This window comes from Musa acuminata, chromosome BXJ3-8 (assembly GCF_036884655.1).
Source record: "Musa acuminata AAA Group cultivar baxijiao chromosome BXJ3-8, Cavendish_Baxijiao_AAA, whole genome shotgun sequence".
Lineage (NCBI taxonomy): Eukaryota > Viridiplantae > Streptophyta > Magnoliopsida > Zingiberales > Musaceae > Musa > Musa acuminata.
This window is the reverse complement of record NC_088356.1, coordinates 49,295,462-49,439,640: the sequence shown is the minus strand read 5'-3', so window position 1 is coordinate 49,439,640 and position 144,179 is coordinate 49,295,462. Positions and strand designations below refer to the sequence as shown.

General features: G+C 40.7%; 7 protein-coding genes, 1 long non-coding RNA gene and 4 pseudogenes across 8 annotated transcripts in view; 2 read left to right on the top strand and 10 right to left on the bottom strand.

The window, feature by feature from the left end:
- LOC135644289 (uncharacterized) overlaps positions 1-2,705 on the bottom strand; it is a 14,645-nt gene extending 11,940 nt beyond the window's left edge. Inside the window, exons 1-2 of the mRNA XM_065161754.1 lie at positions 2,693-2,705; positions 2,357-2,635 (exon numbers count right to left, since the gene is read on the bottom strand). Of these exons, the coding sequence (XP_065017826.1) occupies positions 2,357-2,635; positions 2,693-2,705 (292 nt within the window). The remainder of the gene's footprint in view (positions 1-2,356; positions 2,636-2,692) is intronic.
- A 21,188-nt stretch (positions 2,706-23,893) lies between these two features.
- LOC135644967 (uncharacterized protein At4g26450-like) lies at positions 23,894-33,773 on the bottom strand (annotated as a pseudogene).
- LOC135644288 (uncharacterized) lies at positions 27,432-33,442 on the bottom strand. The gene is made up of 5 exons (XM_065161753.1): positions 33,275-33,442; positions 33,074-33,187; positions 30,304-30,426; positions 29,377-29,595; positions 27,432-27,857 (listed from the first exon to the last, which is right to left on the bottom strand). The coding sequence occupies exons 1-5, from the start codon at positions 33,440-33,442 to the stop codon at positions 27,432-27,434; spliced, it is 1,050 nt and encodes a 349-aa protein (XP_065017825.1).
- A 5,587-nt stretch (positions 33,774-39,360) lies between the features above and the next one.
- Positions 39,361-41,800, top strand: LOC135644286 (uncharacterized). The gene is made up of 5 exons (XM_065161752.1): positions 39,361-39,528; positions 39,612-39,734; positions 40,789-40,911; positions 40,995-41,117; positions 41,690-41,800. The coding sequence occupies exons 1-5, from the start codon at positions 39,361-39,363 to the stop codon at positions 41,798-41,800; spliced, it is 648 nt and encodes a 215-aa protein (XP_065017824.1).
- A 4,438-nt stretch (positions 41,801-46,238) lies between these two features.
- On the bottom strand, positions 46,239-49,786 carry LOC135644285 (uncharacterized; annotated as a pseudogene).
- Positions 49,787-54,662: 4,876 nt separating this feature from the next.
- Positions 54,663-57,521, top strand: LOC135644284 (uncharacterized). Its single transcript, XM_065161751.1, has 5 exons — positions 54,663-54,761; positions 55,333-55,431; positions 56,716-56,838; positions 57,202-57,327; positions 57,411-57,521. Exons 1-5 carry the CDS (start codon positions 54,663-54,665, stop codon positions 57,519-57,521), a joined length of 558 nt encoding a protein of 185 aa, XP_065017823.1.
- Positions 57,522-61,683: 4,162 nt separating this feature from the next.
- LOC135644609 (uncharacterized) lies at positions 61,684-68,534 on the bottom strand (annotated as a pseudogene).
- A 9,144-nt stretch (positions 68,535-77,678) lies between these two features.
- On the bottom strand, positions 77,679-84,024 carry LOC135644283 (uncharacterized). The gene is made up of 5 exons (XM_065161750.1): positions 83,652-84,024; positions 80,793-83,472; positions 80,587-80,709; positions 79,661-79,873; positions 77,679-78,140 (listed from the first exon to the last, which is right to left on the bottom strand). Exons 2-5 carry the CDS (start codon positions 80,958-80,960, stop codon positions 77,679-77,681), a joined length of 966 nt encoding a protein of 321 aa, XP_065017822.1. The 5' UTR covers positions 80,961-83,472; positions 83,652-84,024.
- Positions 84,025-96,424: 12,400 nt separating this feature from the next.
- On the bottom strand, positions 96,425-97,528 carry LOC135644426 (uncharacterized). The gene is made up of 2 exons (XR_010498475.1): positions 96,785-97,528; positions 96,425-96,697 (listed from the first exon to the last, which is right to left on the bottom strand). It is a non-coding gene; the product is annotated as an uncharacterized LOC135644426 (long non-coding RNA).
- Positions 97,529-108,978: 11,450 nt separating this feature from the next.
- On the bottom strand, positions 108,979-119,622 carry LOC135644282 (uncharacterized). The gene is made up of 8 exons (XM_065161749.1): positions 119,410-119,622; positions 118,788-119,047; positions 118,582-118,704; positions 117,674-117,892; positions 115,761-116,155; positions 115,632-115,682; positions 115,394-115,502; positions 108,979-109,083 (listed from the first exon to the last, which is right to left on the bottom strand). The coding sequence occupies exons 2-8, from the start codon at positions 118,953-118,955 to the stop codon at positions 108,979-108,981; spliced, it is 1,170 nt and encodes a 389-aa protein (XP_065017821.1). The 5' UTR covers positions 118,956-119,047; positions 119,410-119,622.
- LOC135644281 (uncharacterized) lies at positions 118,965-135,330 on the bottom strand (the record flags this gene model as incomplete). The annotated part of the gene is made up of 5 exons (XM_065161748.1): positions 118,965-119,047; positions 132,112-132,445; positions 133,964-134,182; positions 134,891-135,013; positions 135,097-135,330. Coding segments are annotated over 5 exons (993 nt in total), but the record flags the coding sequence as incomplete, so codon positions are not given.
- A 5,133-nt stretch (positions 135,331-140,463) lies between these two features.
- Positions 140,464-144,179, bottom strand: part of LOC135644280 (uncharacterized protein At4g26450-like) — a 3,873-nt pseudogene continuing 157 nt past the window's right edge.

Below are 144,179 nucleotides of genomic sequence, written 5' to 3'. Positions count from 1 at the left end.
GACATCGAGAGGGAAATCTCACGGCAGGCATCCAATAACAAGTCTCTCCAGAAGGTTTCTTGAAATGGTTTCCTTATTCCTGGTATTGATGAGTAAATGAACTTGCGGATTGGTTGATTGATGGTGGAATTTGGTAGATCGAGGAGCAGCACAAAAAGGCAATGGAAGAGGATCCCTCGGTCTTCGACTACGACGAGGTTTACGACGAGATGAAGGTGAAGAATGCGTGCCCCAAGGTTCAGGATCGAACGGAGAGAAAGGTACTTCACTTTTGCCTATGTTTGGATGAAAACATTAACCTTTTGATTAAGCTGATGATCGCATGGAATTACATTTCGATAATATGGGAGACCCCTTTATGTCATTCTTTCATGGTTATTTAGAATGATCAAAAGAAATACACCCGTTATTGTTAAAACCTCTGTCACGCGGATCGGATTCGATCTTAAACTCGAAAAGAGTTGTTAATAGATCTAGATGGACCAATATCCTAATCGGACCTAATCCGCTAAATAGACCATCTAAAACGATGCCAAATGGATCTTTGTATAGTATCAGACGTATCATTCATTAGGTGGCAATCGGATCTGACATATTGGTATTTGGTTATTTTAATAGAAGGGAAGGGAAGATTAACGAGACAAAAAGAATATTACACAAGTGGCTCTTTTTAGAATTTTGATAGCATACAATGTTTAAAAGGATGAAGCATCCCACACACGAATCATAAAGAAATACACCCGTTATTGTTAAAGCCTCTGTCACGCGGATCGAATTCGATCTGAAACCCGATAAGAGTTGTTAATGGATCCAGATGGACCAATATCCTAATCGGATCTAAACCGGTAAATAGACCATTTAAAACGATGTCAAATGGATCCTTGAATCGTATCGGACATATCATTCATTAGGTGGCAATCGGATCTGACATATTGGTATTTGATTATTTTAATAGAAGAGCAGGGAAGATTGACGAGACAAAAAGAAAATTACATAAACAGCTCCTTTTAGAATTTTAATAGCATACAACGATTAAAAGGACGAAGCATCCCACACTGACACGAATCTAAAAGAAATACACCCATTATTGTTAAAGCCTCTGTCACACGGATCAAATTCGGTCTTAAACCCGATAAGAGTTGTTAATGGATCCAGATGGACCAATATCCTAATCGGATCTGTTTGGTAAATAGACCATTTAAAACGATGCCAAATGGATCCTTGCATCGTATCGGACGTATCATTCGTAGAAGTCCTAATCTAGAATATTGACCGTCTTTTTTCCTCTCCGGTCTATAGTCTTTTTGAGATTTGTTTGGAACCAAGATTTTTTCGGTGGTGAATGATGAGTGGGGGGAGACCAACGGTGGTTGGAAGATTAGATTTTGGAGGAATCTTAATGACATTTTCGCTATAGGATTATGACAACCTTCCTGTAGTCTGACTATATATTATTGCACGCTCTATCTGGTTCTAATGATACCCCCAAGGATGAAGCTGGAATGTGAACGAGATATCTTTCCCGTTGCTTCTCCCCACAACATCTGAAATCATGTTGAGGTGACATTATAATTTCTTCCCCTCCATCTTTAGCTTTTGTTTTTGGCTCCAACTAAAGTTAAAGCTTTTGTTTGTTTATTCCCTAATAATAGAATCCTCTCTCTTTTTTATTTCTCCAATTGTTGAAGCGATGGCTCATCATTTCCCTGCAAAATTTGGTGTCTGTTTAGAAGTGGTTTTGTTCTCTGTTTGCCATTAGAGAAGGCCTAAATTCTATTATTTATTATTGGACAACAATCTGCAGTGACAAAAAAAAAATTCTGCCACTTCCCCAGACAAGCAATACTTCTCCTGATAGAATTCTTCTCAGAATTGAACTTCTATGTTCATCTTACTGCTGCTCAGACTGATACAAATAACTGAAGAAGCTACAAATGAGGTCTATGTTATTGCAACTTTTGCGTTTACATCACTTTTATCTTGGTGCAATTTTGATAATAACAACTTCGACTTCACTTGCCTCGGGTGCATCCTCCTTTGTTCATAATCATATATAGACTGACCACTGTCACTTCAAACAACTTTTATGTGTATAAATAAGCGTCTAACATGAAACGTTTGATGCTTCTTTTGCTTATTTTGGAGAAATGCTTACAGCAAACTTACCAAGAGGTGCACTTCTTGAGTTCCTCAAAAACTAAATAACCGATGAGGTTACTATAAATGGCATTAGAGAATACCAATTTTAACTCCAGATATAAGTGCTAAATAGAGACGAAACAACTGCTTTCCAACTATTGTCTTGCTCTCTTTCGAGTTAGAAAACGCTCTCTTGCTGAAGCCAATGCGTCATCACCTCTCGTGTAACGTTCAGTTGATTGATCCACAGCTGCCAATTTATCACCATCATCGTAATCTTTTATAGTAACATCTGATGTTGTTAACTCTGCAGCTTGCTCAGAGTTATTCTGTGTATGACTAGAAGTCTTGGCTTGAGTATCATCTTTCTCTGTATCGCGAGTATAATCTGTCTGTGCATTATTCTCAGTAGGGCCATGTTCAGGTGCCGCTGAAATGCCTCCGGGTGGCTTTTGTTCCTTTCGTTTTGTGGCATCTTCTGACTGAGCACCAAAAGCTACATTCTCACCGAGCCCAAAGTAAAAATCGCAAGTCACTCTTCTTGGTTACCTACATGAAGCAGTCATGTCGGTTACATTAACTGATTAAAGAAAAGAAATGGCCGCTGCATAATGAAATTTAATGACCATGATAACCAACTAAAAACGTAAAAGCATCGAAGAGAAGTGTGATCACTCCTGAGAAATAATGAAATTGCTAGTCCCACTTAATTGCATCATAAAACAACATATCACTTAAATACTAGTCAAATTTGAATTGCATCATTGCTGAAAGCAACCATTTGAATTCGATTCGACATACAATAACTAGAAGCCTTCACTCGTAATGGATCTTCTTGCACTATGGTTGATAACATTAAAGAAAATTCACATTGCACGCGTCCAAGAACAAGTCTCTCTAGAAGGTTTCTTTAAATGGTTTCCATATTCCTGGTATTGATGAGTAAATGAACTTCCGGGTTGGTTGATTGATGGTGGAATTTGATAGATCGAGGAGTAGCACAAAAAGGCAATGGAAGAGGATCCCTCGGTCTTTGACTACGACGGGGTTTACGACAAGATGAAGGGGAAGATTGCGCACCCCAAGGTTCAGGATCGAACGGAGAGAAATGTACTTCACTTTTGCCTACGTTTGGATGAAAACATGATCCTTCTGATTATGCTGATGATCGTACGAAATTACGTTTCGGTCTTATGTGAGACCCTTTTATGCCCTTCTTTCATGGTCATTTCGAATGAACAAATTGAAAGAAGTGATCTTTTAGATCAGAGTATGGCCGTGATAATTAGGCTCTAAGAAGATTTCTAAGAGGAAGAAAACCAGTAGATATGTACCCAAAGTCGGATTCGATTGCCTCTTATTCGAGGCAAAAATTAGGGTACCTTCTTTTTGTCCGAGAAGGGGAGGAAGAAGAGTCGGTGAGCGCGAGGGATGAAGAAGTATGGACTTCAGCTTCGATTTCCGCCGACGCAGAAGACCTCGAAGCCAGCTCCTCCTCGCCCTCCCCCTCCGACCTTCGCTTTCGGCGGCGGCGACGACGAGGATGACATCGAGAGGGAAATCTCACGGCAGGCATCCAATAACAAGTCTCTCCAGAAGGTTTCTTGAAATGGTTTCCTTATTCCTGGTATTGATGAGTAAATGAACTTGCGGATTGGTTGATTGATGGTGGAATTTGGTAGATCGAGGAGCAGCACAAAAAGGCAATGGAAGAGGATCCCTCGGTCTTCGACTACGACGAGGTTTACGACGAGATGAAGGTGAAGAATGCGTGCCCCAAGGTTCAGGATCGAACGGAGAGAAAGGTACTTCACTTTTGCCTATGTTTGGATGAAAACATTAACCTTTTGATTAAGCTGATGATCGCATGGAATTACATTTCGATAATATGGGAGACCCCTTTATGCCATTCTTTCATGGTTATTTAGAATGATCAAAAGAAATACACCCGTTATTGTTAAAACCTCTGTCACGCGGATCGGATTCGATCTTAAACTCGAAAAGAGTTGTTAATAGATCTAGATGGACCAATATCCTAATCGGACCTAATCCGCTAAATAGACCATCTAAAACGATGCCAAATGGATCTTTGTATAGTATCAGACGTATCATTCATTAGGTGGCAATCGGATCTGACATATTGGTATTTGGTTATTTTAATAGAAGGGAAGGGAAGATTAACGAGACAAAAAGAATATTACACAAGTGGCTCTTTTTAGAATTTTGATAGCATACAATGTTTAAAAGGATGAAGCATCCCACACACGAATCATAAAGAAATACACCCGTTATTGTTAAAGCCTCTGTCACGCGGATCGAATTCGATCTGAAACCCGATAAGAGTTGTTAATGGATCCAGATGGACCAATATCCTAATCGGATCTAAACCGGTAAATAGACCATTTAAAACGATGTCAAATGGATCCTTGAATCGTATCGGACATATCATTCATTAGGTGGCAATCGGATCTGACATATTGGTATTTGATTATTTTAATAGAAGAGCAGGGAAGATTGACGAGACAAAAAGAAAATTACATAAACAGCTCCTTTTAGAATTTTAATAGCATACAACGATTAAAAGGACGAAGCATCCCACACTGACACGAATCTAAAAGAAATACACCCATTATTGTTAAAGCCTCTGTCACACGGATCAAATTCGGTCTTAAACCCGATAAGAGTTGTTAATGGATCCAGATGGACCAATATCCTAATCGGATCTGTTAGGTAAATAGACCATTTAAAACGATGCCAAATGGATCCTTGCATCGTATCGGACGTATCATTCGTAGAAGTCCTAATCTAGAATATTGACCGTCTTTTTTCCTCTCCGGTCTATAGTCTTTTTGAGATTTGTTTGGAACCAAGATTTTTTCGGTGGTGAATGATGAGTGGGGGGAGACCAACGGTGGTTGGAAGATTAGATTTTGGAGGAATCTTAATGACATTTTCGCTATAGGATTATGACAACCTTCCTGTAGTCTGACTATATATTATTGCACGCTCTATCTGGTTCTAATGATACCCCCAAGGATGAAGCTGGAATGTGAACGAGATATCTTTCCCGTTGCTTCTCCCCACAACATCTGAAATCATGTTGAGGTGACATTATAATTTCTTCCCCTCCATCTTTAGCTTTGGTTTTTGGCTCCAACTAAAGTTAAAGCTTTTGTTTGTTTATTCCCTAATAATAGAATCCTCTCTCTTTTTTATTTCTCCAATTGTTGAAGCGATGGCTCATCATTTCCCTGCAAAATTTGGTGTCTGTTTAGAAGTGGTTTTGTTCTCTGTTTGCCATTAGAGAAGGCCTAAATTCTATTATTTATTATTGGACAACAATCTGCAGTGACAAAAAAAAAATTCTGCCACTTCCCCAGACAAGCAATACTTCTCCTGATAGAATTCTTCTCAGAATTGAACTTCTATGTTCATCTTACTGCTGCTTAGACTGATACAAATAACTGAAGAAGCTACAAATGAGGTCTATGTTATTGCAACTTTTGCGTTTACATCACTTTTATCTTGGTGCAATTTTGATAATAGCAACTTCGACTTCACTTGCCTCGGGTGCATCCTCCTTTGTTCATAATCATATATAGACTGACCACTGTCACTTCAAACAACTTTTATGTGTATAAATAAGCGTCTAACATGAAACGTTTGATGCTTCTTTTGCTTATTTTGGAGAAATGCTTACAACAAACTTACCAAGAGGTGCACTTCTTGAGTTCCTCAAAAACTAAATAACCGATGAGGTTACTATAAATGGCATCAGAGAATACCAATTTTAACTCCAGATATAAGTGCTAAATAGAGACGAAACAACTGCTTTCCAACTGTTGTCTTGCTCTCTTTCGAGTTAGAAAACGCTCTCTTGCTGAAGCCAATGCGTCATCACCTCTCGTGTAACGTTCAGTTGATTGATCCACAGCTGCCAATTTATCACCATCATCGTAATCTTTTATAGTAACATCTAATGTTGTTAACTCTGCAGCTTGCTCAGAGTTATTCTGTGTATGACTAGAAGTCTTGGCTTGAGTATCATCTTTCTCTGTATCGCGAGTATAATCTGTCTGTGCATTATTCTCAGTAGGGCCATGTTCAGGTGCCGCTGAAGTGCCTCCGGGTGGCTTTTGTTCCTTTCGTTTTGTGGCATCTTCTGACTGAGCACCAAAAGCTACATTCTCACCGAGCCCAAAGTAAAAATCGCAAGTCACTCTTCTTGGTTACCTACATGAAGCAGTCATGTCGGTTACATTAACTGATTAAAGAAAAGAAATGGCCGCTGCATAATGAAATTTAATGACCATGATAACCAACTAAAAACGTAAAAGCATCGAAGAGAAGTGTGATCACTCCTGAGAAATAATGAAATTGCTAGTCCCACTTAATTGCATCATAAAACAACATATCACTTAAATACTAGTCAAATTTGAATTGCATCATTGCTGAAAGCAACCATTTGAATTCGATTCGACATACAATAACTAGAAGCCTTCACTCGTAATGGATCTTCTTGCACTATGGTTGATAACATTAAAGAAAATTCACATTGCACGCGTCCAAGAACAAGTCTCTCTAGAAGGTTTCTTTAAATGGTTTCCATATTCCTGGTATTGATGAGTAAATGAACTTCCGGGTTGGTTGATTGATGGTGGAATTTGATAGATCGAGGAGCAGCACAAAAAGGCAATGGAAGAGGATCCCTCGGTCTTTGACTACGACGGGGTTTACGACAAGATGAAGGGGAAGATTGCGCACCCCAAGGTTCAGGATCGAACGGAGAGAAATGTACTTCACTTTTGCCTACGTTTGGATGAAAACATGATCCTTCTGATTATGCTGATGATCGTACGAAATTACGTTTCGGTCTTATGTGAGACCCTTTTATGCCCTTCTTTCATGGTCATTTCGAATGAACAAATTGAAAGAAGTGATCTTTTAGATGAGAGTATGGCCGTGATAATTAGGCTCCAAGAAGATTTCTAAGAGGAAGAAAACCAGTAGATATGTACCCAAAGTCGGATTCGATTGCCTCTTATTCGAGGCAAAAATTAGGGTACCTTCTTTTTGTCCGAGAAGGGGAGGAAGAAGAGTCGGTGAGCGCGAGGGATGAAGAAGTATGGACTTCAGCTTCGATTTCCGCCGACGCAGAAGACCTCGAAGCCAGCTCCTCCTCGCCCTCCCCCTCCGACCTTCGCTTTCGGCGGCGGCGACGACGAGGATGACATCGAGAGGGAAATCTCACGGTAGGCATCCAATAACAAGTCTCTCCAGAAGGTTTCTTGAAATGGTTTCCTTATTCCTGGTATTGATGAGTAAATGAACTTGCGGATTGGTTGATTGATGGTGGAATTTGGTAGATCGAGGAGCAGCACAAAAAGGCAATGGAAGAGGATCCCTCGGTCTTCGACTACGACGAGGTTTACGACGAGATGAAGGTGAAGAATGCGTGCCCCAAGGTTCAGGATCGAACGGAGAGAAAGGTACTTCACTTTTGCCTATGTTTGGATGAAAACATTAACCTTTTGATTAAGCTGATGATCGCATGGAATTACATTTCGATAATATGGGAGACCCCTTTATGTCATTCTTTCATGGTTATTTAGAATGATCAAAAGAAATACACCCGTTATTGTTAAAACCTCTGTCACGCGGATCGGATTCGATCTTAAACTCGAAAAGAGTTGTTAATAGATCTAGATGGACCAATATCCTAATCGGACCTAATCCGCTAAATAGACCATCTAAAATGATGCCAAATGGATCTTTGTATAGTATCAGACGTATCATTCATTAGGTGGCAATCGGATCTGACATATTGGTATTTGGTTATTTTAATAGAAGGGAAGGGAAGATTAACGAGACAAAAAGAATATTACACAAGTGGCTCTTTTTAGAATTTTGATAGCATACAATGTTTAAAAGGATGAAGCATCCCACACACGAATCATAAAGAAATACACCCGTTATTGTTAAAGCCTCTGTCACGCGGATCGAATTCGATCTGAAACCCGATAAGAGTTGTTAATGGATCCAGATGGACCAATATCCTAATCGGATCTAAACCGGTAAATAGACCATTTAAAACGATGTCAAATGGATCCTTGAATCGTATCGGACATATCATTCATTAGGTGGCAATCGGATCTGACATATTGGTATTTGATTATTTTAATAGAAGAGCAGGGAAGATTGACGAGACAAAAAGAAAATTACATAAACAGCTCCTTTTAGAATTTTAATAGCATACAACGATTAAAAGGACGAAGCATCCCACACTGACACGAATCTAAAAGAAATACACCCATTATTGTTAAAGCCTCTGTCACACGGATCAAATTCGGTCTTAAACCCGATAAGAGTTGTTAATGGATCCAGATGGACCAATATCCTAATCGGATCTGTTAGGTAAATAGACCATTTAAAACGATGCCAAATGGATCCTTGCATCGTATCGGACGTATCATTCGTAGAAGTCCTAATCTAGAATATTGACCGTCTTTTTTCCTCTCCGGTCTATAGTCTTTTTGAGATTTGTTTGGAACCAAGATTTTTTCGGTGGTGAATGATGAGTGGGGGGAGACCAACGGTGGTTGGAAGATTAGATTTTGGAGGAATCTTAATGACATTTTCGCTATAGGATTATGACAACCTTCCTGTAGTCTGACTATATATTATTGCACGCTCTATCTGGTTCTAATGATACCCCCAAGGATGAAGCTGGAATGTGAACGAGATATCTTTCCCGTTGCTTCTCCCCACAACATCTGAAATCATGTTGAGGTGACATTATAATTTCTTCCCCTCCATCTTTAGCTTTTGTTTTTGGCTCCAACTAAAGTTAAAGCTTTTGTTTGTTTATTCCCTAATAATAGAATCCTCTCTCTTTTTTATTTCTCCAATTGTTGAAGCGGTGGCTCATCATTTCACTACAAAATTTGTTGTCTGTTTAGAAGTGATTTTGTTCTCTGTTTGCCATTAGAGAAAGCCTAAATTCTATTATTTATTATTGGACAACAATCTGCAGTGATAAAAAAAAAATTCTGCCACTTCCCCAGACAAGCAATACTTCTCCTGATAGAATTCTTCTCAGAATTGAACTTCTATGTTCATCTTACTGCTGCTCAGACTGATACAAATAACTGAAGAAGTTACAAATAAGGTCTATGTTATTTCAACTTTTGCGTTTACATCACTTTTATCTTGGTGCAATTTTGATAATAGCAACTTCAACTTCACCAGCCTCGGTTGCATCGTCCTTTGTTCATAATCATATATAGACTGACCATTGTCACTTCAAACAACTTTTATGTGTATAAATAAGCGTCTAACATAAAACGTTTGATGCTTCTTTTGCTTATTTTGGAGAAATGCTTACAGCAAACTTACCAAGAGGTGCACTTCTTGAGTTCCTCAAAAACTAAATAACCGATGAGGTTACTATAAATGGCATCAAAGAATACCAATTTTCACTCCAGATATAAGTGCTAAATAGAGACGAAACAACTGCTTTCCAACTGTTGTCTTGCTCTCTTTCGAGTTAGAAAACGCTCTCTTGCTGAAGCCAATGCGTCATCACCTCTCGTGTAATGTTCAGTTGATTGATCCACAGCTGCCAATTTATCACCATCATCGTAATCTTTTACAGTAACATCTGATGTTGTTAACTCTGCAGCTTGCTCAGAGTTGTTCTGTGTATGACTAGAAGTCTTGGCTTGAGTATCATCTTTCTCTGTATCGCGAGTATAATCTGTCTGTGCATTATTCTCAGTAGGGCCATGTTCAGGTGCCGCTGAAGTGCCTCCGGGTGGCTTTTGTTCCTTCCATTTTGTGGCATCTTCTGACTGAGCACCAAAAGCTACATTCTCACCGAGCCCAAAGTAAAAATCGCAAGTCACTCTTCTTGGTTACCTACATGAAGCAGTCATGTCGGTTACATTAACTGATTAAAGAAAAGAAATGGCCGCTGCATAATGAAATTTAATGACCATGATAACCAACTAAAAAAGTAAAAGCTTCGAAGAGAAGTGTGATCATACCTGAGAAATAATGAAATTGCTAGTCCCACTTAATTGCATCATAAAACAACTTATCACTCAAATACTAGTCAAATTTGAATTGCATCTTTGCTGAAAGCAGCCATTTGAATTGGATTCGACATACAATAACTAGAAGCCTTCACTCATAATGGATCTTCTTGCACTATGGTGGATAACATAAAAGAAAATTCATATTGCACGCATCCAAGAACAAGTCTCTCTAGAAGGTTTCTTTAAATGGTTTCCATATTCCTGTTATTGATGAGTAAATGAACTTCCGGGTTGGTTGATTGATGGTGGAATTTGATAGATCGAGGAGCAGCACAAAAAGGCAATGGAAGAGGATCCATCGGTCTTTGACTACGACGGGGTTTACGACAAGATGAAGGGGAAGATTGCGCGCCCCAAGGTTCAGGATCGAACGGAGAGAAATGTACTTCACTTTTGCCTACGTTTGGATGAAAACATGATCCTTCTGATTACGCTGATGATCGCGTAAAATTACTTTTCGATTATATGTGAGACCCCTTTATGCCCTTCTTTCATGGTCATTTCGAATGATCAAATTGAAAGAAGTGATGTTTTAGATGAGAAGTGGGGGAAGAAGAGTCGGTGAGCGCGAGGGATGAAGAAGTACGGACTCCAGCTTCGATTTCCGCCTACGCAAAAGACCTCGAAACCAGCTCCTCCTCGCCCTCCCCCTCCTCCCTTCGCTTTCGGCGGCGGCGACGATGAGGATGACATCGAGAGGGAAATCTCACGGCAGACATCCAATAACAAGTCTCTCCAGAAGGTTTCTTGAAATGGTTTCCTTTTTCCTGGTATTGCTGAGTAAATGAACTTGCGGATTGGTTGATTGATGGTGGAATTTGATAGATCGAGGAGCAGCACAAAAAGGAAATAGAAGAGGATCCCTTGGTTTTCGACTACGACAGGGTTTACGACGAGATGAATGAGAAAATTGCACGCCCCAAGGTTCAGGATCGAACGGAGAGAAAGGTACTTCACTTTTGCTCTCGTTTGGATGAACATGATCCTTTTGATTAAGCTGATGATCGCATAAAATTACATTTCGATTATATGTGAGACCCCTTTATGCCCTTCTTTCATAGTCATTTCGAATGATCAATTTGAAAGAAGTGATGTTTTAGATGAGACTTTAGCGGGGATAATTGGGCTCCAAAATGATTTCTTAGAGGAAGAAAACCAGTAGATATGTACCCAAAGTCGGATTCGATTGCCACCTATTCGAGGCAGAAATTAGGGTACCTTCTTGTTGTCCGAGAAAGGGAGGAAGAAGAGCCGGTGAGCGCGAGGGATGAAGAAGTACGGACTCCAGCTTCGATTTCCGTCGGCACAGAAGACCTCGAAGCCAACTCCTCCTCGCCCTCCCCCTCATGCCTTCGCTTTCGGCGGCGGCGACGACGAGGATGACATCGAGAATGAAATCTCACGGCACGCGTCCAAGAACAAGTCTATCCAGAAGGTTTCTTAAAATGATTTCCTTATTCCTGGTATTGATGAGTAAATGAACTTGCGGGTTGGTTGATTGATGGTGGAATTTGGTAGATCGAGGAGCAGCACAAAAAGGCAATGGCGAGGATCCCTCGTTCTTTGACTATGACGGGGTTTACGACGAGATGAAGGGGAAGATTGCGCACCCCAAGGTTCAGGATCGAATGGAGAGAACGGTACTTCACTTTTGCCTTCGTTTGGATGAAAACATGATCCTTTTGATTACGCTGATGATCGCATGGAATTACGTTTCGGTCTTATGTGAGACCCCTTTATGCCCTTCTTTCATGGTTATTTCGAATAATCAAATTGAAAGAAGTGATCTTTTAGATGAGACTATGGCGGTGATATTTGGGCTCTAAGAAGTTTTCTCATAGGAAGAAAACCAGTAGATATGTACCCAAAGTCGGATTCGATTGCCACCTATTCGAGACAGAAATTAGGGTAGCTTCTTTTTGTCCGAGAAGGAGAGGAAGAAGAGTGGGTGAGCAAGAGGGAGGAAGAAGTACGCACTCCAGCTTACATTTCCGCCGACACAAAAGACCTCGAAGCCAACTTCTCCTCGCCCTCCCCCTCATGCCTTCGCTTTCGGCGACGGCGACGAAGAGGATGACATCGTGAGGGAAATCTCAAGGCACGCGTTCAAGAACAAGTCTCTCCAGAAGGTTTCTTGAAATGGTTTCCTTATTCCTGGTATTGATGAGTAAATGAACTTGCGGATTGGTTGATTGATGGTGGAATTTGGTAGATCGAGGAGCAGCACAAAAAGGCAATGGAAGAGGATCCCTCGGTCTTCGACTATGATGGGGTTTACGACGAGATGAAGGGGAAGATTACGCGCCCCAAGGTTCAGGATCGAACGGAGAGAAAGGTATGTCACTTTTGATCCTTTTGATTACGTTGATGATCGTTCAGAATTACGTTTCGGTCTTATATGAGACCCCTTTATGCCCTTCTTTCATGGTCATTTCGAATGATCAAAAGAAATACATCCGTTATTGTTAAAGCCTCTGTCACGTGGATCGGATTCGGTCTTAAACCGGATAAGAGTTGTTAATGGATCTAGATTGACCAATATCCTAATCGGACCAGGAATAAAGAAACAATTTCAAGAAACCTTCTAGAGAGACTTGTTCTTGGATGCCTGCCGTGAGATTTCCCTCTCGATGTCATCGTCGTCGTCGCCGCCACCGCCGAAAACGAAGGCAGGAGGGGGAGGGCGAGTAGGAGCTGGCTTCGAGGTCTTCTGCGTCGACAGAAATCAAAGCTGGAGTCCGTACTTCTTCTTCCCTCGCGCTCACCGACTCTTCTTCCTCCCCTTCTCGGACAAAAAGAGGTACCCTAATTTTTGCCTCGAATAGGTGGTACATATCTACTGGTTTTCTTCCTCTGAGAAATCTTCTTTGAGTCGAATTATCACCGCCATAGTCTCATCTAAAAAATCACTTTCTTTCAAATTGTTCATTCGAAATGACCATGAAAGAAGGGCATAAAGGGTTCTCATATAAGATCGAAACGTAATTCCGTGCGATCATCAGCATAATCAAAAACCCGATAAGAATTGTTAATAGATCCAGATGGATCAATATCCTAATCGGACCTAATCCGGTAAATAGACCATCTAAAACGATGCTAAATATATCCTTGTATCGTATCGGACGTATCATTTATTAGGTGGCAATCGGATCTGACATATTGGTATTTGGATATTTTAATAAAAGAGAAGGGAAGATTAACGAGACAAAAAGAAAATTACACAAGCGGCTCTTTTTAGGATTTTGATAGCATACAACGATTAAAACGACGAAGCATCCCACACTGACAAGAATCTTAAACAAAAATACACTCGTTATTGTTAAAGCCTCAGTCACGCGGATCGGATTCGGTCTTAAACACGATAAGAGTTGTTAATGGATCTAGATGGCCCAATATCATAATCGGACCTGATCCGGTAAATAGACCATCTAAAACGATGCCAAATGGATCATTGTATCTTTTTGAACGTATCATTCATTAGGTGATAATCGGATCTGACATAATGGTATTTGGTTATTTTAATAAAAGAGAAGGGAAGATTGACGAGACAAAAAGAAAATTACACAAGCGGCTCTCTTTAGGATTTTGATAGCATACAACGATTAAAAGGACGAAACATCAAACACTGACATGAATCTTAAATAAATACATCCGTTATTGTTAAAGCCTCTGTCACGCGGATCAAATTCGGTCTTAAACCCGATAAGAGTTGTTAATGGATCCAGATGGACCAATATCCTAAGCGGACCTAATCCGATAAATAGACCATCTAAAACGATGTCAAATGGATCCTTGTATCGTATCGGACGTATCATTCATTAGGTGGCAATCAGATCTGACATATTGGTATTTGGTTATTTTAAAAGAAGAGAAGGGAAGATTGACGAGACAAAAAGAAAATTACATAAGCGGCTCTCTTTAGGATTTTGATAGCATACAACGATTAAAAGAACGAAACATCAAACACTGACACGAATCTTAAAGAAATACACCCGTTATTGTTAAAGCCTTTGTCACGCGGATAAAATTCGGTCTTAAACCTGATAAGAGTTGTTAATGGATCCAGATGGACGAATATCCTAATCGGATCTGATTCGGTAAATAGACCATTTAAAATGATGCCAAATGGATTATTGTATCGTATCGAACGTATCATTAATTAGGTGGCAATCGGATCTGACATATTGGTATTTGGTTATTTTAATAGACGTGAAGGGAAGATTGACGAGACAAAAAGAAAATTACCCAAGCGACTTTTTATAGAATTTTGATAGCATACAACGTTTAAAAAGACGAAGCATCCCACACTGACACGAATTTTTAAGAAATACACCCGTTATTGTTAAAGTCTCTGTCACGCGGATCGGATTCGATCTTAAACCGGATAAGAGTTGTTAATGGATCCAATTGGACCAATATCGTAATCGGACCTGATCCGGTAAACAGACCAATCGGAGGTTCTGCGGGAACAAATCCGAGAAGTCTAGGAGCTTACCAAAAGAATCTCGTCGGAACTCGCCAAGTGGATCGTCGCAAGTCCAAAAGTTTGCCGGAAGTCCGCAGGGCGGAATTTGGTAGATCGAGGAGCAACACAAAAAGGCAATTAAAGAGGATCCCTCGGTCATCGACTGCGACGGGGTTTACGACGAGATAAAGGGGAAGATTGCGTGCCCCAAGGTTCAGGATCGAACGGAGATAAAGGTACTTCACTTTTGCCTACGTTTGGATGAACACATGATCCATTTGATTAAGCTGATGATCGCATGAAATTACGTTTCGGTCTTATGTGAGACCCCTTTATGCCCTTCTTTCATGGTCATTTCGAATGATCAAATTTAAAGAAGTGATCTTTTAGATGAACCATTTGCGATGATAATTGGGATCTAAGAAGATTTCTCAGAGGAAGAAAACCAGTAAATATGCACCCAAAGTCGGATTCGATTACCACCTATTAGATGCAGAAATTAGGGTACCATTTTTTTGTCCGAGAAGGGGAGGAAGAAGAGTCGGTGAGCGCGAGGGAAGAAGAAGTACAAACTCTAGCTTCGATTTTCGCCGGCGCATAAGACCTCGAAGCCAGCTCCTCCTCGCCCTCCCCCTCCTGCCTTCGCTTTCGGCGGCGATGATGGCGACGATGACATCGAGAGGGAAATCTCACGGCAGGCGTCCAAGAACAAGTCTCTCTAGAAGGTTTCTTGAAATGGTTTCCCTATTCCTGGTATTGATGAGTAAATAAACTTGCGGGTTGGTTGATTGATGGTGGAATTTGGTAGATCGAGGAGCAGCACAAAAAGGCAATGGAAGAGGATCCCTCTGTCTTTGACTACGACGGGGTTTACGACGAGATGAAGGGGAAGATTGCGCACCCCAAGGTTCAGGATCGAATGGAGAAAACGGTACTTCACTTTTGCCAACGTTTGGATGAAAAATGATCCTTTTGATTACGCTGATGATCGCACGGAATTACGTTTCGGTCTTATGTGAGACCCCTTTATGCCCTTCTTTCATGGTTATTTCGAATAATCAAATTGAAAGAAGTGATCCTTTAGATGAGACTATGGCGGTGATATTTGGGCTCTAAGAAGTTTTCTCATAGGAAGAAAACTAGTAGATATGTACCCAAAGTCGGATTCGATTGCCACCTATTCGAGACAGAAATTAAGGTACCTTCTTTTTGTCCGAGAAGGAGAGGAAGAAGAGTCGGTGAGCAAGAGGGATGAAGAAGTACGGACTCCAGCTTCGATTTCCGTCGACCCTAAAGACCTCGAAGCCAACTCCTCCTCGCCCTCCCCCTCATGCCTTCGCTTTCGGCGGCGGCGACGACGTGGATGATATCGAGAAGGAAATCTCATGGCACGCGTCCAAGAACAAGTCTATCCAGAAGGTTTCTTAAAATGATTTCCTTATTCCTGGTATTGATAAGTAAATGAACTTGCGGGTTGTTTGATTGATGGTGGAACCAATCGAGGAGCAGCACAAAAAGGCAATGGAAGAGGATCCCTCGGTCTTCGACTACGACGGGGTTTACGACGAGATGAAGGGGAAGATTACGCGCCCCAAGGTTCAGGATCGAACGAAGAGAAAGGTACTTCAATTTTGATCAGTTTGATTACGCTGATGATCGCACGGAATTACGTTTCGGTATTATATGAGACCCCTTTATGCCCTTCTTTCATGGTCATTTCGAATGATCAAAAGAAATACACCCGTTATTGTTAGAGCCTCTGTCACGCGGATCGGATTTGGTCTTAAACCGGATAAGAGTTGTTAATGGATCTAGATTAACCAATATCCTAATCGGACCAGGAATAAAGAAACCATTTCAAGAAACCTTCTAGAGAGACTTGTTCTTGGACGCCTGTCGTGAGATTTCCCTCTCGATGTCATCGTCGTCGTCGCCGCCACCGAAAGCGAAGGCAGGAGGGGGAGGGCGAGGAGGAGCTGGCTTCGAGGTCTTCTGCGTCGACAAAAATCGAAGCTGGAGTCCGTACTTCTTCATCCCTCGCGCTCACTGACTCTTCTTCCTCTCCTTCTCGGACAAAAAGAAGGTACCCTAATTTTTGCCTCGAATAGATGGCAATCGAATCCGACTTTGGGTACATATCTATTGGTTTTCTTCCTTTGAGAAATCTTCTTTGAGCCTAATTATCACCGCCATAGTCTCATCTAAAAGATCACTTCTTTCAAATTGTTCATTCGAAATGACCATGAAAGAAGGGCATAAAGGGGTCTCACATAAGACCGAAACGTAATTCCGTGCGATCCCTAGCGTAATCAAAAACCCGATAAGAGTTGTTAATGGATCCAGATGGACCAATATCCTAATCGGACCTGATCCGGTAAATAGACCATCTAAAACGATGCCAAATGGATCCTTGTATCGTATCGGACGTATCATTCATTAGGTGGCAATCGGATCTAACATATTGGTATTTGGTTATTTTAATAGAAGAGAAGGGAAGATTGACGAGACAAAAAGAAAATTACACACGTGGCTATTTTTAGGATTTTGATAGCATACAATTATTAAAAGGACGAAGCATCCCACACTGACACGAATCTTAAAGAAATACACTCGATATTGTTAAAGCCTCAGTCAAAAGGATCGGATTCGATCTTAAACGCGATAAAAGTTGTTAATGTATCCAAACGGACCAATATCCTAATCGGACCTGATCCGGTAAATAGACCAGTCGGAGGTTCTGCGGGAACAAATCCGAGAAGTCTAGGAGCTTACCAAAAGAATCTCGTCGGAACTCGCCAAGTGGATCGTCGCAAGTCCAGAAGTTTGCCGGAAGTCCGCAGGGGGAATTTGGTAGATTGAGGAGCAACACAAAAAGGCAATTAAAGAGGATCCCTCAGTCATCGACTGCGACGGGGTTTACGACGAGATGAAGGGGAAGATTGCGTGCCCCAAGCTTCAGGATCGATCGGAGAGAAAGGTACTTCACTTTTACCTATGTTTGGATGAAAACATGATCCATTTGATTAAACTGATGATCGCATGGAATTACGTTTCGGTCTTATGTGAGACCCCTTTATGCCCTCTTTCATGGTCATTTCGAATGATCAAATTTAGGTTTTTGGAGTTGGAAGTTAAGTCTGGCGTTAGCGATGAGTTGGCCGAATCAAGCTAGATTAGTGGAGGGTAGTTGGTCTGCACAATACCGCAGGTGAGAGCCAAGTGATAGAGCAAATCCTTCCATATAGAATTAGAAATCGGGTGAAGTGTGGATCTTAGTATAAATCGATTGAAGTTAGGTTTAATTAGGATTGATTGATTGATTGTGTCGCGATGATTTTTCCTTGGATTAAATCTTGGTCCTGGATAAATAATCTAATCCGTTTCTTTGCACCGGTTCCCCAATCATAAACGTACCGGAGTTAGAAAAACAAATACAATTTGGTCTGACAATTGGCCACCCCATCTCAACAAATGCGTCAAAATAATTTATCAGATTAATATAACATTCAGACGTTTCGAACGATCGATCTTATGAATCAAAGATTAACTTAATTGTTTCGATAAATCATTATATGATGCATCATCTAATCTCTCGCAACCTATACCTAATAGTTGAATATTCTGAATCTTCAGAATCCCCTGAGAATTGGGGAGACACGCTCAATACAATTATAGAAAATCCAATCCGATTGAACTCAAGACTCCCTACTGAGGCTTACGACCTAATTGAAAGTTGGACACACGTCCTCCCCTACTACACATTACACACCAAAATTTGTTTTAACAGACAAAAAAACACTTATAGATGGCCCGACCCAAGTGATGCATTAACAATAGGCTATAATTGGTCAAATTACGTCCAAGAACAGATGATGAGGAAACACAATCAAGATTAAACAAGACCTATGCATGTTTCCGGTGGCCAAGTTGAGCAAGAATTGGTCCACAATGTGAAACATAAGCTGTAGTGGCTTCCTATAAGGTAAAATGGGGATGAGTCAAAGCATCAGGATACCTAAATGGACAAATACCAACCATATCCGAAAGAAGATGATCGGGCACTCAACCATCAACACCAATCCAAAAGAAATTTTCTTCACCAGTATTAGACCAACCATGAAATCCCAAAAGAAACCCAACAAACTGGCACCAAAGGATAGCTGCAAAAGCATAAAAGAGGAGTGATAGCAAAGAGTTACAAACCAAGCTAAGCTGCACCTTTGCTCAAAAATAAAATCCCAAGATCATCAAACTTAAATTATAAGCTGAATTGCTATTTCCCGGTTCATGCTTCACTTTCATAAGAAAGATATTGTGGATCTTGGATGTATTTTCCATGTAAAATGACATCTCCGAGGAAATGTTTACCCAACATCATTGTGATGCTTTTTTAAACAGCAAGTAGCACTGGCAGAAAATGAAGCACATTATGTTATACTATGACACATCCACACCAAGCCAAACTCCAATGTCAAACCCATCAAGAAGTGAAACATTAAAATCTTTCCAGAAGCAAAGTCCAAGAATAAGAATTGATTTTTTACTTATCAACCAACAGGCCATTACTGTCCTAAATTTAACTAATGCCAGTTGTTCAATCCCCTCCTTTCACCCATCCCCTCTCCCTATCCACATTACCAACATAAGAAGCTTTTGGATTCTTAATTGAAAATTTGCTTCTGATGTTTTTGCCATTAAGAATGCTGCTGTTTAATGATATATTTGGTAAATGTATAAGAGTAAAGGCAAGTCTTATCAAACAAGACAAGCATGACAGAAATGAAATAAATCAATGAAAGTGTAATGGTTAATAGAAACTAAAGTGGAATAAAGGAAATACACTTACGAGTTGCAGGGGTTACGTTAGGTCAATGACAAAGCAATAGAACCAGTTGAGATGGTAAGTATTGTACAAGAAAAAATTGAAGCATTTAAATTTATCAAGATCGATGTTTTAGTTCACAATGTATCATCCGGAGGTGCTCAAGTTTGTTCTGAGGTATCCCGAGAAACAGTACCATGGTTTAAGTGCATGAAATATTACTTAGAGGAGTGCAATAATATCACATAACTCCTACAAGAAACAATTAGCATCTGAAATTCCAAAAGCCAAAACTTTAGTAGACCTCAATAACTTGGAAGCAGTTTCACTTTATTATATCAAACTCTTTTACTGCAAACGGTCCTGATAAAAAAATTTTAAAATGTCAAGAACTAACTACCAATAGCTCACAATATCTCTAATGGAAGATTCCTTCAAGAATTGACCAACAAAACCTATGAATATGCAAAAGATGACAATTATATTCTTGACACGGAACCTTTATTTTGCTCAAAATGAGAATAAACAAGTCATATTTTAACCATTCTAGCAAGCAAGAAAGTCTACGGTTATTATGAATTCAGATGCTCCCGTTTACAGCAAAACATAGATTACACCTATATTCTCGCTAATGTACATGACATACTTGCAGTGAAGATGATCCTCTAGATTATTTTGCAACTAAAGACCAAATATAATACAGAGATGACACTAAGAACAATATTGTAAAGAAACAAGTCCACTTTTTCTTCAATTTCCAAAAATTACAAAACAAGATAGCTTATTCTATGTTCACAGATCGCTTGCCACTATTGGCAGCATCGCAAGTTATTTTATGATATGAAGTTTGTTAATGGGGGGAAGCAGTTTCATGATTAACCTCCACTAATTTCAGGTGAAAATTCCAACCAAAGCAACAACAATTAAAGCATAACAATCATGTTTATACATAAGCTTTAAAGACAACTATTATCAAAAATCAAGTTTCAAGTCCTGATTCATCTAATCTCACCTTTTCTCATGTCATACCTGCTATACAATGTAATTGTCTTTTGATGGCTTTGAAGAAGAATGCTTGATGGCACAATGACCATCATGACAAGAAGTCTGACAACAGCAGGCTTTCAGATGAGTACTTCGTTTTCCTTACTCTTGACTTTCACAAAGGTCAATCAAGCCAACAAGCAACTGGGCAACAAGAACAGGAATTGTGGATTCTTTGGTCGACTTAACAAGCACCGCTAACGCTTCCAGATCAGTACTGGATTCTTCCCAACACCCATACGCCATTATTCTTCCCTTAACACCTATACGCCCCTTCGTGTCAAGATCAGAAAGAGCTTGCCGAGCGTCCCAAAAGAAGAGAAAAGTAGAAGCTAATGCGGAAAACGGGACTTGTTGTGAGCAGCTCATCTCTGAAATAGGAATTGATTTGTCTCGCTGCTGTGATGAAATACAACAGATCCAACTGCTGAATTGCTCACCAGCAGATAAAAGTAGGGGCAGGGAGGAGAGAAAGATGGGTTGAGTAATTTTGTTGTATTAAGTCACATTAAAATTATAAAAAGAAAACAAATGCAGGGTCTTGTGACAAATAAGAAGGAAAAATAGAAAAATTAGGAAATAGATGAACATAAAGAACATGCTAAGAAAACCCAACATTATTTTTTTGCATTTTAAATTTATATTTTATCTAAGGAACGGATACTCCTTAAAACAAAATTACATGCAATTCAGACACTTTTGTTAATTAGAATTCTGAAAAGAAAGGGAGAAAAATCACTAATCAGCCTATAGTAGGCACCCAAAAAAGCCTGCAGGTTGCATTTTGTAAGAGTTTGGTTCCAAATGAAAAACTATCAATAGGTCTCTTGAACCAAGCTCAAATCAAAATAAAGCTGGTCAAGAAGGGTGATAAAGTATCTTCTTCCTCCTCATAACTGGTATGTGTTAGAATTTACATTACTTGTTCTTTTATTGTTTCGACTGAAATTTTTGTGAATTAAGTATGTTAAATTGAATCCTCCCCCTTTTTTTACCTTCCATCAACTCTCTTCTCAAATTCTTAAGCCTACCACCCTGTAGGTTGTTCTAAATCACTACCCTTGAATTGATTAAATCAACCACTACCATTGAGTTCATAAAAACTATGAACCCACATCCAATCCAAGTCTATTTCCCAAAGAAAACTATTTCACCTTTGGCTATTGAGTAATGCTAAGAGCAAACAGGTAAGCCAAGCTTCTCTATCTTTGCCTTCAAATACTATCAATCCTTTTTAAGTAGATTGCCTAGGCAACATCCACGCTCAATAGATGTAGGAATGTCCTCTGCAAGAACTATTTGCTTTTCAGGTTAATTATGCACCATGTCTGATTTTCCATTGTAGAAACATACAACAGTTGGTCTTGTGAAACATCCAAGTTCTGCTTCAATTTCTAAAGCAACGTGGTACGCAACTAAGAACAATGGTCAAATGTGTGATCCTAGATCTCTTCCTTCAGCCGAACCATGTGTTTAGCAACCGACAGCTCTTCATGGAATATAAATGTTCTTGTTGCCAGCTCATGAATCTTATCGGTGTCGGCTTCAATTAATCAATCCTCTTCGACAATTTACCAAACCTTAGCCATAATTATCCATCATACCAAAAAAGAAATGTCTACCACATCAAATTCTTCTACTCTATCCGAATAACGTTCTCTTACCCTTTCTTCTGCTATCATCCTATTGCTTTGTTACCATGTATGTGTCCTTAAGTTGGTCCCAATCCTTTATGGATCTGGGCAATTTAGTTGGCACAAAATAAAACCTCTGGTGAACCCTTACACTAGTTCAGAAAATTGATTCCAGGATCATTGGTTTTATCCTGAATTGGTCCAATCAGCTCGAGAAGTTTAGCACAATATGGGAACAACTCATTGACACTTCAGATGTTAATTGTTAGATGGCTTCTTCAATGAACGTGGACGGTGACATTATTTATAAGAGATTCACCTCTCCATATGGTTGCCAAAAATGGAGGAGGAACTCAGTTATTCTTTTTTTAAAGAGAAAAAAGCAAATAAAACTGGATTAAGAACACAATAAAAAAGCATGCATGTACTACCGATCACCATGTCAACATCAAGGATTTTTGTATATGTCATGGTACACAATGAAAGCAGATTTAGAAAAATATAATCATCTTCAGAAGGCTAGATTTCAGTAATGTCATAAAAAAACTACATTTTAGTAATCTTTAGGCATAAATTTTATATATGACAATAAGTAGCTCCTGATGATCTTTGTCTGATGTTTTCATATATGATACATGATTAGCCAGAGCTAGACTATTAGAGTTTCTTTTCACAAGTAATCAAAGATGAAAATAGAAAGTTAGAAATTTTGGTGAAATTCAAAATTCATAAATTGAACATTTAGGGGATTTTATCTAGAAAATTGAGTAGTTTTTCTTTAACTTTCTGTTGTAGTTTCAAAAGTTGAGGAAAATAACAAGCTTTAAGTATTTTTTTTATTTTTAATTTTAATTTTTCCCCAAATTTAGGTTCCTTTAATATTTTAATTATTTTTATCTCAAATCTGATGTTTTTATTACACATTGTCCAATTTGACCAACCTAATGCAACACAAATTTTTATATCCTTGAGCATTCAATCCAGTAAAAGACTTGGTTCAAATTTCATGGACCTTTCTAACAGCAATAAAAAGTTTCATTCACTCTTCATTATATGGTTTCACATGCCAATTCTTTGAACACTAGTAGTCCACTTCTTTACAAAATTTTCATACTTATGTGTTCTCATTCTCACTTCCTTTCCCTGGAAAGCCAAGAGGCAACCTCTAGAATTTCTAATTTATCTTGATAAAATATACTAGAAATCGAACTTAGATGTGTTACAAGGATCTACCAACTGCAAGCCAATCTAGCACTAAACATAAGATTAGTGGGAAAAAGAACATCTGGAAATATAATGAGATAAAACATTAACTGATAATGATACTTCAGCAATATTAGCTACATAGAGCACAATTAAGTTAATCAATGTTAACCTTCATCATCAAACAATAGACTATTGAATTAGATGAAAGCCTCTCCTCAAACAGGCAAACAGAAGTTACTGAACAAGGTACAAAACAACCATTCTCACAAGGTAAGGACAAAGTTAATGGCAGGAATTTAAAGCAGCAGACAACAAAAGCAGAACACAACTTTGTGACATGTGGTTTAGATACTGGACACAGCAACTGATAGTTGATATATCAATGTGCTATTTATTGTCTAAAATCCTAGATGTTTGAAATCCAGATACTGGCTGGAGGATAAGTAATAAGCAGCCTTACTTAAATTGCCACAACACAGTTAAAGGTTCAAAAGAACTTCTCATAATCTTGTGTTGGATGGTCCCAGACCTCCATGAATCCTACAAGTGAAAAATATTGTTAAAATTATAAAACAAAATGTTGTGTAGCAAACATTTAAAACAAACTTGGAAAACTATCTAATATGCTTCAATATCCAAACTTAATCATTCATGTAAAGCAATTTACAATGAATACAACCACACATCAGATGAATCCTCAAGCAAAAAGAGAGAATAAAAAATTAAGTACAACAGTAAATACACTCCATTTTCACCAGCTTATTACCGTAACAAGTATTTCGAAACCATTATGAATTGAGCTTGGAAATGTTTGTGCCAATATGCAAATTCAGCCTAACCCAATTCAGATGATCTGGCATAGCTAGTGTTATGAGGTGAACATACTTGGACATGTTTTTGGCATGGCTTATCTTTTCAAAATTTGACATAGGTTTTCAAATGACAAGAATTTTGAAAAATGCCTAGTATACGAGACTCTATACTGAGGTTGGGTCTAGGGACCCCTCAAGCTGCTATGTTCATGAAACTTGGTCACCTGGTTGTGAAAAGAGCAACCTCACTGTAATGCCATGACCCAACCTCACAATTGATTCCTACTAATACACACTGTACACAGATAGTGAACCAGAATTTGACAGCACTTTGTTGCACTCGTGTTAGTCTTCCATGTATTTAGTTAACATATAGGTTGTTTATGTACATGTACTAAAAGACTATTGCGAAGGAAACTGAACTTGAACTCAACCTTAGCAAGACTCTCCAGTTGAACTGCCCGCATCCACTATGTAACTGGCTAAGCCAAGGTGGGTTTCAGCTCCAATCATGAATATCCTACATGATTGGCCATTTGGACAGCTTCGTGCTGCTGTGTCACTACAAGATGCATGTGACAAGGATTACTTTCACTCGGATGGTGGGAAGATTAATATGCATGGCAGGCATTTGAGGTGTTCCAAGGTCAACCAGGATTGCTAGATGGATTAGGCAAGGCTCAAGATACAATTTCACCACCTGGCACTTTCATATTTGGATTTGAAAGTGGAATCTAGCCCCAAGTCCCACTTAGCACTGGAACTGAGATGAAGGAAGACAGAGTAGGGGACTACTACTCATTCCAAGTTTTTTCCCTATCTTTTGTGTTGTACCAAAATTTTAGCTCTAATCTTATCTACTAAATTTAAATGGCTTTGCCTTCTATTTCATGAAAAGAAAAATCTCATGAACATCCAACAGTAGTAATAACTTGAATTTTAATATGTTAAAGAACTTTCAAAATTCAAATGATTGCAAAAATAAAAAGCTAACTGCTAAGAAAAGACTAATTTTGTGGGGGGAAAACAAAAATAGAAGTGAATTACTAGCACTAATCAAAGTTAACTTCTGAAAAATGATAATTTGTATAGAAAACAACAAAAACTGCAGCAAATAATACAAACCTATATCTCCAAGAGATCCATATATTGAATCATCAACACCAGGAAACCCCTAAAAACAGACAAAAAAGAAAAAAATAGCAGATTTATATTTGTAACAGGATTATATGAAAGAACAGAAAGATTATCTTCAAGAGATTAACTAGCAGAAAAAGAATTTAATCTGAAGAACAGGATTTCTGTTAACAAGCCATGCATATACCTCAGCACCATGAAGATCAATTCCAACTTGAAGGTTATTAAGGTCTGCTTGTACTGATGGGCTGCATGACATATCAGCTCCCAGGTAGTCAGAAATGGCTAGACTGTAGCTGTCCTGAATGACAGGAAGGTCATCTGAATGTGCTGTGTGGTTCATAACATTCTCTACAGGATATATCAATTCGTTCCTGCTTTATTACCACATCAGGAATAACTCATCTAGTGAGGGAGGAGTACAAATATTAAGGTCTAATAAATTCAAGAAAAAATGGCATAGAAATATCAAACATTCCACAAATTGACCAGCTATATGAAAAAAACTTACTTGGCCTTCGAAGGATTACAGGGATTCACTTCAATTGGAGAATCGTCTTCCAAATCAATTACTGGAATCACTTTGTCATCACCTGAAAGACGGTTGAAGTCATAAGTAACTTTGGCCTTGCTATTTATCGACAGGCCAAAATCAACCGAAAGTTGTTTCTCAGTTTCCAGAGGAGGAGCTGAAATATTACAATCATTCAAAAGAGGATCACTGGGAATCTCAGTTATCTCAGGAGCTTCCATTAGGTTCAGATCACAGATTTTAAATTAAGTTGGTTGGTTTTGCTTTACATCTTCCATCTCCATGAATGATTGAGCTTCAACTTTTGGAGGTAAATTGGCAGTGACTTGTTTCAATTGATCGATTGCCTCCATTTCTTCACTCTGAGGTGGCATCTCCATGAACAGGCTAGCCTGAGTTTGTCTAGAACCATCAAGCTGAGAGAATTGATTTTGCTGAGATGCAGTAGGCGAAGATGAGTTAATTTGTTTCTCGTGTTCCTCCTCTTGACTCACATGGTTAGCAAACTTATCCTCCTTCCCTACATCTACCATCATAGCAGATGATGTTGAATGCAGGAGGTTCATCTGTGGCTCACAGGGAGACTCTATTGTTTCTTTAGAGGATTTGATATCAACATCACCAGAATTAGCTTGTTCTTCATATTTCAAATGGTCAGAGTGATCCACATGCGATTCTTTTAAGAAGCCATCAGTTGGAACATCATCTATAACCATCTCAAAATCTCCTTTAGGAACAACTTCAATCTTGTTTCCACCATCAGTACTGAGGCAATGGTCATCTGTAGGACCTTTATGTGACAGTGATGACCGCGGTCGCGTTGGCACTTTTGGAAAACCACTGAGCTTCAATAGATCACTACCATCATTGCTGACAGAGTAGACACCTTCCTCGACTCCATCAGGCTTCACGGTTGAGTACTCTTCCGTGGAAATCTTTTTCTCTAACGCATCATACTTACCACTCTTAACTCCTCCAGCTTCTGAATTCGAAGCCAACACTTCTTCTGCCCCTTTGTTCTCATCGGCATCCACTTCCGTGGGAACATCCTTCCTGGTACTGTTTGAGCTCGCCTTCGATCCAGCATCATCAAGCTCTGAACCAGATTCACCCACCACTTCTCCCTTCGAGTGCTGTTCATTTTCAGCGATACTACTTCCCACTTCCTCGTACCCTCTTAGCCGATCTCTACGGTACCCCGGGGCAAAGTCATTGTTGTCCTCTTCCATACTATCATAATAGTCTCTACTTCGTTCATTCCACGGCCCATTTCTATTCCTCTCTCTACCCCGAGTGCTGTTCATTTCTTTTCCTCCTCTATTCATAATCATATATAGACTGACCACTGTCACTTCAAACAACTTTTATGTGTATAAATAAGCGTCTAACATGAAAAGTTTGATGCTTCTTTTGCTTATTTTGGAGAAATGCTTACAGCAAACTTACCAAGAGGTGCACTTCTTCAGTTCCTCAAAAACTAAATAACCGATGAGGTTACTATAAATGGCATTAGAGAATACCAATTTTAACTCCAGATATAAGTGCTAAATAGAAACGAAACAACTGCTTTCCAACTGCTGTCTTGCTCTCTTTCGAGTTAAAAAACGCTCTCTTGCTGAAGCCAATGCGTCATCACCTTTCGTGAAACGTTCAGTTGATTGATCCACAGCTGCCAATTTATCACCATCATCGTAATCTTTTACAGTAACATCTGATGTTGTTAACTTTGCAGCTTGCTCAGAGTTGTTCTGTGTATGACTAGAAGTCTTGGCTTGAGTATCATCTTTCTCTGTATCTCGAGTATAATCTGTCTGTGCATTCTTCTCAGTAGGGCCATGTTCAGGTACCACTGAAGTGCCTCCGGGTGGCTTTTGTTCCTTCCGTTTTGTGGCATCTTCTGACTGAGCACCAAAAGCTACATTCTCACCGAGCCCAAAGTAAAAATCGCGTAAGTCACTCTTCTTGGTTACCTACATGAAGCAGTCATGTCGGTTACATTAACTGATTAAAGAAAAGAAATAACTGCTTCATAATGAAATTTAATGACCATGATAACCAACTAAAAAAGTAAAAGCATCGAAGAGAAGTGTGATCACTCCTGAGAAATAATGAAATTGCTACTCCCACTTAATTGCATCATAAAACAACTTATCACTCAAATACTAGTCAAATTTGAATTGCATCATTGCTGAAAGCAGCCATTTGAATTGGATTCAACATACAATAACTAGAAGCCTTCACTCATAATGGATCTTCTTGCACTATGGTTGATAACATAAAAGAAAATTCACATTAAGTTTCGGAACATTAAACATGCGTATTGTCACCAGAAGGACCAATCTTACGGGCTAAGCGTAAAAAAATTATGGTGCTCCATGTTTCACAATAACATGAGAACCATCATAAGTCTTGTCCTCTCCTAAGTCTTGCCCTAACTGATGTTAAAGACATGAACCATGCTGATCATAAGTTAGCCAGGTTGTCAAATCCACTCAAACCCTCAAGACACCTCACTGTGCTTCATAATTGGAAGATTATAGTTTATAAGACTACAAGTGTCACATATATTAACACGATGTGATCTGATAGCCTATCTGACTAAACTGGGTATAAATCGAACCCCTAACCAAAACTGTCCAAATTCTGATCTGATCAAGGTTTTAAAAATCGAGATGAAGGTCAAGACTGGTAAACAAGAAGGGGATAATAATGCAACAATTGGTTGGGACAATATGGTTGGAGTATTGGACAAAGATGATGATAGGATAAGATCACAGAAAAATTAAAATCAATACAAAAAATCAAAATCAGATAAATTCAATTTTTATGGAAAAAATAAAAATTACCACCAAGCTTATATTAATAGATGACTAAGATGTGAACCTTGGATGCAATACTTTTACCAAGGTCTCATTCCATGTGGCCAACACCAAATAGCATCTAATACTTGATAGCTAATATTACAATTCATCAATTAGCTAATAGATAAATTCAATAATTATGCTCACAAATGCAATACTCCCGAAGGCGAAATATACACTTAATAACTTTCATCACTATAAATCTACAAAAGTTATCGAAAGTATTTCTATCTGATGTTAATACCAAAAGGATTTAAATTTAACAAAAGAAGATGACACAAGTATGTACAACAGAACTCCAAATTGGAAGCACATTCAAACAATAAATTGATAAGTTCTAATAAAAGTATTACCATGTTTCATGACCCCGACAAACTCATGGTTTTGGCTTCTCAAAAAAGTCCAGATAAATATACAAAAGGCAATTGCTGATGAGCTGATTCTACAACATTGAAGTGATTTTAAGCTTTTATTCTTCCACCAGAGAAAAACAAAATCAATTGTCGAATACACCACATTTTGTTGAACAGTGGATGTTTTTTATGCACAAAAGGTTGCATAAATCACATTACATCTGCAACAAGAAAAATAAAGCAAAGCAGCAAAAAGAAAGATATGAGCCACTTACATCATCTCTTTCTTCACGAATTTGGCGCAGCCTCTCTTCGTCCAACCATTTTTCTTGTTCTGCAAGCTTTTTCTTGTAGGCACTGGTTACAAACTTTTCCTTATCTGCAAAAAGGTGATCATCCTTGCTCCTCTCTTTCAGCAGCTTCCTCTCATATACAATTTCATGTTCCCGCTCACGTTGTTTTGCTTTCTCCATAAGTGTTTCTATATACTTTGACTGCAACCAAGATCAAACACAGACATAAAATTTTTAACTTGCATTCTTAATCGTTAAGCACTCAAAAAATAAGGTCGATCCTCTCCCACAATTTAGGTTTAATACAAAAAGGATGCCGCCGAAAAAGAACTGCCGAATTAGGATTTTTGAATTCACATCATACTTGAACAAAGCACAATTGAAAATTAAAATGTTAATTATTGTGCCAAAGCAAACATACAAAGTCCACAAAGCTTTACTTTGTATCCTATTATTGATATGAATTTCAACCAAAATATAATTCAATACTCTTTGGATGAGAGATCGACTAACTTGAAAAAGAAAAAAAAACTGGAAAAGGTATCCCATGTTTATTTCAAGAAAGGAACGGAGAAGATACAATAAATAATCACCGTCACACCTACCCCACCCTGAACACAAGAGGGAAAACCAATTTCAAAAAGAGTAATAAGGTGAGTTCATTTTGTAGAGTATCCAACTTTGGGTACATATCTACTGGTTTTCTTCCTTTGAGAAATATTCTTGAAGCCCAATTATCACCCCCGCTGTCTCATCTAAAAGATTACTTCTTTTAATTTGATCATTCGAAATGACCATAAAAGAAGAGCATAAAGGGGTCTCACATCAGATCGAAACGTAATTCCATGCGATCATCAGCGTAATCAAAAGGATCATGTTTTCATCCAAACGTCGGCAAAAGTGAAGTACCTTTCTCTCCGTTCGATCCTGAACCTTGGGGCGCGAAATCTTAACCTTCATCTCGTCGGAAACCTCGTCGTAGTCGAAGACTGAGGGATCCTCTTCCATTGCCTTTTTGTGCTGCTCCTTGATCTACCAAATTCCACCATCAATCAACCAACCCGCAAGTTCATTTACTCATCAATACCAGGAATAAAGAAACCATTTCAAGAAACCTTCTGGAGAGACTTGTTCTTGGACGCCTGCCGTGAGATTTCCCTCTCGATGTCATCCTCGTCGTCGTCGCCGTCGAAAGCGAAGGCAAGAGGGGGAGGGCGAGGAGGAGCTGGCTTCGAGGTCTTCTGCGCCAGCGAAAATCAAAGCTGGAGTCCATACTTCTTCATCCCTCTTGCAGATCTAATAAGAAAGTGATGGATCGATCTCCCAATGACGAGCTCTGAGCTCTTAAATAATTAGGGCTCAAGAAAAGCCCTAGTTCGCAGAACGAATCAATTGTCGCTGGGCTCCAATCCGAAGGACTCACCGATTTGGTTGGATCAAAAACCCAAATAGATGCCGAAAACCCATGAATCCCACGTAGAACCACTCAAGATTCAGTTGGATGGTCCGGGGAAAAGGTCAAAAAGCCCTAAAATTCGACCTCCGATCGTTCCGAGTCCGGTATCCGATCGAAGCCCCACCAATATCGAATGAACCGAGGAAGGGAGTTAGCATACGCCTCGAGAGAGGATAAGTAATCCTAGGCCGACGAGGTGTCATGACAAAACTCTCTTACTCTTTCCGGCCAACGCGTTCAATTACCTGCCTTATAATTGGACAAGTAAAAGTGAGCATCGTGAGAGAGCGAGAACAACTCAACGACCTACCGGTTTTCCTGGCACAGATATGTATCAAAGAAGGGTGGAAAGCATACGCAAAGACTGTTTCATACAACACGTCATGTCAACAACAACAACAAAAGAAAAATCACCTTATTTGGATTTTTTTATAGTCGTTTTTGTGTTTCCATGTCATAAAAATCAATTTCTAAATAAAGATAAACTCTATTTAATCTCGGTTGAGTTGATTGGATCGTCAATTTTGTTAAGTTGAAATCACTGTTTAAAAATTTAAATTAAAATTAATAAATAAAAAATTTAATTTTTATAAATTATATTAATTTTATATCTAAGATGAGTCGAGATATTACAAATTCTACATAATCTAATTATGACCTGATGTATGTGAGGTATAATATTATGTCGTGACGAGTCATCTGACTTCGATATAATTAATTATATAATTATTAAAATATTTTAATAAAAAAATATATTATATCATTTAAAATTTTCTAATATGGTAAGTAAAAGCCTTGTAGAAGAGCATATCTCGGTGATTCACATACATTTGCTTAGGCAGAAATGGATCATTAACACCATATATAATAACATAACATAATTCTTCCACTTTAATCTCACTGACGAAACCATCATGATTTAGTTTATTTTATAAGTCCTCTCATCCAACCAACTCCCAGTTTATATCCAGCAAGCTATAGTAAAATTCAAGATAACCCTTTGTGGATATTATAAAAACAAAATCAAAAGAAAAAGAAAACAAATTGGAATAAGAAATTGATTCGATGAGAAATATTTCCACCTTGTGATACAAGAAGCTGCAATGACCATATAGGATTACAGTTCGGATGATGCTAAGGCCATTGACTAATCATGGACTCTCCTGCAAATGCAGGATTAGAATGTTGACTTTTTATGAGTAAAACCTACTTCTGTCTCCTTTCTCATTATGCAGCATTCAAGCCATGTCTTTGATTTCAGAAGCTGCGTTTATTGTGAACATGTTCATTCTCCGGTTATATTATTCTAGATCCGATAACGTGATGATATTGCCAAAAAATAAAATCCCTGAATACCTTTTAATTATATATATATTTATGAGAAATATTCATTCTAAATGTTGGTGAAGACCATGGCCTCTGTAGCACCAGCAAATTTGGGTCCAACAAAACCAAAGCTTGCACACATTGCGCTGTCCCATACACGGAGCTCTCAGACCATGCATGTCTTTTAACCATGTCACAGCTCCTTTTACCCAGCCAGATTGGCAGCGCACAGTATGCAGCCTGTTCTTTGACTTCTTTATCAGATGATTCCCCACTTTGTTTCACTTTCTCTGAAACAAGCTGCAGCAATGGAGTCACTGCTTGTACCATAAATTAGATGAGCACAGTTGTTCGGTCGAACAGAGGGGCAGAGACAAGACAAACGAGTTGGATGTCTGTCTGATACTTTTTTGTTGGCCTCTGCTTTATCTCCACCAACACACAAGTAGAACTACTGTTCAGATGAACACCTGGAAAGACACATCCGTCTAATGCTTCTCCGACCAATCTCTCTCTATATTTGAGGTTCTTTTAATGCTACACAACACCAACAAAATTAGATTTCTGTTCCTATTTCACGATTATTTGGTCAGTTGTGTCACCAGAGTCATCTCCATATATAATTACTGACGAAGAAAGCTGCCTATCGAGATAGGTAGCAGCTGAACAATGAATCCACATAAAGAAGCAGAACTTGCAATGACGATGACACCAGAAACCTCTAGACATTACAACACAAAATGCACAAGACAATGAATCCAAGCAAAGAACCATGACATACAGTGATGACACTAAAAACCTGTATATATCACCACGAAACATGGCAATATGGCAATTCCATGCGATCATCAGCGTAATCAAAAGGATCTTTTCATTCAAACGTAGGCAAAAGTGTACCTTTCTCTCCGTTCGATCATGAACCTTGGGGCGCGCAATCTTCCCCTTCATCTCGTCGTAAATCCCGTCATAGTCGAATCTTCTTCCATTGCCTTTTTTGTACTGCTCCACAATCTATCAAATTCCACCATCAATCAATCAAACAACCCGTAAATTCATTTACTCATCAATACCAAGAATAAGAAAACAATTTCAAAAAACCTTATGAAGAGATTTGTTCTTGGACGCCTGTCGTGAGATTTTCGTCTCGATGTCATAGTCGTCGTCGCCGCCGCTGAAACCATAGGCAGGAGGGGGAGGGCGAGGAGGAGCTGACTTCGAGATCTTCTGCGCCGGCGGAAATCGAAGCTGGAGTCCGCACTTCTTCATCCGTCGCGCTCACAGGCTCTTCTTCCTCCCCTTCCTCAAGCCTCTCACGCGGAGGGGGAGTGAGCCGGGCTGAGGACGGGGCTGGAGTGGAACGACGTCGCCGTCTTTTCGCCGTCATGGGAGTCACGCGACGGGCTCTGCACGTAGTACACCGGCCGGGCGGGCAACGAAGGCGCGATGCTCGTGACCTCGGAGTCGGTCTTGGCGTGCATTTTGGATCTCAGCAACCCACAATTGGCTCCTCCTCCTCCTCCTCCTCCTTTCTCCCTTTATTTCTACCCTCCTCTTCGTTGGCCGGAGAAGTTTCCGCGTGCCAACGCTGGACTTTGTCGCTTTTTGTGCCTTACTGTGGGTTTCAGCATTAGTTTACAGAGGCAATGGTGTATGGGTAATTTAGTCTGTGTTCTTAGCTTCCGTCACCGCGGCGTGACACCCCACGTGCAGTTATTCGGTGACAGGTCACAGGTTAGCTGTATTCCTCATTCCCCCCCATCCGCCCCACGAAACATTTTTCTTGTGACAGACAGCACATTACTTATTTCTACGAGGAGATGATGTTTTGTTTTCCTTGCAATGCGACGGTGATCGAAGCATGTGAGCACTGTCGTAGATTGTGGAACTGATAGCCAGTGAATCGACGAACGCGATTGGAGTTGATTCTGCATACTATATGCGATGAAGTCAATGCTGCACATGAGAGCAGACTCGACCTTGTAGAGCGCCACTAACAGTGTCCATTGACTTCTTTCCTTGCATGCATACACACTGTGTCAATTGTCAATGCATGGGAAATTGATTTCCCTCGTCTTAGAATTGTTGATCCTCGATCGAACAGTAGCCCATTACACGACGTGACAACTTGCAGGCATCAGCCACAGGCTGTAGGCTGCTGCAGGCTGCAGGCCGCAGGCCTTCCTACAGCCGCCGTGGACTTGTAACAGTCCACGAAGCTGTGTCTTCACAGTGCGAGCACATGGCGAACCGCTAGCAGGCTTTACAGCTGCACCAATAAAAAGGCCGGCGAACGAGTCGGAAGGTTCTCCTCCTCTTCGTATTCACCGGTGTCAATCTCGCATGGTTCGATCAACTCATTGTTCAACCAATGCAATGGAAATCTTTGTCCTCAATATATATATATTTATGACCTTTAATGTCACGCATCAGAGTACACTCACGTGTAGTATCTACGCGACTTAACCGTGTGTTTCTTTCCTTAAACGGGATTCCGAACCGTCCACCAACCGTGGTGTGTTGTGCTTGTACACTACCGGTTGGATACAATCGTATGGATCAACGTGTCATCGATTCGACTTCGACCTATTCTGCTACATTTGGGACCAAACTCTTGCCCGTGAGTTCAAATTTTGTAGATCTCGGCAATGTGGTTGGCCACCCTCGTACGACATACATTATCTCATAACATGTTCTCTCCTCTGACATCTCTGTGACTCGGAAGACAAAAGCTGCAGTAGGCCATCATCCTCCCAAAAACACCATTCCTTGGCTCTCCATTTCCATCTTGCTCTGAAGGGCAGAGAGAAGACTATAATCCAGTAATCATATTAGTGATCACAGTGATGCAGGTATGTTGTTATATCTCTATTGTCGCTCAAATCTATCTTGGTTCAAAGCTTCAGCCCTCTACTACAGCTACTGTCACTGCTTTTGCTGCTACTGCTCCATTCACGCCTTCTTCCTTCGTCTTCTGCTGCTCAGGTTCTTTGCCACCCTCTTCTATTCCATCACCTTTCTCCATCTCTCCTCTTCACCTTTGGGTTTTCTTCTTCATTACATGGCATCATATCGGATTTTGATAGCATTGTATCGTATTGGATCATTCATTAGGTGGCAATCGGATCTGACATATTGGTATTTGATTATTTTAATAGAAGAGAAGGGAAGATTGACGAGACAAAAAGAAAATTACACAAGCGGCTCTTTTTAAATTTTTAATAGCATACAACGATTAAAAGGACGAAGCATCCCACACTAACACGAATCTTAAAGAAATACACCCGTTATTGTTAAATCCTCTGTGACGCGTATCAAATTCGGTCTTAAACCCGATAAGAGTTGTTAATGGATCCAGATGGACCAATATCCTAATCGGATATGATTCGGTAAATAGACCATTTAAAACGAAGCCAAATGGATCCTTGTATCGTATCGGATGTATCCTTGTATCGTATCGGACGTATCATTCGTAGAAGTCCTAATCTAGAATATTGACCGTCTTTTCTCCTCTTCGGTCTATAGTCTTTTTGAGATTTGTCTGGAACCAAGATTTTATCGGTGGTGAATGATGAGTGGGGGGAGACCAAAGGTGGTTGGAAGATTAGATTTTGGAGGAATCTTAATGGCATTTTCGCTATAGGATTATGACAACCTTCCTGTAGTCTGACTATATATTATTGCACGCTCTCTCTGGTTCTAATGATACCCCCAAGGTTGAAGCTGGAATGTGAACGAGATATCTTTCCCGTTGCTTCTCCCCACAACATCTGAAATCATTTTGAGGTGACATTATAATTTCTTCCCCTCCATCTTTAGCTTTTGTTTTTGGCTCCAACTAAAGTTAAAGGTTAAAGCTTTTGTTTGTTTATTCCCTAATAATAGAATCCTCTCTCTTTTTTATTTCTCCAATTGTTGAAGCGGTGGCTCATCATTTCCCTGCAAAATTTGTTGTTTGTTTAGAAGTGGTTTTGTTCTCTGTTTGCCATTAGAGAAGGCCAAAATTCTATTATTTATTATTGGACAACAATCTGCAGTGACATAAAAAAAATTCTGCCACTTCCCCAGACACGCAATACTTCTCCTGATAGAATTCTTCTCAGAATTGAACTTCTATGTTCATCTTACTTCTGCTTAGACGGACACAAATAACTGAAGAAGCTACAAATGAGGTCTATGTTATTGTAACTTTTGCGTTTACATCACTTTTATCTTGGTGCAATTTTGATAATAGCAACTTCGACTTCACCAGCCTCGGCTGCATCCTCCTCTGTTCATAATCATATATAGACTGACCACTATCACTTCAAACAACTTTTATGTGTATAAATAAGCGTCTAACATGAAATGTTTGATGCTTCTTTTGCTTATTTTGGAGAAATGCTTACAGCAAACTTACCAAGAGGTGCACTTCTTGAGTTCCTCAAAAACTAAATAACCGATGAGGTTACTATAAATGGCATCAAAGAATACCAATTTTAACTCCAGATATAAGTGCTAAATAGAGACGAAACAACTGCTTTCCAACTGCTGTCTTACTCTCTTTCGAGTTAGAAAACGCTCGCTTGCTGAAGCCAATGCGTCATCACCTCTCGTGTAACGTTCAGTTGATTGATCCACAGCTGCCAATTTATCACCATCATCGTAATCTTTTACAGTATGGTTCTCCTCCCAAAAATTTATCACCATCATCATAATCTTTTACAGGCTTTACAGCTGCACCAATAAAAAGGTCGGCGAACGAGTCGGAAGGTTCTCCTCCTCTTCGTATTCATCGCGTTGTTCACCGGTGTCGATCTTGCATGGTTCGATCAACTCATTGTTCAACCAATGCAATGGAAATCTTTGTCCTCAATATATATATATATATTTATGACCTTTAACGTCACGCATCAGAGTACACTCACGTGTAGTATCTACGCGACTTAACCGTGTGTTTCTTTCCTTAAACGGGATTCCGAACCGTCCATCAACCGTGGTGTATTGTGCTTGTACACTACCGGTTGGATACAATCGTATGGATCAACGTGTCATCAATTCGACTTCGACCTATTCTGCTACATTTGGGACCAAACTCCTGCCCGTGAGTTCAAATTTTGTAGATCTCGGCAATGTGGTTGGCCACCCTCGTACGACATACATTATCTCGTAACATGTTCTCTCCTCTGACATCTCTGTGACTCGGAAGACAAAAGCTGCAGTAGGCCATCATCCTCCCAAAAACTCCATTCCTTGGCTCTCCATCATCTCCATTTCCATCTTGCTCTGAAGGGCAGAGAGAAGACTGTAATTCGGTAATCATATTAGTGATCACAGTGATGCAGGTATGTTGTTATATCTCTGTTGTTGCTCAAATCTATCTTGGTTCAGAGCTTCAGCCTTCTATTGCAGCTGCTGCCACTGCTTTTGCTGCTACTGCTCCATTCTCGCCTTCTTCCTTCGTCTTCTTCTACTCAGGTTCTTTGCTACCCTCTTCTCTTCCGTCACCTTTCTCCATCTCTCCTCTTCACCTTTGGGTTTTCTTCTTCTCCGTAAAACACAGCTCGGTTCGATCTGCATGTCCAACGGGAATTGCGACGCCGGGTTGCATTGCGAGACATGTCTAGCCAACGGCAACCTCCGACCCAGGTGTATTTCTTTAAGACCGAATCCGATCCGCATGACAGAGGCTTTAACAATAACGGGTGTATTTTTTTAAGATTCGTGTCAGTGTGGGATGCTTCATCCTTTTAAACATTGTATGCCATCAAAATCCTAAAAAGAGCCGCTTGTGTAATTTTCTTTTTGTCTCGTCAATCTTCCCTTCTCTTATATTAAAATAACCAAATACCAATATGTCAGATCCGATTGCCACCTAATGAATGATACATCCGATACGATACAAGGATTCATTTGGCATCATATCGGACGTATCATTCATTAGGTGGCAATTGGATCTGACATATTGGTGACGTATCGGACGATACAAGGATTCTTTAAATGTTTTCCTTATTCCTGGTATTAATGAGTAAATGAACTTCCGGGTTGGTTGATTGATGGTGGAATTTGATAGATCGAGGAGCAGCACAAAAAGGCAATGGAAGAGGATCCCTCGGTCTTTGACTACGACGGAGTTTATGACAAGATGAAGGGGAAGATTGCGCGCCCCAAGGTTCAGGATCGAACGGAGCAAAATGTACTTCACTTTTGCCTACGTTTGGATGAAAACATGATCCTTTTGATTACGCTGATGATCGTACGGAATTACGTTTCGATCTTATGTGATACCCCTTTATGCCCTTCTTTCATGGTCATTTTGGATGATCAAATTGAAAGAAGTGATCTTTTAGATGAGACTTTGGCGGTGATAATTGGGCTCCAAGAAGATTTCTCAAAAGAAGAAAACCAGTAGATATGTACCCAAAGTCGGATTCGATTGCCACCTATTCGAGACAGAAATTAGGGTACCTTCTTTTTGTTCGAGAAGGGGAGGAAGAAGAGCCGGTGAGCGCGAGGGATGAAGAAGTACAGACTCCAGCTTCGATTTTCGCCAGCGCAGAAGACCTCGAAGCCAGCTCCTCCTCGCTCTCCTCCTGCCTTCGCTTTCGGCGACGGCGACGACAAGGATGACATCAAGAGGGAAATCTAATGGCAGGCGTCCAAGAACAAGTCTCTCCAGAAGGTTTCTTGAAATGGTTTCCTTATTCCTGGTATTGATGAGTAAATGAACTTGCGGATTGGTTGATTGATGGTGGAATTTGGTAGATCGAGGAGCAGCATAAAAAGGCAATGGAAGAGGATCCCTCGGTCTTCGACTACGACGGGGTTTACGATGAGATGAAGGGGAAGATTACGCGCCCAAAGGTTCAGGATCGAACGGAGAGAAAGGTACTTCACTTTTGCCTACGTTTGGATGAAAACATTAACCTTTTGATTACGTTGATGATCGAATAGATTTACATTTCGGTCAAATGTGAGACCCCTTTATGCCTTTCTTTCATGGTCTTTTCGAATAATCAAATTGAAAGAAGTGTCTTTTAGATGAGACTATGGCGGTGATAATTGGGCTTTAAGAAGATTTCTCAAGGGAAGAAAACTAGTAGATATGTTCCCAAAGTTGGATTCGATTTGCACCTATTCAAGGCAGAAATTAGGGCACCTTCTTGTTGTCCGAGAAGGGGAGGAAGAAGAATCGGTGAGCGCGAGGGATGAAGAAGTACGGACTCCAGCTTCGATTTCCGCCGGCACAGAAGACCTCGAAGCCAACTCCTCCTCGCCCTCACCCACATGCCTTCGCTTTCGACGGCGGGGACAACGAGGATGACATCGAGAGGGAAATCTCACGGCACGCGTCCAAGAACAAGTCTCTCCGGAAGGTTTCTTGAAATGGTTTCCTTATTACTCGTATTGATGAGTAAATAAAGTTGCGGGTTGGTTGATTGATGGCGGAATCTGGTAGATCGAAGAGCAGCACAAACAGGCAATGGAAGAGGATCCCTCGGTGTTCGACTACGACAGGGTTTACAACGAGATGAAGGGGAAGATTGCGCGCCCCAAGGTTCAGGATCGAACGGAGAGAAAGGTACTTCACTTTTGCCTATGTTTGGATGAAAACATGATCCTTTTGATTAAGCTGATGATCGCATGGAATTACGTTTCGGTAATATGTGAGATCCCTTTATGCCCTTCTTTCATGGTCATTTCGAATGATCAAATTGAAAGAAGTAGTCTTTTAGATGAGACTTTGGCGATGATAATTGGGCTCCAAAAAGATTTCTCAGAGGAAGAAAACCAGTAGATATGTACCCAAAGTCAGATTCGATTGCCACCTTTTCGAGGCAGAAATTAGGGTACCTTCTTTTTGTCCGAGAAGGGGAGGAAGAAGTGCCGATGAGCGCGAGGGATGAAGAAGTACGGACTCTAGCTTCGATTTTCATCGGCGCAGAAGACCTTGAAGCCAGCTCCTCCTCGCCCTCCTCCTGCCTTCGCTTTCGGCGATGGCGACGGCGAGGATGACATCGAGAGGGAAATCTCATGGCAGGCATCCAAGAACAAGTCTCTCTAGAAGGTTTCTTGAAATTGTTTCCTTATTCCTGGTATTGATGAGTAAATGAACTTGCGGATTGGTTGATTGATAGTGGAATTTGGTAGATCGAGGAGCAGCACAAAAAGGCAATGGAAGAGGATCCCTCGGTCTCGACTACGACGGGGTTTACGACGACATGAAGGGGAAGATTAAGCGCCCCAAGGTTCCGGATCGAACGGAGAGAAAGGTACTTCACTTTTGCCTACGTTTGGATGAAAACATTAACCTTTTGATTTCGTTGATGATCGAATAGAATTACGTTTCGGTCATATGTGAGACCGCTTTATGCTCTTCTTTCATGGTCATTTCGAATAATCAAATTGAAAGACGTGATCTTTTAGATGAGACTATGGCGGTGATAATTGGGCTCTAAGAAGATTTCTCAGAGGAATAAAACCAGTAGATATGTACCCAAAGTCGAATTCGATTGCCACCTATTCGAGGCAGAAATTAGGGTACCTTCTTTTTGTCCGAGAAGGGGAGGAAGAAGATCCGGTGAGCACGAGGGATGAAGAAGTACGGATTCTAGCTTCGATTTTTGTCGGCGCAGAAGACCTCGAAGCTAGCTCCTCCTCGCCCTCATCCTGCCTTCGCTTTCGGCGACGGCGACGATGAGGATGACATCGAGAGGGAAATCTCACGGCAGGCGTCCAAGAACAAGTCTCCCCATAAGGTTTCTTGAAATGGTTTCCTTATTCTTGATATTGATGAGTAAATAAACTTGCGGATTGGTTGATTGATGGTGGCATTTGGTAGATAGAGGAGCAGCACAAAAAGGCAATGCAAGAGGATCCCTCGGTCTTCGAATACGACTGGGTTTATGATGAGATGAAGGGGAAGATTACGTGCCCCATGGTTCAGGATCGAACGGAGAGAATGGTACTTCACTTTTGCCTACGTTTGGATGAAAACATTAACCTTTTGATTACGTTGATGATCACATAAAATTACGTTTCGGCCATATGTGAGACCCCTCTATGCCCTTCTTTCATGGTCATTTCGAATAATTAAATTAAAAGAAGTGATCTTTTAGATGAGACTATGGCGGTGATAATTGGGTTCTAAGAAGATTTCTCAGAGGAAGAAAACCAGTAAATATGTAACCAAAGTCGGATTCGATTGCCACCTATTCGAGGCAAAAATTAGTGTACCTTCTTTTTGTCCGAGAAGGGGAGGAAGAAGAGTCAGTGAGCCCGAGGGATGAAGAAGTACGAACTCCAGCTTCGATTTCGGCCGGCACAGAAGACCTCGAAGCCAACTCCTCCTCGCCCTCCCCCTCATGCCTTCGCTTTTGGCGGCGGCGACGACGAGGATGACATCGAGAGGGAAATCTCACGGCAGGCGTCCAAGAACAAGTCTCTCCAGAAGGTTTCTTGAAATGATTTACTTATTCCTGGTATTGATGAGTAAATGAACTTGTGGGTTGGTTGATTGATGGTGGAATTTGGTAGTTCGAGGAGCAGCACAAAAAGGCAATGGAAGATGATCCCTCGGTCTTTGACTACGACGGGGTTTACGACGAGATGAAGGGGAAGATTGTGCGACCCAAGGTTCAGGATTGAACGGAGAGAAAGGTACTTCACTTTTGCCTACGTTTGGATGAAAACATGATCCTTTTGATTATGCTGATCATCGCACTAAATTACGTTTCGGTCTTATGTGAGACCTGTTAGGATCAAGAGCACTAAGAGGTAGGGGGGGGGGGGGGGTGTGAATTTGTGCACCGGAAATCTTTCAACTATTAAAACTTGGTTCGGTGATAAAAGTGATTTCGGTGTAAAATCCGATTATAAGATTACTTTAACTTAAGATTAAGCGAGATGAAGTTAAAGTAAATCTATGAAGGCGGTTTGTAGTTTATGATGGAAATCAGAATGCAAGCGCTAACTGAAATACGACGTTCGTACGATAAAACTGGTTTACGTCTAAATGCCGATTCTGAAAATACTGAATTTTGAGATACGTTTTGTAAATGCGCAGAACGCAGTTTGCAGTTATAATTGAAATCAAAACGTAAACGTAAACTGAAATATGATGATCGTACGAAAAAGCTGATTTACGTCTAAACACAGATTCGGAAAGCTCTAAACTTAGAAACTCGTTCGTAAAAGCGTAGAAGGCAGTAAGCTATTGAGGAGGTTTGCAGTAAATATAAAATGCTCAAAGTAAATAATGCAAACCGAGATTTAGAGTGGTTCGGTCAATCTTGACCTACTCCACTTTTGGCTTCCTCCACCGACGAGGTCATCGATGTCAACTAGAGGCCTTCCTTCAATAGGTGAAGGCCAACCACCCTTTTACAGTTTCACTCCTTTTGACGGGCTTAGGAGACAACCCTTACAGAAATTTTCTCTCCTCTCTTTACAACTCAGAACATGGAAGAACAGAGGAAGGAGAACTTTTGGCCTTTATAACAATTTTGAGCTCTAAGAATCACAGAGAAAGATCAAGATTTCGTGTGTAAGTTCTTGCTCTTTCAGTGCTGAATGGGTGGGGTATTTATAGGCCCCAACCCAGTTCAAATTTGGAGCTCAAAACTGTCAATTCCCAGAATTCCGGGATCAGGCGGTTGCACCTCCTGACTGGGGCGGTTGCATCGCCTGGCAGAGCTCAAAGACTGAGCCTCTGGGCGGTGCCACCTCTGTCAGGGGCGATTGAACCTCTCTGCCAGAGCTTGAAGACCGAGCTCAGGCGGTTGCACCGCCTAGCAGAGCTCGAAGACTGAGCTCAGGCGATGCCACCTCCTGTCAGGAGAGGTTGCACCGCCCAGTCTCGCTTGGAGACTGAGCCCAGGCGGTGCCAGCTCCTGGCTGAAGCTATTGCACCGCCCAGTCTCGCTGGGATACTTAGCCCAGGCGGTGCCACCTCTTGGCTTTGGCGGTTGCACCTCCCACAGCAATCAAGGTCCGAATGGGTTGATCCATTCGGCCCAATTTGGGTTTTTTAGGGGCCCAATTGCCCCAAGATTAAGTTAATGGGATCACCTCCCATTTCCAACTTAATCATTGTGCTAACTACGATAATTCCTAAGACAATTTCTGCAGCTTGCTCCGGTGCGTCAATCGCTTCTTCCGGCGAGCTTCCGGCGAACTTCCGTCGATCATCCGATGAACCCTCGGTGATGCTCCTGCGGACTTCCAGCAAACTCCTGGACTTGCGACGATCCACTTGGCGAGTTCCGACGAGCTTCTTTGGCAAGCTTATGGACTTCTCGGATTTGTTCCCACAGAACCTCCGACGACTGTCCGAACTTCCGTCGAACTCTCGAACTCCCAACGTGATCATTGTCTTGACTCCAGCGCAACTCTTGCTGCATGTCTTACTTTCATCGTAGTTAATCCTACACATATAAACAAAAGCTTCGATCGAGACAATTAATCCTAAGCAATTAACCAAGTTGTCCGGCATGTCATTGGTCCCTCGACGCTTCGTCCGATTCTTCGGCGCATCGTCCTTTCCTGCGGCCTATTGCCCAATCGGCCAGTTGACTCCGCAACTCCGATATCCTTGGCACAATACCCGCTCTTCTTGGTCCGATGCCCGAGTCCACGGCCCGAAGCCTTCTGTCGATACGTCGACCGATCTACCGGCCCGACGTCCAATCTTCTGACATGTTCCTCCGGCACAACATGATTTTCCTACTTTAATTGTCTCATCCTGATCGAGGCATCCTGCGTCACTCAAAACGCAGATTAAATCATAAACATATATCAAATAGTTTCATCATCAAAATACGAGATTCAACAAGACCCCTTTATGCCCTTCTTTCATTGTCATTTCGAATGATCGAAAGAAATACACTTATTATTGTTAAAGCCTCTGTCACGCGGATCGGATTCAGTCTTAAACCCGATAAGAGTTGTTAGTAGATCCAAATGGACCAATATCCTAATCAGACCTAAGCCGGTAAATAGACCAACTAAAACGATGCCAAATGGATCCTTATATCGTATCGGACGTATCATTAATTAGGTGGCAATCAGATCTAGCATATTGGTATTTGGTTACTTTAATAGAAGAGAAGGAAAGATTGACGAGTCAAAAAGAAAATTACACAAGCGGCTCTCTTTAGAATTTTGATAGCATACAACGATTAAAAGGACGAAGCATCCCACACTGACACGAATCTTAAAAAAATACACCCGTTATTGTTAAAGCCTTTGTCAAGAGGATCGGATTCGGTCTAAAACCCAATAAGAGTTGTTAATGGATCCAGATGGACTAATATCCTAATCGGACCTAATCCGGTAAATAGACAATATAAAATGATGCCAAATGGATCCTTGTATCGTATCGGACGTATCATTCATTAGGTGGCAATCGGATCTAACATATTGGTATTTGATTATTTTAATAGAAGAGAAGGGAAGATTGACGAGACAAAAAAAAATTACACAAGCGGCTCTTTTTAGGATTTTGATAGCATACAACATTTAAAAGGATGAATCATCCCACACTGACATGAATCTTAAAAAAATACACCCGTTATTGTTAAAGCCTCTGTCACGCGGATCGGATTCGGTCTTAAACCCGATAAGAGTTGTTAATGGATCCATATGGACCAATATCCTAATCGGACCTGATCCGGTAAATAGACCATCTAAAACGATGCCAAATGAATCCTTGTATCATATCGGACGTATCATTCATTAGGTGGCAATCGAATCTGACATATTGGTATTTGATTATTTTAATAGAAGAGAAGGGAAGATTGACGAGACAAAAAGAAAATTACATAAGCGACTCTTTTTACGATTTTAATAACATACAACGATTAAAATGACGAAGCATCTCACACTAACACGAATCTTAAAAAATACACCCGTTATTGTTAAAGCCTCTGTGACGCGGATCAAATTCGGTCTTAAACCCGATAAGAGTTGTTAATGGATCCAGATGGACCAATATCCTAATCGGGTCTGATTCGATAAATAGACCATTTAAAAACGATGCCAAATGGATCCTTGTATCGTATCGGACGTATCCTTGTATCTTATCGGACGTATCATTCGTAGAAGTCCTAATCTAGAATATTGACCATCTTTTCTCCTCTCCGGCCTATAGTCTTTTTGAGATTTGTCTGGAATCAAGATTTTATCGGTGGTGAATGATGAGTGGGGGGAGACCAAAGGTGGTTGGAAGATTAGATTTTGGAGGAATCTTAATGGCATTTTCGCTATAGGATTATGACAACCTTCCGGTAGTCTGACTATATATTATTGCACGCTCTCTCTGGTTCTAATGATACCCCCAAGGATGAAGCTGGAATGTGAACAAGATATCTTTCCCGTTGCTTCTCCCCACAACATCTGAAATCATTTTGAGGTGACATTATAATTTCTTCCCCTCCATCTTTAGCTTTTGTTTTTGGCTCCAACTAAAGTTAAAGGTTAAAGCTTTTGTTTGTTTATTCCCTAATAATAGAATCCTCTCTCTTTTTTATTTCTCTAATTGTTGAAGCGGTGGCTCATCATTTCCCTGCAAAATTTGTTGTTTGTTTAGAAGTGATTTTGTTCTCTGTTTGCCATTAAAGAAGGCCTAAATTCTATTATTTATTGTTGGACAACAATCTGCAGTGACAAAAAAAAATTCTGCCACTTCCCCAAACAAGCAGTACTTCTCCTGATAGAATTCTTCTCAGAATTGAACTTCTATGTTCATCTTACTGCTACTCAGACTGATACAAACAACTGAAGAATCTACAAATGAGGTCTATTTTATTGCAACTTTTGCGTTTACATCACTTTTATCTTGGTGCAATTTTGATAATAGCAACTTCGACTTCACCAGCCTCGGCTGCATCCTCATCTGTTCATAATCATATATAGATTGACCACTGTCACTTCAAACAACTTTTATGTGTATAAATAAGCGTCTAACATGAAACGTTTGATGCTTCTTTTGCTTATTTTGGAGAAATGCTTACAGCAAACTTACAAAGAGGTGCACTTCTTGAGTTCCTCAAAAACTAAATAACCGATGAGGTTACTATAAATGACATCAGAGAATACCAATTTTAACTCCAGATAAAAGTGCTAAATAGAGACGAAACAATTGCTTTCCAACTGCTGTCTTGCTCTCTTTCGAGTTAGAAAAACGCTCTCTTGCTGAAGCCAATGCGTCATCACCTCTCGTGTAACGTTCAGTTGATTGATCCACAACTGCCAATTTATCACCATCATCGTAATCTTTTACAGTAACATCTGATGTTGTTAACTCTATAGCTTGCTCAGAGTTGTTCTGAGTATGACTAGAAGTCTTGGCTTGGGTATCATCTTTCTCTGTATCCCGAGTATAATCTGTCTGTGCATTCTTCTTAGTAGGGCCATGTTCAGGTACCACTGAAGTGCCTCCGGGTGGCTTTCGTTCTGTTCGTTTTGTGGCATTTTCTGACTGAGCACCAAAAGCTACATTCTCACCGAGCCCAAAGTAAAAATCGCTGAAGTCACTCTTCTTGGTTACCTACATGAAGCAGTTATGTCGATTACATTAACTGTTTAAAGAAAAGAAATGGCAGCTTCATAATGAAATTTAATGACTATGATAACCAACTAAAAAAGTAAAAGCATCGAAGAGAAGTGTGATCACTCTTGAGAAATAATGAAATTGCTAGTCCCAATTAATTGCATCGTAAAACAACTTATCACTCAAATACTAGTCAAATTTGAATTGCATCATTGCTGAAAGCAGCCATTTGAATTGGATTCGACATACAATAACTAGAAGCCTTCACTCATAATGAATCTTCTTGCACTATGGTTGATAACATAAAAGAAAATTCACATTAAGTTTCGGAACATTAAACATTCGTATTGTCACCAGAAGGACCAATCTTACTGGCTAAGCGTAAAAAAATTATGGTGCTCCATGTTTCACAATAACATGAGAACCATCATAAGTCTTGTCCTCTCCTAAGCCTTGCCCTAACTGATGTTAAAGACATGAACCATGCTAATCATAAGTTAGCCAGGTTGTCAAATCCACTCAAACCCTCAAGACACCTCACTGTGCTTCATAATTGGAAGATTATAGTTTATAAGACTACAAGTGTCACATATCTTAACACGATGTGATCTGATAGCCTATCTGACTAAACTGGGTATGAATCAAACCCCTAACCAAAATTGTCCAAATTTTGATCTGATCAAGGTTTTAAAAATCGAGATGAAGGTCAAGACTGGGAAACAAGAAGGGGATAATAATGCAACAATTGGTTGGGACAATATGGTTGGAGTATTGGACAAAGATGATGATAAGATAAGGTCACAGAAAAATTAAAATCAATACAAAAAACCAAAATCAGATAAATTCAATTATTATGGAAAAATCAAAATTACCACCAAGCTTATATTAATAGATGACTAAGATGTGAACCTTGGATGCAATACTTTTACCAAGGTCTCATTCCATGTGGCCAACACCAAATAGCATCTAATACTTGATAGCTAATATTACAATTCATCAATTAGATAATAGATAAATTCAATAATTATGCTCACAAATGCAATACTCCCGAAGGCGAAATATACACTTAATAACTTTCATCACTATAAACCTACAAAAGTTATCGAAAGTATTTCTATCTGATGTTAATACCAAAAGGATTTAAATTTAACAAAAGAAGATGACACAAGTATGTACAACAGGACTCCAAATTGGAAGCACATTCAAACAATAAATTAATAAGTTCTAATAAAAGTATTACCATGTTTCATGACCCCGACAAACTCATAGTTTTGGCTTCTCAAAAAAGTCCAGATAAACATACAAAAGGCAATTGCTGATGAGCTGATTCTACAACAATGAAGTGATTTTAAGCTTTTATTCTTCCTCCAGAGAAAAACAAAATCAATTGTCGAATACACCACATTTTGTTGAACAGTGGATGTTTTTTATGCACAAAAGTTTGCATAAATCACATTACATATGCAACAAGAAAAATAAAGGAAAGCAGCAAAAAGAAAGATATGAGCCACTTACATCATCTCTTTCTTCACGAATTTGGCGCAGCCTCTCTTCGTCCAACCATTTTTCTTGTTCTGCTATCTTTTTCTTGTAGGCACCGGTTACAAACTTTTCCTTATCTGCAAAAAGGTGATCATCCTTGCTCCTCTCTTTCAGTAGCTTCCTCTCATATACAATTTCATGTTCCCCCTCACGTTGTTTTGCTTTCTCCATAAGTGTTTCTATATACTTTGACTGCAACCAAGATCAAACACAGACATAAAATTTTTAACTTGCATTCTTAATCGTTAAGCACTCAAAAAATAAGGTCGATCCTCTCCCACAATTTAGGTTTAATACAAAAAGGATGCCGCCGAAAAAGAACTGCCGAATTAGGATTTTTGAATTCACATCATACTTGAACAAAGCACAATTGAAAATTAAAATGTTAATTATTGTGCCAAAGCAAACATACAAAGTCCACAAAGCTTTACTTTGTATCCTATTATTGATATGAATTTCAACCAAAATATAATTCAATACTCTTTGGATGAGAGATCGACTAACTTGAAAAAGAAAAAAAAACTGGAAAAGGTATCCCATGTTTATTTCAAGAAAGGAACGGAGAAGATACAATAAATAATCACCGTCACACCTACCCCACCCTGAACACAAGAGGGAAAACCAATTTCAAAAAGAGTAATAAGGTGAGTTCATTTTGTAGAGTATCCAACTTTGGGTACATATCTACTGGTTTTCTTCCTTTGAGAAATATTCTTGAAGCCCAATTATCACCCCCGCTGTCTCATCTAAAAGATTACTTCTTTTAATTTGATCATTCGAAATGACCATAAAAGAAGAGCATAAAGGGGTCTCACATCAGATCGAAACGTAATTCCATGCGATCATCAGCGTAATCAAAAGGATCATGTTTTCATCCAAACGTCGGCAAAAGTGAAGTACCTTTCTCTCCGTTCGATCCTGAACCTTGGGGCGCGAAATCTTAACCTTCATCTCGTCGGAAACCTCGTCATAGTCGAAGACTGAGGGATCCTCTTCCATTGCCTTTTTGTGCTGCTCCTTGATCTACCAAATTCCACCATCAATCAACCAACCCGCAAGTTCATTTACTCATCAATACCAGGAATAAAGAAACCATTTCAAGAAACCTTCTGGAGAGACTTGTTCTTGGACGCCTGCCGTGAGATTTCCCTCTCGATGTCATCCTCGTCGTCGTCGCCGTCGAAAGCGAAGGCAAGAGGGGGAGGGCGAGGAGGAGCTGGCTTCGAGGTCTTCTGCGCCAGCGAAAATCAAAGCTGGAGTCCATACTTCTTCATCCCTCTTGCAGATCTAATAAGAAAGTGATGGATCGATCTCCCAATGACGAGCTCTGAGCTCTTAAATAATTAGGGCTCAAGAAAAGCCCTAGTTCGCAGAACGAATCAATCGTCGCTGGGCTCCAATCCGAAGGACTCACCGATTTGGTTGGATCAAAAACCCAAATAGATGCCGAAAACCCATGAATCCCACGTAGAACCACTCAAGATTCAGTTGGATGGTCCGGGGAAAAGGTCAAAAAGCCCTAAAATTCGACCTCCGATCGTTCCGAGTCCGGTATCCGATCAAAGCCCCACCAATATCGAATGAACCGAGGAAGGGAGTTAGCATACGCCTCGAGAGAGGATAAGTAATCCTAGGCCGACGAGGTGTCATGACAAAACTCTCTTACTCTTTCCGGCCAACGCGTTCAATTACCTGCCTTATAATTGGACAAGTAAAAGTGAGCATCGTGAGAGAGCGAGAACAACTCAACGACCTACCGATTTTCCTGGCACAGATACGTATCAAAGAAGGGTGGAAAGCATACACAAAGACTGTTTCATACAACACATCATGTCAACAACAACAACAAAAGAAAAATCACCTTATTTGGAGTTTTTTATAGTCGTTTTTGTGTTTCCATGTCATAAAAATCAATTTCTAAATAAAGATAAACTCTATTTAATCTCGGTTGAGTTGATTGGATCATCAATTTTGTTAAGTTGAAATCACGGTTTAAAATTTTAAATTAAAATTAATAAATAATTAAATTTAATTTTTATAAATTATATTAATTTTATATCTAAGATGAGTCGAGATATTACAAATTCTACATAATCTAATTATGACCTGATGTATGTGAGTTATAATATTATGTCGTGACGAGTCATCTGATTTCGATATAATTAATTATATAATTATTAAAATATTTTAATAAAAAATATATTATATCATTTAAAATTTTCTAATATGGTAAGAAAAAGCCTTGTAGAAAAGCATATCTCGGTGATTCACATACATTTGCTTAGGCAGAAATGGATCATTAACACCATATATAATAACATAACATAATTCTTCCTCTTTAATCTCACTGACGAAACCATCATGATTTAGTTTATATTATAAGTCCTCTCATCCAACCAACTCCCAGTTTATATCCAGCAAGCTATAGTAAAATTTAAGATAACCCTTTGTGGATATTATAAAAATAAAATCAAAAGAAAAAGAAAACAAATTAGAATAAGAAATTGATTCGATGAGAAATATTTCCACCTTGTGATACAAGAAGCTGCAATGACCATATAGGATTACAGTTCGGATGATGCTAAGGCCATTGACTAATCATGGACTCTCCTGCAAATGCAGGATTAGAATGTTGACTTTTGATGAGTAAAACCTACTTCTGTGTCTCCTTTCTCATTATGCAGCATTCAAGCCATGTCTTTGATTTCAGAAGCTGCGTTTATTGTGAACATGTTCATTCTCCGGTTATATTATTCTAGATCCGATAATGTGATGATATTGCCAAAATATAAAATCCCTGAATACCTTTTAATTATATATATATTTATGAGAAATATTCATTCTAAATGTTGGTGAAGACCATGGCCTCTGTAGCACCAGCAAATTTGGGTCCAACAAAACCAAAGCTTGCACACATTGCGCTGTCCCATACACGGAGCTCTAAGACCATGCATGTCTTTTAACCATGTCACAGCTCCTTTTACCCAGCCAGATTGGCAGCGCACAGTATGCAGCCTGTTCTTTGACTTCTTTATCAGATGATTCCCCACTTTGTTTCACTTTCTCTGAAACAAGCTGCAGCAATGGAGTCACTGCTTGTACCATAAATTAGATGAGCACAGTTGTTCGGTCGAACAGAGGGGCAGAGACAAGACAAACGAGTTGGATGTCTGTCTGATACTTTTTTGTTGGCCTCTGCTTTATCTCCACCAACACACAAGTAGAACTACTGTTCAGATGAACACCTGGAAAGCCACATCCGTCTAATGCTTCTCCGACCAATCTCTCTCTATATTTGAGGTTCTTTTAATGCTACACAACACCAACAAAATTAGATTTCTGTTCCTATTTCACGATTATTTGGTCAGTTGTGTCACCAGAGTCATCTCCATATATAATTACTGACGAAGAAAGCTGCCTATCGAGATAGGTAGCAGCTGAACAATGAATCCTCATAAAGAAGCAGAACTTGCAATGATGATGACACCAGAAACCTCTAGACATTACAACACAAAATGCACGAGACAATGAATCCAAGCAAAGAACCATGACATACAGTGATGACACTAAAAACTTGTATATATCACCACGAAACATGACAATATGGCAATTCCATGCGATCATCAGCGTAATCAAAAGGATCTTTTCGTTCAAACATAGGCAAAAGTGTACCTTTCTCTTCGTTCGATCCTGAACCTTGGGGCGTGCAATCTTCCCCTTCATCTCGTCGTAAATCCCGTCGTAGTCGAATCCTCTTCCATTGCTTTTTTGTGCTGCTCCTCAATCTACCAAATTCCACCATCAATCAATCAACCAACTCGCAAATTCATTTACTCATCAATACCAAGAATATGGAAACAATTTCAAGAAACCTTCTGGAGAGACTTTTTCTTGGACGCCTGCCGTGAGATTTCCCTCTCGATGTCATAATCGTCGTCGCCGCCGCTGAAACCGAAGGCAGGAGGGGGAGGGCGAGGAGGAGCAGACTTCGAGGTCTTCTACGTCGGCGGAAATCGAAGCTGGAGTCCGCACTTCTTCATCCGTCGGGCTCACATGCTCTTCTTCTTCCCCTTCTCGGACTAACTACTCGGACAAAAAAGTACCCTAATTTCAGGCATTTGGTTTTTAAAGCATCTCACGCGGAGGGGGAGTGGGCCGGGCTGAGGACGGGGCTGGAGTGGAACGATGTCGCCGTCTTTTCGCCGTCATGGGAGTCACGCGACGGGCTCTGCACGTAGTACACCGGCCGGGCGGGCGACGAGAGCGCGATGCTCGTGACCTCGGAGTCGGTCTTGGCGTGCATCTTTGGATCTCAGCAACCCACAATTGGCTCCTCCTCCTCCTCCTCCTTTCTCCCTTAATTTCTACCCTCCTCTTCGTTGGCCGGAGAAGTTTCCGCGTGCCAACGCTGGACTTTGTCGCTTTTTGTGCCTTACCGTGGGTTTCAGCATTAGTTTACAGAGGCAATGGTGTACGGGTAATTTAGTCTGTGTTCTTCGCTTGCGTCACCGCGGCGTGACACCCCACGTGCAGTTATTCGGTGACAGGTCACAGGTTAGCTGTATTCCTCTTTCCCCCCCCCCCCCCCCCCATCCGCCCCACGAAACATTTTTCTTGTGACAGGCAGCACATTACTTATTTCTACGAGGAGATGATGTTTTGTTTTCCTTGCAATGCGACGGTGATCGAAGCATGTGAGCACTGTCGTAGATTGTGGATCTGATAGCCAGTGAATCGACGAACGCGATTGGAGTTGATTCTGCATACTATATGCGATGAAGTCAATGCTGCACATGAGAGCAGACTCGACCTTGTAGAGCGCCACTAACAGTGTCCATTGACTTCTTTCCTTGCATGCATACACACTGTGTCAATTGTCAATGCATGGGAAATTGATTTCCCTCGTCTTAGAATTGTCGATCCTCGATCGAACAGTAGCCCTTTACACGACGTGACAACTTGCAGGCATCAGCCACAGGCTGTAGGCTGCTGCAGGCTGCAGGCCGCAGGCCTTCCTACAGCCGCCGTGGACTTGTAACAGTCCACGAAGCTGTGTCTTCACAGTGCGAGCACATGGCGAACCGCTCGCAGGCTTTACAGCTGCACCAATAAAAAGGCCGGCGAACGAGTCGGAAGGTTCTCCTCCTCTTCGTATTCATCGCGTTGTTCACCGGTGTCGGTCTCGCATGGTTCGATCAACTCATTGTTCAACCAATGCAATGGAAATCTTTGTCCTCAATATATATATATATATTTATGACCTTTAACGTCACGCATCAGAGTACACTCACGTGTAGTATCTATGCGACTTAACCGTGTGTTTCTTTCCTTAAACGGGATTCCGAACCGTCCACCAACCGTGGTGTGTTGTGCTTGTACACTACCGGTTGGATACAATCGTATGGATCAACGTGTCATCGATTCGACTTCGACCTATTCTGCTACATTTGGGACCAAACTCCTGCCCGTGAGTTCAAATTTTGTAGATCTCGGCAATGTGGTTGGCCACCCTCGTACGAAATACATTATCTCATAACATGTTCTCTCCTCTGACATCTCTGTGACTCGGAAGACAAAAGCTGCAGTAGGCCATCATCCTCCCAAAAACTCCATTCCTTGGCTCTCCATCATCTCCATTTCCATCTTGCTCTGAAGGGCAGAGAGAAGACTGTAATCCAATAATCATATTAGTGATCACAGTGATGCAGGTATGTTGTTATATCTCTGTTGTCGCTCAAATCTATCTTGGTTCAGAGCTTCAGCCCTCTATTGCAGCTGCTACCATTGTTTTTGCTGCTACTGCTCCATTCTCGCCTTCTTCCTTCGTCTTCTGCTGCTCAGGTTCTTTGCTACCCTCTTCTCTTCCGTCACCTTTCTCCATCTTTCCTCTTCACCTTTGGGTTTTCTTCTTCTCCGTAAAACACAGCTCGGTTCGATCTGCATGTCCAACGGGAACTGCGACGCCGGGTTGCATTGCGAGACATGTCTAACCAACGGCAACCTCCGGCCCAGGTGTATTTCTTTAAGACCGAATCCGATCCGCATGACTGAGGCTTTAACAATAACGGGTGTATTTCTTTAAGATTCGTGTTAGTGTGGGATGCTTTATCCTTTTAAACGTTGTATGCTATCAAAATCCTAAAAAGATCCGCTTGTGTAATTTTCTTTTTGTCTCGTCAATCTTCCCTTCTCTTCTATTAAAATAACCAAATACCAATATGTTAGATCCGATTGCCACCTAATGAATGATACGTCCGATGCGATACAAGGATTCATTTGGCAGGCATCCAAGAACAAGTCTCTCCAGAAGGTTTCTTGAAATGGTTTCCTTATTCCTGGTATTGATGAGTAAATGAACTTGCGGATTGGTTGATTGATGGTGGAATTTGGTAGATCGAGGAGCAGCATAAAAAGGCAATGGAAGAGGATCCCTCGGTCTTCGACTACGACGGGGTTTACGACGAGATGAAGGGGAAGATTACGCGCCCAAAGGTTCAGGATCGAACGGAGAGAAAGGTACTTTACTTTTGCCTACGTTTGGAAGAAAACTTTAATCTTTTGATTACGTTGATGATCGAATAGAATTACATTTCGATCATATGTGAGACCCCTTTATGCCTTTCTTTCATGGTCATTTCGAATAATTAAATTGAAAGAAGTGTCTTTTAGATGAGACTATGGCGGTGATAATTGGGCTTTAAGAAGATTTCTCCGGGGAAGAAAACTAGTAGATATGTACCCAAAGTCGGATTCGATTTGCACCTATTCGAGGCAAAAATTAGGGCACCTTCTTTTTGTCCGAGAAGGGGAGGAAGAAGAATCGGTGAGCGCGAGGGATGAAGAAGTACGGACTCCAGCTTCGATTTCCGCCGGCACAGAAGACCTCGAAGCCAGCTCCTCCTCGCCCTCCCCCTCATGCCTTCGCTTTCGACGGCGGCAACGACGAGGATGACATCGAGAGGGAAATCTCACGGCACGCGTCCAAGAACAAGTCTCTCCAGAAGGTTTCTTGAAATGGTTTCCTTATTACTGGTATTGATGAGTAAATAAAGTTGCGGGTTGGTTGATTGATGGTGGAATATGGTAGATCGAAGAGCAGCACAAAAAGGCAATGGAAGAGGATCCCTCGGTGTTCGACTACGACGGGGTTTACAACGAGATGAAGGGGAAGATTGCGCGCCCCAAGGTTTAGGATCGAATGGAGAGAAAGGTACTTTACTTTTGCCTATGTTTGGATGAAAACATGATCCTTTTGATTAAGCTGATGATCGCATGGAATTACGTTTCGGTAATATGTGAGATCCCTTTATGCCCTTCTTTCATGGTCATTTCGAATGATCAAATTGAAAGAAGTTGTCTTTTAGATGAGACTTTGGCGATGATAATTGGGCTCCAAAAAGATTTCTCAAAGGAAGAAAACCAGTAGATATGTACCCAAAGTCAGATTCGATTGCCACCTTTTCGAGGCAGAAATTTGGGTACCTTCTTTTTGTCCGAGAAGGGGAGGAAGAAGAGCCGATGAGCGCGAGGGATGAAGAAGTACGAACTCTAGCTTCGATTTTTGTCGGCGCAGAAGACCTCGAAGCCAGCTCCTCCTCGCCCTCCTCCTGCCTTCGCTTTCGGCGACGGCGACGGCGAGGATGACATCGAGAGGGAAATCTCACGGCAGGCATCCAAGAACAAGTCTCTCTAGAAGGTTTCTTGAAATGGTTTCCTTATTCCTGGTATTGATGAGTAAATGAACTTGCGGATTGGTTGATTGATAATGGAATTTGGTAGATCGAGGAGCAGCACAAAAAGGCAATGGAAGAGGATCCCTCGGTTTCGACTACGACGGGGTTTACGACGACATGAAGGGGAAGATTAAGCGCCCCAAGGTTCCAGATCGAACGGAGAGAAAGGTACTTCACTTTTGCCTACGTTTGGATGAAAACATTAACCTTTTGATTTCGTTGATGATCGAATAGAATTACGTTTCGGTCATATGTGAGACCGCTTTATGCTCTTCTTTCATGGTCATTTCGAATAATCAAATTGAAAGAAGTGATCTTTTAGATGAGACTATGGCGATGATAATTGGGCTCTAAGAAGATTTCTCAGAGGAAGAAAACCAGTAGATATGTACCCAAAGTCGGATTCGATTGCCACCTATTTGAGGCAGAAATTAGGGTACCTTCTTTTTGTCCGAGAAGGGGAGGAAGAAGATCCGGTGAGCGCGAGGGATAAAGAAGTACGGACTCTAGCTTCGATTTTCATCGGCGCAGAAGACCTCGAAGCCAGCTCCTCCTCGCCCTCCTCCTGCCTTCGCTTTCGGCAATGGCGACGACGAGGATGACATCGAGAGGAAAATCTCACGGCAGGCATCCAAAAACAAGTCTCCCTAGAAGGTTTCTTGAAATGGTTTCCTTATTCCTGATATTGATGAGTAAATGAACTTGCGGATTGGTTGATTGATGGTGGAATTTGGTAGATCGAGGAGCAGCACAAAAAGGCAATGGAAGAGGATCCCTCGGTCTTTGAATACAACGGGGTTTACGACGAGATGAAGGGGAAGATTACGCGCCCCAAGGTTCAGGATCGAACGGTGAGAATGGTACTTCACTTTTGCCTACGTTTGGATGAAAACATTAACCTTTTGATTACGTTGATGATCGCATAGAATTACGTTTCGGTCATATGTGAGACCCCTCTATGCCCTTCTTTCATGGTCATTTAGAATAATTAAATTAAAAGAAGTGATCTTTTAGATGAGACTATGGCGGTGATAATTGGGCTCTAAGAAGATTTCTCAGAGGAAGAAAACCAGTAAATATGTACCCAAAGTCGGATTCGATTACCACCTATTCGAGGCAAAAATTAGTGTACCTTCTTTTTGTCCGAGAAGGGGAGGAAGAAGAGTCAGTGAGCGCGAGGGATGAAGAAGTACGAACTCCAGCTTCGATTTTTGCCGACACAGAAGACCTCGAAGCCAACTCCTCCTCGCCCTCCCCCTCATGCCTTCACTTTCGGCGACGGCGACAACGAGGATGACATCAAGAGGGAAATCTCACGGCAAGCGTCCAAGAACAAGTCTCTCCAGAAGGTTTCTTGAAATGATTTCCTTATTCCTGGTATTGATGAGTAAATGAACTTGTGGGTTGGTTGATTGATGGTGGAATTTGGTAGTTCGAGGAGCAGCACAAAAAGGCAATGGAAGAGGATCCCTCGGTCTTTGACTACGACAGGGTTTACGACGAGATGAAGGGGAAGATTGCGCACCCCAAGGTTCAGGATTGAACGGAGAGAATGGTACTTCACTTTTGCCTACATTTGGATGAAAACATGATCCTTTTGATTACGCTGATCATCGCATTGAATTACGTTTCGGTCTTATGTGAGACCTGTTAGGATCAAGAGCACTAAGAGGTGGGGGGGGGGTGAATTAGTACAGCGGAAATCTTTCAACTATTAAAACTTCGTTCGTTGATAAAAGAGATTTCGGTGTAAAATCCGATTCTAAGATTACTTTAACTTAAGTTTAAGCGAGATGACGTTAAAGTAAATCTATGAAGGCGGTTTGCAGTTTATGATGGAAATCAGAATGCAAGCGCAAACTGAAAAACGACGTTCATACGATAAAACTGGTTTACGTCTAAATGTCGATTCTAAAAATACTGAACTTTGAGATACGTTTTGTAAATGCGCAGAAGGCAGTTTGCAGTTATAATTGAAATCAAAACGTAAACGTAAACTGAAATATGATGATCGTACGAAAAAGCTGATTTACGTCTAAACGCAGATTCGGAAAGCTCTGAACTTAGAAACTCGTTCGTAAAAGCGTAGAAGGCAGTAAGCTATTGAGGAGGTTTGTAGTAAAGATAAAATACTCAAAGTAAATAATGCAAACCGAGATTTAGAGTGGTTCGGTCAATCTTGGACTACTCCACTTTTGGCTTCCTCCACCGACGAGGTCATCGACGTCAACTAGAGGCCTTCCCTCAATAGGCGAAGGCCAACCACCATTTTACAGTTTCAGTCCTTAGGAGACAACCCTTACAGAAATTTTCTCTCCTCTCTTTACAACTCAGAACATGGAAGAACAGAGGGAGGAGAACTTTTGGCCTTTACAACAATTTTGAGCTCTAAGAATCACAGAGAAAAATCAAGATTTCGAGTGTAAGTTCTTGCTCTTTCAGTGCTGAATGAGTGGGGTATTTATAGGCCCCAACCCAGTTCAAATTTGGAGCTCAAAACTGTCAATTCCCAGAATTCTGGGATCAGGCGGTTGCACCTCTTGACTGGGGCGGTTGCACCGCCTGGCAGAGATCGAAGACTGAGCCTCTGGGCGGTGCCACCTCTGTCAGGGGCGGTTGCACCTCTCTGCCAGAGCTCGAAGACCGAGCTCAGGCGGTTGCACCTCCTGACTGAGGCAGTTGCACCGCCTGGCAGAGCTCGAAGACTGAGCTCAGGCGGTGCCACCTCCTGTCAGGAGAGGTTGCACCGCCCAGTCTCGATTGGAGATTGAGCCCAGGCGGTGCCACCTCCTGGCTGGGGCGGTTGCACCGCCCAGTCTCGCTGGGAGACTTAGCCCAGGAGGTGCCACCTCTTGGCTTGGGCGGTTGCACCTCCCACAGCAATCAGGGTCCGAATGGGTTGATCCATTCGACCCAATTTGGGTTTTTTAGGGGCCCAATTGCCCCAAGATTAAGTTAATGGGATCACCTCCCATTTCCAACTTAATCATTGTGCTAACTACGATAATTCCTAAGGCAATTTCTGCAGCTTGCTCCGGTGCGTCAGTCGCTTCTTCCGACGAACTTCCGGCGAACTTCCGTCGATCATCCGATGAACCCTCGGTGATGCTCCTGCGGACTTCCAACAAACTCCTAGACTTGCGACGATCCACTTGGCGAGTTCCGACGAGCTTCTTTGGCAAGCTTATGGACTTCTCGGATTTGTTCCCATAGAACCTCCGACGACTGTCCGAACTTCCGTCGAACTCTCGAACTCCCAACGTGATCATTGTCTTGACTCCGGCGCAACTCCTGCTGCATGTCTTACTTTCATCGTAGTTAATCCTGCACATGTAAACAAAAGTTTCGATCGAGACAATTAATCCTAAGCAATTAACCAAGTTGTCCGGCATGTCTTTGGTCCCTCGACGCTTCGACCGATTCTTCGGCGCATCGTCCTTTCCTACGGCCTATTGCCCAATCGGCCAGTTGACTCCGCAACTCCGATATCCTTGGCACAATACCCGCTCTTCTTGGTCCGATGCCCGAGTCCACGGCCCGAAGCCTTCTGTCGATACGTCGATCGATCCACAGGCCCGACGTCCATTCTTCTGACATGTTCCTCCAGCACAACATGATTTTCCTGCTTTAATTGTCTCATCCTGATCGAGGCATCCTGCGTCACCCAAAACGCAGATTAAATCATAAACATATATCAAGTAGTTTAATCATCAAAATACGAGATTCAACAAGACCCCTTTATGCCCTTCTTTCATGGTCATTTCGAATGATCAAAAGAAATACACTCATTATTGTTAAAGCCTCTGTCACGCGGATCGGATTCGGTCTTAAACCCGATAAGAGTTGTTAGTAGATCCAAATGGACCAATATCCTAATCGGACCTAATCTGGTAAATAGACCATCTAAAACGATGCCAAATGGATCCTTATATCGTATCGGACGTATCATTAATTAAGTGGCAATCGGATCTGCCATATTGGTATTTGGTTATTTTAATAAAAGTGAAGAAAAGATTGACGAGTCAAAAAGAAAATTACACAAGCGGCTCTCTTTAGAATTTTGATAGCATACAACGATTAAAAGGACGAAGCATCCCACACTAACACGAATCTTAAAAAAATACACCCGTTATTGTTAAAGCCTATGTCAAGAGGATTAGATTCGGTCTTAAACCCAATAAGAGTTGTTAATGGATCCAGATGGACCAATATCCTAATCGGACCTAATCCGGTAAATAGACAATATAAAACGATGCCAAATGGATCCTTGTATCGTATCGGACGTATCATTCATTAGGTGGCAATCGGATCTGACATATTAGTATTTGATTATTTTAATAGAAGAGAAAGGAAGATTGACGAGACAAAAAAAAAATTACACAAGCGGCTCTTTTTAGGATTTTGATAGCATACAACATTTAAAAGGATGAAGCATCCCACACTGACACGAATCTTAAAAAAATACACCCGTTATTGTTAAAGCCTCTGTCACGTGAATCATATTCGGTTTTAAACCCGATAAGAGTTGTTAATGGATCCAGATGGACCAATATCCTAATCGGACCTGATCCGGTAAATAGACCATCTAAAACGATGCCAAATGAATCCATGTATCGTATCGGACGTATCATTCATTAGGTGGCAATCGGATCTGACATATTGGTATTTGATTATTTTAATAGAAGAGAAGGGAAGATCGACGAGACAAAAAGAAAATTACACAAGCGACTCTTTTTACGATTTTAATAACATACAACGATTAAAAGGACGAAGCATCCCACACTGACACGAATCTTAAAAAATACACCCGTTATTGTTAAAGCCTCTGTGACGCGGATCAAATTCGGTCTTAAACCCGATAAGAGTTGTTAATGGATCCAGATGGACCAATATCCTAATCGGATCTGATTCGGTAAATAGACCATTTAAAACGATGCCAAATGGATTCTTGTATCGTATCGGACGTATCCTTGTATCTTATCGGACGTATCATTCGTAGAAGTCCTAATTTAGAATATTGACCATCTTTTCTCCTCTCCGGTCTATAGTCTTTTTGAGATTTGTCTGGAACCAAGATTTTATCGGTGGTGAATGATGACTGGGGGGAGACCAAAGGTGGTTGGAAGATTAGATTTTGGAGGAATCTTAATGGCATTTTCGCTATAGGATTATGACAACCTTCCTGTAGTTTGACTATATATTATTGCACGCTCTCTCTGGTTCTAATGATACCCCCAAGGATGAAGCTGGAATGTGAACGAGATATCTTTCCCGTTGCTTCTCCCCACAACATCTGAAATCATTTTGAGGTGACATTATAATTACTTCCCCTCCATCTTTAGCTTTTGTTTTTGGCTCCAACTAAAGTTAAAGGTTAAAGCTTTTGTTTGTTTATTCCCTAATAATAGAATCCTCTCTCTTTTTTATTTCTCCAATTGTTGAAGCTGTGGCTCATCATTTCCCTGCAAAATTTGTTGTTTGTTTAGAAGTGATTTTGTTCTCTGTTTGCCATTAGAGAAGGCATAAATTCTATTATTTATTATTGGACAACAATCTGCAGTGACAAAAAAAAAATTCTGCCACTTCCCCAGACAAGCAATACTTCTCCTGATAGAATTCTTCTCAGAATTGAACTTCTATGTTCATCTTACTGCTGCTCAGACTAATACAAAAAACTGAAGAAGCTACAAATGAGGTCTATTTTATTGCAACTTTTGCGTTTACATCACTTTTATCTTGGTGCAATTTTGATAATAGCAACTTCGACTTCACCAGCCTCGGCTGCATCCTCCTCTGTTCATGATCATATATAGACTGACCACTGTCACTTCAAACAACTTTTATGTGTATAAATAAACGTATAACATGAAACTTTTGATGCTTCTTTTGCTTATTTTGGAGAAATGCTTACAGCAAACTTACCAAGAGGTGCACTTCTTGAGTTCCTCAAAAACTAAATAACCGATGAGGTTACTATAAATGGCATCAGAGAATACCAATTTTAACTCGAGATATAAGTGCTAAATAGAGACGAAACAATTGCTTTCCAACTGCTGTCTTGCTCTCTTTCGAGTTAGAAAAACGCCCTCTTGCTGAAGCCAATGCGTCATCACCTCTCGTGTAACGTTCAGTTGATTGATCCACAACTGCCAATTTATCACCATCATCGTAATCTTTTACAGTAACATCTGATGTTGTTAACTCTATAGCTTGCTCAGAGTTGTTCTGAGTATGACTAGAAGTCTTGGCTTGGGTATCATCTTTCTCTGTATCCCGAGTATAATCTGTCTGTGCATTCTTCTCAGTAGGGCCATGTTCAGGTACCGCTGAAGTGCCTCCGGGTGGCTTTTGTTCCGTCCGTTTTGTGGCATCTTTTGACTGAGCACCAAAAGCTACATTCTCACCGAGCCCAAAGTAAAAATCGCTCAACTCACTCTTCTTGGTTACCTACATGAAGCAGTCATGTCGATTACATTAACTATTTAAAGAAAAGAAATGGCAGCTTCATAATGAAATTTAATGACCATGATAACCAACTAAAAAAGTAAAAGCATCAAAGAGAAGTGTGATCACTCCTGAGAAATAAAGAAATTGCTAGTCCCACTTAATTGCATCATAAAACAACTTATCACTCAAATACTAGTCAAATTTGAATTGCATCATTGCTGAAAGCAGCCATTTGAATTGGATTCGACATACAATAACTAGAAGCCTTCACTCATAATGAATCTTCTTGCACTATGGTTGATAACATAAAAGAAAATTCACATTAAGTTTCTATTAAACATGCGTATTGTCACCAGAATGACCAGACAGATTTTACTAGCTAAGCGTAAAAAAATTATGGTGCTCCATGTTTCACAATAACATGAGAACCATCATAAGTCTTGTCCTCTCCTAAGCCTTGCCCTAACTGATGTTAAAGACATGAACCATGCTGATCATAAGTTAGCCAGGTTGTCAAATCCACTCAAACCCTCAAGACACCTCACTGTGCTTCATACTTGGAAGATTATAGTTTATAAGACTACAAGTGTCACATATCTTAACACGATGTGATCTGATAGCCTATCTGACTAAACTGGGTATGAATCAAACCCATAACCAAAATTGTCCAAATTCTGATCTGATCAAGGTTTTAAAAATCGAGATGAAGGTCAAGACTGGGAAACAAGAAAGGGATAATAATGCAATAATTGGTTGGGACAATATGGTTGGAGTATTGGACAAAGATGATGATAGGATAAGGTCACAGAAAAATTAAAATCAATAAAAAAAACTAATATCTGATAAATTCAATTTTTATGGAAAAAATCAAAATTATCACCAAGCTTATATTAATAGATGACTAATATGTGAACCTTGGATGCAATACTTTTACCAAGGTCTCATTCCATGTGGCCAACACCAAATAGCATCTAATACTTGATAGCTAATATTACAATTCATCAATTAGCTAATAGATAAATTCAATAATTATGCTCACAAATGCAATACTCCCGAAGGCGAAATATACACTTAATAACTTTCATCACTATAAATCTACAAAAGTTATCGAAAGTATTTCTATATGATGTTAATACCAAAAGGATTTAAATTTAACAAAAGAAGATGACACAAGTATGTACAACAGGACTCGAAATTGGAAGCACATTCAAACAATAAATTGATAAGTTCTAATAAAAGTATTACCATGTTTCATGACCCCGACAAACTCATAGTTTTGGCTTCTCAAAAAAGTCCAGATAAACATACAAAAGGCAATTGCTGATGAGCTGATTCTACAACAATGAAGTGATTTTAAGCTTTTATTCTTCCACCTGAGAAAAACAAAATCAATTGTCGAATACACCACATTTTGTTGAACAGTGGATGTTTTTTATGCACAAAAGGTTGCATAAATTACATTACATATGCAACAAGAAAAATAAAGCAAAGCAGCAAAAAGAAAGATATGAGCCACTTACATCATCTCTTTCTTCACGAATTTGGCGCAGCCTCTCTTCGTCCAACCATTTTTCTTGTTCTGCTATCTTTTTCTTGTAGGCACTGGTTACAAACTTTTCCATATATGCAAAAAGGTGATCATCCTTGCTCCTCTCTTTCAGTAGCTTCCTCTCATAAACAATTTCATGTTCCCCCTCACGTTGTTTTGCTTTCTCCATAAGTGTTTCTATATACTTTGATCGCAACCAAGATCAAACACAGACATAAAATTTTTAACTTGCATTCTTAATCGTTAAGCACTCAAAAAATAAGGTCGATCCTCTCCTACAATTTAGGTTTAATACAAAAAGGATGCCGCCGAAAAAGAACTGCCGAATTAGGATTTTTGAATTCACATCATACTTGAACAAAGCACAATTGAAAATTAAAATGTTAATTATTGTGCCAAAGCAAACTTACAAAGTCCACAAAGCTTTACTTTGTATCCTATTATTGATCTGAATTTCAACCAAAATATAATTCAATACTCTTTGTATGAGAGATCGACTAACTTGAAAAAGAAAAAAAAACTGGAAAAGGTATCCCATGTTTATTTCAAGAAAGGAATGGAGAAGATACAATAAATAATCACCGTCACACCTGCCCCACCCTGAACACAAGAGGGAAAACCAATTTCAAAAAGAGTAATAAGGTGAGTTCGTTTTGTAGAGTATCCAACTTTGGGTACATATCTACTTGTTTTCTTCCTTTGAGAAATATTCTTGAAGCCCAATTATCACCGCCATAGTCTCATCTAAAAGATTACTTCTTTCAATTTGATCATTCGAAATGACCATAAAAGAAGAGCATAAAGGGGTCTCACATAAGATCGAAACGCAATTCCATGCGATTATCAGCGTAATCAAAAGGATCATGTTTTCATCCAAACGTAGGCAAAAGTGAAGTACCTTTCTCTCCGTTCGATCCTGAACCTTGGGGCGCGCAATCTTCCCCTTCATCTCATCGTAAACCCCGCCGTAGTCGAAGATTGAGGGATCCTCTTCCATTGCCTTTTTGTGCTACTCCTTGATCTACCAAATTCCACCATCAGTCAACCAACCCGCAAGTTCATTTACTCATCAATACCAGGAATAAAGAAACCATTTCAAGAAACCTTCTGGAGAGACTTATTCTTGGACGCCTGCCGTGAGATTTCCCTCTCGATGTCATCCTCGTCGTCGTCGCCGTCGAAAGCGAAGGCAAGAGGGGGAGGGCGAGGAGGAGCTGGCTTCGAGGTCTTCTGCGCCAGCGAAAATCGAAGTTGGAGTCCGTACTTCTTCATCCCTCTTGCAGAACAAATAAGAAAGTGATGGATCGATCTCCCAATGACGAGCTCCGAGCTCTTAAACAATTAGGGCTCAAGAAAAGCCCTAGTTCGCAGAACGAATCAATCATCGCTGGGCTCCAATTCGAAGGACTCACCGATTTGGTTGGATCAAAAACCCAAATAGACGCCGAAAACCCATGAATCCCGCATAGAACCACTCAAGATTCAGTTGGATGGTCCGGGGAAAAGGTCAAAAAGCCCTAAAATTCGACCTCCGATCGTTCCGAGTCCGGTATCCGATCGAAGCCCCACCAATATCGAATGAACCGAGGAAGGGAGTTAGCATACGCCTCGGGAGAGGATAAGTAATCCTAGGCCGACGAGGTGTCATGACAAAACTCTCTTACTCTTTCCGGCAAACGCGTTCAATTACCTGCCTTATAATTGGACAAGTAAAAGTGAGCATCGTGAGAGAGCGAGAACAACTCAACGACCTACCGGTTTTCCTGGCACAGATACGTATCAAAAAAGGGTGGAAAGCATACACAACGACGGTTTCATACAACACGTCATGTCAACAACAACAACAAAAGAAAAATCACCTTATTTGGATTTTTTTATAGTCGTTTTTGTGTTTCCATGTCATAAAAATCAATTTCTAAATAAAAATAAACTCTATTTAATCTTGGTTGAGTTGATTGGATCGTCAATTTTGTTAAGTTGAAATCACTGTTTAAAATTTTAAATTAAAATTAATAAATAAATAAATTTAATTTTTATAAATTATATTAATTTTATATCTAAGATGAGTCGAGATATTACAAATTCTACATAATCTAATTATGACCTGATGTATGTGAGGTATAATATTATGTCGTGACGAGTCATCTGACTTCGATATAATTAATTATATAATTATTAAAATATTTTAATAAAAAAAATATTATATCATTTAAAATTTTCTAATATGGTAAGAAAAAGCCTTGTAGAAGAGCATATCTCGGTGATTCACATACATTTGCTTAGGCAGAAATGGATCATTAACACCATATATAATAACATAACATAATTCTTCCTCTTTAATCTCACTGACGAAACCATCATGATTTAGTTTATATTATAAGTCCTCTCATCCAACCAACTCCCAGTTTATATCCAGCAAGCTATAGTAAAATTTAAGATAACCCTTTGTGGATATTATAAAAATAAAATCAAAAGAAAAAGAAAACAAATTAGAATAAGAAATTGATTCGATGAGAAATATTTCCACCTTGTGATACAAGAAGCTGCAATGACCATATAGGATTACAATTCGGATGATGCTAAGGCCATTGACTAATCATGGACTCTCCTGCAAATGCTGGATTAGAATGTTGACTTTTGATGAGTAAAACCTACTTCTGTGTCTCCTTTCTCATTATGCAGCATTCAAGCCATGTCTTTGATTTCAGAAGCTGCGTTTATTGTGAACATGTTCATTCTCCGGTTATATTATTCTAGATCCGATAATGTGATGATATTGCCAAAATATAAAATCCCTGAATACCTTTTAATTATATATATATTTATGAGAAATATTCATTCTAAATGTTGGTGAAGACCATGGCCTCTGTAGCACCAGCAAATTTGGGTCCAACAAAACCAAAGCTTGCACACATTGCGCTGTCCCATACACGGAGCTCTAAGACCATGCATGTCTTTTAACCATGTCACAGCTCCTTTTACCCAGCCAGATTGGCAGCGCACAGTATGCAGCCTGTTCTTTGACTTCTTTATCAGATGATTCCCCGCTTTGTTTCACTTTCTCTGAAACAAGCTGCAGCAATGGAGTCACTGCTTGTACCATAAATTAGATGAGCACAGTTGTTCGGTCGAACAGAGGGGCAGAGACAAGACAAACGAGTTGGATGTCTGTCTGATACTTTTTTGTTGGCCTCTGCTTTATCTCCACCAACACACAAGTAGAACTACTGTTCAGATGAACACCTGGAAAGCCACATCCGTCTAATGCTTCTCCGACCAATCTCTCTCTATATTTGAGGTTCTTTTAATGCTACACAACACCAACAAAATTAGATTTCTGTTCCTATTTCACGATTATTTGGTCAGTTGTGTCACCAGAGTCATCTCCATATATAATTACTGACGAAGAAAGCTGCCTATCGAGATAGGTAGCAGCTGAACAATGAATCCACATAAAGAAACAGAACTTGCAATGATGATGACACCAGAAACCTCTAGACATTACAACACAAAATGCACGAGACAATGAATCCAAGCAAAGAACCATGACATACAGTGATGACACTAAAAACTTGTATATATCATCACGAAACATGGCAATATGGCAATTCCATGCGATCATCAGCATAATCAAAAGGATCTTTTCGTTCAAACATAGGCAAAAGTGTACCTTTCTCTTCGTTCGATCCTGAACCTTGGGGGGCGCAATCTTCCCCTTCATCTCGTCGTAAATCCCGTCGTAGTCGAATCCTCTTCCATTGCTTTTTTGTGCTGCTCCTCAATCTACCAAATTCCACCAACAATCAATCAACCAACTCGCAAATTCATTTACTAATCAATACCAAGAATATGGAAACAATTTCAAGAAACCTTCTGGAGAGACTTTTTCTTGGACGCCTGCCGTGAGATTTCCCTCTCGATGTCATAGTCGTCGTCGTCGCCGCTGAAACCGAAGGCAGGAGGGGGAGGGCGAGGAGGAGCTGACTTCGAAGTCTTCTACGCCGGCGGAAATCGAAGCTGGAGTCCGCACTTCTTCATCCGTCGGGCTCACATGCTCTTCTTCTTCCCCTTCTCGGACTAACTACTCGGACAAAAAAGTACCCTAATTTCAGGCATTTGGTTTTTAAAGCCTCTCACGCGGAGGGGGAGTGGGCCGGGCTGAGGACGGGGCTGGAGTGGAACGATGTCGCCGTCTTTTCGCTGTCATGGGAGTCACGCGACGGGCTCTGCACGTAGTACACCGGCCGGGCGGGCGACGAGGGCGCGATGCTCGTGACCTCGGAGTCGGTCTTGGCGTGCATCTTTGGATCTCAGCAACCCACAATTGGCTCCTCCTCCTCCTCCTCCTTTCTCCCTTAATTTCTACCCTCCTCTTCGTTGGCCGGAGAAGTTTCCGCGTGCCAACGCTGGACTTTGTCGCTTTTTGTGCCTTACCGTGGGTTTCAGCATTAGTTTACAGAGGCAATGGTGTACGGGTAATTTAGTCTGTGTTCTTCGCTTGCGTCACCGCGGCGTGACACCCCACGTGCAGTTATTCGGTGACAGGTCACAGGTTAGCTGTATTCCTCTTTCCCCCCCCCCCCCCCCCATCCGCCCCACGAAACATTTTTCTTGTGACAGACAGCACATTACTTATTTCTACGAGGAGATGATGTTTTGTTTTCCTTGCAATGCGACGGTGATCGAAGCATGTGAGCACTGTCGTAGATTGTGGATCTGATAGCCAGTGAATCGACGAACGCGATTGGAGTTGATTCTGCATACTATATGCGATGAAGTCAATGCTGCACATGAGAGCAGACTCGACCTTGTAGAGCGCCACTAACAGTGTCCATTCACTTCTTTCCTTGCATGCATACACACTGTGTCAATTGTCAATGCATGGGAAATTGATTTCCCTCGTCTTAGAATTGTTGATCCTCGATCGAACAGTAGCCCATTACACGACGTGACAACTTGCAGGCATCAGCCACAGGCTGTAGGCTGCTGCAGGCTGCAGGCCGCAGGCCTTCCTACAGCCGCCGTGGACTTGTAACAGTCCACGAAGCTGTGTCTTCACAGTGCGAGCACATGGCGAACCGCTCGCAGGCTTTACAGCTGCACCAATAAAAAGGCCGGCGAACGAGTCGGAAGGTTCTCCTCCTCTTCGTATTCATCGCGTTGTTCACCGGTGTCGGTCTCGCATGGTTCGATCAACTCATTGTTCAACCAATGCAATGGAAATCTTTGTCCTCAATATATATATATATATATTTATGACCTTTAACCTCACGCATCAGAGTACACTCACGTGTAGTATCTATGCGACTTAACCGTGTGTTTCTTTCCTTAAACGGGATTCCGAACCGTCCACCAACCGTGGTGTGTTGTGCTTGTACACTACCGGTTGGATACAATCGTATGGATCAACGTGTCGTCGATTCGACTTCGACCTATTCTGCTACATTTGGGACCAAACTCCTGCCCGTGAGTTCAAATTTTGTAGATCTCGGCAATGTGGTTGGCCACCCTCGTACGAAATACATTATCTCATAACATGTTCTCTCCTCTGACATCTCTGTGACTCGGAAGACAAAAGCTGCAGTAGGCCATCATCCTCCCAAAAACTCCATTCCTTGGCTCTCCATCATCTCCATTTCCATCTTGCTCTGAAGGGCAGAGAGAAGACTGTAATCCAGTAATCATATTAGTGATCACAGTGATGCAGGTATGTTGTTATATCTCTGTTGTCGCTCAAATCTATCTTGGTTCAGAGCTTCAGCCCTCTATTGCAGCTGCTACCATTGCTTTTGCTGCTACTGCTCCATTCTCGCCTTCTTCCTTCGTCTTCTGCTGCTCAGGTTCTTTGCTACCCTCTTCTCTTCCGTCACCTTTCTCCATCTTTCCTCTTCACCTTTGGGTTTTCTTCTTCTCCGTAAAACACAGCTCGGTTCGATCTGCATGTCCAACGGGAACTGCGACGCCGGGTTGCATTGCGAGACATGTCTAGCCAACGGCAACCTCCGGCCCAGGTGTATTTCTTTAAGACCGAATCCGATCCGCATGACTGAGGCTTTAACAATAACGGGTGTATTTCTTTAAGATTCGTGTTAGTGTGGGATGCTTCATCCTTTTAAACGTTGTATGCTATCAAAATCCTAAAAAGATCCGCTTGTGTAATTTTCTTTTTGTCTCGTCAATCTTCCCTTCTCTTCTATTAAAATAACCAAATACCAATATATTAGATCCGATTGCCACCTAATGAATGATACGTCCGATGCGATACAAGGATTCATTTGGCAGGCATCCAAGAACAAGTCTCTCCAGAAGGTTTCTTGAAATGGTTTCCTTATTCCTGGTATTGATGAGTAAATGAACTTGCGGATTGGTTGATTGATGGTGGAATTTTGTAGATCGAGGAGCAGCATAAAAAGGCAATGGAAGAGGATCCCTCGGTCTTCGACTACGACGGGGTTTACGACGAGATGAAGGGGAAGATTACGCGCCCAAAGGTTCAGGATCGAACGGAGAGAAAGGTACTTTACTTTTGCCTACGTTTGGAAGAAAACTTTAATCTTTTGATTACGTTGATGATCGAATAGAATTACATTTCGATCATATGTGAGACCCCTTTATGCCTTTCTTTCATGGTCATTTCGAATAATTAAATTGAAAGAAGTGTCTTTTAGATGAGACTATGGCGGTGATAATTGGGCTTTAAGAAGATTTCTCCGGGGAAGAAAACTAGTAGATATGTACCCAAAGTCAGATTCGATTTGCACCTATTCGAGGCAAAAATTAGGGCACCTTCTTTTTGTCCGAGAAGGGGAGGAAGAAGAATCGGTGAGCGCGAGGGATGAAGAAGTACGGACTCCAGCTTCGATTTCCGCCGGCACAGAAGACCTCGAAGCCAGCTCCTCCTCGCCCTCCCCCTCATGCCTTCGCTTTCGACGGCGGCAACGACGAGGATGACATCGAGAGGGAAATCTCACGGCACGCGTCCAAGAACAAGTCTCTCCGGAAGGTTTCTTGAAATGGTTTCCTTATTACTGGTATTGATGAGTAAATAAAGTTGCGGGTTGGTTGATTGATGGTGGAATATGGTAGATCGAAGAGCAGCACAAAAAGGCAATGGAAGAGGATCCCTCGGTGTTCGACTACGACGGGGTTTACAACGAGATGAAGGGGAAGATTGCGCGCCCCAAGGTTTAGGATCGAATGGAGAGAAAGGTACTTCACTTTTGCCTATGTTTGGATGAAAACATGATCCTTTTGATTAAGCTGATGATCGCATGGAATTACGTTTCGGTAATATGTGAGATCCCTTTATGCCCTTCTTTCATGGTCATTTCGAATGATCAAATTGAAAGAAGTTGTCTTTTAGATGAGACTTTGGCGATGATAATTGGGCTCCAAAAAGATTTCTCAAAGGAAGAAAACCAGTAGATATGTACCCAAAGTTAGATTCGATTGCCACCTTTTCGAGGCAGAAATTTGGGTACCTTCTTTTTGTCCGAGAAGGGGAGGAAGAAGAGCCGATGAGCGCGAGGGATGAAGAAGTACGAACTCTAGCTTCGATTTTTGTCGGCGCAGAAGACCTCGAAGCCAGCTCCTCCTCGCCCTCCTCCTGCCTTCACTTTCGGCGACGGCGACGGCGAGGATGACATCGAGAGGGAAATCTCACGGCAGGCATCCAAAACAAGTCTCTCTAGAAGGTTTCTTGAAATGGTTTCCTTATTCCTGGTATTGATGAGTAAATGAACTTGCGGATTGGTTGATTGATAATGGAATTTGGTAGATCGAGGAGCAGCACAAAAAGGCAATGGAAGAGGATCCCTCGGTCTCGACTACGACGGGGTTTACGACGACATGAAGGGGAAGATTAAGCGCCCCAAGGTTCCGGATCGAACGGAGAGAAAGGTACTTCACTTTTGCCTACGTTTGGATGAAAACATTAACCTTTTGATTTCGTTGATGATCGAATACAATTACGTTTCGGTCATATGTGAGACCGCTTTATGCTCTTCTTTCATGGTCATTTCGAATAATCAAATTGAAAGAAGTGATCTTTTAGATGAGACTATGGCGATGATAATTGGGCTCTAAGAAGATTTCTCAGAGGAAGAAAACCAGTAGATATGTACCCAAAGTCGGATTCGATTGCCACCTATTTCAGGCAGAAATTAGGGTACCTTCTTTTTGTCCGAGAAGGGGAGGAAGAAGATCCGGTGAGCGCGAGGGATGAAGAAGTACGGACTCTAGCTTCGATTTTCATCGGCGCAGAAGACCTCGAAGCCAGCTCCTCCTCGCCCTCCTCCTGCCTTCGCTTTCGGCAATGGCGACGACGAGGATGACATCGAGAGGAAAATCTCACGGCAGGCATCCAAGAACAAGTCTCCCTAGAAGGTTTCTTGAAATGGTTTCCTTATTCCTGATATTGATGAGTAAATGAACTTGCGGATTGGTTGATTGATGGTGGAATTTGGTAGATCGAGGAGCAGCACAAAAAGGCAATGGAAGAGGATCCCTCGGTCTTCGAATACGACGGGGTTTACGACGAGATGAAGGGGAAGATTACGCGCCCCAAGGTTCAGGATCGAACGGAGAGAATGGTACTTCACTTTTGCCTACGTTTGGATGAAAACATTAACCTTTTGATTACGTTGATGATCGCATAGAATTACGTTTCGGTCATATGTGAGACCCCTCTATGCCCTTCTTTCATGGTCATTTAGAATAATTAAATTAAAAGAAGTGATCTTTTAGATGAGACTATGGCGGTGATAATTGGGCTCTAAGAAGATTTCTCAGAGGAAGAAAACCAGTAAATATGTACCCAAAGTCGGATTCGATTACCACCTATTCGAGGCAAAAATTAGTGTACCTTCTTTTTGTCCGAGAAGGGGAGGAAGAAGAGTCAGTGAGCGCGAGGGATGAAGAAGTACGAACTCCAGCTTCGATTTTCGCCGACACAGAAGACCTCGAAGCCAACTCCTCCTCGCCCTCCCCCTCATGCCTTCACTTTCGGCGGCGGCGACAACGAGGATTACATCAAGAGGAAAATCTCACGGCAAGCGTCCAAGAACAAGTCTCTCCAGAAGGTTTCTTGAAATGATTTCCTTATTCCTGGTATTGATGAGTAAATGAACTTGTGGGTTGGTTGATTGATGGTGGAATTTGGTAGTTCGAGGAGCAGCACAAAATGGCAATGGAAGAGGATCCCTCGGTCTTTGACTACGACAGGGTTTATGACGAGATGAAGGGGAAGATTGCGCGCCCCAAGGTTCAGGATTGAACGGAGAGAATGGTACTTCACTTTTGCCTACATTTGGATGAAAACATGATCCTTTTGATTACGCTGATCATCGCATTGAATTACGTTTCGGTCTTATGTGAGACCTGTTAGGATCAAGAGCACTAAGAGGTGGGGGGGGGGTGAATTAGTGCAGCGGAAATCTTTCAACTATTAAAACTTCGTTCGTTGATAAAAGAGATTTTGGTGTAAAATCCGATTCTAAGATTACTTTAACTTAAGATTAAGCGAGATGACGTTAAAGTAAATCTATGAAGGCGGTTTGCAGTTTATGATGGAAATCAGAATGCAAGCGCAAACTGAAATACGATGTTCATACGATAAAACTGGTTTACGTCTAAATGTCGATTCTAAAAATACTGAACTTTGAGATACGTTTTGTAAATGCGCAGAAGGCAATTTGCAGTTATAATTGAAATCAAAACGTAAACGTAAACTGAAATATGATGATCGTACGAAAAAGCTGATTTACGTCTAAACGCATATTCGGAAAGCTCTGAACTTAGAAACTCGTTCGTAAAAGCGTAGAAGGCACTAAGCTATTGAGGAGGTTTGTAGTAAAGATAAAATACTCAAAGTAAATAATGCAAACCGAGATTTAGAGTGGTTCGGTCAATCTTGGACTACTCCACTTTTGGCTTCCTCCACCGACGAGGTCATCGACGTCAACTAGAGGCCTTCCCTCAATAGGCGAAGGCCAACCACCATTTTACAGTTTCAGTCCTTAGGAGACAACCCTTACAGAAATTTTCTCTCCTCTCTTTACAACTCAGAACATGGAAGAACAGAGGGAGGAGAACTTTTGGCCTTTACAACAATTTTGAGCTCTAAGAATCACAGAGAAAAATCAAGATTTCGAGTGTAAGTTCTTGCTCTTTCAGTGCTGAATGAGTGGGGTATTTATAGGCCCCAACCCAGTTCAAATTTGGAGCTCAAAACTGTCAATTCCCAGAATTCTGGGATCAGGCGGTTGCACCTCTTGACTGGGGCGGTTGCACCGCCTGGCAGAGATCGAAGACTGAGCCTCTGGGCGGTGCCACCTCTGTCAGGGGCGGTTGCACCTCTCTGCCAGAGCTCGAAGACCGAGCTCAGGCGGTTGCACCTCCTGACTGAGGCAGTTGCACCGCCTGGCAGAGCTCGAAGACTGAGCTCAGGCGGTGCCACCTCCTGTCAGGAGAGGTTGCACCGCCCAGTCTCGATTGGAGATTGAGCCCAGGCGGTGCCACCTCCTGGCTGGGGCGGTTGCACCGCCCAGTCTCGCTGGGAGACTTAGCCCAGGAGGTGCCACCTCTTGGCTTGGGTGGTTGCACCTCCCACAGCAATCAGGGTCCGAATGGGTTGATCCATTCGACCCAATTTGGGTTTTTTAGGGGCCCAATTGCCCCAAGATTAAGTTAATGGGATCACCTCCCATTTCCAACTTAATCATTGTGCTAACTACGATAATTCCTAAGGCAATTTCTGCAGCTTGCTCCGGTGCGTCAGTCGATTCTTCCGACGAACTTCCGTCGATCATCCGATGAACCCTCGGTGATGCTCCTGCGGACTTCCAACAAACTCCTAGACTTGCGACGATCCACTTGGCGAGTTCCGACGAGCTTCTTTGGCAAGCTTATGGACTTCTCAGATTTGTTCCCATAGAACCTCCGACGACTGTCCGAACTTCCGTCGAACTCTCGAACTCCCAACGTGATCATTGTCTTGACTCCGGCGCAACTCCTGCTGCATGTCTTACTTTCATCGTAGTTAATCCTGCACATGTAAACAAAAGTTTCGATCGAGACAATTAATCCTAAGCAATTAACCAAGTTGTCCGGCATGTCTTTGGTCCCTCGACGCTTCGTCCGATTCTTCGGCGCATCGTCCTTTCCTACGGCCTATTGCCCAATCGGCCAGTTGACTCCGCAACTCCGATATCCTTGGCACAATACCCGCTCTTCTTGGTCCGATGCCCGAGTCCACGGCCCGAAGCCTTCTGTCGATACGTCGATCGATCCACCGGCTCGACGTCCAATCTTATGACATGTTCCTCCAGCACAACATGATTTTCCTGCTTTATTGTCTCATCCTGATCGAGGCATCCTGCGTCACCCAAAACGCAGATTAAATCATAAACATATATCAAGTAGTTTAATCATCAAAATACGAGATTCAACAAGACCCCTTTATGCCCTTCTTTCATGGTCATTTCGAATGATCAAAAGAAATACACTCATTATTGTTAAAGCCTCTGTCACGCGGATCGGATTCGGTCTTAAACCCGATAAGAGTTGTTAGTAGATCCAAATGGACCAATATCCTAATCGGACCTAATCTGGTAAATAGACCATCTAAAACGATGCCAAATGGATCCTTATATTGTATCGGACGTATCATTAATTAAGTGGCAATCGGATCTGGCATATTGGTATTTGGTTATTTTAATAAAAGTGAAGAAAAGATTGACGAGTCAAAAAGAAAATTACACAAGCGGCTCTCTTTAGAATTTTGATAGCATACAACGATTAAAAGGACGAAGCATCCCACACTGACACGAATCTTAAAAAAATACACCCGTTATTGTTAAAGCCTATGTCAAGAGGATTAGATTCGGTCTTAAACCCAATAAGAGTTGTTAATGGATCCAGATGGACCAATATCCTAATCGGACCTAATCCGGTAAATAGACAATATAAAACGATGCCAAATGGATCCTTGTATCGTATCGGACGTATCATTCATTAGGTGGCAATCGGATCTGACATATTAGTATTTGATTATTTTAATAGAAGAGAAAGGAAGATTGACGAGACAAAAAAAAAATTACACAAGCGGCTCTTTTTAGGATTTTGATAGCATACAACATTTAAAAGGATGAAGCATCCCACACTGACACGAATCTTAAAAAAATACACCCGTTATTGTTAAAGCCTCTGTCACGTGAATCATATTCGGTTTTAAACCCGATAAGAGTTGTTAATGGATCCAGATGGACCAATATCCTAATCGGACCTGATCCGGTAAATAGACCATCTAAAACGATGCCAAATGAATCCATGTATCGTATCGGACGTATCATTCATTAGGTGGCAATCGGATCTGACATATTGGTATTTGATTATTTTAATAGAAGAGAAGGGAAGATCGATGAGACAAAAAGAAAATTACACAAGCGACTCTTTTTACGATTTTAATAACATACAACGATTAAAAGGACGAAGCATCCCACACTGACACGAATCTTAAAAAATACACCCGTTATTGTTAAAGCCTCTGTGACGCGGATCAAATTCGGTCTTAAACCCGATAAGAGTTGTTAATGGATCCAGATGGACCAATATCCTAATCGGATCTGATTCGGTAAATAGACCATTTAAAACGATGCCAAATGGATTCTTGTATCGTATCGGACGTATCCTTGTATCTTATCGGACGTATCATTCGTAGAAGTCCTAATCTAGAATATTGACCATCTTTTCTCCTCTCCGGTCTATAGTCTTTTTGAGATTTGTCTGGAACCAAGATTTTATCGGTGGTGAATGATGACTGGGGGGAGACCAAAGGTGGTTGGAAGATTAGATTTTGGAGGAATCTTAATGGCATTTTCGCTATAGGATTATGACAACCTTCCTGTAGTTTGACTATATATTATTGCACGCTCTCTCTGGTTCTAATGATACCCCCAAGGATGAAGCTGGAATGTGAACGAGATATCTTTCCCGTTGCTTCTCCCCACAACATCTGAAATCATTTTGAGGTGACATTATAATTACTTCCCCTCCATCTTTAGCTTTTGTTTTTGGCTCCAACTAAAGTTAAAGGTTAAAGCTTTTGTTTGTTTATTCCCTAATAATAGAATCCTCTCTCTTTTTTATTTCTCCAATTGTTGAAGCTGTGGCTCATCATTTCCCTGCAAAATTTGTTGTTTGTTTAGAAGTGATTTTGTTCTCTGTTTGCCATTAGAGAAGGCCTAAATTCTATTATTTATTATTGGACAACAATCTGCAGTGACAAAAAAAAAATTCTGCCACTTCCCCAGACAAGCAATACTTCTCCTGATAGAATTCTTCTCAGAATTGAACTTCTATGTTCATCTTACTGCTGCTCAGACTAATACAAAAAACTGAAGAAGCTACAAATGAGGTCTATTTTATTGCAACTTTTGCGTTTACATCACTTTTATCTTGGTGCAATTTTGATAATAGCAACTTCGACTTCACCAGCCTCGGCTGCATCCTCCTCTGTTCATGATCATATATAGACTGACCACTGTCACTTCAAACAACTTTTATGTGTATAAATAAACGTATAACATGAAACTTTTGATGCTTCTTTTGCTTATTTTGGAGAAATGCTTACAGCAAACTTACCAAGAGGTGCACTTCTTGAGTTCCTCAAAAACTAAATAACCGATGAGGTTACTATAAATGGCATCAGAGAATACCAATTTTAACTCGAGATATAAGTGCTAAATAGAGACGAAACAATTGCTTTCCAACTGCTGTCTTGCTCTCTTTCGAGTTAGAAAAACGCCCTCTTGCTGAAGCCAATGCGTCATCACCTCTCGTGTAACGTTCAGTTGATTGATCCACAACTGCCAATTTATCACCATCATCGTAATCTTTTACAGTAACATCTGATGTTGTTAACTCTATAGCTTGCTCAGAGTTGTTCTGAGTATGACTAGAAGTCTTGGCTTGGGTATCATCTTTCTCTGTATCCCGAGTATAATCTGTTTGTGCATTCTTCTCAGTAGGGCCATGTTCAGGTACCGCTGAAGTGCCTCCGGGTGGCTTTTGTTCCGTCCGTTTTGTGGCATCTTTTGACTGAGCACCAAAAGCTACATTCTCACCGAGCCCAAAGTAAAAATCGCTCAAGTCACTCTTCTTGGTTACCTACATGAAGCAGTCATGTCGATTACATTAACTGTTTAAAGAAAAGAAATGGCAGCTTCATAATGAAATTTAATGACCATGATAACCAACTAAAAAAGTAAAAGCATCAAAGAGAAGTGTGATCACTCCTGAGAAATAAAGAAATTGCTAGTCCCACTTAATTGCATCATAAAACAACTTATCACTCAAATACTAGTCAAATTTGAATTGCATCATTGCTGAAAGCAGCCATTTGAATTGGATTCGACATACAATAACTAGAAGCCTTCACTCATAATGAATCTTCTTGCACTATGGTTGATAACATAAAAGAAAATTCACATTAAGTTTCTATTAAACATGCGTATTGTCACCAGAATGACCAGACAGATTTTACTAGCTAAGCGTAAAAAAATTATGGTGCTCCATGTTTCACAATAACATGAGAACCATCATAAGTCTTGTCCTCTCCTAAGCCTTGCCCTAACTGATGTTAAAGACATGAACCATGCTGATCATAAGTTAGCCAGGTTATCAAATCCACTCAAACCCTCAAGACACCTCACTGTGCTTCATACTTGGAAGATTATAGTTTATAAGACTACAAGTGTCACATATCTTAACACGATGTGATCTGATAGCCTATCTGACTAAACTGGGTATGAATCAAACCCATAACCAAAATTGTCCAAATTCTGATCTGATCAAGGTTTTAAAAATCGAGATGAAGGTCAAGACTGGGAAACAAGAAGGGGATAATAATGCAATAATTGGTTGGGACAATATGGTTGGAGTATTGGACAAAGATGATGATAGGATAAGGTCACAGAAAAATTAAAATCAATAAAAAAAACCAAAATCTGATAAATTCAATTTTTATGGAAAAAATCAAAATTATCACCAAGCTTATATTAATAGATGACTAAGATGTGAACCTTGGATGCAATACTTTTACCAAGGTCTCATTCCATGTGGCCAACACCAAATAGCATCTAATACTTGATAGCTAATATTACAATTCATCAATTAGCTAATAGATAAATTCAATAATTATGCTCACAAATGCAATACTCCCGAAGGCGAAATATACACTTAATAATTTTCATCACTATAAATCTACAAAAGTTATCGAAAGTATTTCTATATGATGTTAATACCAAAAGGATTTAAATTTAACAAAAGAAGATGACACAAGTATGTACAACAGGACTCGAAATTGGAAGCACATTCAAACAATAAATTGATAAGTTCTAATAAAAGTATTACCATGTTTCATGACCCCGACAAACTCATAGTTTTGGCTTCTCAAAAAAGTCCAGATAAACATACAAAAGGCAATTGCTGATGAGCTGATTCTACAACAATGAAGTGATTTTAAGCTTTTATTCTTCCACCTGAGAAAAACAAAATCAATTGTCGAATACACCACATTTTGTTGAACAGTGGATGTTTTTTATGCACAAAAGGTTGCATAAATCACATTACATATGCAACAAGAAAAATAAAGCAAAGCAGCAAAAAGAAAGATATGAGCCACTTACATCATCTCTTTCTTCACGAATTTGGCGCAGCCTCTCTTCGTCCAACCATTTTTCTTGTTCTGCTATCTTTTTCTTGTAGGCACCGGTTACAAACTTTTCCATATATGCAAAAAGGTGATCATCCTTGCTCCTCTCTTTCAGTAGCTTCCTCTCATAAACAATTTCATGTTCCCCCTCACGTTGTTTTGCTTTCTCCATAAGTGTTTCTATATACTTTGATCGCAACCAAGATCAAACACAGACATAAAATTTTTAACTTGCATTCTTAATCGTTAAGCACTCAAAAAATAAGGTCGATCCTCTCCCACAATTTAGGTTTAATACAAAAAGGATGCCGCCGAAAAAGAACTGCCGAATTAGGATTTTTGAATTCACATCATACTTGAACAAAGCACAATTGAAAATTAAAATGTTAATTATTGTGCCAAAGCAAACTTACAAAGTCCACAAAGCTTTACTTTGTATCCTATTATTGATCTGAATTTCAACCAAAATATAATTCAATACTCTTTGTATGAGAGATCGACTAACTTGAAAAAGAAAAAAAAATGGAAAAGGTATCCCATGTTTATTTCAAGAAAGGAATGGAGAAGATACAATAAATAATCACCGTCACACCTGCCCCACCCTGAACACAAGAGGGAAAACCAATTTCAAAAAGAGTAATAAGGTGAGTTCGTTTTGTAGAGTATCCAACTTTGGGTACATATCTACTTGTTTTCTTCCTTTGAGAAATATTCTTGAAGCCCAATTATCACCGCCATAGTCTCATCTAAAAGATTACTTCTTTCAATTTGATCATTCGAAATGACCATAAAAGAAGAGCATAAAGGGGTCTCACATAAGATCGAAACGCAATTCCATGAGATTATCAGCGTAATCAAAAGGATCATGTTTTCATCCAAACGTAGGCAAAAGTGAAGTACCTTTCTCTCCGTTCGATCCTGAACCTTGGGGCGCGTAATCTTCCCCTTCATCTCATCGTAAACCCCGCCGTAGTCGAAGATTGAGGGATCCTCTTCCATTGCCTTTTTGTGCTGCTCCTTGATCTACCAAATTCCACCATCAGTCAACCAACCCGCAAGTTCATTTACTCATCAATACCAGGAATAAAGAAACCATTTCAAGAAACCTTCTGGAGAGACTTATTCTTGGACGCCTGCCGTGAGATTTCCCTCTCGATGTCATCCTCGTCGTCGTCGTCGTCGAAAGCGAAGGCAAGAGGGGGAGGGCGAGGAGGAACTGGCTTCGAGGTCTTCTGCGCCAGCGAAAATCGAAGCTGGAGTCCGTACTTCTTCATCCCTCTTGCAGAACAAATAAGAAAGTGATGGATCGATCTCCCAATGACGAGCTCCGAGCTCTTAAACAATTAGGGCTCAAGAAAAGCCCTAGTTCGCAGAACGAATCAATCATCGCTGGGCTCCAATTCGAAGGACTCACCGATTTGGTTGGATCAAAAACCCAAATAGACGCCGAAAACCCATGAATCTCGCATAGAACCACTCAAGATTCAGTTGGATGGTCCGGGGAAAAGGTCAGAAAGCACTAAAATTCGACCTCCGATCGTTCCGAGTCCGGTATCCGATCGAAGCCCCACCAATATCGAATGAACCGAGGAAGGGAGTTAGCATACGCCTCGGGAGAGGATAAGTAATCCTAGGCCGACGAGGTGTCATGACAAAACTCTCTTACTCTTTCCGGCAAACGCGTTCAATTACCTGCCTTATAATTGGACAAGTAAAAGTGAGCATCGTGAGAGAGCGAGAACAACTCAACGACCTACCGGTTTTCCTGGCACAGATACGTATCAAAAAAGGGTGGAAAGCATACACAAAGACGGTTTCATACAACACGTCATGTCAACAACAACAACAAAAGAAAAATCACCTTATTTGGATTTTTTTATAGTCGTTTTTGTGTTTCCATGTCATAAAAATCAATTTCTAAATAAAAATAAACTCTATTTAATCTTGGTTGAGTTGATTGGATCGTCAATTTTGTTAAGTTGAAATCACTGTTTAAAATTTTAAATTAAAATTAATAAATAAATAAATTTAATTTTTATAAATTATATTAATTTTATATCTAAGATGAGTCGAGATATTACAAATTCTACATAATCTAATTATGACCTGATGTATGTGAGGTATAATATTATGTCGTGACGAGTCATCTGACTTCAATATAATTAATTATATAATTATTATAATATTTTAATAAAAAAATATATTATATCATTTAAAATTTTCTAATATGGTAAGAAAAAGCCTTGTAGAAGAGCATATCTCGGTGATTCACATACATTTGCTTAGGCAGAAATGGATCATTAACACCATATATAATAACATAACATAATTCTTCCTCTTTAATCTCACTGACGAAACCATCATGATTTAGTTTATATTATAAGTCCTCTCATCCAACCAACTCCCAGTTTATATCCAGCAAGCTATAGTAAAATTTAAGATAACCCTTTGTGGATATTATAAAAATAAAATCAAAAGAAAAAGAAAACAAATTGGAATAAGAAATTGATTCGATGAGAAATATTTCCACCTTGTGATACAAGAAGCTGCAATGACCATATAGGATTACAGTTCGGATGATGCTAAGACCATTGACTAATCATGGACTCTCTTGCAAATGCAGGATTAGAATGTTGACTTTTGATGAGTAAAACCTACTTCTGTGTCTCCTTTCTCATTATGCAGCATTCAAGCCATGTCTTTGATTTCAGAAGCTGCGTTTATTGTGAACATGTTCATTCTCCGGTTATATTATTCTAGATCCGATAATGTGATGATATTGCCAAAAAATAAAATCCCTGAATACCTTTTAATTATATATATATTTATGAGAAATATTCATTCTAAATGTTGGTGAAGACCATGGCCTCTGTAGCACCAGAAAATTTGGGTCCAACAAAACCAAAGCTTGCACACATTGCGCTGTCCCATACACGGAGCTCTCAGACCATGCATGTCGTTTAACCATGTCACAGCTCCTTTTACCCAGCCAGATTGGCAGCGCACAGTATGCAGCCTGTTCTTTGACTTCTTTATCAGATGATTCCCCGCTTTGTTTCACTTTCTCTGAAACAAGCTGCAGCAATGGAGTCACTGCTTGTACCATAAATTAGATGAGCACAGTTGTTCGGTCGAACAGAGGGGCAGAGACAAGACAAACGAGTTGGATGTCTGTCTGATACTTTTTTGTTGGCCTCTGCTTTATCTCCACCAACACACAAGTAGAACTACTGTTCAGATGAACACCTGGAAAGCCACATCCGTCTAATGCTTCTCCGACCAATCTCTCTCTATATTTGAGGTTCTTTTAATGCTACACAACACCAACAAAATTAGATTTCTGTTCCTATTTCACGATTATTTGGTCAGTTGTGTCACCAGAGTCATCTCCATATATAATTACTGACGAAGAAAGCTGCCTATCGAGATAGGTAGCAGCTGAACAATGAATCCACATAAAGAAGCAGAACTTGCAATGATGATGACACCAGAAACCTCTAGACATTACAGCACAAAATGCACAAGACAATGAATCCAAGCAAAGAACCATGACATACAGTGATGACACTAAAAACCTGTATATATCACCGCGAAACATGGTAATATGGTAATTCCATGCGATCATCAGCGTAATCAAAAGGATCTTTTCATTCAAACGTATGCAAAAGTGTACCTTTCTCTCCGTTCGATCCTGAACCTTGGGGCGCGCAATCTTCCCCTTCATCTCGTCGTAAATCCCGTCGTAGTCGAATCCTCTTCCATTGCCTTTTTGTGCTGCTCCTCAATCTACCAAATTCCACCATCAATCAATCAACCAACCCGCAAATTCTCGGACAAAAAGGTATGCAGATTCCAGCAACCCACAAATTCATTTACTCATCAATACCAAGAATAAGTATGCAGAATATAGTATGCAGATTTTCCTCTGGAGAGACTTGTTCTTGGACGCCTGCCGTGAGATTTACCTCTCGATGTCATGGTCGTCGTCGCCGCCGTCGAAACCGAAGACAGGAGGGGGAGGGCGAGGAGGAGCCGGCTTCGAGTTCTTCTGCGTCGTCATGGGAGTCACGCGACGGGCTCTGCACGTAGTACACCGGCCGGGCGGGCGACGAGGGCGCGATGCTCGTGACCTCGGAGTCGGTCTTGGCGTGCATCTTTGGATCTCAGCAACCCACAATTGGCTCCTCCTCCTCCTCCTCCTTTCTCCCTTAATTTCTACCCTCCTCTTCGTTGGCCGGAGAAGTTTCCGCGTGCCAACGCTGGACTTTGTCGCTTGTTGTGCCTTACCGTGGGATTCAGCATTAGTTTACAGAGGCAATGGTGTACGGGTAATTTAGTCTGTGTTCTTCACTTGCGTCACCACGGCGTGACACCCCACGTGCAGTTATTCGGTGACAGGTCACAGGTTAGCTGTATTCCTCTTTCCCCCCCCCCCCATCCGCCCCACGAAACATTTTTCTTGTGACAGACAGCACATTACTTATTTCTACGAGGAGATGATGTTTTGTTTTCCTTGCAATGCGACGGTGATCGAAGCATGTGAGCACTGTCGTAGATTGTGGAACTGATAGCCAGTGAATCGACGAACGCGATTGGAGTTGATTCTGCATACTATATGCGATGAAGTCAATGCTGCACATGAGAGCAGACTCGACCTTGTAGAGCGCCACTAACAGTGTCCATTCACTTCTTTCCTTGCATGCATACACACTGTGTCAATTGTCAATGCATGGGAAATTGATTTCCCTCGTCTTAGAATTGTTGATCCTCGATCGAACAGTAGCCCATTACACGACGTGACAACTTGCAGGCATCAGCCACAGGCTGTAGGCAGCTGCAGGCTGCAGGCCTTCCTACAGCCGCCGTGGACTTGTAACAGTCCACGAAGCTGTCTTCACAGTGCGAGCACATGGCGAACCGCTCGCAGGCTTTACAACTGCACCAATAAAAAGGCCGGCGAACGAGTCGGAAGGTTCTCCTCCTCTTCGTATTCACCGCGTTGTTCACCGGTGTCGGTCTCGCATGGTTCGATCAACTCATTGTTCAACCAATGCAATGAAAATCTTTGTCCTCAATAATATATATATATATATATATATATATATATATTTGTGACCTTTAACGTCACGCATCAGAGTACACTCACGTGTAGTATATACGCGACTTAACCGTGTGTTTCTTTCCTTAAACGAGATTCCGAACCGTCCACCAACCGTGGTGTATTGTGCTTTACACTATCGGTTGGATACAATCGTATGGATCAACGTGTTATCGATTCGACTTCGAACTATTCTGCTACATTTGGAACCAAACTCCTGCCCGTGAGTTCAAATTTTGTAGATCTCGGCAATGTGGTTGGCCACCCTTGTACGACATACATTATCTCATAACATGTTCTCTCCTCTGACATCTCTGTGACTCGGAAGATAAAAGCTGCAGTAGGCCATCATCCTCCCAAAAACTCCATTCCTTGGCTCTCCATCATCTCCATTTCCATCTTGCTCTGAAGGGCAGAGAGAAGACCATAATCTAGTAATCATATTAGTGATCACAGTGATGCAGGTATGTTGTTATATCTCTGTTGTCGCTCAAATCTATCTTGGTTCAGAGCTTCAGCCCTCTACTACAGCTGCTGCCACTGCTTTTGCTGCTACTGCTCCATTCACGCCTTCTTCGACAATTTACCAAACCTTAGCCATAATTATCCATCATACCAAAAAAGAAATGTCTACCACATCAAATTCTTCTACTCTGTCCGAATAACGTTCTCTTACCCTTTCTTCTGCTATCATCCTGTTGCTTTGTTACCATGTATGTGTCCTTAAGTTGGTCCCAATCCTTTATGGATCTGGGCAATTTAGTTGGCACAAAATAAAACCTCTGGTGAACCCTTACACTAGTTCAGAAAATTGATTCCAGGATCATTGGTTTTATCCTGAATTGGTCCAATCAGCTCGAGAAGTTTAGCACAATATGGGAACAACTCATTGACACTTCAGATGTTAATTGTTAGATGGTTTCTTCAATGAACGTGGACGGTGATATTATTTATAAGAGATTCACCTCTCCATATGACTGCCAAAAATGGAGGAGGAACTCAGTTATTCTTTTTTTAAAGAGAAAAAAGCAAATAAAACAGGGTTAAGAACACAATAAAAAAACATGCATGTACTACCGATCACCATGTCAACATCAAGGATTTTTGTATATGTCATGGTACACAATGAAGGCAGATTTAGAAAAATATAATCATCTTCAGAAGGCTAGATTTCATAAAAAAACTACATTTTAGTAATCTTTAGGCATAAATTTTATATATGACAATAAGTAGCTCCTGATGATCTTTGTCTGATGTTTTCATATATGATACATGATTAGCCAGAGCTAGACTATTAGAGTTTCTTTTCACAAGTAATCAAAGATGAAAATAGAAAGTTAGAAATTTTGGTGAAATTCAAAATTCATAAATTGAATATTTAGGGGATTTTATCTAGAAAATTGAGTAGTTTTTCTTGAACTTTCTGTTGTAGTTTCAAAAGTTGAGGAAAATAACAAGCTTTAAGTTTTTTTTTATTTTTAATTTTAATTTTTCCCCAAATTTAGGTTCCTTTAATATTTTAATTATTTTTATCTCAAATATGATGTTTTTATTACACATTGTCCAATTTGACCAACCTAATGCAACACAAATTTTTATATCCTTGAGCATTCAATCCAGTAAAATACTTTGTTCAAATTTCATGGACCTTTCTAAAAGCTCAAAATCATGCAATAAAATGTTCACTTTCGAGTCTTTGACTCTAATAGTTCCCTCGTGCGTGATTTCAAGTGTTCGTCAAATGTCAAAAGCCGTTTCGCACATAGAAATCCGATTGAACTCATTTTTGTCCAAAGCGAAAAATAAGGCATTCATAGCCTTTGCGTTTAAAGAAAAATACTTCTTCTCCAAATCCGACCATTCGTTCATCGGTTTAGAGGGAAGTTGAAAACCATTTTCAACGATATTCCATAAATCTAAATTCATAGAAATCAAGAAAACTCTCATTCGAGTTTTCCAATAAGTATAGTCCAATCCGCTAAACAACGGTGGACGAAAAACTGATAAGCCGTCTTGAAAGCCATGAAGAGCCATTTCTCGTGGGTGTAAATCCGAAATGAGAAAAACCGGGCTCTGATACCAATTGTTAGGATTAAGAGCACTAAGAGGGGAAGGGGGGGGGGGGGGGGGGGGTGAATTAGTGCAGCGGAAATCTTTTAACTATTAAAACTTTGTTCGTTGATAAAAGCGATTTCGGTGTAAAATCCGATTCTAAGATTACTTTAACTTAAGATTAAGCGAGATGACGTTAAAGTAAATCTATGAAGGCGGTTTGCAGTTTATGATGGAAATCAGAATGCAAGCGCAAACTGAAATACGACGTTCATACGATAAAACTGGTTTACGTCTAAATGTTGATTCTGAAAATACTGAACTTTGAGATACGTTTTGTAAATGCGTAGAAGGCAGTTTGCAGTTATAATTGAAATTAAAACGTAAACGTAAACTGAAATATGATGATCGTACGAAAAAGCTGATTTACGTCTAAACGCAGATTCGGAAAGCTCTAAACTTAGAAACTCGTTCGTAAAAGCGTAGAAGGCAGTAAGCTATTGAGGAGGTTTGCAGTAAAGATAAAATGCTCAAAGTAAATAATGCAAACCGAGATTTAGAGTGGTTCAGTCAATCTTGACCTACTCCACTTTTGGCTTCCTCCACCGACGAGGTCATCGACGTCAACTAGAGGCCTTCCTTCAATAGGTGAAGGCCAACCACCCTTTTACAGTTTCAGTCCTTTTGACGGGCTTAGGAGACAACCCTTACAGAAATTTTCTCTCCTCTCTTTACAACTCAGAAAATGGAAGAACAGTTGGAGGAGAACTTTTGGCCTTTACAATAATTTTGAGCTCTAAGAATCACAGAGAAAGATCAAGATTTCGAGTGTAAGTTCTTACTCTTTCAGTGCTGAATGAGTGGGGTATTTATAGGCCCCAACCCAGTTCAAATTTGGAGCTCAAAACTGTCAATTCCCGGAATTCCGGGATCAGGCGGTTGCACCTCCTGACTGGGGCGGTTGCACCGCCTGGCAGAGCTCGAAGACTGAGCCTCTAGGCGGTGCCACCTCTGTCAAGGGCGGTTGCACCTCTCTGCCAGAGCTCGAAGACCGAGCTCAGGCGGTTCCACCTCCTGACTGAGGCGGTTGCACCGCCTGGCAGAGCTCGAAGACTGAGCTCAGGCGGTGCCACCTCCTGTCAGGAGAGGTTGCACCGCCCAGTCTCGCTTGGAGATTGAGCCCAGGCGGTGCCACCTCCTGGCTGGGGCGGTTGCACCGCCCAGTCTCGCTGGGAGACTTAGCCTAGGCGGTGCCACCTCCTGGCTTGGGCGGTTGCACCTCCCACAGCAATCAGGGTCCGAATGGGTTGATCCATTCGGCCCAATTTGGGTTTTTTAGGGGCCCAATTGCCCCAAGATTAAGTTAATGGGATCACCTGCCATTTCCAACTTAATCATTGTGCTAACTACGATAATTCCTAAGACAATTTCTGCAGCTTGCTCCGGTGCGTCAATCGCTTCTTCCGGCGAGCTTCCGGCGAACTTCCGTCGATCATCCGATGAACCCTCGGTGATGCTCCTGCGGACTTCCAGCAAACTCCTGGACTTGCGACGATCCACTTGGCGAGTTCCGACGAGCTTCTTTGGCAAGCTTATGGACTTCTCGGATTTGTTCCCACAGAACCTCCGACGATTGTCCGAACTTCCGTCGAACTGTCGAACTCCCAACATGATCATTGTCTTGACTCCGGCGCAACTCCTGCTGTATGTCTTACTTTCATCGTAGTTAATCCTGCACATGTAAACAAAAGCTTCGATCGAGACAATTAATCCTAAGCAATTAACCAAGTTGTCCGGCATGTCATTGGTCCCTCGACGCTTCATCCAATTCTTCGACGCATCATCCTTTCCTGCGGCCTATTTCCCAATCGGCCAGTTGACTCCGCAACTCCGATATCCTTGGCACAATACCCGCTCTTCTTGGTCCGATGCCCGAGTCCACGGCCCGAAGCCTTTTGTCGATACGTCGACCGATCCACCGGCCCGACATCCAATCTTCTGACATGTTCCTCCGGCACAACATGATTTTCTTGCTTTAATTGTCTCATCCCGATCGAAGCATCCTGTGTCACTCAAAACGCAGATTAAATCATAAACATATATCAAGTAGTTTCATCATCAAAATACGAGATTCAACAAGACCCCTTTATGCCCTTCTTTCATGGTCATTTCGAATGATCAAAAGAAATACACTCATTATTGTTCAAGCCTCTGTCACGCGGATCGGATTCGGTCTTAAACCCGATAAGAGTTGTTAATAGATCCAAATGGACCAATATCCTAATCGGACCTAATCCGGTAAATAGACCATCTAAAATGATGCCAAATGGATCCTTATATCGTATCGGACGTATCATTAATTAGGTGGCAATTGGATCTGGCATATTGGTATTTGGTTATTTTAATAGAAGAGAAGGGAAGATTGACGAGACAAAAAGAAAATTACACAAGCGGCTCTCTTTAGAATTTTGATAGCATACAACGATTAAAAGGACGAAGCAGCCCACACTGACACGAATCTTAAAAAAATACACTCGTTATTGTTAAAGCCTCTGTCAAGAGGATCGGATTCGGTCTTAAACCCAATAAGAGTTGTTAATGGATCCAGATGGACCAATATCCTAATCGGACCTAATCCGATAAATAGACAATATAAAACGATGCCAAATGGATCCTTGTATCGTATCGGACGTATCATTCATTAGGTGGCAATCAGATCTGACATATTGGTATTTGATTATTTTAATAGAAGAGAAGGGAAGATTGACGAGACAAAAAAAAAATTACACAAGCGGCGCTTTTTAGGATTTTGATAGCATACAACATTTAAAAGGATGAAGCATCCCACACTCGCACGAATCTTAAAGAAATACACCCATTATTGTTAAAGCCTCTGTCACGCGGATCAGATTCGGTCTTAAACCCGATAAGAGTTAATGGATCCAGATGGACCAATATCCTAATCGGACCTGATCCGGTAAATAGACCATCTAAAACGATGCCAAATGAATCCTTGTATCGTATCGGACGTATCATTCATTAGGTGGCAATCGGATTTGACATATTGGTATTTGATTATTTTAATAGAAGAGAAGGGAAGATTGACGAGACAAAAAGAAAATTACACAAGTGGCTCTTTTTAGGATTTTAATAGCATACAACGATTAAAAGGACGAAGCATCCCACACTGACACGAATCTTAAAGAAATACACCCGTTATTGTTAAAGCCTCTGTGACGCGGATCAAATTCGGTCTTAAACCCGATAAAAGTTGTTAAGTGATCCAGATGGACCAATATCCTAATCGGATCTGATTCGGTAAATAGACCATTTAAAACGATGCCAAATGGATCCTTTTATCGTATCGGACGTATCCTTGTATCTTATCGGACGTATCATTCGTAGAAGTCCTAATCTAGAATATTGACCGTCTTGTCTCCTCTCCGGTCTATAGTCTTTTTGAGATTTGTCTGGAACCAAGATTTTATCGGTGGTGAATGATGAGTGGGGGGAGACCAAAGGTGGTTGGAAGATTAGATTTTGGAGGAATCTTAATGGCATTTTCGCTATAGGATTATGACAACCTTCCTGTAGTCTGACTATATATTATTGCACGCTCTCTCTGGTTCTAATGATACCCCCAAGGATGAAGCTGGAATGTGAACGAGATATCTTTCCCGTTGCTTCTCCCCACAACATTTGAAATCATTTTGAGGTGACGTTATAATTTCTTGCCCTCCATCTTTAGCTTTTGTTTTTGGCTCCAACTAAAGTTAAAGCTTTTGTTTGTTTATTCCCTAATAATAGAATCCTCTCTCTTTTTTATTTCTCCAATTGTTGAAGCGGTGGCTCATCATTTCCCTGCAAAATTTGGTTGTTTGTTTAGAAGTGATTTTGTTCTCTATTTGCCATTAGAGAAGGCCTAAATTCTATTATTTATTATAGGACAACAATCTGCAGTGACAAAAAAAAAATTCTGCCACTTCCCTAGACAAGCAATACTTCTCCTGATAGAATTCTTCTCAGAATTGAACTTCTATGTTCATCTTACTACTGCTTAGACTGATACAAATAACTGAAGAAGCTACAAATGAGGTCTATGTTATTGCAACTTTTGCGTTTACATCATTTTTATCTTGGTGCAATTTTGATAATAGCAACTTCGGCTTCACCAGCCTCGGCAGCATACTCCTCTGTTTATAATCATATATAGACTGACCACTGTCACTTCAAACAACTTTTATGTGTATAAATAAGCGTCTAACATGAAACATTTGATGCGTCTTCTTGAGTTCCTCGAAAACTACATAAACGATGAGGTTACTATAAATGGCATCAGAGAATACCAATTTTAACTCCAGATATAAGTGCTAAATAGAGACGAAACAATTGCTTTCCAACTACTATCTTGCTCTCTTTCGAGTTAGAAAAACGCTCTCTTGCTGAAGCCAATGCGTCATCACCTCTCGTGTAACGTTCAGTTGATTAATCCACAGCTGCCAATTTATCACCATCATCGTAATCTTTTACAGTAACATCTGATGTTACTAACTCTATAGCTTGCTCAGAGTTGTTCTGTGTATGACTAGAAGTCTTGGCTTGGGTATCATCTTTCTCTGTATCCCGAGTATAATCTGTCTGTGCATTCTTCTCAGTAGGGCCATGTTCAAGTACCGCTGAAGTGCCTCCGGGTGGCTTTTGTTCCTTCCGTTTTGTGGCTTCTTCTGACTGAGGACCAAAAGCTACATTCTCACCGAGCCCAGAGTAAAAATCGCTCAGTCACTCTTCTTGGTTACCTACATGAAGCAGTCATGTCGATTACATTAACTGATTAAAGAAAAGAAATGGCAGCTTCATAATGAAATTTAATGACCATGATAACCAACTAAAAAAGTAAAAGCATCGAAGACAAGTGTGATCACTCCTGAGAAATAATGAAATTGCTAGTCCCACTTAATTGCATCATAAAACAACTTATCACTCAAATACTAGTCAAATTTGAATTGCATCATTGCTGAAAGCAGCCATTTGAATTGGATTCAACATACAATAACTAGAAGCCTTCACTCATAATGAATCTTCTTGCACTATGGTTGATAACATAAAAGAAAATTCACATTAAGTTTCGGAACATTAAACATGCGTATTGTCACCAGAAGGACCAATCATACTGACTAAGCGTAAAAAAATTATGGTGCTCCATGTTTCACAATAACATGAGAACCATCATAAGTCTTGTCCTCTCCTAAGTCTTGCCCTAACTGATGTTAAAGACATGAACCATGCTGATCGTAAGGTTGTCAAATCCACTCAAACCCTCAAGACACCTCACTGTGCTTCATAATTGGAAGATTATAGTTTATAAGACTACAAGTGTCACATATCTTAACACGATGTGATCTGATAGCCTATTTGACTAAACTGGGTATTAATCAAACCCATAACCAAAACTGTCCAAATTCTGATCTGATCAAGGTTTTAAAAATCGAGATGAAGGTCAAGACTGGTAAACAAGAAGGGGATAATAATACAACAATTGGTTGGGACAATATGGTTGTAGTATTGGACAAAGATGATGATAGGATAAGGTCACAGAAAAATTAAAATCAATACAAAAAACCAAAATCAGATAAATTCAATTTTTATGGAAAAAATCAAAATTACCACCAAGCTTATATTAATAGATGACTAAGATGTGAACCTTGGATGCAATACTTTTACCAAGGTCTCATTCCATGTGGCCAACACCAAATAGCATCTAATACTTTCAAACAATTGGAAGCACATTCAAACAATAAATTGATAAGTTCTAATAAAAGTATTACCATGTTTCATGACCCCGACAAACTCATGGTTTTGGCTTCTCAAAAAAGTCCAGATAAATATACAAAAGGCAATTGCTGATGAGCTGATTCTACAACATTGAAGTGATTTTAAGCTTTTATTCTTCCACCAGAGAAAAACAAAATCAATTGTCGAATACACCACATTTTGTTGAACAGTGGATGTTTTTTATGCACAAAAGGTTGCATAAATCACATTACATATGCAACAAGAAAAATAAAGCAAAGCAGCAAAAAGAAAGATATGAGCCACTTACATCATCTCTTTCTTCACGAATTTGGCGCAGCCTCTCTTCGTCCAACCATTTTTCTTGTTCTGCTAGCTTTTTCTTGTAGGCACTGGTTACAAACTTTTCCTTATCTGCAAAAAGGTGATCATCCTTGCTCCTCTCTTTCAGCAGCTTCCTCTCATATACAATTTCATGTTCCCGCTCACGTTGTTTTGCTTTCTCCATAAGTGTTTCTATATACTTTGACTGCAACCAAGATCAAACACAGACATAAAATTTTTAACTTGCATTCTTAATCGTTAAGCACTCAAAAAATAAGGTCGATCCTCTCCCACAATTTAGGTTTAATACAAAAAGGATGCCGCCGAAAAAGAACTGCCGAATTAGGATTTTTGAATTCACATCATACTTGAACAAAGCACAATTGAAAATTAAAATGCTAATTATTGTGCCAAAGCAAACATATAAAGTCCACAAAGCTTTACTTTGTATGAGAGATCGACTAACTTGAAAAAGAAAAAAAAACTGGAAAAGGTATCCCATGTTTATTTCAAGAAAGGAATGGAGAAGATACGATAAATAATCACCGTCACACCTGCCCCACCGTGAACGCACGAGGGAAAACCAATTTCAAAAAGAGTAATAAGGTGAGTTCGTTTTGTAGAGTATCCGACTTTGGGTACATATCTACTGGTTTTCTTCCTCTGAGAAATCTTCTTGAAGCCCAATTATCACCGCCATAGTCTCATCTAAAAGATTACTTTTTTCAATTTGATCATTCGAAATGACCATAAAAGAAGAGCATAAAGGGGTCTCACATAAGACCGAAACGCAATTCCATGCGGTCACCAGCGTAATCAAAAGGATCATGTTTTCATCCAAACGTAGGCAAAAGTGAAGTACCTTTTACTCCGTTCGATCCTGAACCTTGGGGCGCGCAATCTTCTCCTTCATCTCGTCGTAAACCCCGTCGTAGTCGAAGACTGAGGGATCCTCTTCCATTGCCTTTTTTGTGCTGCTCCTCGATCTACCAAATTCCACCATCAATCAACCAACCCGCAAATTCATTTACTCATCAATACCAGGAATAAAGAAACCATTTCAAGAAACCTTCTGGAGAGACTTGTTCTTGGACGCCTGCCGTGAGATTTCCCTCTCGATGTCATCCTCGTCATCGTCGCTGCCGAAAGCGAAGGCAGGAGGGGGAGGGCGAGGAGGAGCTGGCTTCGAGGTCTTCTACGCCAGCGGAAATCGAAGCAGGAGTCCGTACTTCTTCATCCCTCTTGCAGAACAAATAAGAAAGTGATGGATCGATCTCCCAATGACGAGCTCCGAGCTCTTAAACAATTAGGGCTCAAGAAAAGCCCTAGTTCACAGAACGAATCAACCGTCGCTGGGCTCCAATCCGAAGGACTCACCGATTTGGTTGGATCAAAAACCCAAATAGACGCCGAAAACCCATGAATCCCGCGTAGAACCACTCAAGATTCAGTTGGATGGTTAGGGGAAAAGGTCAAAAAGCCCTAAAATTCGACCTCCGATCGTTCCGAGTCCGGTCTCCGATCGAAGCCCCACCAATATCAAATGAACCGAGGAAGGGAGTTAGCATACACCTCGGGAGAGGATAAGTAATCCTAGGCCAACGAGGTGTCATGACAAAACTCTCTTACTCTTTCCGGCCAACGCGTTCAATTACCTGCCTTATAATTGGACAAGTAAAAGTAAGCATCGTGAGAGAGCGAGAACAACTCAACGACCTATCGGTTTTCCTGGCACAGATATGTATCAAAGAAGGGTGGAAAGCATACGCAAAGACTGTTTCATACAACACGTCATGTCAACAACAACAACAAAAGAAAATTCACCTTATTTAGATTTTTTTATAGTCGTTTTTGTGTTTCCATGTCATAAAAATCAATTTCTAAATAAAGATAAACTCTATTTAATCTCGGTTGAGTTGATTGGATCGTCAATTTTGTTAAGTTGAAATCACTGTTTAAAATTTTAAATTAAAATTAATAAATAAAAAATTTAATTTTTATAAATTATATTAATTTTATATCTAAGATGAGTCGAGATATTACAAATTCTACATAATCTAATTATGACCTGATGTATGTGAGGTATAATATTATGTCGTGACGAGTCATCTGACTTCGATATAATTAATTATATAATTATTAAAATATTTTAATAAAAAAATATATTATATCATTTAAAATTTTCTAATATGGTAAGAAAAAGCCTTGTAGAAGAGCATATCTCGGTGATTCACATACATTTGCTTAGGCAGAAATGGATCATTAACACCATATATAATAACATAACATAATTCTTCCTCTTTAATCTCACTGACGAAACCATCATGATTTAGTTTATTTTATAAGTCCTCTCATCCAACCAACTCCCAGTTTATATCCAGCAAGCTATAGTAAAATTCAAGATAACCCTTTGTGGATATTATAAAAATAAAATCAAAAGAAAAAGAAAACAAATTGGAATAAGAAATTGATTCGATGAGAAATATTTCCACCTTGTGATACAAGAAGCTGCAATGACCATATAGGATTACAGTTCGGATGATGCTAAGGCCATTGACTAATCATGGACTCTCCTGCAAATGCAGGATTAGAATGTTGACTTTTTATGAGTAAAACCTACTTCTGTGTCTCCTTTCTCATCATGCAGCATTCAAGCCATGTCTTTGATTTCATAAGCTGCGTTTATTGTGAACATGTTCATATCCGATAATGTGATGATATTGCCAAAAAATAAAATCCCGGAATACCTTTTAATTATATATATATTTATGAGAAATATTCATTCTAAATGTTGGTGAAGACCATGGCCTCTGTAGCACCAGCAAATTTGGGTCCAACAAAACCAAAGCTTGCACACATTGTGCTGTCCCATACACGGAGCTCTCAGACCATGCATGTCTTTTAACCATGTCACAGCTCCTTTTACCCAGCCAGATTGGCAGCGCACAGTATGCAGCCTGTTCTTTGACTTCTTTATCAGATGATTCCCCAATTTGTTTCACTTTCTCCGAAACAAGCTGCAGCAATGGAGTCACTGCTTGTACCATAAATTAGATGAGCACAGTTGTTCGATCGAACAGAGGGGCAGAGACAAGACAAACGAGTTGGATGTCTGTCTGATACTTTTTTGTTGGCCTCTGCTTTATCTCCACCAACACACAAGTAGAACTACTGTTCAGATGAACACCTGGAAAGACACATCCGTCTAATGCTTCTCCGACCAATCTCTCTCTATATTTGAGGTTCTTTTAATGCTACACAACACCAACAAAATTAGATTTCTGTTCCTATTTCACGATTATTTGGTCAGTTGTGTCACCAGAGTCATCTCCATATATAATTACTGACGAAGAAAGCTGCCTATCGAGATAGGTAGCAGCTGAACAATGAATCCACGTAAAGAAGCAGAACTTGCAATGACGATGACACCAGAAACCTCTAGACATTACAACACAAAATGCACAAGACAATGAATCCAAGCAAAGAACCATGACATACAGTGATGACACTAAAAACCTGTATATATCACCACCAAACATGGCAATATGGCAATTCCATGCGATCATGAACCTGTATATATCATCAGCGTAATCAAAAGGATCTTTTCGTTCAAACGTAGGCAAAAGTGTACCTTTCTCTCCGTTCGATCATGAACCTGGGCGCGCAATCTTCCCATTCATCTCGTCGTAAATCCCGTCCCGTCGTAGTCGAATCCTCTTCCATTGCCTTTTTGTGCTGCTCCTCAATCTACCAAATTCCACCATCAATCAATCAAACAACCCGTAAATTCATTTACTCATCAATACCAAGAATAAGGAAACAATTTCAAGAAACCTTCTGAAGAGGTTTGTTCTTGGACGTCTGTCGTGAGATTTTCCTCTCGATGTCATATTCGTCGTCGCCGCCGTTGAAACCGAAGGCAGGAGGGGGAGGGCGAGAAGGAGCTGACTTCGAGGTCTTGCCGGCGGAAATCGAAACTGGAGTCCGCACTTCTTCGTCCGTCGCGCTCACAGGCTCTTCTTCCTCTCCATCTCGGACAAAAAAATACCCAAATTTCAGGCCTTTGGTTTTTAAAGCCTCTCACGCGAGATCGGATTTGGCGAATCCGATCCGCGTGAGAGGCTTTAAAAACCAATGGCCTCAAGCCTCTCACGCGGAGGGGGAGTGGGCCGGGCTGAGGACGGGGCTGGAGTGGAACGACGTCGCCGTCTTTTCGCCGTCATGGGAGTCACGCGACGGGCTCTGCACGTAGTACACCGGCCGGGCGGGCGACGAAGGCGCGATGCTCGTGACCTCGGAGTCGGTCTTGGCGTGCATCTTTGGATCTCAGCAACCCACAATTGGCTCCTCCTCCTCCTCCTCCTTTCTCCCTTAATTTCTACCCTCCTCTTCGTTGGCCGGAGAAGTTTCCGCGTGCGAACGCTGGACTTTGTCGCTTTTTGTGCCTTACTGTGGGTTTCAGCATTAGTTTACAGAGGCAATGGTGTATGGGTAATTTAGTCTGTGTTCTTAGCTTGCGTCACCGCGGCGTGACACCCCACGTGCAGTTATTCGGTGACAGGTCACATGTTAGCTGTATTCCTCTTTTCCCCCATCCGCCCCACGAAACATTTTTCTTGTGACAGACAATACATTACTTATTTCTACGAGGAGATGATGTTTTGTTTTCCTTGCAATGCGACGGTGATCGAAGCATGTGAGCACTGTCGTAGATTGTGGAACTGATAGCCAGTGAATCGACGAACGCGATTGGAGTTGATTCTGCATACTATATGCGATGAAGTCAATGCTGCACATGAGAGCAGACTCGACCTTGTAGAGCGCCACTAACAGTGTCCATTCACTTCTTTCCTTGCATGCATACACACTGTGTCAATTGTCAATGCATGGGAAATTGATTTCCCTCGTCTTAGAATTGTTGATCCTCGATCGAACAGTAGCCCATTACACGACGTGACAACTTGCAGGCATCAGCCACAGGCTGTAGGCTGCTGCAGGCTGCAGGCCGCAGGCCTTCCTACAGCCGCCGTGGACTTGTAACAGTCCACGAAGCTGTGTCTTCACAGTGCGAGCACATGGCAAACCGCTAGCAGGCTTTACAGTTGCACCAATAAAAAGGCCGGCGAACGAGTCGGAAGGTTTTCCTCCTCTTCGTATTCACCGGTGTCGGTCTCGCATGGTTCGATCAACTCATTGTTCACCCAATGCAATGGAAATCTTTGTCCTCAATATATATATATTTATGGCCTTTAACGTCACGCATCAGAGTACACTCACGTGTAGTATCTATGCGACTTAATCGTGTGTTTCTTTCTTTAAATGGGATTCCGAACCATCCATCAACCGTGGTGTGTTGTGCTTGTACACTACCGGTTGGATACAATCGTATGGATCAACATGTCATCGATTCGACTTCGACCTATTCTGCTACATTTGGGACCAAACTCCTGCCCGTGAGTTCAAATTTTGTAGATCTCGGCAATGTGGTTGGCCACCCTCGTACGACATACATTATCTCATAACATGTTCTCTCCTCTGACATATCTGTGACTCAGAAGACAAAAGCTGCAGTAGGCCATCATCCTCCCAAAAACACCATTCATTGGCTCTCCATTTCCATCTTGCTCTGAAGGGCAGAGAGAAGACTGTAATCCAGTAATCATATTAGTGATCACAGTGATGCAGGTATGTTGTTATATCTCTATTGTCGCTCAAATCTATCTTGGTTCAGAGCTTCAGCCCTCTACTACAGCTCCTGCCACTGCTTTTGCTGCTACTGCTCCATTCACGCCTTCTTCCTTCGTCTTCTACTGCTCAGGTTCTTTGCCACCCTCTTCTATTCCATCACCTTTCTCCATCTCTCCTCTTCACCTTTGGGTTTTCTTCTTCATTAGGTGGCATCGTATCGGATTTTGATAGCATTGTATCATATCGGATCATTCATTAGGTGGCAATCGGATCTGACATATTGGTATTTGATTATTTTAATAGAAGAGAAGGGAAGATTGACGAGACAAAAAGAAAATTACACAAGCGGCTCTTTTTAGGTTTTTAATAGCATACAACGATTAAAAGGACGAAGCATCCCACACTAACACGAATCTTAAAGAAATACACCCGTTATTGTTAAATCCTCTGTGACGCGTATCAAATTCGGTCTTAAACTCGATAAGAGTTGTTAATGGATCCAGATGGACCAATATCCTAATCGGATCTGATTCGGTAAATAGACCATTTAAAACGAAGCCAAATGGATCCTTGTATCGTATCGGATGTATCCTTGTATCGTATCGGACGTATCATTCGTAGAAGTCCTAATCTAGAATATTGACCGTCTTTTCTCCTCTTCGGTCTATAGTCTTTTTTAGATTTGTCTGGAACCAAGATTTTATCGGTGGTGAATGATGAGTGGGGGGAGACCAAAGGTGGTTGGAAGATTAGATTTTGGAGGAATCTTAATGGCATTTTCGCTATAGGATTATGACAACCTTCCTGTAGACTGACTATATATTATTGCACGCTCTCTCTGGTTCTAATGATACCCCCAAAGATGAAGCTGGAATGTGAACGAGATATCTTTCCCGTTGCTTCTCCCCACAACATCTGAAATCATTTTAAGGTGACATTATAATTTCTTCCTCTCCATCTTTAGCTTTTGTTTTTTGCTCCAACTAAAGTTAAAGGTTAAAGCTTTTGTTTGTTTATTCCCTAATAATAGAATCCTCCCTCTTTTTTATTTCTCCAATTGTTGAAGCGGTGGCTCATCATTTCCCTGCAAAATTTGTTGTTTGTTTAGAAGAGGTTTTGTTCTCTGTTTGCCATTAGAGAAGGCCAAAATTCTATTATTTATTATTGGACAACAATCTGCAGTGACATAAAAAAAATTCTACCACTTCCCCAGACAAGCAATACTTCTCCTGATAGAATTCTTCTCAAAATTGAACTTCTATGTTCATCTTACTTCTGGTTAGACTGACACAAATAACTGAAGAAGCTACAAATGAGGTCTATGTTATTGCAACTTTTGCGTTTACATCACTTTTATCTTGGTGCAATTTTGATAATAGCAACTTCGACTTCACCAGCCTCGGCTGCATCCTCTTCTGTTCATAATCATATATAGACTGACCACTAACACTTCAAACAACTTTTATGTGTATAAATAAGCGTCTAGCATGAAATGTTTGATGCTTCTTTTGCTTATTTTGGAGAAATGCTTACAGCAAACTTACCAAGAGGTGCACTTCTTGAGTTCCTCAAAAACTAAATAACCGATGAGGTTACTATAAATGGCATCAAAGAATACCAATTTTAACTCCAGATATAAGTGCTAAATAGAGACGAAACAACTGCTTTCCAACTGCTGTCTTACTCTCTTTCGAGTTAGAAAACGCTCGCTTGTTGAAGCCAATGCGTCATCACCTCTCGTGTAACGTTCAGTTGATTGATCCACAGCTGCCAATTTATCACCATCATCGTAATCTTTTACAGTATGGTTCTCCTCCCAAAAATTTATCACCATCATCGTAATCTTTTACAGGCTTTACAGCTGCACCAATAAAAAGGCCGGCGAACGAGTCGGAAGGTTCTCCTCCTCTTCGGATTCATCGCGTTGTTCACCGGTGTCGGTCTCGCATGGTTCGATCAACTCATTGTTCAACCAATGCAATGGAAATCTTTGTCCTCAATATATATATATATATATATATATATATATATATATATATATATATATATGACCTTTAACGTCACGCATCAGAGTACACTCACGTGTAGTATCTACGCGACTTAACCGTGTGTTTCTTTCCTTAAACGGGATTCCGAACCGTCCACCAACCGTGGTGTGTTGTGCTTGTACACTACCGGTTGGATACAATCGTATGGATCAACGTGTCATCGATTCGACTTCGACCTATTCTGCTACATTTGGGACCAAACTCCTGCCCGTGAGTTCAAATTTTGTAGATCTCGGCAATGTGGTTGGCCACCCTCGTACGACATACATTACCTCATAACATGTTCTCTCCTCTGACATCTCTGTGACTCGGAAGACAAAAGCTGCAGTAGGCCATCATCCTCCCAAAAACTCCATTCCTTGGCTCTCCATCATCTCCATTTCCATCTTGCTCTGAAGGGCAGAGAGAAGACTGTAATCCAGTAATCATATTAGTGATCATAGTGATGCAGGTATGTTGTTATATCTCTGTTGTCGCTCAAATCTATCTTGGTTCAGAGCTTCAGCCCTCTATTGCAGCTGCTGCCACTGCTTTTGCTGCTACTGCTCCATTCTCGCCTTCTTCCTTCGTCTTATGCTGCTTAGGTTCTTTGCTACCCTCTTCTCTTTCGTCACCTTTCTCCATCTCTCCTCTTCACCTTTGGGTTTTCTTCTTCTCCGTAAAACACAGCTCGGTTCGATCTGCATGTCCAACGGGAACTGCGACGCCGGGTTGCATCGCGAGACATGTCTAGCCAACAGCAACCTCCGACCCAGGTGTATTTCTTTAAGACCGAATCCGATCCGCATGACAGAGGCCTTAACAATAACGGGTGTATTTCTTTAAGATTCGTGTCAGTGTGGGATGCTTCATCCTTTTAAATGTTGTATGCCATCAAAATCCTAAAAAGAGCCGCTTGTGTAATTTTCTTTTTGTCTCGTCAATCTTCCCTTCTCTTATATTAAAATAACCAAATACCAATATGTCAGATCTGATTGCCACCTAATGAATGATACGTCTGATACGATACAAGGATTCATTTGGCATCATATCGGACGTATCATTCATTAGGTGGCAATTGGATCTGACATATTGGTGACGTATCGGACGATACAAGGATTCTTTAAATGATTTCCTTATTCCTGGTATTAATGAGTAAATGAACTTCCGGGTTGGTTGATTGATGGTGGAATTTGATAGATCGAGGAGCAGCACAAAAAGGCAATGAAAGAGGATCCCTCGGTCTTTGACTACGATGGAGTTTACGACAAGATGAAGGGGAAGATTGCGCGCCCCAAGGTTCAGGATCGAACGGAGCGAAATGTACTTCACTTTTGCCTACGTTTGGATGAAAACATGATCCTTTTGATTACGCTGATGATCGTACGAAATTACGTTTCGATCTTATGTGATACCCCTTTATGCCCTTCTTTCATTGTCATTTTGGATGATCAAATTGAAAGAAGTGATCTTTTAGATGAGACTTTGGCGGTGATAATTGGGCTCCAAGAAGATTTCTCAGAGGAAGAAAACCAGTAGATATGTACCCAAAGTCGGATTCGATTGCCACCTATTCGAGACAGAAATTAGGGTACCTTCTTTTTGTTCGAGAAGGGGAGGAAGAAGAGCCGGTGAGCGCGAGGGATGAAGAAGTACGGACTCCAGCTTCGATTTTCGTCGGCGCAGAAGACCTCAAAGCCAGCTCCTCCTCGCCCTCCTCCTGCCTTCGCTTTCAGCGACGGCGACGAAAAGGATGACATCAAGAGGGAAATCTAATGGCAGGCGTCCAAGAACAAGTCTCTCCAGAAGGTTTCTTGAAATGGTTTCCTTTTTCCTAGTATTGATGAGTAAATGAACTTGCGGATTGGTTGATTGATGGTGGAATTTGGTAGATCGAGGAGCAGCATAAAAAGGCAATGGAAGAGGATCCCTCGGTCTTCGACTACGACGAGGTTTACGATGAGATGAAGGGGAAGATTACGCGCCCAAAGGTTCAGGATCGAACGGAGAGAAAGGTACTTCACTTTTGCCTACGTTTAGATGAAAACATTAACCTTTTGATTACGTTGATGGTCGAATAGAATTACATTTCGGTCATATGTGAGACCCCTTTATGCCCTTCTTTCATGGTCTTTTCGAATAATCAAATTGAAAGAAGTGTCTTTTAGATGAGACTATGGCGGTGATAATTGGGCTTTAAGAAGATTTCTCAGAGGAAGAAAACTCGTAGATATGTTCCCAAAGTCGGATTTGATTTGCACCTATTCGAGGCAGAAATTAGGGCACCTTCTTTTTGTCCGAGAAAGGGAGGAAGAAGAATCGGTGAGCGCGAGGGATGAAGAAGTACGGACTCCAGCTTCGATTTCCGCTGGCATAGAAGACCTCGAAGCCAACTCCTCCTCGCCCTCCCCCTCATGCCTTCGCTTTCGACGGCGGCGACGACGAGGATGACATCGAGAGGGAAATCTCACGGCACGCGTCCAAGAACAAGTCTCTCCGGAAGGTTTCTTGAAATGATTTCCTTATTACTGGTATTAATGAGTAAATAAAGGTGCGGGTTGGTTGATTGATGGTGGAATCTGGTAGATCGAAGAGCAGCACAAACAGGCAATGGAAGAGGATCCCTCGGTGTTCGACTACGACAGGGTTTACAATGAGATGAAGGGGAAGATTGCGCGCCCCAAGGTTCAGGATCGAACGGAGAGAAAGGTACTTCACTTTTGCCTATGTTTGGATGAAAACATGATCCTTTTGATTAAGCTGATGATCGCATGGAATTACGTTTCGGTAATATGTGAGATCCCTTTATGCCCTTCTTTCATGGTCATTTCGAATGATCAAATTGAAAGAAGTGGTCTTTTAGATGAGACTTTGGCGATGATAATTGGGATCCAAAAAGATTTCTCAAAGGAAGAAAACCAGTAGATATGTACCCAAAGTCAGATTCGATTGCCACCTTTTCGAGGCAGAAATTAGGGTACCTTCTTTTTGTCCGAGAAGGGGAGGAAGAAGTGTCGATGAGTGCGAGGGATGAAGAAGTACGGACTCTAGCTTCGATTTTCGTCGGCGCAGAAGACCTCGAAGCCAGCTCCTCCTCGCCCTCCTCCTGCCTTCGCTTTCGGCGACGGCGATAGCGAGGATGACATCGAGAGGGAAATCTCATGGCAGGCATCCAAGAACAAGTCTTTCCTGAAGGTTTCTTGAAATGGTTTCCTTATTCCTGGTATTGATGAGTAAATAAACTTGCGGATTGGTTGATTGATGGTGGAATTTGGTAGATCGAGGAGCAGCACAAAAAGGCAATGGAAGAGGATCCCTCGATCTCGACTACGACAGGGTTTACGACGACATGAAGGGGAAGATTAAGCGCCCCAAGGTTCCGGATCGAACGGAGAGAAAGGTACTTCACTTTTGCCTACGTTTGGATGAAAACATTAACCTTTTGATTTCGTTGATGATCGAATAGAATTACGTTTCGGTCATATGTGAGACCTCTTTATGCTCTTCTTTCATGGTCATTTCAAATAATCAAATTGAAAGACGTGATCTTTTGGATGAGACTATGGCGGTGATAATTGGGCTCTAAGAAGATTTCTCAGAGGAAGAAAACCAGTAGATATGTACCTAAAGTCGAATTCGATTGCCACCTATTCGAGGCAGAAATTAGGGTACCTTCTTTTTGTCCGAGAAGGTGAGGAAGAAGATCCGGTGAGCGCGAGGGATGAAGAAGTACGGACTCTAGCTTCGATTTTTGTCAGCGCAGAAGACCTCGAAGCCAGCTCCTCCTCGCCCTCGTCCTGCCTTCGCTTTCGGCGACGGCGACGACGAGGATGACATCGAGAGGGAAATCTCACGGCAGGCGTCCAAGAAAAAGTCTCCCCCCAGAAGGTTTCTTGAAATGGTTTCCTTATTCTTGATATTGATGAGTAAATAAACTTGCGGATTGGTTGATTGATGGTGGCATTTGGTAGATAGAGGAGCAGCACAAAAAGGCAATAGAAGAGGATCCCTCGGTCTTCGAATATGACGGGGTTTATAACAAGATGAAGGGGAAGATTACGCGCCCCATGGTTCAGGATCGAACGGAGAGAATGGTACTTCACTTTTGCCTACGTTTGGATGAAAACATTAACCTTTTGATTACGTTGATGATCGCATAGAATTACGTTTCGGTTAAATGTGAGACCCCTCTATGCCCTTCTTTCATGGTCATTTCGAATAATTAAATTAAAAGAAGTGATCTTTTTGATGAGACTATGGCGGTGATAATTGGGCTCTAAGAAGATTTCTCAGAGGAAGAAAACCAGTAAATATGTAACCAAAGTCGGATTCGATTGCCACCTATTCGAGGCAAAAATTAGTGTACCTTCTTTTTGTCTGAGAAGGGGAGGAAGAAGATTCAGTGAGCGCGAGGGATGAAGAAGTACGAACTCCAGCTTCGATTTCGGCCGGCACAGAAGACCTCGAAGCCAACTCCTCCTCGCCCTCCCCCTCATGCCTTCGCTTTCGGCGGCGGCGACGACGAGGATGACATCGAGAGGGAAATCTCACGGCAGGCGTCCAAGAACAAGTCTCTCCAGAAGGTTTCTTGAAATGATTTCCTTATTCCTGGTATTGATGAGTAAATGAACTTGTGGGTTGGTTGATTGATGGTGGAATTTGGTAGTTCGAGGAGCAGCACAAAAAGGCAATGGAAGATGATCCCTTGGTCTTTGACTACGACGGGGTTTACGACGAGATAAAGGGGAAGATTGCGCGCCCCAAGGTTCTGGATTGAACGGAGAGAAAGGTACTTCACTTTTGCCTACGTTTGGATGAAAACATGATCCTTTTGATTATGCTGATCATCGCACTGAATTACGTTTCGATCTTATGTGAGACCTATTAGGATCAAGACCACTAAGAGGTGGGGGGGGGGGTGAATTAGTGCAGCGGAAATCTTTCAACTATTAAAACTTAGTTCGGTGATAAAAGCGATTTCGGTGTAAAATCCGATTATAAGATTACTTTAACTTAAGATTAAGCGAGACGACGTTAAAGTAAATCTATGAAGGCGGTTTGCAGTTTATGATGGAAATCAGAATGCAAGCGCTAACTGAAATACGACGTTCGTACGATAAAACTGGTTTACGTCTAAATGCCGATTCTGAAAATATTGAATTTTGAGATACGTTTTGTAAATGCGCAGAACGCAGTTTGCAGTTATAATTGAAATCAAAACGTAAACGTAAACTGAAATATGATGATCGTACGAAAAAGCTGATTTACGTCTAAACGCAGATTCGGAAAGCTCTAAACTTAGAAACTCATTCGTAAAAGCGTAGAAGGCAGTAAGCTATTGAGGAGGTTTGCAGTAAATATTAAATGCTCAAAGTAAATAATGCAAACCGAGATTTAGAGTGGTTCGGTCAATCTTGACCTACTCCACTTTTGGCTTCCTCCACCGACGAGGTCATCGATGTCAACTAGAGGCCTTCCTTCAATAGGCGAAGGCCAACCACCCTTTTACAGTTTCACTCCTTTTGACGGGCTTCGGAGACAACCCTTACAGAAATTTTCTCTCCTCTCTTTACAACTCAGAACATGGAAGAACAAAGGAAGAAGAACTTTTGGCCTTTATAACAATTTTGAGCTCTAAGAATCACAGAGAAAGATCAAGATTTCATGTGTAAGTTCTTGCTCTTTCAGTGCTGAATGGGTGGGGTATTTATAGGCCCCAACCCAGTTCAAATTTGGAGCTCAAAACTGTCAATTCCCGGAATTCCGGGATCAGGCGGTTGCACCTCCTGACTGGGGCGGTTGCACCGCCTGGCAGAGCTCGAACACTGAGCCTCTGGGCGGTGCCACCTCTGTCAGGGGCGGTTGAACCTCTCTGCCAGAGCTTGAAGACCGAGCTCAGGCGGTTGCACCTCCTGACTGAGGCGGTTGCACCTCCTGACTGAGGCGGTTGCACCGCCTAGTAGAGCTCGAAGACTGAGCTCAGGCGGTGCCACCTCCTGTCAGGAGAGGTTGCACCGCCTAGTCTCGCTTGGAGACTGAGCCCAGGCGGTGCCAACTCCTGGCTGAAGCTGTTGCACCGCCCAGTCTCGTTGGGATACTTAGCCCAAGCGGTGCCACCTCCTGGCTTGGGCGGTTGCACCTCCCACAGCAATCAGGGTCCGAATGGGTTGATCCATTCGGCCCAATTTGGGTTTTTTCGGGGCCCAATTGCCCCAAGATTAAGTTAATGGGATCACCTGTCGATACGTCGACTGATCCACCGGCCCGACGTCCAATCTTCTGACATGTTCCTCCGGCACAACATGATTTTCCTACTTTAATTGTCTCATCCTGATCGAGGCATCCTGCGTCACTCAAAACGCAGATTAAATCATAAACATATATCAAATAGTTTCATCATCAAAATACGAGATTCAACAAGACCCCTTTATGCCCTTCTTTCATTGTCATTTCGAATGATCGAAAGAAATACACTTATTATTGTTAAAGCCTCTGTCACGCGGATCGGATTCGGTCTTAAACCCGATAAGAGTTGTTAGTAGATCCAAATGGACCAATATCCTAATCGGACCTAATCCGGTAAATAGACCATCTAAAACGATGCCAAATGGATCCTTATATCGTATCGAACGTATCATTAATTAGGTGGCAATCAGATCTAGCATATTGGTATTTGGTTATTTTAATAGAAGAGAAGGAAAGATTGACGAGTCAAAAAGAAAATTACACAAGCGGCTCTCTTTAGAATTTTGATAGCATACAACGATTAAAAGGACGAAGCATCCCACGCTGACACGAATCTTAAAAAAATACACCCGTTATTGTTAAAGCCTCTGTCAAGAGGATCGGATTCGGTCTAAAACCCAATAAGAGTTGTCAATGGATCCAGATGGACCAATATCCTAATCGGACCTAATCCGGTAAATAGACAATATAAAACGATGCCAAATGGATCCTTGTATCGTATCGGACGTATCATTCATTAGGTGGCAATCTGGCATATTGGTATTTGATTATTTTAATAGAAGAGAAGGGAAGATTGACGAGACAAAAAAAAATTACACAAGCGGCTCTTTTTAGGATTTTGATAGCATACAACATTTAAAAGGATGAAGCATCCCACACTGACACGAATCTTTAAAAAATACACCCGTTATTGTTAAAGCCTCTGTCACGCGGATTGGATTCGGTCTTAAACCCGATAAGAGTTGTTAATGGATCCAGATGGACCAATATCCTAATCGGACCTGATCCGGTAAATAGACCATCTAAAACGATGCCAAATGAATCCTTGTATCATATCGGACGTATCATTCATTAGGTGGCAATCGGATCTGACATATTGGTATTTGATTATTTTAATAGAAGAGAAGGGAAGATTGACGAGACAAAAAGAAAATTACATAAGCGACTCTTTTTACGATTTTAATAACATACAACGATTAAAATGACGAAGCATCTCACACTGACACGAATCTTAAAAAATACACTCGTTATTGTTAAAGCCTCTATGACGCGGATCAAATTCGGTCTTAAACCCGATAAGAGTTGTTAATGGATCCAGATGGACCAATATCCTAATCGGGTCTGATTCGGTAAATAGACCATTTAAAACGATGCCAAATGGATCCTTGTATCGTATCGGACGTATCCTTGTATCTTATCGGACGTATCATTCGTAGAAATCCTAATCTAGAATATTGACCATCTTTTCTCCTCTCCGGTCTATAGTCTTTTTGAGATTTGTCTGGAACCAAGATTTTATCGGTGGTGAATGATGAGTGGGGGGAGACCAAAGGTGGTTGGAAGATTAGATTTTGGAGGAATCTTAATGGCATTTTCGCTATAGGATTATGACAACCTTCCTGTAGTCTGACTATATATTATTGTACGCTCTCTCTGGTTCTAATGATACCCCCAAGGATGAAGCTGGAATGTGAACGAGATATCTTTCCCGTTGCTTCTCCCCATAACATCTGAAATCATTTTGAGGTGACATTATAATTTCTTCCCCTCCATCTTTAGCTTTTGTTTTTGGCTCCAACTAAAGTTAAAGGTTAAAGCTTTTGTTTGTTTATTCCCTAATAATAGAATCCTCTCTCTTTTTTATTTCTCCAATTGTTGAAGCGGTGGCTCATCATTTCCTTGCAAAATTTGTTGTTTGTTTAGAAGTGATTTTGTTCTCTATTGGCCATTAAAGAAGGCCTAAATTATATTATTTATTGTTGGACATGTTTTCATCAGCGTAATCAAAAGGATAATGTTTTCATCCAAACGTAGGCAAAAGTGAAGTACCTTTCTCTCCGTTCGATCCTAAACCTTGGGGCGCGCAATCTTCCCCTTCATCTCGTCGTAAACCCCATCGTAGTCGAAGATTGAGGGATCCTCTTCCATTGCCTTTTTGTGCTGCTCCTTGATCTACCAAATTCCACCATCAATCAACCAACCCGCAAGTTCATTTACTCATCAATACCAGGAATAAAGAAACCATTTCAAGAAACCTTCTGGAGAGACTAGTTCTTGGACGCCTGCCGTGAGATTTCCCTCTCGATGTCATCCTCGTCGTCGTCGCCGTCGAAAGTGAAGGCAAGAGGGGGAGGGCGAGGAGGAGCTGGCTTCGAGGTCTTCTGCGCCAGCGAAAATCGAAGCTGGAGTCCGTACTTCTTCATCCCTCTTGCAGAACAAATAAGAAAGTGATGGATCGATCTCCCAATGACGAGCTCCGAGCTCTTAAACAATTAGGGCTCAAGAAAAGCCCTAGTTCGCAGAACGAATCAATCGTCACTGGGCTCCAATCCGAAGGACTCACCGATTTTGTTGGATCAAAAACCCAAATAGACGCCGAAAACCCATGAATCCCACGTAGAACCACTCAAGATTCAGTTGGATGGTCCGGGGAAAAGGTCAAAAAGCCCTAAAATTCGACCTCCGATCGTTCCGAGTCCGGTATCCGATCGAAGCCCCACCAATATCGAATGAACCGAGGAAGGGAGTTAGCATACGCCTCGGGAGAGGATAAGTAATCCTAGGCCGACGAGGTGTCATGACAAAACTCTCTTACTCTTTCCGGCCAACGCGTTCAATTACCTGCCTTATAATTGGACAAGTAAAAGTGAGCATCGTGAGAGAGCGAGAACAACTCAACGACCTACCGATTTTCCAGGCACAGATACGTATCAAAAAAGGGTGGAAAGCATACACAAAGACTGTTTCATACAACACGTCATGTCAACAACAACAACAAAAGAAAATTCACCTTATTTGGATTTTTTTATAGTCATTTTTGTGTTTCCATGTCATAAAAATAAATTTCTAAATAAAGATAAACTCTATTTAATCTTGGTTGAGTTGATTGGATCGTCAATTTTGTTAAGTTGAAATCACTGTTTAAAATTTTAAATTAAAATTAATAAATAAATAAATTTAATTTTTATAAATTATATTAATTTTATATCTAAGATGAGTCGAGATATTACAAATTCTACATAATCTAATTATGACCTGATGTATGTGAGGTATAATATTATGTCGTGACGAGTCATCTGACTTCGATATAATTAATTATATAATTATTAAAATATTTTAATAAAAAAAAATATTATATCATTTAAAATTTTCTAATATGGTAAGAAAAAGCCTTGTAGAAGAGCATATCTAGGTGATTCACATACATTTGCTTAGGCAGAAATGGATCATTAACACCATATATAATAACACACATAATTCTTCCTCTTTAATCTCACTGACGAAACCATCATGATTTAGTTTATATTATAAGTCCTCTCATCCAACCAACTCCCAGTTTATATCCAGCAAGCTATAGTAAAATTTAAGATAACCCTTTGTGGATATTATAAAAATAAAATCAAAAGAAAAAGAAAATAAATTGGAATAAGAAATTGATTCGATGAGAAATATTTCCACCTTGTGATACAAGAAGCTGCAATGACCATATAGGATTACAGTTCGGATGATGCTAAGGCCATTGACTAATCATGGACTCTCCTGCAAATGCAGGATTAGAATATTGACTTTTTATGAGTAAAACCTACTTCTGTATCTCCTTTCTCATTATGCAGCATTCAAGCCATGTCTTTGATTTCAGAAGCTGCGTTTATTGTGAACATGTTCATTCTCCGGTTATATTATTCTAGATCCGATAATGTGATGATATTGCCAAAAAATAAAATCCCTGAATACCTTTTAATTATATATATATTTATGACAAATATTCATTCTAAATGTTGGTGAAGACCATGGCCTCTGTAGCACCAGCAAATTTGGGTCCAACAAAACCAAAGCTTGCGCACATTGCGCTGTCCCATACACGGAGCTCTCAGACCATGCATGTCTTTTAACCATGTCACAGCTCCTTTTACCCAGCCAGATTGGCAGCGCACAGTATGCAGCCTGTTCTTTGACTTCTTTATCAGATGATTCCCCACTTTGTTTCACTTTCTCTGAAACAAGCTGCAGCCATGGAGTCACTGCTTGTAACAGTCCACGAAGCTGTGTCTTCACAGTGCGAGCACATGGCGAACCGCTCGCAGGCTTTACAACTGCACCAATAAAAAGGCCAGCGAACGAGTCGGAAGGTTCTCCTCCTCTTCGTATTCACCGCGTTGTTCACCGGTGTCGGTCTCGCATGGTTCGATCAACTCATTGTTCAACCAATGCAATGAAAATCTTTGTCCTCAATAATATATATATATATATATATATATATATATATATATATATATATATATTTGTGACCTTTAAAATCACGCATCAGAGTACACTCACGTGTAGTATATACGCGACTTAACCGTGTGTTTCTTTCCTTAAACGGGATTCCGAACCGTCCACCAACCGTGTGGTGTTGTGCTTGTACACTACCGGTTGGATACAATCGTATGGATCAACGTGTTATCGATTCGACTTCGAACTATTCTGCTACATTTGGAACCAAATTCCTGCCCGTGAGTTCAAATTTTGTAGATCTCGGCAATGTGGTTGGCCACCCACGTACGACATACATTATCTCATAACATGTTCTCTCCTCTGACATCTCTGTGACTCGGAAGATAAAAGCTGCAGTAGGCCATCATCCTCCCAAAAACTCCATTCCTTGGCTCTCCATCATCTCCATTTCCATCTTGCTCTGAAGGGCAGAGAGAAGATCGTAATCCAGTAATCATATTAGTGATCACAGTGATGCAGGTATGTTGTTATATCTCTGTTGTCGCTCAAATCTATCTTGGTTCAGAGCTTCAGCCCTCTACTACAGCTGCTGCCACTGCTTTTGCTGCTACTGCTCCATTCACGCCTTCTTCGACAATTTACCAAACCTTAGCCATAATTATCCATCATACCAAAAAAGAAATGTCTACCACATCAAATTCTTCTACTCTGTCCGAATAACGTTCTCTTACCCTTTCTTCTGCTATCATCCTGTTGCTTTGTTACCATGTATGTGTCCTTAAGTTGGTCCCAATCCTTTATGGATCTGGGCAATTTAGTTGGCACAAAATAAAACCTCTAGTGAACCCTTACACTAGTTCAGAAAATTGATTACAGGATCATTGGTTTTATCCTGAATTGGTCCAATCAGCTCGAGAAGTTTAGCACAATATGGGAACAACTCATTGACACTTCAGATGTTAATTGATAGATGGCTTCTTCAATGAACGTGGACGGTGACATTATTTATAAGAGATTCACCTCTCCATATGATTGCCAAAAATGGAGGAGGAACTCAGTTATTCTTTTTTTAAAGAGAAAAAAGCAAATAAAACAGGGTTAAGAACACAATAAAAAAACATGCATGTACTACCGATCACCATGTCAACATCAAGGATTTTTGTATATGTCATGGTACACAATGAAAGCAGATTTAGAAAAATATAATCATCTTCAGAAGGCTAGATTTCAGTAATGTCATAAAAAAACTACATTTTAGTAATCTTTAGGCATAAATTTTATATATGACAATAAGTAGCTCCTGATGATCTTTGTCTGATGTTTTCATATATGATACATGATTAGCCAGAGCTAGACTATTAGAGTTTCTTTTCACAAGTAATGAAAGATGAAAATAGAAAGTTAAAAATTTTGGTGAAATTCAAAATTCATAAATTGAACATTTAGGTGATTTTATCTAGAAAATTGAGTAGTTTTTCTTTAACTTTCTGTTGTAGTTTCAAAAGTTGAGGAAAATAACAAGCTTTAAGTATTTTTTTATTTTTAATTTTAATTTTTCCCCAAATTTAGGTTCCTTTAATATTTTAATTATTTTTATCACAAATCTGATGTTTTTATTACACATTGTCCAATTTGACCAACCTAATGCAACACAAATTTTTATATCCTTGAGCATTCAATCCAGTAAAAGACTTGGTTCAAATTTCATGGACCTTTCTAACAGCAATAAAAAGTTTCATTCACTCTTCATTATATGATTTCACATGCCAATTCTTTGAACACTAGTAGTCCACTTCTTTACAAAAGTTTCATACTTACGTGTTCTCATTCTCACTTCCTTTCCCTGGAAAGCCAAGAGGCAACCTCTAGAATTTCTAATTTATCTTGATAAAATATACTAGAAATCGAACTTAGATGTGTTACAAGGATCTACCAACTGCAAGCCAATCTAGCACTAAACATAAGATTAGTGGGAAAGAGAACATCTGGAAATATAATGAGATAAAACATTAACTGATAATGATACTTCAGCAATATTAGCTACATAGAGCACAATTAAGTTAATCAATGTTAACCTTCATCATCAAACAATAGACTATGGAATTAGATGGAAGCCTCTCCTCAAACGGGCAAACAGAAGTTACTGAACAAGGTACAAAACAACCATTCTCACAAGGTAAGGACAAAGTTAATGGCAGGAATTTAAAGCAGCAGACAACAAAAGCAGAACACAACTTTGTGACATGTGGTTTAGATACTGGACACAGCAACTGATAGTTGATATATCAATGTGCTATTTATTGTCTAAAATCCTAGATGTTTGAAATCCAGATACTGGCTGGAGGATAAGTAATAAGCAGCCTTACTTCAATTGCCACAACACAGTTAAAGGTTCAAAAGAACTTCTCATAATCTTGTGTTGGATGGTCCCAGACCTCCATGAATCCTACAAGTGAAAAATATTGTTAAAATTATAAAACAAAATGTTGTGTAGCAAACACTTAAAACAAACTTGGAAAACTATCTAATATGCTTCAATATCCAAACTTAATCATTCATGTAAAGCAATTTACAATGAATACAACCACACATCAGATGAATCCTCAAACAAAAAGAGAGAATAAAAAATTAAGTACAACAGTAAATACACTCCATTTTCACCAGCTTATTACCGTAACAAGTATTTCGAAACCATTACGAATTGAGCTTGGAAATATTTGTGCCAATATGCAAATTCAGCCTAACCCAATTCAGATGATCTGGCATACCTAGTGTTATGAGGTGAACATACTTGGACATGTTTTTGGCATGGCTTATCTTTACAAAATTTGACATAGGTTTTCAAATGACAAGAATTTTGAAAAATGCCTAGTATACGAGACTCTATACTGAGGTTGGGTCTAGGGACCCCTCAAGCTGCTATGTTCATGAAACTTGGTCACCTGGTTGTGAAAAGAGCAACCTCACTGTAATGCCATGACCCAACCTCACAATTGATTCCTACTAATACACACTGTACACAGATAGTGAACCAGAATTTGACAGCACTTAGTTGCACTCGTGTTAGTCTTGCATGTATTTAGTTAACATATAGGTTGTTTATGTACATGTACTAAAGGACTATTGCGAAGGAAACTGAACTTGAACTCAACCTTAGCAAGACTCTCCAGTTGAACTGCCCGCATCCACTATGTTACTGGCTAAGCCAAGGTGGGTTTCAGCTCCAATCATGAATATCCTACATGATTGGCCATTTGGACAGCTTCGTGCTGCTGTGTGTCACTACAAGATGCATGTGACAAGGCTTACTTTCACTCGGATGGTGGGAAGATTAATATGCATGGCAGGCATTTGAGGTGTTCCAAGGTCAACCAGGATTGCTAGATGGATTAGGCAAGGCTCAAGATACAATTTCACCACCTGGCACTTTCATATTTGGATTTGAAAGTGGAATCTAGCCCCAAGTCCCACTAAGCACTGGAACTGAGATGAAGGAAGACAGAGTAGGGGACTACTACTCATTCCAAGTTTTTTCCCTATCTTTTGTGTTGTACCAAAATTTTAGCTCTAATCTTATCTACTAAATTTAAATGGCTTTGCCTTCTATTTCATGAAAAGAAAAATCTCATGAACATCCAACAGTAGTAATAACTTGAATTTTAATATGTTAAAGAACTTTCAAAATTCAAATGATTGCAAAAATAAAAAGCTAACTGCTAAGAAAAGACTAATTTTGTGGGGGGAAAACAAAAATAGAAGTGAATTACTAGCACTAATCAAAGTTAACTCCTGAAAAATGATAATTTGTAAAGAAAACAACAAAAACTGCAGCAAATAATACAAACCTATATCTCCAAGAGATCCATATATTGAATCATCAACACCAGGAAACCCCTAAAAACAGACAAAAAAGAAAAAAAATAGCAGATTTATATTTGTAACAGGATTATATGAAAGAACAGAAAGATTATCTTCAAGAGATTAACTAGCAGAAGAAGAATTTAATCTGAAGAACAGGATTTCTGTTAACAAGCCATGCATATACCTCAGCACCATGAAGATCAATTCCAACTTGAAGGTTATTAAGGTCTGCTTGTACTGATGGGCTGCATGACATATCAGCTCCCAGGTAGTCAGAAATGGCTAGACTGTAGCTGTTCATAATCATATATAGACTGACCACTGTCACTTCAAACAACTTTTATGTGTATAAATAAGCGTCTAACATGAAACGTTTGATGCTTCTTTTGCTTATTTTGGAGAAATTCTTACAGCAAACTTACCAAGAGGTGCACTTCTTGAGTTCCTCAAAAACTAAATAACCGATGAGGTTACTATAAATGGCATCAGAGAATACCAATTTTAACTCCAGATATAAGTGCTAAATAGAGACGAAACAACTGCTTTCCAACTGCTGTCTTGCTCTCTTTCGAGTTAGAAAACGCTCTCTTGCTGAAGCCAATGCGTCATCACCTCTCGTGTAACGTTCAGTTGATTGATCCACAGCTGCCAATTTATCACCATCATCGTAACCTTTTACAGTTACATCTGATGTTGTTAACTCTGCAGCTTGCTCAGAGTTGTTCTGTGTATGACTAGAAGTCTTGGCTTGAGTATCAACTTTCTCTATATCCCGAGTATAATCTGTCTGTGCATTCTTCTCAGTAGGGCCATGTTCAGGTACCGCTGAAGTGCCTCCGGGTGGCTTTTGTTCCTTCCGTTTTGTGGCATCTTCTGATTGAGCACCAAAAGCTACATTCTCACCGAGCCCAAAGTAAAAATCGCTCAAGTCACTCTTCTTGGTTACCTACATGAAGCAGTCATGTCGGTTACATTAACTGATTAAAGAAAAGAAATGGGTGCTGCATAATGAAATTTAATGACCATGATAACCAACTAAAAAAGTAAAAGCATCGAAGAGAAGTGTGATCACTCCTGAGAAATAATGAAATTCCTAGTCCCACTTAATTGCAACATAAAACAACTTATCACTCAAATACTAGTCAAATTTAAATTGCATCATTGCTGAAAGCAGCCATTTGAATTGGATTCGACATACAATAACTAGAAGCCTTCACTCATAATGGATCTTCTTGCACTATGGTTGATAACATAAAAGAAAATTCACATTAAGTTTCGGAACATTAAACATGCGTATTGTCACCAGAAGGACCAATCTTACTGGCTAAGCGTAAAAAAATTATGGTGCTCCATGTTTCACAATAACATGAGAACCATCATAAGTCTTGTCCTCTCCTAAGTCTTGCCCTAACTGATGTTAAAGACATGAACCATGCTGATCATAAGTTAGCCAGGTTGTCAAATCCACTCAAACCCTCAAGACACCTCACTGTGCTTCATAATTGGAAGATTATAGTTTATAAGACTACAAGTGTCACATATCTTAACACGATATGATCTGATAGCCTATCTGACTAAACTGGGTATGAATCAAACCCCTAACCAAAACTGTCCAAATTCTGATCTGATCAAGGTTTTAAAAATCGAGATGAAGGTCAAGACTGGTAAACAAGAAGGGGATAATAATGCAACAATTGGTTGGGACAATATGGTTGGAGTATTGGACAAAGATGATGATAGGATAAGGTCACAGAAAAATTAAAATCAATACAAAAACCAAAATCAGATAAATTCAATTTTTATGGAAAAAATCAAAATTACCACCAAGCTTATATTAATAGATGACTAAGATGTGAACCTTGGATACAATAATTTTACCAAGGTCTCATTCCATGTGGCCAACACCAAATAGCATCTAATACTTGATAGCTAATATTACAATTCATAAATTAGCTAATAGATAAATTCAATAATTATGCTCACAAATGCAATACTCCCGAAGGCGAAATATACACTTAATAACTTTCATCACTATAAATCTACAAAAGTTATCGAAAGTATTTCTATCTGATGTTAATACCAAAAGGATTTAAATTTAACAAAAGAAGATGACACAAGTATGTACAACATGACTCCAAATTGGAAGCACATTCAAACAATAAATTGATAAGTTCTAATAAAAGTATTACCATGTTTCATGACCCCGACAAACTCATGGTTTTGACTTCTTAAAAAAGTCCAGATAAACATACAAAAGGCAATTGCTGATGAGCTGATTCTACAACAATGAAGTGATTTTAAGCTTTTATTCTTCCACCAAAGAAAAACAAAATCAATTGTCGAATACACCACATTTTGTTGAACAGTGGATGTTTTTTATGCACAAAAGGTTGCATAAATCACATTACATATGCAACAAGAAAAATAAAGCAAAGCAGCAAAAAGAAAGATATGAGCCACTTACATCATCTCTTTCTTCACGAATTTGGCGCAGCCTCTCTTCGTCCAACCATTTAGCTTGTTCTGCTAGCTTTTTCTTGTAGGCACCGGTTACAAACTTTTCCTTATCTGCAAAAAGGTGATCATCCTTGCTCCTCTCTTTCAGCAGCTTCCTCTCATATACAATTCCATGTTCCCGCTCACGTTGTTTTGCTTTCTCCATAAGTGTTTCTATATACTTTGACTGCAACCAAGATCAAACACAGACATAAAATTTTTAACTTGCATTCTTAATCGTTAAGCACTCAAAAAATAAGGTCGATCCTCTCCCACAATTTAGGTTTAATACAAAAAGGATGCCGCCGAAAAAGAACTGCCGAATTAGGATTTTTGAATTCACATCATACTTGAACAAAGCACAATTGAAAATTAAAATGCTAATTATTGTGCCAAAGCAAACATACAAAGTCCACAAAGCTTTACTTTGTATCCTATTATTGATCTGAATTTCAACCAAAATATAATTCAATACTCTTTGTACGAGAGATCGACTAACTTGAAAAAGAAAAAAAAACTGGAAAAGGTATCCCATGTTTATTTCAAGAAAGGAATGGAGAAGATACGATAAATAATCACCGTCACACCTGCCCCACCCTGAACACGAGGGAAAACCAATTTCAAAAAGAGTAATAAGGTGAGTTCGTTTTGTAGAGTATCCGTCTTTGGGTACATATCTAAGAAATCTTCTTGGAGCCCAATTATCATCGTCATAGTCTCATCTAAAAGATCACTTCTTTCAATTTGATCATTCGAAATGACCATGAAAGAAGGGAATAAAGAGGTCTCACATAAGACTGAAACGCAATTTCATGCGATCATCAGCGTAATCAAAAGGATCATGTTTTCATCCAAACGTAGGCAAAAGTGAAGTACCTTTCTCTCCGTTCGATTCTGAACCTTGGGGCGCGCAATCTTCCCTTTCATCTCGTCGTAAACCCCGTCGTAGTCGAAGACCGAGGGATCCTCTTCCATTGCCTTTTTGTGCTGCTCCTCGATCTACCAAATTCCACCATCAATCAATCAACCCGTAAGTTAATTTACTCATCAATACCAGGAATAAGGAAACCATTTTAAAAAACCTTCCGGAGAGACTTGTTCTTGGACGCCTGCCGTGAGATTTCCCTCTCGATGTCATCCTCGTCGTCGCCGCCGCCGAAAGCGAAGGCAGGAAGGGAAGGGCGAGGAGGAGCTGGCTTCGAGGTCTTCTGCACCAGCGGAAATCGAAGCCGGAGTCCGTAATTCTTCATCCCTCGCGCTCACCGGCTCTTCTTCCTCCCCTTCCTCACTCCTATTCGAGGTCCCAATGACCAGCTCCGAGCTCCTTTATGAGGATTGTATTCTGCACATATTCATAAACAGAAACATCCTATACAAACATTATAAATTCACGGACTAAAATCATCAAAACACGAAAGAAAAAAGAAATCCACAAAGCAACATATATGAACTTCTGGAAGTTCTTTCCGTACAAAATCTCGCCATTCCCTTTCACAGGGAATAACACTTTCTGTCATCCTTTTCGGAGAGAAGAGAAAAGACATCAATCCGAAATCCATCTAGACCACCACCAAGCACACATGATCGTGGGAGAAAAAAAGGCCACATCAAAACCACAATGGTTCATGTGATCGGATCGGTGTTCTCTTCTTGAAACAAATTTTATCGAGAAGGTAGCAAAGCGACCGTAACAGAAGTGCGCACCTCGTAGGCAGCAGCAGCAAAAAGCGGAGAAGAAAAGCCCAATATCAGATCAGTAGGGGGATTAGGGCTCGGAGGGGCTCTTGATATGGATGGGTGTAAGGAAGAGGACGCGAAAGGAGTGACGGCGGAGGGATCGAGGATATGTGCGGCGGAGATCTCAGATCGCGAGACGACGTCAATTTATCGAGGCCCTCTCAGACTCCACAAGAATTAATTGCATCAACGCCAGCCATATTGACCTGTTTAAAGCCTTTACCAAATATATATTTATATTTATATACACATGAATCATATATAACTTGACATTGTATATTTTATTGGAAGACAGCAAACATAATAGAATATATTATTGATAAATGATCATTGCTTGACACTTAATTAATTATCACCGATGTAGATAGGCATTAGATCTCTGATGGACCAGGATTGTGCTTGTGTTAATATATTTTTGTACCAGGTTTTTCTAGATTTTATGAGTCTTTTCTAGAAAATATCATTTTTGAATATTAAAAGGATTATATAACATAAAGCGAAGAAGATAATTAAGATTTTCTTTTTTTAAGGTTTTTGGAGTTGAAGTTAAGTCTGGCGATGAGTTGGCCGAATCAAGCTAGATTAGTGGAGGGTAGTTGGTCTACACAATACCGCCGCAGGTGAGAGCTAAGTGATAGAGCAAATCCTTCTATATTAGAATTAAAAATCGGGTGAAGTGTGGATCTTAGTATAAATCGATTCAAGTTTGTTTTAATTAGGAGCTCAAAACTGTCAATTCCCGGAATTCCGGGATCAGGCGGTTGCAACAACTGACTAGGGCGGTTGCACCGCCTGGTAGAGCTCGAAGACTGAGCCTCTAGGCGGTGCCACCTCTGTCAGGGGCGGTTGCACCACTATGCCAGAGCTCGATGACCGAGCTCAGACGGTTGCACCTCCTGATTGAGGCGGTTGCACCGCCTGGCAGAGCTCGAAGACTGAGCTCATGCGGTGCCACCTCTTGTCAGGGGAGGTTGCACCGCCCAGTCTCGCTTGGAGACTGAGCCCAGGCGGTGCCACCTCCTGGCTGGGGCGGTTGCACCGCCTAGTCTCGCTGGGAGACTTAGGCCAAGCGGTGCCACCTCCTGGCTTGGGCGGTTGCACCTCCCACAGCAATCAGGGTCCGAATGGGTTGATCCATTCGGCCCAATTTAGGTTTTTTAGGGGCCCAATTGCCCCAAGATTAAGTTAATGGGATCACCTCCCATTTCCAACTTAATCATTGTGCTAACTACGATAATTCCTAACATAATTTCTGCAGCTTGCTCCGGTGCGTCAATCGCTTCTTCTAGCGAGCTTCCGGCGAACTTCTGTCGATCATCCGATGAACCCTCGGTGATGCTCCTACGGACTTCCAGCAAACTCCTGGACTTGCGACGATCCACTTGGCGAGTTCCGACGAGCTTCTTTGGCAAGCTTATGGACTTCTCGAATTTGTTCCCACAGAACCTCCGACGACTGTCCGAACTTCTGTCGAACTCTCGAACTCCCAACGTGATCATTGTCTTGACTCCGGCGCAACTCCTGCTGCATGTTTTACTTTCATCGCAGTTAATCCTGCACATGTAAACAAAAGCTTCGATCGAGACAATTAATCCTAAGCAATTAACCAAGTTGTCCGGCATGTCATTGGTCCCTCGACGCTTCGTCAGATTCTTCGGCGCATCGTCCTTTCCTGCGGCCTATTGCCCAATCGGCCAGTTGACTTCGTAACTCCGATATCTTTGGCACAATACCCACTCTTCTTGGTCCGATGCCCGAGTCCACGGCCCGAAGCCTTCTGTCGATACGTCGACCGATCCACCGGCCCGACGTCCAATCTTCTGACATGTTCCTCCAGCACAACATGATTTTCCTGCTTTAATTGTCTCATCCCGATCGAGGCATCCCGCGTCACTCAAAACGCAGATTAAATCATAAACATATATCAAGTAGTTTCATCATCAAAATACGAGATTCAACAAGACCCCTTTATGCCCTTCTTTCATGGTCATTTCGAATGATCAAAAGAAATACACTCATTATTGTTAAAGCCTCTGTCACGCGGATCGGATTCGATCTTAAACCCAATAATAGTTCTTAATAGATCCAAATGGACCAATATCATAATCGGACCTAATCCGGTAAATAGACCATCTAAAACGATGCCAAATGGATCCTTATATCGTATCGGACGTATCATTAATTAGGTGGCAATCGGATCTGGCATATTGATATTTGGTTATTTTAATAGAAGAGAAGGGAAGATTGACGAGACAAAAAGAAAATTACACAAGCGGCTCTCTTTAGGATTTTGATAGCATACAACGATTAAAAGGACGAAGCATCCCACACTGACACGAATCTTAAAAAAATACACCCGTTATTGTTAAAGCCTCTGTCAAGAGGATCGAATTCGATCTTAAACCCAATAAGAGTTGTTAATGGATCCAGATGGACCAATATCCTAATCGGACCTAATCCGGTAAATAGATAATATAAAACGATGCCAAATGGATCCTTGTATCGTATCGGACGTATCATTTATTAGGTGCCAATCGGATCTGACATATTGGTATTTGATTATTTTAATAGAAGAGAATGGAAGATTGACGAGACAAAAAAAAAATTACACAAGCAGCTCTTTTTAGGATTTTGATAGCATACAACATTTAAAAGGATGAAGCATCCCACACTGACACGAATCTTAAAGGAATACACCCGTTATTGTTAAAGCCTCTGTCACGCGGATCGGATTCGGTCTTAAACCCGATAAGAGTTGTTAATGGATCCAGATGGACCAATATCCTAATCGGACCTGATCCGATAAATAGGCCATCTAAAACGATGCCAAATGAATCCTTGTATCTGTTGGGAAATCATTGGGGGGCGACATCATATGCGCAGCGGAAGAACAAGAAAACAAAAATCCCCGATTCCCAAAAGGATGTTCATCGTCATGCGAAGATTGGTGCGCAAAATCCGCAAAAACACAAAACTGCGTATAGAGATTGTGTTACCTAGGGAGATCGTATATCCCTGTTTCCTTGCAGATCCTTAGGAGAGGGTGAAGGAGGTCAAGCGTCCTCCTCTCTAGCGGTGATCCACACAGCAGGGTTGCGACGACGCTCCTCAAAACTCCAGGCCTACTCTTAGGTGGAGAGGAAGAGGAGAATAGGAAAGGCAAGCAAAGACTCTAGCCTATGAGGCTGTGAATCCCTCCTATTTATAGAGATCCCGTGTCAAAACCCTAATGGGTCCTTTCCCTAGTGGGTATTGGATCTGCATCCAATAAGACAGGGCTCCGTCGGATATCTCATATCCGAACCTCTACTCATCGCAATGCCTACCATATGTGTGTGACCCTCTAGGCCCAATATCGAGCTGGCCGTGAGTCATACCTGTCAGAACTCCTTCTGACTGAGTGAATTATTATCTCTGTAATAATTCACTCGACTCATCGACTACAGAAGTACTAGGCCACTACGCCGTAGTCCCCAGACGATACAGGGGAATCCAATCCATTGGACCTGTCTGTCCTCAGTTACCATGTACCTATAGTCCCTCATCCATCTAATATCCCAGAGACCGTATATCGAGCATGGTGCTGTCAGACCCATACGGTTTCTACTCGAGTCTCGCTCTAATCGGATTCTCCCGGAGAACTCTTTCTCTCTCAACCCGAATGACCCTGGCCAGAGATTTGTCTGAGCAAGAACACATAGGATATTCCTCTCATGACGCCGAGAGTGGATGATCCTCTGTCGACACTCAATAGCCCTCGTAAGGTCGACTACCAATCCCAATGACCAGCTGTACTAGATCTGAGAACAGTCAAACCTATAAGTCTGGTATCAAAGAGTGGAGCACTCATACAGGACATCCTTGGTGTCTCAAGTCTAAGGACCAGATACACCACTAGGACTATGGAATCGCTGTCTGACAATAAGGCATCATCAACCATCCAGCATTCCGTAAGCGGATCAATTAGTGAACTCATTCTCCAATGAGCACCTGTACTGTATCCCTAGTGTCCCTACACGAGCAGCTATGAGACCAGCTGCATCCATCATATGGACGGGTATACAGCACACCAGTCTATCCGGTTATCACGATGTCCCTCTCGAGCAACCTATGACCGGGATTATTTAGGATATGTGTTTAAAGGTGAATCGATCTCATTATCGTGATCTCATCACGATCCGATTCCCATTGCACAAATCCAAGGACATCACAATATATATGCATTTATGCAATAGTTATAAAGTGATATACGCCAAAATATAATAAGCAAAAAGATTCTGTATCAAGTCACACGTGCCATCACTCACGTGATTGGCTTGTTGGGCACTTATGACTAGCAATCTCCCACTTGACCTAAAGCCAATCACCTATGTGTCTGATCCCCATCAGACCCCTGTGACGCTCAAAGACAAAATGAGACAACGGCTTTGTCAGTGGATCTGCAATGTTATATTCTGATGGAACTCTTTCCACTGCTACATCTCCTCGGGTTACGATCTCTCTGATAAGCTGGAACCTCCTCAGAACACTTCTGATGAGACCCGGGTTCCCTTATTTGAGTAATCGCCCCATAGTTGTCGCAATATAAGGAAGTCGACTTGTCGCTATCTGTATCGACTCCCAAATCTGTGATGAACATCTTCACCCAGACTCCCTCTTTTGTTGCATCTGATGCAGCAATGTACTCCGCCTCTGTGGTCGAGTCAGCAGTGGTATCTTGCTTGGAACTCTTCCAGCACACTGCTCCTCCATTCAAGGTGTACACATACCCTGAATTCGACTTGCTATCATCGACATCAGACTGAAAACTTGAGTCAGTGTAGCCTTCAACCTTAAGGCTATTACCTCCATATACTAGTAAAAGATCCTTAGTCCTTCTCAAGTACTTAAGGATACACTTTACTGCTTTCCAGTGCTCCAAGCCTGGATCCGCCTGATACCTGCTCGTGACACTCAGAGCATGCGCTATATCAGGCCTAGTACATAGCATGGCATACATGATAGACCCTATTGCTGAGGCATAAGGTATCATATCCATGTTCGCCCTTTCTTCTGGTAGTTTTCCATGTCAAACCTTTTGACAATAGTTTCTATGTACCTGGACTGGGACAAGCCAAGCATCATTTTGGATCTATCTTTATAGATTCTAATCCCCAAGATATAGGATGCTTCCCCTAAGTCCTTCATGGAGAAGTGTCTAGATAACCAAGCCTTTACTGTGGATAGCATTCCTACATCATTCCCAATGATGAGGATGTCATCCACATATGACACCAAAAATGTGATAGCGCTCCCACTTACCTTCCTGTACACACAAGGCTCATCTTCGTTCTTAACGAAGTCATAAGATCTGATTGACTCATCAAATCTTATGTTCCAACTTCGGGAAGCTTGCTTTAGTCCATAAAAGGATCTAAGCAACCTACACACCTTATCTGGGCAGTTCTTGGACACGAATCCCTCAGGTTGCATCATATACACCTCCTCCTCCATGTTCCCGTTGAGGAATGCGGTTTTCACATCCATCTGCCAGATCTCATAATCATAGTGTGCTGCAATAGCCAATAGAATTCTGATGGATTTTAGCATTGCTACGGGTGAGAAAGTTTCGTCGTAGTCAACACCTTGCCTTTGACGATACCCCTTAGCCACTAGCCTTGCTTTATAGGTCTCTACCTTTCCATCTACTCCGATCTTTTTCTTAAAGATCTATTTGCAACCGATGGGTACAATACCTTCGGGCGCTTCAACTAGGTTCCAAACCTTATTGGAGTACATAGAATCCATCTCAGAATTCATGGCTTCTTTCCACTTCCCGGAGTCTATACTCATAATAGGCTCCTCGTAGGTCTGAGGATCAATATCCTCTACATCCTCTGCTCTAATATGTCCCACATATCTCTCAGGAGGATGGGATACTCTATCAGACCTGCGTAAAGTTGAAACTTGTGTATTAGATACCTGAACAGACTCGGGCTATAGAGTGGTGCTTGAGCTTGGTTCCCTAACTTCGCTCAACTCTATCATTCTCACACTGTCTCCGCCAAGAATGTGTTCCTTCTCAAGGAACACTGCTCTCTTAGCTACAAAGACCTTTTGGTCCTCGAGATGATAGAAATAATACCCACAAGTTTCCTTGGGGTATCCCACAAATTTGCATCGCTCTGTCCTTGATTCTAACTTATCGGGGTTGTGTCTTTTAACATGGGCAGAACAGCCCCAAATCTTAACAACCTTAAGATCAGGCTTCTTCCCTTTTCATATCTCATATGGTGTAGACACTACCGATTTAGTTGGAACTCTGTTCAGAAGGTAAGCTGCGGTTTCTAGGGCATTTCCCCAGAATGAGATGGGTAGGTCAGCGAAACTCATCATGGACCGTACCATATCTAATAATGTACGATTTCTCCTTTCAGAGACACCATTGAGCTGAGGTGTATAAGGAGGTGTCCATTGGGATAATATCCCATGGTCCTTAAGGAACTGAGTAACTCTGTACTTAAGTACTCACCTCCTCGATCTGATCGAAGAGTTTTGATACTCTTTCCAGTCTGGTTCTCCACCTCATTCTTATACTCTCTGAATTTCTCAAAGGCCTCGGACTTGTACTTCATTAAGTACACATATCCATACCTTGAGAAATCATCAGTAAATATAATGAAGTAGGAGTAACCTCCAATGGCATGAGTTGACATGGGTCCACATACATCACTATGTATGAGTTCCAACAACTCAGTGGCTCTCTCTCCAGTTCCACTAAATGGAGAGTTGGTCAGTTTTCCACGAATGCAAGGCTCACAAGTTGCATATGACACATAGTCGAATGGATCTAGATATCCATCATTTAGCAACTTTTGAATCCTTCTTTCATGGATGTGACCTAGCCTACAATGCCACAGGTATGCACTATTCAACTCATCTCGTTTCCTTTTGGACACATTTACATTCATGATATGTGGAGTGGTGTCTAACATAAATAAACCATTATGCAATGTTCCTTTCGTGATGATCTTATCATCTAATAATATCGAACAACCATTGTTCTCAAAAACAAATTTATATCCACTAACTGTTAAACATGAAATGGAAATAATGTTTTTGATAATAGAAGGAACAAAATAACATGCATCTAATGCAATAAAAGCTCCACTAGGCAGATGTAGAGCGACCTCGCCAACAGCTAATACAGCAACTTTTGCTCCATTACCCATCTTTAGGTCCATCTCGTCTCTCTCTAGTCTCCTAGGCCTTGCCAGAACCTGCAACGAATTGCATATATGATAAGCACTACCGATATCTAATACCCATGTGTTATCATAAGAGTCTGACAAATGGAGACTGATCGTGAATGTACCTGAAGCTTCATCAAGCTTTTGTTTCGCCCTTTCTGCAAGGTACTCTTTGCAGTTTCTCTTCCAGTGCCCATCTTTACCACAGTGGAAGCACTGGCCTTTGTCCTTTGTTGGGTCTTTCTTAGCAACCTTTGCTTTACCTTGTTTGCCCTTGCCCTTTCCCTTCTTAAGGGACCTTTCTGCTTTCCTTTTCTTTCTGGTCTCACCAGTGTAGAGAACTGGCTTCTCTTTCTTAATAGTACTCTCTGCCTCCCTCAACATATTGAGGAGCTCTGGGAGAGTCACCTCAAGCTTGTTCATATTAAAATTCATTATGAACTGTGAAAAGGAATCTGGTAGGGACTGAAGCACAATGTCCACACACAAGTTATCCTCTAGGACCATTCATAGACCTGTGAGTTTCTCTATCCACTCAATCATCTTTAGGACATGGTTCTGAACCGGTGTCCCCTCAGTCATCCTAGCGCGGAAAAGGCTCTTGGATATCTCATATCGTTGAGTCCTTCCCTGTTCCTCAAACAATTTACGGACATGTAGGAGAATGGATCTGGCATCCATCTTTTCATGTTGTCTCTGTAACTCTGGAGTCATAGAGCCCAACATATAGCACTGAGCAAGAGTGGAGTCATCAATGTACTTCACGTAGCGAGCGATCTCATCCTCGCTTGCCCCTTCTTCGGGCGTAGGCATCACTGTATCAAGGACGTACACGATTTTCTCCGCTGTGAGAACAATTCTCAAGTTACGGAGCCAATCCGTATAATTTGGACCAGTGAGGCGGTTGACATCAAGTATGCCACGTAAGGGATTTGAAAACGACATTTTCTGAAAATAAAGATGTAGCAAAAAATGAATAACATGCAGATTTTGCAAGAAATAAACTATCAAGATATGGACTTCTATCTTAATATGCTCCCACTATTTTACTAACGAGTCACGCGACACCCTCAGCACGTGAAACGGAAGTCTCCGGCAGACTTCTAGTGGGGATCAGGATCCAATCAGCGTCTTAGTGTAACCTCGAGGGACTCGACCAATCACACTAAGCCTAAAAGGTAGACAACTCTTGCCGATCACAACTCCTTGTGATTCCCGTCCTGTTCGGCCTCCGAATCACCATGGCCTCGAGGGACTCGACCAACCATGATGCTCGGTTAAGTCAACACCTTCGTTACAAGATGAGTCTGATTTGATGATATACCCTCGAGGGACTCGACCAAGCATATCATGCCCTCAGGTCACCGGTGACATCTCTATGTCGTAAGCAAGATAGCGAATCGCGATATAGGTGAGTCTCGAGGGACTCGACCAACTCAACCTACACCGGGAATCGGTTCCTACTCATAACGATGGAAGGCCACGTGGGTCAATCTAATTGCCTCACGTTTACCGACTTAATATTATCGAGAGATGTTTCTATAATTTGGTCTCCTAATATGACATGTCACACATATACATATTTAATATATATCTACATCGCATGCAAATATATATACATATCTAGTATGTGTATAAGCAATCACATCAGATGATCATGGACCACAACCTAATATGATTAGGCCCGAGCCAGTAGGCCTAATCACTCACATCAAGATCTATGTGTGCAACGGTGCATCTCCATGCCCTGTGATCGTCCATCTCGTCCTCGTCGGTTTCGTCGACATCTTGATGCATCTCCATGCATCACGATCGTCCGTCTCGTGGGTCCCGCTGTCGCATCCACGCTCCCGCTGCGCCTCCTCATGTGATTACAACTTAATCATAGGCACGCAGGCCCGACAATAAACGAGAAATATAATGGAGGTTCGCAGACCTCAATAATAATAATCACAAGTACACACATCACACGGTCCATGATCATCCGTCCCCACATCATACATCACATGTATAAATAATCATCATCATGTAGGACTACTAGATAATAATAAAAATAATAATCAACTAAACCTTTTAATTAATTAATATTTTTCTGAAATCAGGGACATGTAGGGAATTTCTCAATTCCTAAGGGTATTTTCGTAATTTGGACAAAAGACAGAAACTGGAATTTCTCAAATTCCGAGGGGCAAAACTGTCTTTTTCCCAGAAAACCCTAATGCCCTTTCCCCTTTTCGCTGCTGCCGCCGCCGCCACCCTGCCGGCGGCGGCCTGTGCGGCGAGGGGCGGGGCGCTGCCCTCGCCTGCGGGCGTCGCCGCCTCCGCGGGCAGTTCTGCCGGCGAGGCAGCGCCCGCAGGCGGTGCTGCCTCGCTGGCGGCCGCCCCTGCGGGGTTTTTGCCCGTGGGAGCAGCGGCCACAGGCGCCGCTGCCCTGCGGTGCCTCAGCCCGCGCTGCTGCCCCGCGGCGCCTCTGCCCGCGGCGCTGCCCTGCGGTGCCTCAGCCCGCGCTGCCAGCCCCGCCGGCCGCAAGCCGGCCGCAAGCAGGCCGCCGGCCGGCTGCTGCAGGCACAGCGCTTGCGCATGCGCCGGCGCTGTGCTGCCTGGCTGCGACTGCGGCTGCCGCTGCAGGTGGCTGCAGGCATGCAGATCGAGGGCAGCAACTGTTGCTGCCCTTCCTCGCTTTTGCGTCAACGATTTTGACGTCAATATTCTTCCTAAACACAATACACGCAGTTCAAAACCAATCATTCGCACGAACAACCTGGCTCTGATACCACTGTTGGGAAATCATTGGGGGGCGACATCATATGCGCAGCGGAAGAACAAGAAAACAAAAATCCCCGATTCCCAAAAGGATGTTCATCGTCGTGCGAAGATTGGTGCGCAAAATCCGCAAAAACACAAAACTGCGTATAGAGATTGTGTTACCTAGGGAGATCGTATATCCCTGTTTCCTTGCAGATCCTTAGGAGAGGGTGAAGGAGGTCAAGCGTCCTCCTCTCTAGCGGTGATCCACACAGCAGGGTTGCGACGACGCTCCTCAAAACTCCAGGCCTACTCTTAGGTGGAGAGGAAGAGGAGAATAGGAAAGGCAAGCAAAGACTCTAGCCTATGAGGCTGTGAATCCCTCCTATTTATAGAGATCCCGTGTCAAAACCCTAATGGGTCCTTTCCCTAGTGGGTATTGGATCTGCATCCAATAAGACAGGGCTCCGTCGGATATCTCATATCCGAACCTCTACTCATCGCAATGCCTACCATATGTGTGTGACCCTCTAGGCCCAATATCGAGCTGGCCGTGAGTCATACCTGTCAGAACTCCTTCTGACTGAGTGAATTATTATCTCTGTAATAATTCACTCGACTCATCGACTACAGAAGTACTAGGCCACTACGCCGTAGTCCCCAGACGATACAGGGGAATCCAATCCATTGGACCTGTCTGTCCTCAGTTACCATGTACCTATAGTCCCTCATCCATCTAATATCCCAGAGACCGTATATCGAGCATGGTGCTGTCAGACCCATACGGTTTCTACTCGAGTCTCGCTCTAATCGGATTCTCCCGGAGAACTCTTTCTCTCTCAACCCGAATGACCCTGGCCAGAGATTTGTCTGAGCAAGAACACATAGGATATTCCTCTCATGACGCCGAGAGTGGATGATCCTCTGTCGACACTCAATAGCCCTCGTAAGGTCGACTACCAATCCCAATGACCAGCTGTACTAGATCTGAGAACAGTCAAACCTATAAGTCTGGTATCAAAGAGTGGAGCACTCATACAGGACATCCTTGGTGTCTCAAGTCTAAGGACCAGATACACCACTAGGACTATGGAATCGCTGTCTGACAATAAGGCATCATCAACCATCCAGCATTCCGTAAGCGGATCAATTAGTGAACTCATTCTCCAATGAGCACCTGTACTGTATCCCTAGTGTCCCTACACGAGCAGCTATGAGACCAGCTGCATCCATCATATGGACGGGTATACAGCACACCAGTCTATCCGGTTATCACGATGTCCCTCTCGAGTAACCTATGACCGGGATTATTTAGGATATGTGTTTAAAGGTGAATCGATCTCATTATCGTGATCTCATCACGATCCGATTCCCATTGCACAAATCCAAGGACATCACAATATATATGCATTTATGCAATAGTTATAAAGTGATATACGCCAAAATATAATAAGCAAAAAGATTCTGTATCAAGTCACACGTGCCATCACTCACGTGATTGGCTTGTTGGGCACTTATGACTAGCAGTATCGTATCAGACGTATCATTCATTAGGTGGCAATCAGATCTAACATATTGGTATTTGATTATTTTAATAGAAGAGAAGGGAAGATTGACGAGACAAAAAGAAAATTACACAAGCGGCTCTTTTTAGGATTTTAATAGCATACAACGATTAAAAGGACGAAGCATCCCACAATGACACGAATCTTAAAGAAATACACCCGTTATTGTTAAAGCCTCTGTGACGCGGATCAAATTCGGTCTTAAACCCGATAAGAGTTGTTAATGGATCCAGATGGACTAATATCCTAATCGGATCTGATTCGGTAAATAGACCATTTAAAACGATGCCAAATGGATCCTTGTATCATATCGGACGTATCCTTGTATCTTATCGGACGTATCATTCGTAGAAGTCATAATCTAGGATATTGACCGTCTTTTCTCCTCTCCGGTCTATAGTCTTTTTGAGATTTGTCTGGAACCAAGATTTTATCGGTGGTGAATGATGAGTGGGGGGAGACCAAAGGTGGTTGGAAGATTAGATTTTGGAGGAATCTTAATGGCATTTTCGCTATAGGATTATGACAACCTTCCTGTAGTCTGACTATATATTATTGCACGCTCTCTCTGGTTCTAATGACACCCCAAGGATGAAGCTGGAATGTGAACGAGATATCTTTCCGGTTGCTTCTCCCCACAACATCTGAAATCATTTTGAGGTGACATTATAATTTCTTCCCCTCCATCTTTAGCTTTTGTTTTTGGCTCCAACTAAAGTTAAAGCTTTTGTTTGTTTATTCTCTAATAATAGAATCCTCTCTCTCTTTTATTTCTCAAATTGTTGAAGCTGTGGCTCATCATTTCCCTGCAAAATTTGTTGTTTGTTTAGAAGTGATTTTGTTCTCTATTTGCCATCGGAGAAGGCCTAAATTCTATTATTTATTATTGGACAACAATCTGCAGTGACAAAAAAAAAATTCTGCCACTTCCCCAGACAAGCAATACTTCTCCAGATAGAATTCTTCACAGAATTGAATTTCTATGTTCATCTTACTGCTGCTCAGACTGATACAAATTTTAACTCCAGATATAAGTGTTAAATAGAGACGAAACAATTGCTTTCCAACTGCTGTCTTGCTCTCTTTCGAGTTAGAAAAACGCTCTCTTGCTGAAGCCAATGCGTCATCACCTCTCGTGTAACGTTCAGTTGATTGATCCACAGCTGCCAATTTATCACCATCATCGTAATCTTTTACAGTAACACCTGATGTTGTTAACTCTAAAGCTTGCTCAGAGTTGTTCTGTGTATTACTAGAAGTCTTGGCTTGGGTATCATCTTTCTCTGTATCCCGAGTATAATCGGTCTGTCCATTCTTCTCAGTAGGGCCATGTTCAGGTACCGCTGAAGTGCCTCTGGGTGGCTTTTTTTCCTTCCGTTTTGTGGTATCTTCTGACTGAGCACCAAAAGCTACATTCTCACCGAGCCCAAAGTAAAAATCGCTCAAGTCACTCTTCTTGGTTACCTACGTGAAGCAGTCATGTCGATTACATTAACTGATTAAAGAAAAGAAAATGCAGCTTCATAATGAAATTTAATGACCATGATAACCAACTAAAGAAGTAAAAGCATCCAAGAGAAGTGTGATCACTCCTGAGAAATAATGAAATTGCTAGTCCCATTTAATTGCATCATAAAACAACTTATCACTCAAATACTAGTCAAATTTGAATTGCATCATTGCTGAAAGCAGCCATTTGAATTGGATTCGACATACAATAACTAGAAGCCTTCACTCATAATGGATCTTCTTGCACTATGGTTGATAACATAAAAGAAAATTCACATTAAGTTTCGGAACATTAAACATGCGTATTGTCACCAGAAGGACCAATCTTACTGGCTAAGCGTAAAAAAATTATGGTGCTCCATGTTTCACAATAACATGAGAACCATCATAAGTCTTGTCCTCTCCTAAGTCTTGCCCTAACTGATGTTAAAGACATGAACCATGCTGATCATAAGTTAGCCAGATTGTCAAATCCACTCAAACCCTCAAGACACCTCACTGTGCTTCATAATTGGAAGATTATAGTTTATAAGACTACAAGTGTCACATATCTTAACACGATGTGATCTGATAGCCTATCTGACTAAACTGGGTATGAATCAAACCCCTAACCAAAACTGTCCAAATTCTGATCTGATCAAGGTTTTAAAAATCGAGATGAAGGTCAAGACTGGTAAACAAGAAGGGGATAATAATGCAATAATTGGTTGGGACAATATGGTTGGAGTATTGGACAAAGATGATGATAGGATAAGGTCACAGAAAAATTAAAATCAATACAAAAACCAAAATAAGATAAATTCAATTTTTATGGAAAAAATCAAAATTACCACCAAGTTTATATTAATAGATGACTAAGATGTGAACCTTGGATGCAATACTTTTACCAAGGTCTCATTCCATGTGGCCAACACCAAATAGCATCTAATACTTGATAGCTAATATTACAATTCATCAATTAGCTAATAGATAAATTCAATAATTATGCTCACAAATGCAATACTCCCGAAGGCGAAATATACACTTAATAACTTTCATCACTATAAATCTATAAAAGTTATCGAAAGTATTTCTATCTGATGTTAATACCAAAAGGATTTAAATTTAACAAAAGAAGATGACACAAGTATGTACAACATGACTCCAAATTGGAAGCACATTCAAACAATAAATTGATAAGTTCTAATAAAAGTATTACCATGTTTCATGACCCCGACAAACTCATAGTTTTGGCTTCTCAAAAAAGTCCAGATAAACATACAAAAGGCAATTGCTGATGAACTTATTCTACAACAATGAAGTGATTTTAAGCTTTTATTCTTCCACCAGAGAAAAACAAAATCAATTGTCGAATACACCACATTTTGTTGAACAGTGGATGTTTTTTATGCACAAAAGGTTGCATAAATCACATTACATATGCAACAAGAAAAATAAAGCAAAGCAGCAAAAAGAAAGATATGAGCCACTTACATCATCTCTTTCTTCACGAATTTGGCGCAGCCTCTCTTCGTCCAACCATTTTTCTTGTTCTGCTATCTTTTTCCTGTAGGCACCGATTACAAACTTTTCCTTATCCACAAAAAGGTGATCATCCTTGCTCCTCCCTTTCAGCAGCTTCCTCTCATATACAATTTCATGTTCCCCCTCACGTTGTTTTGCTTTCTCCATAAGTGTTTCTATATACTTTGACTGCAACCAAGATCAAACACAGACAAAAAATTTTTAACTTGCATTCTTAATCGTTAAGCACTCAAAAAACAAGGTCGATCCTCTCCCACAATTTAGGTTTAATACAAAAAGGATGCCGCCGAAAAAGAACTGCCGAATTAGGATTTTTGAATTCACATCATACTTGAACAAAGCACAATTGAAAATTAAAATGTTAATTATTGTGCCAAAGCAAACATACAAAGTCCACAAAGCTTTACTTTGTATCCTTTTATTGATATGAATTTCAACCAAAATATAATTCAATACTCTTTGTATGAGAGATCGACTAACTTGAAAAAGAAAAAAAAACTGGAAAAGGTATCCCATGTTTATTTCAAGAAAGGAATGGAGAAGATACGATTAATAATCACCGTCACACCTGCCCCACCCTGAACACAAGAGGGAAAACCAATTTCAAAAAGAGTAATAAGGTGAGTTCGTTTTGTAGAGTATCCAACTTTGGGTACATATCTACTGGTTTTCTTCCTCTGAGAAATATTCTTGAAGCCCAATTATCACCGCCATAGTCTTATCTAAAAGATTACTTCTTTCAATTTGATCATTCGAAATGACCATAAAAGAAGAGCATAAAGAGGTCTCACATAAGACCGAAACGCAATTCCATGGGATAATCAGCGTAATCAAAAGGATCATGTTTTCATCCAAACGTAGGCAAAAGTGAAGTACCTTTCTCTCCGTTCGATCTTTAACCTTGGGGCGCGCAATCTTCCCTTTCATCTCGTCGTAAACCCCATCGTAGTCGAAGACCGAGGGATCCTCTTCCATTGCCTTTTTGTGTTGCTCCTCGATCTACCAAATTCCACCATCAATCAATCAACCCGTAAGTTAATTTACTCATTAATACCTGGAATAAGGAAACGATTTTAAAAAACCTTCCGGAGAGACTTGTTCTTGGACGCCTGCCGTGAGATTTCCCTCTCGATATCATCCTCGTCGTCGTCGCCGTCGAAAGCGAAGGCAGGAGGGGGAGGGCGAGGAGGAGCTGGCTTCGAGGTCTTCTGCGCCAGCGAAAATCGAAGATGGAGTCCGTACTTCTTCAACCCTCTTGCAGAACAAATAAGAAAGTGATGGATCGATCTCCCAATGACGAGCTCCGAGCTCTTAAACAATTAGGGCTCAAGAAAAGCCCTAGTTCGCAGAACGAATCAATCGTCGCTGGGCTCCAATCCGAAGGACTCATTGATTTGGTTGGATCAAAAACCCAAATAGACGTCGAAAACCCATGAATCCCGCGTAGAACCACTCAAGATTCAGTTGGATGGTCCGGGGAAAAGGTCAAAAAGCCCTAAAATTCGACCTCCGATCGTTCCGAGTCCGGTCTCCGATCGAAGCCCCACCAATATCGAATGAATCGAGGAAGGGATTTAGCATACGCCTCAGGAGAGGATAAGTAATCCTAGGCCGACGAGGTGTCATGACAAAACTCTCTTACTCTTTCCGGCCAACGTGTTCAATTACCTGCTTTATAATTGGACAAGTAAAAGTGAGCATCGTGAGTGAGCGAGAACAACTCAACGACCTTCCGGTTTTCCTAGCACAGATACGTATCAAAGAAGGGTGGAAAGCATACACAAAGACTGTTTTATACAACACGTCATGTCAACAACAACAACAAAAGAAAAATCACCTTATTTGGATTTTTTTATAGTCATTTTTGTGTTTCCATGTCATAAAAATCAATTTCTAAATAAAGATAAACTCTATTTAATCTCGGTTGAGTTGATTGGATCGTCAATTTTGTTAAGTTGAAATCACTATTTAAAATTTAAAATTTAAATTAATAAATAAATAAATTTAATTTTTATAAATTATATTAATTTTATATCTAAGATGAGTCGAGATATTACAAATTCTACATAATCTAATTATGACCTGATGTATGTGAGGTATAATATTATATCGTGACGAGTCATTTGACTTCGATATAATTAATTATATAATTATTAAAATATTTTGATAAAAAAATATATTATATCATTTAAAATTTTCTAATATGGTAAGAAAAAGCCTTTAGAAGAGCATATCTAGGTGATTCACATACATTTGCTTAGGCAGAAATGGATCATTAACACCATATATAATAACATAACATAATTCTTCCTCTTTAATCTCACTGACGAAACCATCATGATTTAGTTTATATTATAAGTCCTCTCATCCAACCAACTCCCAGTTTATATCCAGCAAGCTATAGTAAAATTCAAGATAACCCTTTGTGGATATTATAAAAACAAAATCAAAAGAAAAAGAAAACAAATTGGAATAAGAAATTGATTCGATGAGAAATATTTCCACCTTGTGATACAAGAAGCTGCAATGACCATATAGGATTTCGGATGATGCTAAGGCCATTGACTAATCATGGACTCTCCTGCAAATGCAGGATTAGAATGTTGACTTTTTATGAGTAAAACCTACTTCTGTGTCTCCTTTCTCATTATGCAGCATTCAAGCCATGTCTTTGATTTCAGAAGCTGCGTTTATTGTGAATATGTTCATTCTCCGGTTATATTATTCTAGATCCGATAATGTGATGATATTACCAAAAAATAAAATCCCTGAATACCTTTTAATTATATATATATTTATGACAAATATTCATTATAAATGTTGGTGAAGACCATGGCCTCTGTAGCACCAGCAAATTTGGGTCCAACAAAACCAAAGCTTGCACACATTGCGCTGTCCCATACACGGAGCTCTCAGACCATGCATGTCTTTTAACCATGTCACAGCTCCTTTTACCCAGCCAGATTGGCAGCGCACAGTATGCAGCCTGTTCTTTGACTTCTTTATCAGATGATTCCCCACTTTGTTTCACTTTCTCTGAAACAAGCTGCAGCAATGGAGTCACTGCTTGTACCATAAATTAGATGAGCACAGTTGTTCGGTCGAACAGAGGGGCAGAGACAAGACAAACGAGTTGGATGTCTGTCTGATACTTTTTTGTTGGCCTCTGCTTTATCTCCACCAACACACAAGTAGAACTACTGTTCAGATGAACACTTGGAAAGCCACATCCGTCTAATGCTTCTCCGACCAATCTCTCTCTATATTTGAGGTTCTTTTAATGCTACACAACACCAACAAAATTAGATTTCTGTTCCTATTTCACGATTATTTGGTCAGTTGTGTCACCAGAGTCATCTCCATATATAATTACTGAGGAAGAAAGCTGCCTATCGAGATAGGTAGCAGCTGAACAATGAATCCACATAAAGAAGCAGAACTTGCAATGATGATGACACCAGAAACCTCTAGACATTACAGCACAAAATGCACAAGACAATGAATCCAAGCAAAGAACCATGACATACAGTGATGACACTAAAAACCTGTATATATCACCGAAGCATGTGAGCACTGTCGTAGATTGTGGAACTGATAGCCAGTGAATCGACGAACGCGATTGGAGTTGATTCTGCATACTATATGCGATGAAGTCAATGCTGCACATGAGAGCAGACTCGACCTTGTAGAGCGCCACTAACAGTGTCCATTCACTTCTTTCCTTGCATGCATACACACTGTGTCAATTGTCAATGCATGGGAAATTGATTTGCCTCGTCTTAGAATTGTTGATCCTCGATCGAACAGTAGCCCATTACACGACGTGACAACTTGCAGGCATCAGCCACAGGCTGTAGGCTGCTGCACAGCCGCCGTGGACTTGTAACAGTCCACGAAGCTGTGTCTTCACAGTGCGAGCACATGGCGAACCGCTCGCAGGCTTTACAACTGCACCAATAAAAAGGCCGGCGAACGAGTCGGAAGGTTCTCCTCCTCTTCGTATTCACCGCGTTGTTCACCGGTGTCGGTCTCGCATGGTTCGATCAACTCATTGTTCAACCAATGCAATGAAAATCTTTGTCCTCAATAAAATATATATATATATATATATATATTTGTGACCTTTAACATCACGCATCAGAGTACACTCACATGTAGTATATACGTGACTTAACCGTGTGTTTCTTTCCTTAAACGGGATTCCGAACCGTCCACCAACCGTGTGATGTTGTGCTTGTACACTACCGGTTGGATACAATCGTATGGATCAACGTGTTATCGATTCGACTTCGAACTATTCTGCTACATTTGGAACCAAATTCCTGCCCGTGAGTTCAAATTTTGTAGATCTCGGCAATATGGTTGGCCACCCACGTACGACATACATTATCTCATAACATGTTCTCTCCTCTGACATCTCTGTGACTCGGAAGATAAAAGCTGCAGTAGGCCATCATCCTCCCAAAAACTCCATTCCTTGGCTCTCCATCATCTCCATTTCCATCTTGCTCTGAAGGGCAGAGAGAAGACCGTAATCCAGTAATCATATTAGTGATCACAGTGATGCAGGTATGTTGTTATATCTCTGTTGTCGCTCAAATCTATCTTGGTTCAGAGCTTCAGCCCTCTACTACAGCTGCTGCCACTGCTTTTGCTGCTACTGCTCCATTCACGCCTTCTTCGACAATTTACCAAACCTTAGCCATAATTATCTATCATACCAAAAAAAGAAATGTCTACCACATCAAATTCTTCTACTCTGTCCGAATAACGTTCTCTTACCCTTTCTTCTGCTATCATCATATTGCTTTGTTACCATGTATGTGTCCTTAAGTTTATCATCATATTGCTTTGTTACCATGTATGTGTCCTTAAGTTGGTCCCAATCCTTTATGGATCTGGGCAATTTAGTTGGCACAAAATAAAACCTCTGGTGAACCCTTACACTAGTTCAAAAAATTGATTCCAGGATCATTGGTTTTATCCTGAATTGGTCCAATCAGCTCGAGAAGTTTAGCACAATATGGGAACAACTTATTGACACTTCAGATGTTAATTGTTAGATGGTTTCTTCAATGAACGTGGACGGTGATATTATTTATAAGAGATTCACCTCTCCATATGACTGCCAAAAATGGAGGAGGAACTCAGTTATTCTTTTTTTAAAGAGAAAAAATAAATAAAACAGGGTTAAGAACACAAAAAAAAAAAAACATACATGTACTACCGATCACCATGTCAACATCAAGGATTTTTGAATATGTCATGGTACACAATGAAGGCAGATTTAGAAAAATATAATCATCTTCAGAAGGCTAGATTTCATAAAAACACTATATTTTAGTAATCTTTAGGCATAAATTTTATATATGACAATAAGTAGCTCCTGATGATCTTTGTCTGATGTTTTCATATATGATACATGATTAGCCAGAGCTAGACTATTAGAGTTTCTTTTCACAAGTAATCAAAGATGAAAATAGAAAGTTAGAAATTTTGGTGAAATTCAAAATTCATAAATTGAACATTTAGGGGATTTTATCTAGAAAATTGAGTAGTTTTTCTTTAACTTTCTGTTGTAGTTTCAAAAGTTGAGGAAAATAACAAGCTTTAAGTATTTTTTTTATTTTTAATTTTAATTTTTCCCCAAATTTAGGTTCCTTTAATATTTTAATTATTTTTATCATAAATCTGATGTTTTTATTACACATTGTCCAATTTGACCAACCTAATGCAACACAAATTTTTATATCCTTGAGCATTCAATCCAGTAAAAGACTTGGTTCAAATTTCATGGACCTTTCTAACAGCAATAAAAAGATTCATTCACTCTTCATTATATGATTTCACATGCCAATTCTTTGAACACTAGTAGTCCACTTCTTTACAAAAGTTTCATACTTACGTGTTCTCATTCTCACTTCCTTTCCCTGGAAAGCCAAGAGGCAACCTCTAGAATTTCTAATTTATCTTGATAAAATATACTAGAAATCGAACTTAGATGTGTTACAAGGATCTACCAACTGCAAGCCAATCTAGCACTAAACATAAGATTAGTGGGAAAGAGAACATCTGGAAATATAATGAGATAAAACATTAACTGATAATGATACTTCAGCAATATTAGCTACATAGAGCACAATTAAGTTAATCAATGTTAACCTTCATCATCAAACAATAGACTATGGAATTAGATGGAAGCCTCTCCTCAAACAGGCAAACAGAAGTTACTGAACAAGGTACAAAACAACCATTCTCACAAGGTAAGGACAAAGTTAATGGCAGGAATTTAAAGCAGCAGACAACAAAAGCAGAACACAACTTTGTGACATGTGGTTTAGATACTGGACACAGCAACTGATAGTTGATATATCAATGTGCTATTTATTGTCTAAAATCCTAGATGTTTGAAATCCAGATACTGGCTGGAGGATAAGTAATAAGCAGCCTTACTTCAATTGCCACAACACAGTTAAAGGTTCAAAAGAACTTCTCATAATCTTGTGTTGGATGGTCCCAGACCTCCATGAATCCTACAAGTGAAAAATATTGTTAAAATTATAAAACAAAATGTTGTGTAGCAAACACTTAAAACAAACTTGGAAAACTATCTAATATGCTTCAATATCCAAACTTAATCATTCATGTAAAGCAATTTACAATGAATACAACCACACATCAGATGAATCCTCAAACAAAAAGAGAGAATAAAAAATTAAGTACAACAGTAAATACACTCCATTTTCACCAGCTTATTACCGTAACAAGTATTTCGAAACCATTACGAATTGAGCTTGGAAATATTTGTGCCAATATGCAAATTCAGCCTAACCCAATTCAGATGATCTGGCATACCTAGTGTTATGAGGTGAACATACTTGGACATGTTTTTGGCATGGCTTATCTTTACAAAATTTGACATAGGTTTTCAAATGACAAGAATTTTGAAAAATGCCTAGTATACGAGACTCTATACTGAGGTTGGGTCTAGGGACCCCTCAAGCTGCTATGTTCATGAAACTTGGTCACCTGGTTGTGAAAAGAGCAACCTCACTGTAATGCCATGACCCAACCTCACAATTGATTCCTACTAATACACACTGTACACAGATAGTGAACCAGAATTTGACAGCACTTAGTTGCACTCGTGTTAGTCTTGCATGTATTTAGTTAACATATAGGTTGTTTATGTACATGTACTAAAGGACTATTGCGAAGGAAACTGAACTTGAACTCAACCTTAGCAAGACTCTCCAGTTGAACTGCCCGCATCCACTATGTAACTGGCTAAGCCAAGGTGGGTTTCAGCTCCAATCATGAATATCCTACATGATTGGCCATTTGGACAGCTTCGTGCTGCTGTGTGTCACTACAAGATGCATGTGACAAGGCTTACTTTCACTCGGATGGTGGGAAGATTAATATGCATGGCAGGCATTTGAGGTGTTCCAAGGTCAACCAAGATTGCTAGATGGATTAGGCAAGGCTCAAGATACAATTTCACCACCTGGCACTTTCATATTTGGATTTGAAAGTGGAATCTAGCCCCAAGTCCCACTAAGCACTGGAACTGAGATGAAGGAAGACAGAGTAGGGGACTACTACTCATTCCAAGTTTTTTCCCTATCTTTTGTGTTGTACCAAAATTTTAGCTCTAATCTTATCTACTAAATTTAAATGGCTTTGCCTTCTATTTCATGAAAAGAAAAATCTCATGAACATCCAACAGTAGTAATAACTTGAATTTTAATATGTTAAAGAACTTTCAAAATTCAAATGATTGCAAAAATAAAAAGCTAACTGCTAAGAAAAGACTAATTTTGTGGGGGGAAAACAAAAATAGAAGTGAATTACTAGCACTAATCAAAGTTAACTCCTGAAAAATAATAATTTGTAAAGAAAACAACAAAAACTGCAGCAAATAATACAAACCTATATCTCCAAGAGATCCATATATTGAATCATCAACACCAGGAAACCCCTAAAAACAGACAAAAAAGAAAAAAAATAACAGATTTATATTTGTAACAGGATTATATGAAAGAACAGAAAGATTATCTTCAAGAGATTAACTAGCAGAAGAAGAATTTAATCTGAAGAACAGGATTTCTGTTAACAAGCCATGCATATACCTCAGCACCATGAAGATCAATTCCAACTTGAAGGTTATTAAGGTCTGCTTGTACTGATGGGCTGCATGACATATCAGCTCCCAGGTAGTCAGAAATGGCTAGACTGTAGCTGTCCTGAATGACAGGAAGGTCATCTGAATGTGCTGTGTGGTTCATAACATTCTCTACAGGATATATCAATTCGTTCCTGCTTTATTACCACATCAGGAATAACTCATCTAGTGAGGGAGGAGTACAAATATTAAGGTCTAATAAATTCAAGAAAAAATGGCATAGAAATATCAAACATTCCACAAATTGACCAGCTATATGAAAAAAACTTACTTGGCCTTCGAAGGATTACAGGCATTCACTTCAATTGGAGAATCGTCTTCCAAATCAATTACTGGAATCACTTTGTCATCACCTGAAAGACGGTTGAAGTCATAAGTAACTTTGGCCTTGCTATTTATCGACAGGCCAAAATCAACCGAAAGTTGTTTCTCAGTTTCCAGAGGAGGAGCTGAAATATTACAATCATTCAAAAGAGGATCACTGGGAATCTCAGTTATCTCAGGAGCTTCCATTAGGTTCAGATCACAGATTTTAAATTAAGTTGGTTGGTTTTGCTTTACATCTTCCATCTCCATGAATGATTGAGCTTCAACTTTTGGAGGTAAATTGGCAGTGACTTGTTTCAATTGATCGATTGCCTCCATTTCTTCACTCTGAGGTGGCATCTCCATGAACAGGCTAGCCTGAGTTTGTCTAGAACCATCAAGCTGAGAGAATAGATTTTGCTGAGATGCAGTAGGCGAAGATGAGTTAATTTGTTTCTCGTGTTCCTCCTCTTGACTCACATGGTTAACAAACTTATCCTCCTTCCCTACATCTACCATCATAGCAGATGATGTTGAATGCAGGAGGTTCATCTGTGGCTCACAGGGAGACTCTATTGTTTCTTTAGAGGATTTGATATCAACATCACCAGAATTAGCTTGTTCTTCATATTTCAAATGGTCAGAGTGATCCACATGCGATTCTTTTAAGAAGCCATCAGTTGGAACAACATCTATAACCATCTCAAAATCTCCTTTAGGAACAACTTCAATCTTGTTTCCACCACCAGTACTGAGGCAATGGTCATCTGTAGGACCTTTATGTGACAGTGATGACCGCGGTCGCGTTGGCACTTTTGGAAAACCACTGAGCTTCAATAGATCACTACCATCATTGCTGAGAGAGGAAACACCTTCCTCGACTCCATCAGGCTTCACGGTTGAGTACTCTTCCGTGGAAATCTTTTTCTCTACTAACGCATCATGCTTACCACTCTTAACTCCTCCAGCTTCTGAATTCGAAGCCAACACTTCTTCTGCCCCTTTGTTCTCATCGGCATCCACTTCCGTGGGAACATCCTTCCTGGTACTGTTTGAGCTCGCCTTCGATCCAGCATCATCAAGCTCTGAACCAGATTCACCCACCACTTCTCCCTTCGAGTGCTGTTCATTTTCAGCGATACAGCTTCCCACTTCCTCGTACCCACTTAACCGATCTCTACGATACCCCGGGGCAAAGTCATCGTTGTCCTCCTCCATACTATCAGAATAGTCTCTGCTTCGTTCGTTCCACGGCCCATTTCTTTAACTCTCTTTACCCCAATCCGGACCATCATACGAATCTTAAAGAAATACACCCGTAATTGTTAAAACCAAGGTTTGCCGTACCGGTCCGTACCGCCCGGTACGGGCGGTACGTACCGGTCCGACAGGCCAGCGGCACGCTGGCCGCGGACCGTCCTGTACCGTATCGATACTGTAGCAATATCCCGTTATTGTTAAAGCCTATGTGACGCGGATCAAATTCGGTCTGAAACCCGATAAGAGTTGTTAATTGATCCAGATGGACCAATATCCTAATCGGATCTGATTCGGTAAATAGACCATTTAAAACGATGCCAAATGGATCCTTGTATCGTATCGGACGTATCCTTGTATCGTATCGGACGTATCATTCGTAGAAGTCCTAATCTAGAATATTGATCGTCTTTTCTC

Excerpts from the sequence above, each read along its gene's own strand:
- LOC135644284 (XM_065161751.1), top strand. The coding sequence starts at position 54,663 with ATGGAAGAGGATCCCTCGGTCTTCGACTACGACGGGGTTTACGACGAG. Across the intron at positions 55,432-56,715 it reads GGAAGATTGCGCGCCCCAAG|ATCGAGGAGCAGCACAAAAA; the intron begins GTTTAGGATCGA and ends GGAATTTGGTAG. Across the intron at positions 57,328-57,410 it reads AGAACAAGTCTCTCCAGAAG|TTCGAGGAGCAGCACAAAAA; the intron begins GTTTCTTGAAAT and ends GGAATTTGGTAG.
- LOC135644283 (XM_065161750.1), bottom strand. The coding sequence starts at position 80,960 with ATGAAGAAGTACGGACTCCAGCTTCGATTTTCGCTGGCGCAGAAGACC. Across the intron at positions 80,710-80,792 it reads AGAATAAGTCTCTCCAGAAG|ATCAAGGAGCAGCACAAAAA; the intron begins GTTTCTTGAAAT and ends GGAATTTGGTAG. Across the intron at positions 79,874-80,586 it reads AGGATCGAACGGAGAGAAAG|TATATAGAAACACTTATGGA; the intron begins GTACTTCACTTT and ends TTGCGATCAAAG.
- LOC135644282 (XM_065161749.1), bottom strand. The coding sequence starts at position 118,955 with ATGAAGAATTACGGACTCCGGCTTCGATTTCCGCTGGTGCAGAAGACC. Across the intron at positions 115,503-115,631 it reads CTCAAGAAGTGCACCTCTTG|CTACAGTCTAGCCATTTCTG; the intron begins GTAAGTTTGCTG and ends GATTATGAACAG. Across the intron at positions 109,084-115,393 it reads TTGATCTTCATGGTGCTGAG|ATCAAGGAGCAGCACAAAAA; the intron begins GTATATGCATGG and ends GGAATTTGGTAG.
- LOC135644288 (XM_065161753.1), bottom strand. The coding sequence starts at position 33,442 with ATGAAGAAGTGCGGACTCCAGCTTCGATTTCCGCCGGCGCAGAAGATC. Across the intron at positions 29,596-30,303 it reads AGGATCGAACGGAGAGAAAG|TCAAAGTATATAGAAACACT; the intron begins GTACTTCACTTT and ends TCTTGGTTGCAG. Across the intron at positions 27,858-29,376 it reads TTCGTGAAGAAAGAGATGAT|GTAACCAAGAAGAGTGACTT; the intron begins GTAAGTGGCTCA and ends TGCTTCATGTAG.
- LOC135644286 (XM_065161752.1), top strand. The coding sequence starts at position 39,361 with ATGAAGAAGTACGGACTCCAGCTTCGATTTCCGCCGGCACAGAAGACC. Across the intron at positions 39,735-40,788 it reads AGGATCGAACGGAGAGAAAG|AAGACCTCGAAGCTAGCTCC; the intron begins GTACTTCACTTT and ends TTGTCGGCGCAG. Across the intron at positions 41,118-41,689 it reads AGGATCGAACGGAGAGAATG|TTCGAGGAGCAGCACAAAAA; the intron begins GTACTTCACTTT and ends GGAATTTGGTAG.